General features: G+C 40.2%; 4 long non-coding RNA genes and 2 pseudogenes across 5 annotated transcripts; all 6 read left to right on the top strand.

The window, feature by feature from the left end:
* The first annotated feature begins 5,194 nt into the window (after positions 1–5,194).
* On the top strand, positions 5,195–5,282 carry LOC128777166 (U2 spliceosomal RNA; annotated as a pseudogene).
* A 25,169-nt stretch (positions 5,283–30,451) lies between these two features.
* On the top strand, positions 30,452–31,171 carry LOC109276534 (40S ribosomal protein S17-like; annotated as a pseudogene).
* Positions 31,172–41,235: 10,064 nt separating this feature from the next.
* LOC128777074 (uncharacterized) lies at positions 41,236–44,325 on the top strand. The gene is made up of 2 exons (XR_008422239.1): positions 41,236–41,321; positions 41,632–44,325. It is a non-coding gene; the product is annotated as an uncharacterized LOC128777074 (long non-coding RNA).
* Positions 44,326–47,128: 2,803 nt separating this feature from the next.
* On the top strand, positions 47,129–98,372 carry LOC109276499 (uncharacterized). 2 transcript variants are annotated; one of them, XR_002084701.2, is made up of 6 exons: positions 47,129–48,900; positions 49,471–49,624; positions 54,010–54,254; positions 59,456–59,604; positions 93,923–97,495; positions 97,650–98,372. It is a non-coding gene; the product is annotated as an uncharacterized LOC109276499 (long non-coding RNA). The 2 variants fall into 2 exon arrangements; XR_002084702.2 differs by having other exon boundaries at positions 47,135–48,900; positions 97,263–97,495.
* An 18,495-nt stretch (positions 98,373–116,867) lies between these two features.
* On the top strand, positions 116,868–137,682 carry LOC128776966 (uncharacterized). Its single transcript, XR_008422080.1, has 3 exons — positions 116,868–117,026; positions 121,124–121,309; positions 137,570–137,682. It is a non-coding gene; the product is annotated as an uncharacterized LOC128776966 (long non-coding RNA).
* A 2,983-nt stretch (positions 137,683–140,665) lies between these two features.
* Positions 140,666–142,108, top strand: LOC109276535 (uncharacterized). The gene is made up of 2 exons (XR_002084715.2): positions 140,666–140,764; positions 141,539–142,108. It is a non-coding gene; the product is annotated as an uncharacterized LOC109276535 (long non-coding RNA).
* Positions 142,109–144,179: the final 2,071 nt, after the last annotated feature.

The raw sequence follows: 144,179 nt of genomic DNA, 5'->3' as shown, positions 1-144,179 counted from the left end.
ACAGTAAATGTAAGTTTCATTCTTTCCATGTCCTAGTCAATTCTTGATATTATCCACTTTTCCAACTTTTTCCCATTCTTATAAGTGTCAAGAGATATCTCTTTGTTGTTTTCATTTGTTTTCCTCTGATTACTAACGAGTCTGAACTTGTTAGTCATCTGTCTTTTTTCTTTGTTTATGGTGTCTTGCATTAAACAAAAACATTTAATTTTGATATTGTAAGTGGTTTTTTATTTTTGGAAGATCTTGTCTAGGAAGATTTTACTCATTCCTATTTAACCGAAACAGTCTCTTGTCTTTTTTTCTACTGACGTATAGTGCTTTCTTTTTTACAAGTGGGTCTTGAGTCATCTAAAGTCCACCCCAGTTTATGGTGTCAGGTAGTGATCCAACTTTCTTTTTTTCCATAAAAAAATCCAGCTTTTCCAATGTCATTATTTCTTTCATTTTTTATAGTATTAAAATTTGTCACATACATATAGATCCATTCTTGAGCTCTGTGTCTCTTTATTTGTTCCATTGATTTATGTATCTGTGCATCAAAACCTTACTGGATTTTTTACTAAAGCTTTGCAGTATATCTTGATAAATGGTAAGGAGTCTACACTCTCTGCTCTTCTTTACCACATTTTACTTAGCTATTTGGGTTTTTGGACATACATTATCCTTCTACATACATTTGAGAATAAGTCCATTGAGTTCTGAAAAATATCCAAGTGGAAGTTTAGTTTGTATTCAATTAGTAGATTATTGACATCTTACTGTGTTATATTACTTGTGAATATGATGTGTACCTTCATTTATTTGGGGCTTATATTGTTTGCTAGAGCTTTACATTTTTCTTCTCACCAAGTTTTTTAAATTCATAATGAAATGTTTGCACAAAATTTTCATCTACTTTTTTCAGTGTTCTGGTGAATTTCTTCAACTCATCATTTTTTTCCTGTTTTTAAATAATGAAATCTTATCCTTTTCGTTGTGATTGTTGCTCATGTGATAATGAACACAGACCAACTATTTGTAGGACCTTCACACAGGTTAGGTAGAGGTCCATGTTCCAGATCAGCAGTTATTATGACACATAGCTGAGAGTGTCTCAAGAGTTCTTTCAGCCTTTATTTCTTGCAAACCAACCAGAATTGGCATTGCAAAGCAGCTCAAAAGGTAGTTCCTTTCCTTCTACCTGTTTTGACAGACTACTTCCTGCAAACATGGTTTGTCAGTGTGATTCCTTGTTCAATCTTGCCTTCTCTGCTTCTGCTTCTTGTGGGATCCAAGCCAGGCCCAGGAAAGGGCCTTTCACCGGTTGGCACACACCACACCCATTGATGGGGAAAAATGTTGTGATTTACACCTCAGGGTGCACTTCTTATCTTGAAAAGGGGTTGCTAACTTTTTAAAATAAGAAATTTAGCTACTTCTATCCTATCTCCATTCTCCCACATTCCTGTTGGACACTCGTTCTTTTGTATTATCCTCCTTCCGTTCTGTGGTTTCAGATTTCAGATTTCAGATGTTTCTTGGTTTTGTTAGAGATCCAATTTAAAGTTGTTTTTTATTCTTTGATGGTTTTGAATAATTTGTGAGAAGAGCCATTACTCAGGTATTTTAAAACTGGATATCAGAAGAGATTCCTTTCTTCCTTTCTTTTTTCTACCTTCCTTCCTCCCTCCCTCCCCACCTCTTTCTTTCTTTCTTCCTTTCTTTCTTTCTTTCTTTCTTTCATATTTTTTTAATTTTTAGTTTTTTTTATTATGAAATTTATTGTTAAATTGGTTTCCATACAACACCCAGTGCTCATCCCAACAGGTGCCCTCCTCTTTCTTTCTTTCTTTCTTTCTTTCTTTCTTTCTTTCTTTCTTCTCTTTCCTTTCTTCCTGATGAAGATATTGAGGCTACGAGAAGTTAAATACTGTACTCAAAGTTGGTTAATTTTTCTAATGGTTAATTAGGTCTAGGAAGAAGAAATTCATGGTACAAAAGAATCGACATTAATATTGTTGCCAAATAAAGTATTTATCACGTACACATTGTTTTTTTCATTATTTGATATATATTGTTAAAAAGCAAGCACTGTATTTTTATTTTTTTTTAAGCACTGTATTTTTAAAAACATAACCACAGTACCACCACTAGAACAAAATAAGAAAAATTGCATAATATGACCAAATATACAGTCAATGTTAAAATATTTCTGATAGCCTCAAGTGTTCTTAATTTTTTAAATTAATTTAATTTTTGTTTTCTTCCCAAGTTTTTATTTAAATTCAAGTTAGTTAACACATAGTGCAGTATTTATTTCAAGAATAGAATTTAGTAATTCATCACTTACGTATAAGACCCAGTGCTCATCACAAGTGTCCTCCTTAATGTCCATCACCCATTTAGCCCATTCCCCAACCCACCTCCCCTCCAGCAACCCTCAGCTTGTTCTCTATAGTTCAGAGTCTCTTATGGTTTGCCTCCCTCTGTTTTTATCTTATTTTATTTTTCCTTCCCTTCCTCTATGTTCATCTGTTTTGTTTCTTAAATTCCACATGTGAATGAAATCATATGGTATTTTTCTTTCTCTGGCTTACTTCGCTTAGCATAATACACTGTAGTTCCATCCATGTTGTTGCAAATGGCAAGATTTTATTCTTTTTGATGGCTGAGTAATATTCCATTGTATATATATCACATCTTCTTTATCCATTCATCTGTCGATGGACATACGGGCTCTTCCTGTAATTTGGCCATTATTGATAGCACTGCTAGGAACATTGGGGTGCCTGTGCCCCTTTGAATAGTATTTTTGTATCTTTGGATAAATACCTAGTAGTGCAATTGCTGGGTTGTAGGGTAGTTCTACTTTTAACTTTTTGAGGAAACTCTGTATCACTTACTCACTATTTTATAAATAGAGTAAAACAAGACATTGAGAACCAAGTTGATTTATACCTTTATCAAATTATTGATAGGTCAGGAAATTGTCAAAAATAAATAGGAAGGATTTACACTCCCACATAATAAACTCCATTATATAGATATAATAATTTGAAGAGTGTCACACTGGACAAAACTGGTGAGCCTTGAAAGTTCTGAAATAGATCCTAGTATTTATAAATCTTAGAACTTGCTTAAAAAATAACAAAATTTCCCAAATTCATGCAAAGGGTGACATTAGTATGTGAAAATCAATCTGCAACAACTGACTAAATGTCGGGGAAAAACAAAACAAAAACAAGAATATATCCCTATTTTCACCCCATCACACATATTCATCTAAATTATAATGTTAAATTTAAAAAAAAAGAAATCTTGAAAGAAGTATAAAATGTATTAGTGATTTTCTTATTTGATATTACAGTTGAAAAGGTTTTCCTAAACATGAATGAAAAAGAACCAAACAATGAAAATTGAAACAATGAAATATTTCATGAGTTGTAATTTCTATGTTAAATAAATCAACACTGACAAAAACAAATAAACTGAAAATAATATTTGAAATATATGTGACTAACATATTATATCCTTAAGACATATAAAGTGAAAAATATTTTCAAAAAAGATGTACATCCAAATAGAAAAGTTGGCAAAGGATATAGACAAATAATTAACAAAAGAAGAAATATAAAAACCCCAATAAATATATTAAAATACATATTTAAATTTTACTTGTAATCAAAGAAATATAAATTAAAACATTTCCCCCACCAAATTGACAAAATTTAATACTCAATATTGGGGAGGTGAGAATGAACAATCTTGTAGTTTGCTGGTGGGAACATACCCAACCACATCTGAAGGGCAACTTGGCAATGTATATCCAAATTTGAAAAATTCCTACCCTTGGGTCTCGTCATTTCACGTCTAGGAATTTATCTAGAAGAACTAATCAGAGACGTGTACAAAGATTTATGTACATGACTTTTTATTGTTGCAATATTTATAACATTAAAAAATTGGATAAACCTATATAACCCAAAAAGAACATTAGTTAAATAATTTATGATACATTACTATGATAGAATACTATACAGAATTATTTTTTCCAAATGTATTTTAAAAATCATTTAGTGGCATGAGAAAATGTTCACATATAATATATAATGTGACCTGGAAAAAGTATATTATGAAACATTACATAAAATATAACCTTTATTTTATAGTAATATTATTTATAAACACTTAAATGTACTTCTACTTATTTACTTTATACATTGTACACATGAGAGACTAAAAAATACAACAAAATATATGTGTACATATATTTATATGTTATGTATTCAATAATAGTTTAGAATAAAAATATGCCAAAATGTTAGCCATTGACTGGGTGGTGATGCTATATTTAACTTTAAAAATGTCGTTATCTTATGCATTTCCAAAATTTCCTATATTGAGTCTTTTAGGATGGTGAATTATGACAAAACTTAAAAAAAAACTACTCTAAGTAAGAAATAGAAGTCCTTAATTTTCAGTGCCTTTTTCTCTTAAATATACTGAATTGTTTCACTTCAGCAAACATTTTTTAAAAGCCTGTTGTATAGGACTACGTTAATGGTAACTTTTCTGACATGAAAAAAATGAAAGATCTGTTAACAGTAAGTCCACATTTTCATAGCATATAATAGGTTTCAGCTGGGCACCTGCTGTGTGCTCCCTTTGGAAGGAATACCCTCTGGTTTGTCACAGTTTCCATCAAGCTCTATAATCTTTCACCTGGTCTGCTCCAGTATTCCTGCTACCTGTGTAACTCCTTTAGAGATATACATGTGTCCTCCTCCAGTATTAACTTTAACAACCAACATATTTAGCGGTGGAACATGTACAAGGTTATTGTCATCAAATATGCCATCTATTACCTTTACTAATTAACTTTTCTGAAAGCTGTGCCCAATGGAAGAGACAAGAACTCAAAACAAAGGAGCATTGCTACTGGAAAGAAAAAGCCAAAATGTAATGATTTCAGCTAGAATGATTATATGCCACATCTCTCTCTCTCTCTCTCTCTCTCTCTCTCTCTGTCTCTCTGTCTCTCTCTCTCTCTCTCTCTCTCTCACACACACACACACACACACACAAATGCACCAACTATAAGCTTGTTATAAATAACAAGATAGTTAAATAAATTGGTTAGAAGATAAATATTTCTAAAATTAGTAACTATTTTTTCTATCCCACCAATCTCTGATTAAACAATACAATGACAATCGCTTCTCGGCCTTTTGGCTAAGATCAAGTGTAGTAAACAATACAATGACAAGAATATTGTATTTATAATAGCAACAAAAAAATTTAAATACAAGAATGTGTGGGAACAATATGAAAAAAGCTTCAAAAGTTTATTGAGATATAAAATATTTCAATAAATGGATACACATAACAAGTTTCTGAAAATTGTAAAAATGTCAGTTCTTCCCATTTGAATTTATAGTTTTGATGCTATCCCTATAACTTTTTCTATAATGTGAAAATTTTAAACAAAGTGCATCTGGGAATATAAACAAGAATAGAGAAAACTTCTGAAAAGGGTTCTTAGTGAAAAGACCTTAAAGATGTTCATAACCCTTTTCCTAATAATTTCATATTTAATAATATATTTCAATAAAATAATAGAAAATGTGAGTAAAGATTTATTTATGTGATGTTCACCATTACATTATTTGTGAGACTGAAAAATTTGGTTCATTAAAACATCTCCCTAAAACAGGAAAATGTTATACAAACTATGGTGTATTCATATACTAGACATTAGCTAAATGACATGTTTGTGAAGCATTTTTCATGACATACAATAAAGCTCATGATATGCTATATGAAGAATAGCAAGATATAACTCCACATTCATGGGCACCTGGGTGGCTCGGTTGGTTAAACGTCCAATTTCGACTCAGGTCATGATCTTTGTGAGTTCGAGCCCCGCGTTGGGTCTGTGCTGACAGCTCATTGCCTGGAGCTTGCTTCAAATTCGGTGTCTCCCTTGCTCTCTTCCCCTCCCCCACTCATATTCTGTTTCTCTCTCTCTCTTTCTCTCAAGAATAAATAAACATTAAAAAATTATTTAAAAAACTCTACATTCAGCATGATTCTAGTTGCTTAAAAATTTTTTTTCAGGGTGGTGAAATTATAGGTGATTTTTATTTTCTATGTTTTATGTGTTTCTAAATTTTATGGATAAGACTGTTTTTTCTAATTAGGAAAGAATACAGCAAGTTTTATCCTTTTTTAAAAAATGTTTATTTTTGAAAGAGACAGAGACAGAATGAGAGTGGGTTAGGGGCAGAGAGACAGGGAGACACAGAATCTGAAGTAGACTCCAGGCTCCGAGCTGTCAGCACAGAGCCCGTGGTGGGGCTCGAACTCACAAGCTGTGAGATCATGACCTGAGCTGAAGTCCGACGCTTAACCGACTGAGCCACCCAGGAGCCCCTTTTAAGAGGAAAAATAGCTCTTAACCAAAAAATTACCCTAAGTTTGGGGTGATGTTTTTGGACAAAGGCAAAATCACACTTCAAAAGGGACTGTCTGTATTGGCTTTTCCCTCTCTTTACCACCTTTTCTGTTGGTAGGTAATTTGTGTAAGAACTATTTAAGGAAGACCAAAATTAATCCATATTGGTTTTCACCAAACAAGGCCTTTTTCCTTGAGGCCAAATGAGAAAGGACTGTGTATATATAATGTAGATCCCCTTGTCAATATATCTCCATATTCTGGTATGTTAGCTCCAATTTTTGTATTTTTAATGAGATCTTATCTCCCTCGTAGTCCAGCAACTGCTGGATCATTTAGAGACCATCCTGTAGTGTTTATGACAGCACAGTCGGTTGCCATGGAAAGAACTGAGCTGTCCCCAATCCCATAAAAAAAAATGGGTTCGAAGCAGTTGATTTGGCCAAGTTCAGAGCCTCTGTGAACCCTGGGAGTTCTGAGTTTCCAATTTTCTTGAGCTGCTGGAAGTTTGTTTGTTTATTGTTAGCAACATAAAACTCTGTTTTCTTTTTCTTTTTTTAAAGAAATGTTTATTTTTAAAAAAGATTAAATTCTGCTTGTACACCATGCTACTCTATTATAATAAACTTTTAGTGTGTTTTAAATCCATATATATGTTGGTTATAGATATATTTATATATATGTAATTTTATATTTTTATGTAAGATTTTATAAAAATCATACATGTACATCTATATACATATATTTTTTCTATAAAATAAAATTAGGAAAACGTGAAAATACTAATTCTAGATTTGTTTCCAGAATCAACTGGAAGTGACAGTAAAATCCTTTATTTTGATACATTCATGCAATTGGAAAGGAGTATATGTAGGGTACTTTATTATTTTTGTTTTCTTAATTTCTCTTTCTGCTACTTTATTATTAGAGTATGGACATGCAATGGATTTGTGTATATTGATTTGTATCCTGCGACTTTCCTGAATTCATTTACCAATTCTAGCAGTTTTTTGATGGAATCTTAAGTGTTATATATATATATATATATATATATATATATATATATATATACACTCGTCCTTCTTCTTGTGAGGATGTGAGATGATAAAATGCCTATATGAGATGAGTGAGATGAATGAATAGGCATTGTGACTTAGTGTCGTGCTAGTATTGACCTTCTAACAATACATCAGAAGGAGGAGGATCATCTACTTCTGGACCACAGTTGACTGCAAGTAACTGAAAGTGGAAAGCAAAGTCATGGACAAGGGAAGGCTACTGTATTCCAAGAAGGAGGAGGACATGGAATCTGGGAAAGAGGGGTATCCAGTGTTGCAGATGTGCCAAGGAAAGCACTAGTGCAATAATTGTGCAAGAGACCGAGGGAACAGCCAGGAAAATTGGAGCAGGTGGAGGAAAAATGTCTCCACAAAAAGCAAAATGCAGCTGACAGAGAAACTTTTAGGTTTGACTTTGTGGAAAATTGTATTGAGAGGCATTTTACAAAGCTGTAGAGAAATGTTGGAAGATTTGGCCATACCATCAAAGAAAACTAAATATATGAGTATATGAGGCAACTATTAACTTTAAGAAAAATACAAAGTTTTACAAGCAAGAAATCATAGAACACTGCTTTCCTAGATGATCCAGCAATATAGTAACAATATTTCCATAGTTATAATAATGATTATGGATCTAACAAAAAAAATGAGAGAGTGCAAAGGGAAAGAAAAAAGATATATAGGGGAGCTAAAATTTTTGTCTACCATAAAGGATAAACCCTAAATGGATAAATCAAGACATATTATTTAGAAATACAGGAATAAATACTAGAATCAACAGCTTAAAAAGTTGAAAAGTAGTTGGTTTTAGGGTGTAACGTGTGTGTGCGTGCGTATGTGTGTGTATGTGTGTGTGTGTTATATTGATAAAAACTTTTTAAAAGAAAATCAACAAAATTACACTTGAGAAAAAAAGTCTAGAAACAGCATGTGTCACTATATAAGACTTCTCTGATCTTAGGTGAATTATTACAACCAAGAGTGATTCTTTTGTTTGTCTTCTTTCTGGGCACTTTTACTGCTAGGCATCTAATTTCTAGGTTTTATTTTCACTTGTGAGTTGAATGGAGTGATGGATACAATACATCAAACTTAAACAAGATAACAAGGCTGTGTTAGTGGATGGAGCAAGGCATTCTTAAATCCAAAAGATATTTATGATCATCATTGTTTTTATATGGAGGTAAATAGTTGTTCAAACTGCATGTGCTAATGGTATATTCTGAATTTTTCATTGTTGTAACAAAGAAAATTTCATGCCAAAGTGCTCTTCTGTCCCAATTCTGTACATCCCACCCCTGTTTTTAAGGGTATTACATTTAAATCACACCCATAATCTAATCATAATTTCATGTACGGGGAAAGCTTTAATATTTTCCTTTGAATCATGGTAAAAAGAATAAAATTCCCTTTTTATGAACAATAAAAGAATTCATATACACTCAATCACAAGCCATGTTATTTTTTCCTGTTGTACTTCTCTTATAATGGAAATAATAAAATTGATAATATAAGCCCTTTTAGGAGCATTACGATTACTAAACTTGGGAATTCAGAGCCTTGATTGCAATCAGCTGAGTGCGGTGTATTCTATGGCTCTATGTATTCAATCTAAGTCATGCACGGATGATCAGGGTTATAATGCTGAGTCTTTCTTAGGTGCATGACATTGGCCAAGACTTTAGTCACCACCCGCTATTCAGCTTTCACATGTATGTCAATTGAGGAGCTCAGAATACCAGGGATTGCAAATAGTTTCTTTACATATGTGTATGATAGAGGCTACCAGAGGTCTGTAAGAAGGATTATGAGACTATGTATGTGTGGACTCAGCTGGAAACTGCTGCCTTGTGTCTTCCTTGGACAGAAACTAAGAAAATAACTCTCCTTACCCCCATGTATTTGTGAACCCTAGATTAGATGATCTGAACTCTTTCTTTCAGGCTAAAAATTATTCTTCTAGCCTATGATTTTCATTTTCTACTTTGGATTCCATGCTTTTCTTCCTTTCTTTCTTTCTTTCTTTCTTTCTTTCTTTCTTTCTTTCTTTCTTAATAGTACATTCATTAGATTGCCACAGATCTTCCTGAAGGTACAATTTTTATAGTATCTTTAGCAACTTAAAGTAAGAAAAATTCTGCTAAAATGCATTTTTATGAACCAAATCAGTTCACCATGATACTTGGAAGTTTCAACTGTAGATTAAAATTTTTTTCTCAGTCAACTTGAATATATTTAATGAATCCTTTTTCATGGACGTAGACTACATGTAGTTGAAGAGTCCAAGGACTAATACTTTTGGGAAAATGCCAGTAAACAAACATATCTCCCAGTAGGTAGATTTCCTTGATGTGCGTGACTGTAACTATTAGAAATGGAGTTACTTACAAGTATAGGTTTTCATGGAAGCTATTTTTCTTTTCTTTTTTAAAAAATCATGACAACTGTGGTGCTTAGGGATTGGCCCATTTGGGGTAATTTAGGGAGAAAGCCATTGTCAGATGAAATGATGTTCTTTCTCTGACATCTGACTCCAAGCTGATGCACGTGACCACTTGCATGTTTGCCATTTCCAATAAGTCAGAGCCACCAACACCAGCCCTTTGGCAGTAGTTTTTTTTCAAGCACGTGTCTGTTTTGCCTGGTGACATTTGGTTGAGGGTGTAAGGGTCAATGAAAAAAATGTGGATAATACAAATAGAAGTTTTAAGATATGATTTAATATTTTCTACTTTTCCAACCTGAATGTAAATTTAAGATAATAATGTAGATTATCTTTCACAATCAAAATATAGGAGAAAATGTACAGGGATTAATGGAAGAACAATAACTCAAATGTCTAAGTACACGGTACGGCTCCTTCCTTAAACATTATAGCTGCTATGAATTATTGCTCGCTTGAGCTCTGGTTTCCCTTACCAAGGCTGAAGCTCTTTCTTTCTTTATTTTTTTTTTTAAAGTTTATTTATTTATTTTGAGAGAGAGTGCACACAAGAGCAGGAGAGGGGCTGAGAGAGAGGGAGAGAGAGAATCCCAAGCAGCAGGCTCCACACTGTCAGTGCAGAGCCCGATGTGGGGCTTGAACCTATGAACCGCGAGATCAAGACCTGAGCAAAGTTGGAGATGCTTAACTGATGGAGCCACCCAGGCGCCCTAAGGACAAAACTCTTTCTAGAGAGAGAAGTTCTCAGTGATGCTTTATAAGTTTATAATGGCAGTGGGAGCTGAAATGAACTCTCTGAAAACTTGTCAATTCATTTTGCTTTCTCCACATCAGGTGTTAATGGTATTTTAAAATAATTGCTGATTCTAATAATTAGGAATGGGTTTTATCTGTTCCTCTGCCCTATAATCTTAGTCCCCATACCTTCAGTAGAGGCTGCCCACACCTTTTGAACCCTTTCTACATGTGGGGAATCATCATCCTGATGCATCCCACCTCCCTCAGAAGAAACAAAACTTACTTCCCAGACACCTTTGAGGCGTGTATATAAAGGCACCCCATCAATCATTGTACTTACCTGAGACACGCCTTACCATTTGAGCAAGGGCCTCTGTGGAATCCATTTTGCTATTGAGATGGAGGTCCAGGTTTGTAGGTTTGGGAAGCTGCAGACAGTGTGAGATTTGTATCCAGAGCAGAAATGGCAATGTGTGGTAGTGGCTGGGTGCAGTGAAGTCCTGGTGGCAGTTCAAGGTGGACACCCCCTGGTCAGGGTCAGCATAACCTTTGGTGGTGTTTTCCTCCTCAGGCCAGTTTCGGACATGGTTTGGGGGCATTGTTTCTGGAAGCCTCAAGCCTGGCCCTCTATCCATCTTGTGATTCCATGAGCTACACAATATTCTTTTAATAAACTCCTTTGTGGCTCATTCCATTAGGGTTTGTTTCTGTTGCTAGAAATTAAGAAATCAACAGATACATTGTTCTTCCAGGAGAATGTTCTTTCTACCAGATTTCTGCCAGAACCTTTGCATTCTTCTTTAGTATAGTCAATGGAAATCTTAAGAAAAACCATGGTAATATATACCTCATTTGATTTTCCCTGTGTCTGACTTGGAAACTGAGCACACATTTATTGTGTACCCATCACATGTGACCCTATGCTGACGTTCTGATGGGGTGGGAGGTGGCGGCAGAGACTATAATGCTAGGTAAACCAAATTCTGTAGCTTTAATTGAAAACAAGCTCCATAAAATGATTAAGCTATTTTTTTACTCTACCAATCCCCAGTAGTCTTTTAAAAAATATAGCTTTAAGTCTCTTGCATACACGCTTTTACTTCCTAAAAGAGATTTTTATTTATTTTTCTTGTATACTTGAAAACTATTTTCGACAAATGTCTGTTGACAGATAAACAAAATGTGATATATACTTACAATGGGATATTATTCAGTCTTAAAAAAGAAGGAAATCCTGACATATGAGCAACATGGGTGAACCTTGAAGACATTATGCTAAAATGAAATAAGCCAATTATAAAAGGACAGATGCCATATGATTCCACTTTTATGAGCTACTCAAATCCATAGAGATAGACAATGGAATGGTGGTTGCCAGGGGCTGGGGGAGGAGGGGATGGGAGTTTATGTTTAATGGCTGCAGAATTTGTGTTTTGGAAGATAAAAAAGTTCTGGAGATAGATGGTCGTGACAGTTGCACAACAACGTGAATGTACTTAATGCCACTCAATCGTGCACTTAAAAATGGTTAAAATGGTATATTTTATATTACATATATTTTGTCACCATGGGGGAAAAAACCTTTCTAACTAAACAGAATATATACTACAAACAAAGCTAGGAAATGGATTTCGTCATAATCAGTAACAAAGCTCTACCTGGGAGACAACAGTGATGTGGGGGAAAGAAGGTTTGTAGAGTAAACTCTCATTGGGTACCAGCTCTGTAATTAGCACTGTTAACCTATGCAAACCTCAGTTTCTTCATCTGTCAAATGGGTAAGATGAGGGGAGGGGCATTTCAATTCTACAATGCTCTGATTCCCATTTGGCTGCAGATTTAGAACCAGGATCATCCTTGACTTGAAACATTCAACATGTCTGCTGATGAATAAACAGATCTTCAGGAAACTATACTTGTCTTCCAGAGAAACGGTTTCTTTCAGTAAGTTCTCACAGAGCAAATGCAAGTGCCAACAATGTAGGCTTTTGAGAATGTGGAGTATTTCCTGTACCCATAATCCTTCCCTCCTGGAAGCTGTCTATGATGTAGAAATTCAATTCCCATCCAGATTTAGAAATGCAATTCTTCGGTTACCTGATAAAATGGAAACAGGAAAATCATATTATTATATTTTGAATCTCATGCTATGAATGTATCCGAGGCCAGACTTCATTATTTAGAGAGTTACATTTAGGCTCCTTATACAACAGTAAATATCAAGGCAGTATTTATTTATTTACAACTTCCCTAGGCAGATCAAACCTTTCAACACAGGACTGGTGTGCAGTTGGCAAGTTCTATATTGCCAGCTAAGTAGTCGGATGCACTCAGTAGGCTGACAGAGAAAGCTTTCGAGGCCAGTCTGGAGGGGCACAACTTCTGTGAATCAATTGCCTAGAACTATCTCAATTGTAGGAGAAGTCTGCCTTAAGGAAATACGTATTGTTCTTGAAAATGCCACAATACAAATAGGAAACACACACTGTAGACTCAAAAGGAGCAGGGAACTGCAGACTGAATAAACAGCCCACAAACACCCATTTTCCTGGGAAATATATGTCCAAGACTTAAGAGTTCTGGCGCTGGCTTATCTGTCATCTACCTCTTTGAGATAAGTCAGTCTTGGATGACATTCGCTCTTGTCCCCCACAGGAGACTGCCAATTATTATCATAGATCATCCACTAGAGGGTGACAACCACATATGCTTGGGGATGGATGGTCCTTCTGTAGACACGGTGGTACCTAGGCACATTCCAAAGTCTGGAGTCATTTCTTGAAGCTCATCAGCCTAAGTGGTTGGACTTCCACTTCTGGAAACTCCCATATGCAGGAAAGAGGGGTAGCTATGAATTTTCCCCACATTTATGGGTGGATTGTACCTCCTTCTTGTACTTCACTAAGGAAAATGTGTATATACTAGTATATACATATATTGTATATAAAAAGGTGTATACAGTGTATATATAGTTTTATTTTAAGTAGAAGTAATACCTCTCATCAGTTTAGATGAGTAGGTGTATTAGCAGTTGGAAGGAGAACTTGCCAATTATTTGGGATCTTTTATGGATACTGTTATGGGTCTTTGGGATAGTTTCAGTGAGTAGTTTCCAAGGTTACTTGATTTTCCCAATTGTAAAATGTGGGCCATTTACTATAAACCTTAGGTCAAATTTTTTATTGTAAAATAGGGGACAGTGGAAACTTTAATTAGAAGGTTTTGTGTCTTTCCAGGTGGTATCTTACTATATCAACTAAAATGTATGAGATAAGTTGGTGAGACTGTCTCAGTTGTGATGTGGATCTGGAATTACCGACGCGAGAAATACTGACTAACCACTTAATGGACACCTAGACAGCTGACCCAAGCCCACGCAGAAACCACAGTAGCTTTCATGTAGTCTGGATGTATTCCTACTTGTATTCTAACACGGCCACATGTGGAGGGCAGTCATTTAAGCAGCTCTTGACAGAGCTCTGGACTTGTCCTTAACGTTCCACAAAAATGTTTCGATTTTTAGAAGAGGTCTCAGGAAACCAAGACTTTTCCAATTATGTATGTTAAAACCTTTAGTGTACTATTTAGGCAAACAATAGACTCAATAGTACTTTTTTTTTTTTTTTTAAAGGGACAATGGCTTTTATAGTATATGTGAGTATAAGCTCCTGTGTTAACTGCTTTTGTAACTCTTCCTGGTGCTGCACTAGGGACTATGGACGTGGTAAGTACTCTGCATTTGTTGGATATCTAATCCATAGTTATTATAAAATTAGAATGATTTTAAATAAGAAAAATCCATCATTGAGTGATGTGCTCATGCTTTTTTCAGTTTAAACATGAAAACCAAATTGTGTACTTTGATTTGCTTTATAGGTGACGTTGGTTGGGTGTCTGTATGTTCATCAGTGCTCCTTCCTGCCTTTGTTGTTAGCGTCTTTAGGAGGCAGTGTTTATAGTAGACTAAAGCTTTGGAAGCCAGACAGACCTGAGTTCAGAGGTTTTACATTGCTGGGTTTTACAAAGATACAAACATATGTACGGTCCCTGGAAAACAGATAAAAATAATTTTGCTAATTAGTTATAGTTTCTAGCTGTATCGATAGTAATAATAGGTATATTGGAAAGCTAGATGATGCAGAGAGGAAGTGGTAGGGTGAGTGTGGTACACATCTGAGCTAGGCTAGTTTGGATTATTTGCAAATTCTGTTTCAGCAGATATTTATTGAGTACATTCTGTAAGCAGCATTGATTTGGGCACTAAGGGCTAAACAGAGAACCAAAGTCCCTGCCCTGATGTACATTACCTGCTGCCTACACTGTCTTGGAGAAAGAAGCAGTGTACTTAGCAAGATAATTTTTTAAGTTTATTTATTTATTTTGAGAGAGACAGCAAACACATGCACAAGTGGGAGAGGGGCAGAGAGAGAAGGAGAGAAAGAATCCCAAGCAGGCTCTGCACTATCAGCGTGGAGCCCGATGTGGGGCTCAAACTCACGAACTGCAAGATCATGATCTGAGCTGAAGTCAGATGCTTAAACGACTGAGCCACCCAAGGGGCCCCAAGATAATTTTTTAATAGCACTTTTTTTGGTCTGTTTTTAACTTTTTGAAAACTTTTGGTGACAACTTTATTGAGATATATTTCACACACTATAGCATTCACCCATTTAACATGTATAATTCAATGGTTTTAGTATATGCAGAGTTGTACAGCCACCACCACAATCAATTCTAGAACATTTTCAGTGCCACAGAGAGAAACCTGTTGGCAAAACCCTTTGGCAGTTACATCTCCCTCTCTCCACTCCCTGCCCCTTTCAAGGCTACCACTAATTGACTGCCTGTCTCTAAAGATTTTCCTATTCTGAGCATTTTATATAAGTGGAATCATATATGTGATCTTTTGTAAATGGCACTCCACATAATGTTTTCAAGATTCATGTTCTAGCATACATCAGCGCTTCATTGCTTTTTTATGGCTGAAATGTTTTTAAAAGTCTCCTTAACACATATTAAATACTCATATGTTATGGACTTTTGTTTTGTTTTGTTTTGTAGTCTGTGGGGTCCTGTCTTGCTTTCTTCCTCACCGCTCCTTCTCCTACCCTCCCTTGGGAGGGTTTTCTCTCTTCTTCTTGTATGAAGGCAACAACACTCCCTCCCCGGGACTACTACATACACCAGCTTTAACTTTCATTTTAACATCTCTTGAAGTTTGGAGCATGTGGCACCTACTTTTGCAACAGCAGGAAATCTGTTTTCTGTCCTTTCTTTCTTTCCAGTCCTTTCTTTCATTTTGCGTCTGTGCGCCCTCCAAATGTAATAGCCCCGGCATTCTTTACAGAACTTTGTAGAATTGGCCTTAGAGTGGAAGCTTCCAGTGATATCCAAAGATACATGAACCAGCCAAAGGAGAAAGTGGTGGGAATGAAAAACAGCGAGAATGACAGCCCTGGAATTTTCACAAAATTGGGACAGACTGGTTGTTCCTTACTCTTAAGCCTGACGGATTGAACATTTCCCACAAGGGCTTGGTACCATCTAGGACCTGAAGATATGCTGCATTTTTCCTAGCAAACTCCAGACCCTATTTTACTCTCACTTCCTTTCTTCTGGGTTTGGCCATGCAAAGCCCACCGATAAGTTATAAATGACTTATCAAGCATTAGCTTTTAGAGAGTAGACGGCTCCATAAATACCTACTTGGCCTCATTAAAAAGCTACAGTGATTAAAGAGAATGATTAGTGTGGTGCCAGAGGGGAAAGAGGAAAATCCAACATCTGACTCAAACGCGGCCAGACCTCTTCTCGGGGCAGACCGTTCATGTCATGGAAGAGGATCTGGCCTGCGCGCTGTGAAACAGAACGTTCGAGCCAGTCGTCGTCGGCATCTGAGGAAACTCCACTCTGGGGCCTGTCAGGGAAAGAGTTATGGAAAGTGCACACGTTCTCAGAGACGATTACCCTCTTGCCCTGCACGCCTCCTTCCCAACCTCCCCTTCCACTCCCTGTTGCCCCCCTGGAACTTAAAACATTATTAAAACAGGGAAACCTATAACTGGTATGAAATGACCCTCAAATGACTGCTTAATTACAGCGGAATGAAAGCCGGGGGACTACAAATAACCAGTAACTGTCCCGGCTGTCACTGAAGAGGAGCCTGCACATGAGTCATGAGTCATGAATTAGCCACTAAGTGTTTCGCTTGCAGCCACGGGCCGCCTGCCTCTGCCCTGCCCGGGCTGTCCCCACGTAGCCTCCCACGCCGGGGGCCCCCGCGCGGCGCTCCGCGGCCCGGGTCGGGACCAGGCGGCGGGGCTCCGCCTCGGGAGGCGTTTGTTGTGATTCGCAGGGCGCAGGAACTTGGCGGCCCAGTCCCCCTGCAGCCCCCGGCCGGCCGTCGGTGGGGGAAGTCTCCCAGGCTGCACAGGAGACAGGCTGACTGAAGGAGCGCAGCCAGCGCGGCTGCAGATAAGTTAATGTACACAGAGAGGATGTAAATTACCACGACCCTCAGCAGCAGGACATTGGCCAGGGCCCTGTCAGGGAGAGGACAAGCGTCGGCGGGGCCGGGGGCTCGCTGACATCCACTCCGAGATGGAGCCGCCAGGCGGCCCGGCCAGGGAGGACCTCTTGGAGCCAGGCTTTCCTTGAAAACAGCTGCGTGTCCCTCACACCTCCAAACTAATGCATTTTTAATCAGGGGAATTAGCTCTAGGCGTCCCATATTTTTCCAAACCCCCTGTCTCCTGCAGCCACGTCCCCATCCCCGCCCCCAGTTTAGTGACTGGCAGTCCCATTATGTTTCTTTATCGGCACTGCAGTCTCCCGCTGCTCCCACGCACTCCAGACCAAGCCACCTTTGAAAACCTCCCGTCCCCACCCCCATCCTCCCACCCGGCCTCCTCTGCCCGGTCCTTTCCAGCGCAACTCTCGCCCCCACCCTTCCCTCTGTTTATACAGTGACATCACAGCCCCTGGCTCTTCGAAGCTCAGAGAAAACAGAGTTCAAAAAGGCAAACAGGAAAGCCGGCTAGTCGTGGCGTGGGCACCGGGTGAGATTCGGTCCACCCGCGGCGGGACAGCACAGACGCGCACGTGCGCACGCGCACTTTTGCTGGCGTGCTCCCTAAAATATGAAGTCGTTGGGACCTTGCTTCCCGGGCATAAGCCCCCTCTGTCAGCCTTTAGGGGAAACCCCGCGCCAGCCACTTAGGGGATTTAGATTTTACCAATAGCCATGTAAGAAAAAGTAAAACAACAAAACTGAAATTAAGTTTAATAATGTTATTTAACCTGATATATCCAAAATATTATTTCAACACACGATCGATATAAACAATTATTAATGAGATATTTTATACTCTTCCAGTCACACTAAGTCTTTGAAATCCAGTATTTATTTTACACTAACGGCACATCTCAATTCAGATACTAGTTTTTCCATTGGAAATACTTGATCTGTATTTGGATTTCATAAAACTTAGAGTTGGAAAAGTTGGTTCAGATGTCCAAGTTGTTCCAAACATATTTAAACGTTTTCCAATAACTGAATCCAGTATTGGTTTTTAAATTGAATTAAAATTAAATAAAATTGAATTTAAATTAATAAAATTAAAAGCTAAGTCCCTCCATAGCACATTTCAAGTCCTTAATAGCCAATGTAGCTAGCAGCTAACATATCAGACAGCAGTCACAGAGTTACTTAAAGTGACCAAGTTTTGCTCTTGCTATTACAAAATGGGGATAATAGGGGCGCCTGGGTGGCTCAGTCGGTTAAGCGTCTGACTTCAGCTCAAGTCATGATCTTGCAGTTCCTGAGTTGGAGCCCCACGTTGGGCTCTGCGTCATGGAACCTGGAGCCTGCTTCAGATTCTGTGTCTCTCTCTCTCTCTGCCTCTCCCCTGTCATGCTGTCTCTCTCTCAAAAAAAAAAAAAAAAAAAAAAAAAAAAAAAATATATATATATATATATATATATATATTAATGGAGATAACAGTACCTACTTTACGTAGGATTGCTGTGATGACTACACGAAATTCAAAAAAGCAATATGAAGGTCTTAGCACAGGGCCTGGCTATCATTATGTATATGTGGATGACTCCCAACACAAGAAGTAGAACACAGATCTTTAGATCTATGTTTCCAACTGCGTGGTAAAGCTCTTCACTGAGATCTATCTGTGAGATTTTCCAAACATATTTTAAACTCAACCCACCAAAGCCTGAGTTGATTATCATCATCCTGAATGTGCCTCACCTGAGCATCCTCATTGATTCAGTGCCACCATCCGCTCATGTCTGGTGCCTCAGCCACAGTCTGTCTGGCAGTCATTCTAGTCTCCTCTCTCTTCTTCACTGTTCTCTTCATCCAGACTTATTAGTTATTCACCAAGATCTATCATTTCTACCTCCTAAATACCCCCCCAGTCCACAGAGTCTCTCAACCTCTATGGCCACTACCCCAATCTAGGCCACTGTCATTTTTCACTTGGATATTGCAGCTGGTATTCCTGCCTCTACTTATGCCTGCCTTTAATCCATTCTCCATGCTTCAAGAGTAATTTCTCTAAAACCTGAATTCATCATGCAACAACTTTGCTTAAACACTTTGTCAACTCTTTAAAATGACTTGTAAGGCCCTTCGTGAACTTGTCTGCCTTACCTCTTTTTTCTTGTCTTTCACAATAACCTTCACCATCTCCCCCACTTACATTCCAGCCAGTCTAAACCTCCTTCAGTTCTTCTAACACACTACATGTTGCCTGATGGAGGAACTCCAACATACAGCCATGTTGGCCATGCCTGGTCGCTTCATATTCATTTATATCCTACGAGTCACGTCTCCACTCTGAGAAGGTGTTTTAGGTTCATCATTAGATATTTCTTAACATTTTGCCATATGGCAACTTGAATGCTCTATTTGACTATGTGTGTTTCAGAGAGTAACTCAGCTGTAGGCTCCGAATTAGAAAATGCCATCTCCCTCTCAAAAATCTTTTCATGACACCTCAAGAAATCCTGGGGATGCTAAGCCTTTAGGTTATTAGGCAGTTATTTATTGTGTCTGGTTACATTCCACAAAACTGATTTTTATGAAGTTTCCTTTCTTTGTTTCACTTTGGTTGCAGAAACTGGCTAAGATACATTGGCAGTAGGAACATCTATTGCTTATGCAAGTTTTGCTCAAAGAGAGTGTTGATGTTGGAGCTGTGAAAAAAGCACAGATCCTACCTTGCAGGACTGGGGAGAAGATGGGAATGTTAAAAGTTAGCTTTAAAATGGTAGGGGTTCGAGCACCAGGAGGAGCAGTGGTGGAGTATTTCAAACTTACCCCAGAGCCTAATGAGGTTTGCCAGTGCTCTGGGCAGGCATCACTAGCTGGCTCTTCTCCATACCTCTTGCCCTTTCCTTCCCTCTACTCTCTCACCTCCCAGACACACACAGTATTGGGAGTCAGGACTTGTGCTAACATTGGAGCCGAATAGACAACATGAGACTGGTAGATCAGGGCAGTGATGGCTAGGTATTTTCCCAGAGGCCCAAAGAGAGCAGGATTTGTATGTCTGGTTTCTACCTCTAACACCTCCAGGCCTAGGGATGGATTCCCAATGATCTTCTTCCATCAAAGGGCTTGATCCCAGGAAAGGCGAGTGAAGATGAAACTTTAGCTTTTTGTCTGGTTTCAGGATAAAGCTATGTGAAACTGTCAAAGCAAATATCATGTTCCCCTGGAAAGCTGTAAATTCCTTTGGCTTTGGGTCCAGGAGGTTTGTCATGTGGTTCGACGAAAGATGAGTCTGTTGATCACAGGTCATTAGCTGTAAGGTTCTAGAGCTCAAGCCAAGTCTACAGTGCAAGCTGCTTTATATAACAGCAAATATAATGCTGGGTTCAAGTAATGCTCAGTAAGTGCTCTTTAATTACTGCTCAAGATGAAAACAGTGAAATAACCTGGCATTTGTTATGTTATTTGGATACTGATGTGCATTTCATCAGATTAAACAGAGGTATTAATAAGTTTTGTCAAGGGGCCTATAAATTAAAAAATGGAATAATTATAAATGCCATTGTAATAAGACACGGCTAAAAAGTCTTCAGAAGGAAATGGAAAATTACAAAAATTTATTTGATGGTTGATTGGTTGCTTGTTTGTTTTATTTTTGCCACATTCTCTATATATTGAAGAACTATTATCATTTCATGCTATAAAAATCAGATTGAAAGTTTAGAAATTACCATGAGTGAAAACTCCTTTCTGATTTTATACTTTGGTAAACAGGAGCCATGGATGCTTAAATAATATTTTTCCAAAGTTCCTTCTTTCATTGTTTTGCTTTGGATAGAATGAAAGAAAACACTTAAGAAAAGTGATTTTGATCAACTATAGTTGCAGCATTAACTAGATCTTACTAGTCTCTTTGTCCTATATTTATTACTCTGAATTTCTAACAATTATTTTATCCACACCATTTAATAAGTATTTCCCCTATGTTATTATAAACTTTTTATGAGTACTGTTTTTAATGTCTGCAGGCTGTGCAATCATATAGATTTGCCACACTTACTTAATCACTCACCTAATATTGGTTATTTGGGTTATTTTTTTTAAATAAGAATTTTTATAGGATTCCCTTATGGATAAATTTTCATTGGTTTCAAAGTACTGACAATATTTAATGTACATATGGTAATATTTAATCTTAATATGTATCGTGTTGGCAAAAATTAAAGAGCCAGAAGTTTTTATGTTAAAAGTTCATGAAAATCAGCACAATATAAAAAGCAATCAATCAGTTTCCCTGAGCTTCCAGTTTCGGAGAAAAATTATGACCTTTTCAAGTAGAGATTCCTTGTTCCTGTATGGGAGGAGCCACATAATGAAGCAATCCCAGGAAGGATGCATTGTGGAAACAAGACAGAGAAGCTCACCCAGTGTATATAGCCATGAAGTGTCCCCTTGAGGGGCGACATTCAGATCAGGACCTAGAGCTTGAGAACACTGGCTCTTCTACCACACTAAATACTTCAGGGACAGCAGTAGATAAAACTTCCTAGAAAGTGATCTGTTAATACATAAGGAGGTTCATAAATACTTTTTAAAATGTTTATTTATTTATTTTGAGAAAGAGGAAGAGAGAAGGCAGGGGAGGGGTAGAGAGAGAGGGAGAGAGAATCCCAAACAAGATCTGTGCTGACACAGAGGCTTGAGCTCAGAAGCAGTGAGATCATGACTTAAGGCGAGATCAAGAGTTGGATGCTCAACCAGCTGAGTAACCCAGGCTACCCTTAAATATTTTTTATGTTTTAGGAACAATAAATATTTGGAAGTAATCAGAAAAGGTGAAAAAGTTAGTGAACCAAATGTTCATGTTAGCATGATTTATCATAGGAACAAAAGGGGAACTGCTTGTACATCTAAAGCCAAAGAATTGGCTATGGCCATGCCTACATTAGAAGGTACACATCATTAAAAATATGCCTAGAATAATTTAAAATATGCTTAGAGTAATTTAAAATTGGTGAGAAAATGGTTTTAGAAAAGAAGAGACATAGCCAAACACAATGCATGAGTTTGTTTGGGATGGGGGTGGGGGGAAAACAGGAAGAAGTAATTCTGCAGACAATTAAGAAAATGTGACTATGAACTGGATATTAAATGTCATTAGGGAATAATCATTAATATTCTATTGTGATAATGGTATTATGAGTACATGTGAGAGTGTCTTTATTTATAGGAGATTCATATTGAAATATTTAGGGTTGAGATGACATGATGAATGCAATTTACTTTCAAACATGTCTGCAAAAAATGCATATGTACATATGAAAATATACACATACATATATTTAGATAGTTAATGCAAATATGGCAAAGTATTTATAAATATTATCTCTAAATCAAAGATATATAGGTATTCATTGTATTTATCTTTTACATTTTATATATATTTGAAGATTTTCATAATAAAGAAATGTATTATATGGCATTATCTACAAAAAAGATTTTTTTTAACGTTTATTCTTGAGAGAGAAAGAGAAGAGAGAGGCAGGGTGGGGCAGAGAGAGAGGGAGACATAGAATCTGAAGCAGGCTCCAGGCTCTGAGCTATCAGCACAGAGCCCAACACGGGGCTCGAACCCATGAACCGTGAAATCGTGATCTGAGCCAAAGTCAGATGCTTAACTGACTCAGCCACCCAAGCACCCCCAAAGCAGAAAATATGTCATAATGGTTCAGTGATTATATAGGTATAATAGATTTACAGATAATTGTTATTTTCTGCTTTACACTTGGATGCATTGTCTACAATGGACAAATTCTTTTATTATTATCAATAACTATAGCCATAGTTTATTGAGCACTTATTAGGCTCTATACTTTTCATTCATTGTCTTATTTAATTCTTACAACTCTAAGAAGTTTGTGTTATTAATCCCCTTTTATAGTCGTGGAGACTAATATTTAAAGAGATTACATTAGTGTCTCCTGATGCAACAATCTCAGGATTTAACCTAGGCACAAATTATGCTCTATAACTCAAAATCAGTTTTCAAACTATTTGGTAAAATAAAAAGAAACTATTGACATAACTCAAGATTTCTCCCCAGAAGCAGACTAATGATACAGATTTAGAAACTGAAAATTGGGGCACCTGGGTGGCTCAGTCAGTTAAGCATCTGACTCTTGATTTCAGCTCACGTCATCTCACAGTTTCTGAGTTTGAACCCTGCATCAGGCTCTGCGCTGATAATGCAAAGCCTGCTTGGGATTCTCTCTCTCTCTCTCTCTCTCTCTCTCTCTCTCTCTCTCTCTGCCCCTCCCCTGCTCTCTCTCTCTCTCTCTCTCTCTCAAAATAAATAAATTAAATAAATTTTTTAAAAAAGCTTGAAATCACGACTTAAGCCTTAGCTCTGCAGTTTGCTGTCCGTGTGGTGGTAAAGACTCAACCTCAGAGCTCTGTGCTGGGCATTTATGCTGGTTCCATCCTTCTCACAGAGATGTCACCTCTGAAAGCAGTAAACATGTGAGTGTATTGGGAAGGACTAGCTGTCCTACAATTTAAGTCATTATTATCATTGCTCTGAGATCCCAATAGTGTATTCCCATGTCTAGAAGAATACTGGCTTGACCTTTTGAATTTTATTTTAGGATTTGATTCCATTGTTATGAAAACATCTTTTAGTGACATCTGTTTTGTTTTGTGTGTATTGATATATATATATATATATATATATATATATATATATATATATATATATAACAAAGAGTAAGAATAGGAAATCCCTCCCTATTTCTTGATAAGCCCTGGCTATAGAATCTGCCTTTGTCATTGATGAGCTTAGCTGACAACCTAGGAGTGTTTCTGGAGGATGGCCTCCATCAAAGACAGAGGAACAAAAGAGGACTGGGTGTGTCTAGGTACCAATCTATAAAGAATGGGCTTTCATATCCCACTTTCCAAACCTGAGCACCATATTTTTTATTTTCAGTGTTTTTAATTTAGGCTCGGGCAAAACACTGGGAACTACAATGAACTGTTGTTGAATGGATGAATGGCTGTTGAGAAAATGTGTTATTTTTGTGTAATGTCCTATCAGTGTGAAACAGTCAAGAAATTGCCATTGTTGTGAAAACTTTAGCTCAATAACTCAGAGGTAAAGAAAATTGGCACAAGAACATTAACTCTCCATTTGGACAGAATCTCTGAACTTTGTGAGGTTCACCTATCATTGTAAAACTCTAAAGATCAAGTTTATTTTGGAAGCTCTGCTACAACCTCTAGTATCATGTTACCAATAGCGTAGTCGAGGTAAAGACAGAGAGCAACATTCTATTTCTGAATACACATCTCTATTGTTTTAACGCTCACAATGTTTGCTTTACTAATGTAGCAAGGAAGGAAGATCACAAATTATGTCTTAGATTAGCGTTTAACATTTTGTTTTTCCAAAGTAACCTTCCTATTATCAACGCCATTACTGAAGATCACAGTTCTAATAACTTATATCTTGAATGTGAATAAGTAATTATTACTGAGGATTCTTTGGCTAGGATTGACCACCATCAAACCTGTCAACCTATGTCGATTTTCTGTTACTGACCTAAGCAGTGATATAAACCTATTTTGGGGTAAACAAACAAGAATGAATGCTAGCTAAGATCCCCTCTGGTACATAAGGAGTCATGTTGTATGTGTTTGTGTGTGTGTGTGTGTGTGTGTGTGTGTGTGTGTGTGTGTGGCGGGAGCTAAAATCACACCATCTCATTGGGATACCCCAAAGTATATGCAACCAAGAAAACAGCCAGCTTCTCTGGGAGAAAACATCACACCAGTTATGCAGGGGTCTTGGAAGTATGAAGTTGTAGCCATGTGGAGTCCTTTACCAGTGATTGGCAACAGCAAATAATAGTTGGTGATTAATGCTAGAAACCTTCTGATAAGGGCCTTTAACACCAAAACAAATAAGGAAGGTCTGACAAATATGGCTCCAGTTTATTAAATCTTACAAATCATAATAGCCTGAGTTTGGTAAGGTTTATTTGGATTATTTCTTTTGTCTCTTTGTCAGGAGCATTCTAAATTAAATTTATTTCCTTGATTTGAGTTAGTTCAATTTCTTAAAAAAAATTTTTTTCCTCTGTCAAATAGAATATATTATGATGGTTAATTTCATGTTTCACCTTGATCAGACTGAAGAAAGCCCAGATAGCTGGTAGAACATTATTTCTGGATGTGTCTGCAAGGATGTGTCCAGAGAGATTTGCATTTGAATCCATATCTGCATAAAGAAGACTGCCTTCACCAATGAGGGTGGGCATCATCCAGTCAGCTGGGGTCTAGAACAAAAAGGCAGAGGAAGGGCAAATTCTCTCAGCGTGAGCTGACACATTCATCTTCTTCTCCCTCAGACATTGGTGCTCCTGATTCTTAGGACTTCAGAGTCAGTCTGAATTATACCACCAGATTCTGGTTCTTCAGCTTGTAGAGGGCATATCATGGATCTTCTTAGCCTCCATAATCATGTGAACCAGTTCCTATAATAATCTCCTCTTATAACATATATCCTATTGGTTTTGTTTTTCTGGAGAATCCTGACTAATACATTAAGCAATAGGTCTAATACCAAACCAAGTGTGGTAAAGAATAGAGAGAAATAAAAGTCTTGATATAGTCCTCAAGAAATATAGAATCAAGTTTGGTAGGGCCAAAGAAACAAGAAATAATGATTAGCATGTGGTCAGATGAGTCAGGGAAAGCCATTGCACTGTAACTAATGAATCCTATTCATTGATTCATTTCATTTATTCACTCGCTTATAAAACATTTCCTGAATTCCAAATGGCAGCAGGTGATTATGCTAGTGAGGAATGTCCATTCTTATCAGAAAGTTCCTGGTTATGCAGGAGCCATCTAATTCACCCTTTGCATTTGGATTGGCAGTTTTCTTTTTCTCTATTTTTTAATTGTTCCATTTCCAAAGACTTCAAGGTAGTCGTGGAATGTGGCTTTCCTTTTCAGAAAATCCAGTGCCAGCATTGTTCCCTCAGGCCAGCAATTCCCAGGCTTTGATATTTTAGTTTAGTGGTGACCATTATATTTGTTTTCACAGTGAGAAAATCTAAGTAATTTTGGGCATGGTTCAAGGTTACATGATGAAGGCATGGACCCTATCCCTGAACTCACCAGCAAAGGTGAACCATAATTAATGAGCAATGATTGGGCATAGAGGTGAGATAGGGCCAAAGTCACACCTTTACCGTTCAGAGAACTTGCCAAGTAGACTTCAGCCTTTTGACAATGACCTCATTTCCTCATTTCTCAACCTGGAATTATATGCAGCTTATTTTTCTTTTCTTGCTTAAAGTATGGGCACTGCAATTGTCAGGGTTGCCCATATCATCCATGGCTAAATCCACAGTTCTGTTCTCAGTCCTCATCTTACTTGCGTTATCTGAACGGTTGACACAGTTTATCAACCCCTCCTCCTTGAAACACTTTCTTTACTTGATCTTTTTGGGGCACCACATTCTCTGCATTTTCTTGCTACCACCCTGGCTGTTCCTTTCTGTTGTCCTCTGCTGGTTCTTCTTCATCTCCCCAACACCCTAACATTTGGAAGCCAAACCAAGCTCATGACCATTCCTCCATACCTGTTGTGATCCTGTTTCCCGACCTCAGAAATGCAACTCTTTCCTTTCAGTTGCTCAGGCTAAAAACTCAGAGTCATTGTTGACTCCTCTTTCCTCTCACACTCCACACCCTATCTGTTAGAAAGTTCTGTCAGTTCTGTCTTTAAAATGTACCCAGAATGTGAACCCTCTCACCACCTCCGCTACTTCCCTGGCCAAGTCACCATGTCTCTTTACTGGAAGCTACCAGTAGCTTTCTCCCTGCTTCTTCCCTTGTACCTCTAAAATGCACCCATAACACAGCACAGTGAGTCTTTAAAATATGTCATTTCATGTCATATTGAAATGACATATTTTGCTCAAAATTGTCCAATAGCCCCCATCTCACTGAGGGAAAAGACAGTTCTCACAATGACTTACAAGGCCTTCCATGACCTGGCACCTAAAAGTTTTCTGATTTCATCTTCTATTCTTTCTGTTATGATGCCTCTCCAGCCACACACCTGCTTTCTGTTTCCCCACCGTTCCAGGAATGCCCCTAACTTGGGAATTTTATACTAACTATTCCCTCTGTTTGCAGTGTTCTCCCTTCAGGGAGCCATGTGGCTCACTCCCATACCTCCTTCAGGTCTTCGCTCAAGTATCACCTTATTAGAAAGCTTCCCCAGCTAACTTACAATTGCAACCATATCTCTCATCCCAGCACTCTCTTCCCTTTTCCTGTTTAATTTTTTCCCATAGCACATATCATCATTCGATATACTATTTATTTTACTTATTTACTGATGTTCTCCCTCACATCCACAAAATGTAGTCTCCATGTATACAGGGAATTTTTGGTGTGTTTTATTCATGGCTATATGCCTAGCACCTAGAATAATGTTTGGCATATAGTAGGCTAGAAAATATTAATAAGTATTTTGAATGAATGGTCATATCTTGCTTCAAGGCCATGTGATGAAACAAATCTCAAGTACAGCTCAAACACAAGGCTCTGAGGAAATGATTTCCATGACCACTTATCTGCTTACACTACCCCAAAGAACAAGAAGCTGTATTGTTTTTGCTTTATTTTGTTTCGATTCCCTTATACATCATGTTCTTATATAATGTATAAGCATGTCCTTAGACAATGTATACAGCCTGTCCTTGTATCCCAGGACAGCTGTCCCTTCCCATTTACTCTGCTCTATTCTCCCTCCATCATGTGGTTTCTCCACCATAGTATAGTCTGTTCTTTCTAAAGAGGAAAACTACCTTACTAAAATGTAAATAAATCTTAGAGTTGGCCTGTACGTCAGAGATAAGTATAAGCAATGAGACAGAAGCAGAGATTTTCCATTATAAAAAAACAAACTATTTGAAAAACCAGGAATCAATTTTTTTTTCCTGCTCTTGACCTTGAGCAAACTGGGCTGGTTAGTCTAGGGTAGAAATGGAATGGGGCTTCTAGCTGGATTGAATGTGTCAACTGGGTGTATTAGCTGCTAATTTAGGATCATGATATGCTTCAAATAACATTTAAATATCTGTATGCTGTATTGTTGGGGAAAGTTCTCAGTTATATCCTTCTCACCCTGCATGTCAGCAAAACAGTCAGGGTGGATCTGTAATGTCTATGCTTAATGCACTCTAATGGGCTGGTTTCTACTAGTCACAGACACATGCCAGTTTTTGTTACAGTTGATGCACATGGTCACTCACAGTACCTTAATGTAGTTTAGCTCACTGACCATGATTTATATAACCTGCAGTTTCTGTCTAGTCGACTCATTCATTCTCTCAATCCTTGAATCATCTAAACCTTCCTTAATAATTTCACCTGCATTTTGTCTTCTAGTCCAGAACTTCCCTGTTCATTCTTTAACCCATAGAGAAACCATCAGCCAGTTAATATCACCACATTATCACCCCAGCCACCACGCTCTTGCTCCAAATTCTATTTGAGTCAATCCTAGAATCTCCAGCCTTTCTTCAGAGTTAGGTCTCCTGAAAGATTTGTCCTTCTCACTCTTTTCAACACCTACGATCCCAATACTGCTTCTAGGAGCAGAGGATGTACACTAAGGCCCCAAACAAACAGTTTTGCCCTACACTTAATTTTCACAGACTCCTCTGTAGCCTGTCTAAGGAGGAAGGGAAGATAGCTAGGATAGCTGTGAAGGGCATTGCCCAGGGACACAGGCCCACTTAGAGACTGAGCTTAGTAATAAGATTATAGAATGCTTCCCCTCCTCCACATATACCCCCACCACTGCCACCAACAGGGCTTCAGTATAATAACAGTGGCCTACAGCTGAAAGAGTTCTGAGAGACAGGTTTTCTCTAAGGTGAAGTACTTAGGAAAGCCCAAAGTTAACAAGGGAGATAAAACGAGGATGTAAGAGAACTTTGAAGCTTCTGGCACCTACAGCTCCAGCAAACATTAAACACAGCCCAACTCCTAGCCAGGTTAACACAAAATCTCACACTAATGGCCTATTACCTGATACATCACGTGAGGCTTTCAACAAAAAATTACACGGCAAAACAAACAAACAAAAAAACACAGCCTGAAGAAAGAGAGCAAGTGTCAGAACCATACATAGATATAACACAGTTACTAGAATTATTAGACAGGGAATTTAAAATCATTATGTTGAATATGTTAAAGGCTCTAATGGAAGAAAATAGGCAACATGCAAAACAAGTGGTTAATGTAAGCAAAAAGATGGAAACTCTTAAGAAAGAATAAAAAAGAAAGGCTACATATAAAAAATACTGTAACAGAAGTGAAGAATATCTCCAATGGAATCATTAGTAGACTGGATATGAATGGGGAAAGAGTCAGTGAGCTTTCAGATACGTCAATATAAACTTTTCAAACTGAGATGCATAGAGGAAAAACAAGTGGAAATGAAATAAAACAGAACACCCAAGAACAGTGAGACAATTACAACAGATGAAACTTATGTATAGCTGGGATATCACAAGGAGAAGAAAGTGAGAATGGAGTAGAGAAAATATTTGAAATGATAATGGCCAAGAACAGACACCAAACTACAGATTCAGGAAGCTCAGAGAATACCAGGTTGGATAAATATCAAAAGGTATATACCTTGGCATATCATACTCAAATTTCAGAGAATCAATGACCAAGAGAAAATCCTTAAAGAAGCTAGAGAAACAAAACATCTTACATATAGGGAAGGAAAGGTGTGAATTACATTGGGCATCTCATCAAAAGCCATGCAAGCAACAAGAGAGAAGAGTGAAATATTTAAAATGTTGAAAGAAAAAACCGACCAACCCAGAGTTCTATATCCCTCAAAACTGTCATTCAAAAATGAAGGATGGGGTGCCTGGGTGACTCAATCAGTTAAGAGTCCAATTTGATTTTGGCTGAGATAATGATCTCATGGTTCATGAGATTGAGTCCCACGTCAGACTCTGTGCTGACAGAACAGAGCTTGCTTGGGATTCTCTCTCCCTCTCTGTCTCTGCCCCTCCCCCATTCACCCTCTCTTTCCCTCTCTCTCAAAATAAATAAATAAACTTTTTTTAAAAAGTGAAGGAGATTATGTGCGTGAAAAACAAGCCACAGACTGGAAAAATATATTTGTAAAACACACATTTGATAAGAGACTTGTAGCCAAAATATGCAAAGAACTCTTAAAACTCAATGATAAGAGAACAATGAAGCCCAATGAAAAAGTAGGCCAAAATTGCTCTTTTACCCTCTCCACCAACACAGGCTGCATTCACACCAAAACCATGAAGAAGGCCACCCGAGTCATCACTGAGAAGTACTACACACTCCTGGAAGTACTTCCACGCCAATGAGCACACGTGTGAGGAGATCACCATTATTCCCAGCAAGAAGCTCACAACAAGATTGCAAGCTATGTCACACATCTAATGAAGCGGATTCAGAGATGCCTGGTGAGAGGAATCTCACCACACTGCAGGAGGAGAAAAAAGAATTATGTTTCTGAGGTCTCAGCCCTGGATCAGGAGATCATTGAAGTAGATTCTGACACTAAGGAAATGCTGAAACTCTTGGACTTTGGCAGTCTGTCCAATCTACAGGTTGTAGACACTCAGTCTACAGTTTTGATCAATTTCAAAACACCACGTGGATCTGTTTGAATCTTTCTATTGGGCTGTATTATCTTCAATAAACCTTGGACAACAACAACAACAACAGAAAGTAGGCCAAAACCTGAACAAATACCTCACCAAAGATGATATACAGATGGAAAATAAGCACATGAAAAGATGCTCAATATTATATCTTTATAGAATTGCAAATGAAAACAACAATGAGATCCTGCTACACACCTGTTCAAATGGAAAAAATCCCAAACACTGACAGCACCAAATACTGACAAGGATGTGGAGCAGCAGGAGCTCTTACTGCTGGTGGGGATGCAAAATAGCACAGCCACTTTGGAAGACATTTTGGCAGTTTCTTACAAAGCCAAACATAGTCTACCATATGATCCACCAATTGTGCTCCTTGATATTTACACAAATACATTGAAAACTCATGTCTACCCAGAAATGTTCACATAAATGTTTATTCATAATTGCTCCAAATTAAAAGCATCCAATATGTCCTTCAACAGGTGAATGGACAAATTGTAGTACATCCAGAGAATGGAATATTATTCAGTGATAAAAAGGAATAATCTATCAAGCCATGAAACGACAGGAAGGAACCTTAAAAGCTAATTATCAAGTAAAAGAAGACAATCTGAAATGCCTACATATTGTATGATTCCAATTGTAGGACATTCTGGAAAAAACAAAACTATAGACAATAAAAATATCAGTGGTTGCCAGGGGTTTGGGAATGTGGGAAGGGGTAAGGAGTCTTACTGTAACACTGGAGTCTTTTAGGATGAAACTATTCTGTATGATATCATAATGGTGGATACATGTCATACATTCATCAAAACCCCCAAATTTGTACGATACAAAGAGTGAATCCTATTGTAAACTACGGACGTTAGTTAATAAAAATGTATCAACACTGGTTCATCAATAGTAATAAATGTACCACACCAATGCAAGATGTTAATAATAGGGGAAACTGTGTGTGGGTGAGAAGTAAGGAGGTATATGAGGATTCTGTATTTTTCACTCAGTGAATGCTCTAGAAAATACAGTCTAGTAATTTAAAAAAAAAAAAAGTGAAGGAGAATAAAGACCTTGTCAGACAAAACCTTCAATCTGGAAGCTTCTGAAACTGATACAGCCTGCTGAGTTTGGGGCACACTTGGCAGACTATAGAAATTTAGCATTCCTGGATGTGAAGAGACTTCACCACTTTGCTCAGTGTGAAAAAGTAATTATGTGCCCCAGTTCGGAAAAGTAAAGATGTGTATTTTATCAATATAGAGTGGAGACTAGCATTTGTTGGCATATGACTGATCCTGTGCTAGGTGCTCATGTGACTGATTCTGTGTTAGGTGCTTAACATGTCACATTATTCCGTTCCTCTCTTCCTTCCTTTAAAGAAGATACAAGGTCCTTAAAGAGTTTACTGTCTAGTAGAGGAGACTGGCAATTGTAGGGTAGTCCAGTATTGTGAGGTCTATGTGCCTGTGATAAGGAGATTATAAGGTATGGTGGCAGCACATGATAGAGTACATATCCAGCCTTGAGGGCACAGGAAAGGCTCTTATGGGAGGTGACATCTACGATGACCTGAGGATGAGTGGCAATTAGTCAGGTAAGGGGGAGGGGAGACACGGGGAGAGAAGCAGATTCCAGGCAGAGAGAACAACCTCTGTGAAGGGCCAGAGGTGAATGAAAGTCAACAGTGTTCAGGATAGAGAGAACTTACAATGCCAGAACTATGGAAACCAAACATGATGCCAGGGTGGTAAGAAAGGACTAGATCTTGCCAGCCAGGGTGAGAAATATCCTGAGGGCAGTGAGACGTTGTGTAAGGAGGGGAGTAAACCAAAATTACTTGCTCTTCCCAAAGATGTCTCTGGATGGATTGTGGAGAATGGGCCAACCTTAGGGACAGAGGACTCTTACAATGATCTAGGCACCCAAACTAGAGATGGAGATATAGCTACTAAGCTTCAAGAGAGCTGGAATCAAGAGCTGAAACCTGGCAGTTTATTTGATTGGAGAGTGGTGACAAGGAGAAAGAAATTCGAGAGATAAGTTTTCTGGAGACACCTGATGGCATCTTTAACTGAGTAGAAAACAGATCTGTGAGGTTAGAGAGAGGAAAGATGATGGTTTCCGTCTGGAACATTTGGTTTTGAAAAGCCTGTGGGACATGGGTTAGAGTGTATGGACGTGAAACTTGGAAAAGAAATTTGGGCTGGAGAGAAAAGACTTGAAAGTTGCTGGCATAAAAGTAGTGGTTAAAGTGGGAGATTTATTTTTACAACAATCATTAAGGCAGATATTTCTCTCCCTGTTTTCAGAAGAGGGAAGCAAGGTTTGGAGAGCATAAATAATTTGCTCAAAATCAGTCAGGGAGTGGTGGAGCCAGGATTTTTAACTGGTACGTTTCCACTGCACACCATTGTTTCTGGGTAAATGCACTGTTTCTGAGTAATCTGATTATACTGCTCCTATGGCTTTTTTCCTCCCACATCTGAGAATTCTGGAAAACATTCCTCCTTGTCACAGAAACTAACCTGGAGAAATGTCACTGTTCACAGCTCAAAACTTCTTTTTTGGAAGCTAAGATAAAATGCATCAACTTCTTCATGAGAGTTTCCTTTCATCTGGACGGAATGATGCCAATGATGCTTGGTCTATGAAAGGAGCCCTGAGTGTCCTTCCAAACCAGACCTGTAGTGGGGACAACTCTTGCCATTATGTTAACAGTCTACCTCCTCACGCACTAAGCTGACATTGCACATGTCAGATAAGTGGTGACAGAAGCAGCCAACCCATTCCATTTGCTGATACAAGGCTGGCTCCAGGACTTCTCGCTCTGTGTTTGACCCATCCTCCATCCTGTCACTTGTCTCCTCCTCATGGAGATTCCCAAATCTCCCTCAACCTGGCCCACCAACTCCACCTCCTTTCTCAGTCCTGATAGCACCAGAGTTGAAGCCTTTTCTTATTTTCCATTCAGAGGGAAACTGGATGTTCTTTGTGATGACCTCATCTCTCTTGGCATCCCCCTTCCCACCCCCATCTCCCAGGCACTGTCATTTTCATTTGCATGGCCTCTGGGGTCTTCAACTATGGAGGGACCTGCTTCATAGCTGACACCAAGGCTCAAACTCTAACCTCTCACACTTTCTCATATAACATCTCATCTGCTGGTGGAATACATTTGTTTGTGATTACAGGCTGCTTACAATACCATTGCACAGGGCCTTATGTTATGGCCCAGCGCCATGAGAAAACACATTAGTAATTTTTTATGACCCTAATGCAACCATGCAGGATTTCCCTAAAACAGAAAACATGAAGGGATTTTATTGTCTTGCACTATTAGATATCCCTTATGGCTGATGCATGTATATTAGAACTAACAGAACATAGGATTTTCCAGACATTTTGGGCTGAGAGGTTTCTGACTCTAATTAGTGAACATCCCTTGTTTATCTGCTCTGGGGGACATAAAACACACAAGGAAATTACAAACAAAAGGCATCAAGGTTTTGAATGTTTCTCTTGATATATTAACTTACTCCTGGGCTTAAATGAGATGCTCTTAGTAAGCCACTTCTGAAAGTAACTGTGAAATGATAAAAATTGGAAGAGACTGGTGAATTCTCAAAGATTCTTACTGCACCTCTTTGAAAAATAGCATACAACATGGACTTCAGTTAGACCAGGACACCATCTGGCTCTCCTATGGGGTGGCTCTCTGTCTCTGTCTCTGTCTCTCTCATGCATGCACACACACACACACACACAAGCACACACATGCATACACCCCATCAAATAAAAATGTCTAAAAAGAGAATAGTGGACTTTCACTTGGCCTTAAGAATAAATACATACATTATTTCTATATAAAAAAAACATTCTATGTTTGGCACTGTTAATGGCGTTCAATGTCTACCCAGGAGTTTTTTGATAAACTAGCAGGAGAGAAGTTGAGAGTTTCTAGCTCTCTCAGAGGAACTACACTGGAACATTTTAATTACTTTTCTGTGGAGGACATGCTCATTCTAAATCTGGCAGGTCTTAGAGGCCTCTCCACCCAGCTGGGAGTGTGTTCCCAAGTGCCCAGGGGGTGAAGGTAAGTCAGCCAAGAGTATGAGAAGACAACAGACCCCAGGCAATGAACAAACCCTATCTAATAAAAGGGCTTAAATTAGAATATTTGGAAACATTTTTAATACAGAGTGTTAGTAGTTGACACGGTGGTGTCAATTATTTAAACTCTGCATAAAAGTGTGACAGCTACCTTTTCCAACTGCCTATCAGCCTTCAAATACATGCATCCCATTGAGTGGCAAAGGGTGAGAACCTGGCCAAGCATTTCCGTAGTAAGATCCATGGGAAAAACATAGTAGACAAAGCAGAATAATAAAGTACAATGATATTTGGGTTTCACATCAGCTTTGCTATGGTTATAGTAACAAATTTTCCAAGGCTCAAACAGATTTAACCTCCCTTAAAAAAATAGTATATTGTGACATACTCTGGGGAAAGTGCTATTCATGGCATCTTACCCCTCACAGAATGGAAAAGATGGGTTTGCATTCTATCACTTCACCTGTCACCTTCCCTGGGGTTGAGTGTTACCCACCTGTTTCCCATGGCTTCCAGGGAACACAAATGGGCTCGCCCTCAGTGCACAATTGCACTGATAGGCAACATGGAAAGTGCCCTTAAAATAATAAGACTGATTTGTGTGTTGCCTTTTTCATATCTGGACTCATCTACGTTGTCATTTCTACACATCGGTTTTACTGAAGGCTATGTTCTCAATACTATTCTGTAAATACTGAAAAGTATTTTCATTGAACCAACCAGATACTGTAAAGGAGCTCCAGCTCAGCCACCCTTCCAGCACCTCACAGGAAGAATCTGCCATCAGAAGGAACTGGGATTATCTAGGAGCTAACCCCAGGAGTTAGGCTTTAGGCCATCCGTTCCCTTGGCATGTATTCCTCCTTGGAGAAAAGATCTTTTCTCTTTTCATTCACTGGACCTATGATTGAAGTGGATAGGTAACCCCCAAGGGCATACCAGAGACTCACTAATCAACCCCATTCTGAAGGAGAGAGCACTGCACTTTTAGTATATGTTGAGGGTATATACATGACAGACACAGATACGGTGTGTGGCAACTTGATATTGACTGTGTTGTAATGAATAAAATGTGTCCAGGGCTTACTGGACTGGACAATGCCTCTGAGAAGTATTGCCATGAAGTTATGACTGGAAGCACATTTTAATCGTGTTTGGCTCATCGTAGCTCAGTTTTAGATCATGTAATCTGTGGAGAGCATCCATTGATTGGCATATTCTCCTAAATTCAGTTACAATTTATGAGATGTGGAAGAGAGAAACTCTACTGACAGCAATTACCTAGGATTCATAGGATTTTGCTTACTTCGCAAATGCTCTTTCAGTGGTTGACTTTTGCTTGCTCCTGTCCAACCCAGGTTTGGCTATTCTTAGACCTGGAATTAAATCACTGAAGTCTAGTCTTCTCAGGTTTCCCTCCTCCCTGGGAGAGTAGATTTAGAGTGATCATAAGAAAGTCAACTCATCCCTAATCATTTGGCCCGAAGAGACCCAGAATGCTCTTCCCTCTTCCTTTTACAATCCTTCCAATAAAACTTCTCTACTTTTTTTATCCCTAGGTGGAGAGCGCTCTCAGAGAGTTCACACAGTGAGTGTGGTTTGTGCATTCAATAGTAAGATCTAATCATTGCCTCTTGAGGGCTGAAAAATGAAAACACTGGATAAGAGCCCACCTTCTGGCTTCATGCTTGTCAAGAACAGGATCTATTAGACTTTTAAAGAAATACTGATAATAAAAAGCAGACTAAGTGAGCTATGTGAATTGGCATCTAATCAATTATTTTCTGAGCTCTTTCTCCCTTAAGTTACTCAGAGCTGCAAGAGCAAACAAGATTTTACTGTTTCTAACCCTCTTGCCTTCCACAAAGCTTGGGGAAATATATAAGCCTGTGTATGCCCCCATTCTTTTTGGGGATGTTTTATTATCATCATCTCCATTGTAGAAGAGGTCATATTCCCTTTAATTAAAGTGCATACAAGTCAGAAACTCCCCAGCCTGCATTTCCCAAGCATCAAGAGGTACAAGGCCTGAGCTTTCCTCCCATAGCCCACCAACAGGGCCGGGACATCAGTGGTGTGAGGACGAGGACAGCCGCCAGCCAACCCAGAGCACAGAGAGCTCAGGCTGCTTTCTTTTTCCCACATCAGTTCTTCACTGTATTTGACCTAGAAGTTTTGGATGCGGACAACACTGCATACTTGGAATAATACTTTTTTTCTCTTTAAACCTTTTGCCCTATAGATGATTCATTTCTCCTGGGCTAAAATTGGACTCATCCTGAGCATCTTTGCATGGAAGACATTCCAGCATTTGGAGGGTCTCATCACAGATTGGTTGCACTGGATGCTCTGCTTTGCCTTCACCTCCTCTTCTACTCTCTCCATACTCAACCTCCACCCTTTGCTTCTACTACATATATCATTGGAAGAAGAAACACATTTGTGATTTTCCCTGAGTATGGGCCAATTTGTTATTTTAGCATGGGTGTGCCTGGTTTCATAAGGTGCATACCAGGCAGCTGAAGAATGATGTCAATTTTGACCTGCCATCTGTAGTCCCCACCCAGGAGATTTTTAGAAGCACCAACTCCTCCAGCTCCCCAAGGTCATCTTTGTTAACCTCTGTTAACCCTTAGAGGAGCACAATAATGCCAAAAGAAATCACAAAACACAAGGAAAAGGCAACTAGAGGGTATATGGTAGTTAAAAAAGATTTCTATTTTTCTATTAAAGTAAAAAAAAAAAAGGCTACTATCCAAACTTGGGCCTGAGATAGGTGTGATTAATGCCATTGTCTGGCTTTTGCCACAAAATACTTCTCCTACGAAAAAAATATGGGATTACCTAAAGCACCCAGTTACTCTTACTAAGTTCAGATTTTCTTAAAATTAGATTGAGAAAAATCCATTTCTACATGTAGTGTGCATTACAGAATAAGCTTAAATGCACATGTTTCCAGGCCTAGTCTGAAATCCTGTTGGGTAATTCCAGCCAGGCCTTGACCCTGGGTGTTGTGAGGATCAGGAATGGTGTTACCAGTTATTGCCTATTTTGTTAGAAGCTAGAGTTGAACTTGGGAGAGTGATTAACACTAGCTCAATTTTCCCCTCCCTCCAGCCAACCACTGAAATCACTAAGGCTTCTGACAGGATAAACATGTCTGTTAGTTTGTTCCTAGGAATTATCCTATACTTTTTGTTGCAATATATTACTTTTCCCCTTTCATCACTCCCCCACCCCCACCCCAGCACCTTTCCCCTCCACTCTTTACCTACTTAGACCTAGATCTGAAGCCATGGAGTCTCCTGGGAGTCTATTCACATATGTCAAAGCTCAGTCAAGGTTCCCCCTGAGCTGGAACAGAGCTCATTCTTCCTGTCATAATTTTCTGTTCCCAGGGTCTTTGTTGTCTGTTTCTAGTGCTTAATCATTATTCCAATAGAAGAAAGCAATTTTTAATATTTTTAATAAATAATTCAGGAATCTGAATAAATACCCACATTTTCAAAGGAAGTCCATAGCTTCCTCCTTTCCCAACCCCTCTCCATAGTCAACAAACATTTGTGGAAAGCCTGTTATGAAGCAGCTGCTCATCTGGGTCCTCACATTTTATTTGATTGTCACCACCAGCCATTAACCGCACATGTGGTAGGTTCTCAGGGAATGTGTTCTGGTTAAATGGATTACCTTATAGAGCAGAGTTATTAGCCTAACTTTAGAGCTGAGGAGACTGAGGCCCCAAGTAGTAGTTAAGCAGTTAAGTTAAGTGACTTGTTCAGACTGTGCATTGGCTGAATTTGTCTTCTGTCCATCCCTTTCATTGTCTTGGTCATATTCGTGTCTGTTGTTAAAGCTTCCATTCGGCTAGTACCACAAATAGGGCTGTCTAACATTCTGTCTCATTGCTTCAGAAAGGCATGGTGCTATTTATGGAGAGAACATGGGTTACTGACCAGCGTGGTGTTTTGCCTTTTGGCCTTTGGAATGCAGTCTACAGCATTTTCTCCAGAAAACCTCACACAGATTTGTGTTTGCAGAAAGGGGTCCAAAGGCTTAATTATTTTTTGGGAGCCCTACTATTTGTCCTTTGCAAACCAGGTCATCCTTCAGACAGAAAAAATGTTATGTATGACCCAGCCAAGGCTGCTGCTCAATGGGGTTGACAGCAGGCCAGAAACTCAAAAACCCTGCCTGCAGGCCTGATCATGTCCAGAGAGTGAGCTGACAGAAAGCAACTCTCTGAATACATCCTGCATGCATCTGTCTCCTCTATGCCTTCGTTCAAGTCTGGAAGAGTTACGAAAAAATATGCCTACTTGACTCTTTTTAATGGGCAGTTGCATTGGTTCCTCTAAACGAGGAAGAGGCAGCCTGCCTCTTCCAACAGAAGCAAAGTAGAATCTGATAGGCATTACAATGGCCTTTATATTTCTGTGATTTACAACATTTTCAAATGTGTGGTTCCATCACTGTCAGTGACAGCTGCCACATCTGTTTCTCTTGGGAGGTGGAAGTAGAAGTGCCACTAAATAAAAACTTGGGAATTTCAACATTTGTTCTTTCTGTTTTCCCAACAATAGTTTTACAGATATGTTCACATGACTAAGACTCTTGCTCAAAACCCCTAAAGCACTTGAGAGTAAATTACAAAGGAGCCAAGTGTTGGCCCCCCTCATTCTGCAGCAGTGTGTTCTTGGGGGTCTCTTGAGTGAAGAGGGGCACAGACAACTGTTTGATCAGTGAGTCCATCAGAACTGTTAGCCATGCTGATCCTGAAAAGAGAGAGCAACTCAGAAGTCTGGTGGGGTGGTCTGTCTTTCATTCCACAAATATTTGTTTGTCTTCATACCATGCAGAGCAGTGTGCTAGGTAGAGAAGGACTTGAACGCTGGTTATCTTCAGCTCTCCTGGTCAGTTAACACCTATCAAGGAATCTCTGTACTCCAGAATATGCTCCAGTTCCAAAAGTGGATGTCAGCATTTTCTAGTCAATTCAGACATAATGTATGTGTCCTTAAATATCAGCAAAACCACAGTTAGAGTGGCAATGATCATCGAGGTTGGTGGGTCCTCTCATGAAATCAACATTGATTTTACCCTTTCTTAGTGTAGAAATTTGTAATGTGTTCTCCTTAAACACACACACACACACACACACACACACACACACACACACACACACACGTCAGTTTATTTGGAAGACCACACACAGCTAATCATTTGTATAAGTTGTACTAGATCAAATGGGAGAATGCATTTAAAAGGCTTCATATGTTATGGCCCCCAGTAAATGTGAGTTGCTGTTATCACCCTGTCACATCATCATCGTTGTCACCATATTCTAGTGTTTTCCTTGCCCTTGATTAGAAGTTAAATCAATGGGAGCTGAGAACTCAGGAAGTAAAAACTCGTCTTTGTACCTTGATGTGTACTTTTTAAGATACAAAGTGAAATCTAGTTTGCCTCTGATTTTAAACTGAAGGCCTTCCAATGAACAGCAATGAACATTCCATTTTAAATGGGATTATTTTAGTATCTGTTAAAGAATCTGAACAATCCACTCAAAGAGCATGTGTTACATGCTCTGTGTCTTCTTTACACCCACCTTGGAAGTGGGGAAGAGAAGGGAACCAGCATTTATTGAAAGTGTGCGATGTTCTAGGCATTTCACCTATGTTTTAGGATTAATTGTTTTCCCCCTAAAATTCATATGTTGAAATCCTAACCTCTAGTACCTCAGAATGTTACTGGATTGGGAGACAGGGTCTGTAGAAAGATAATTAAGTTACAACAAGGTCATTAGGATAGGTCTAGTTCAACCTGACTGGTCTTATGTAAAAGAAGAGATTAGGACACAGACACACACAGAGAAAAAACCATGTGAAGACTCAGAGGGAAGACAGCCATCTATAACCTAAGGAGAGAGGCCTCAGAACAAATCAACCCTGCTGATACCTTCATCTATGACTTCTAACTTTCAGAATTGTGAGAAAATAATTTCCTTTGTTTAAACCACCAACTCTGTGGTATTTATTAGGACAGCCTTAGCAAATTAATACAACATATGTTATCCCATTGACTTTTCTGCACAAACAAATGTTGGGTCATTGGGGTTTTTGGTTTTTAGTCTTTTAAGTCTCCTTTAGTTTTCAATTTCCACTTGCATCTCCCTCTCTTTTTTTTAATTGAAGTTTAATTAACATACAATGTTCTATTTGTTTCAGGTGTACAGCATGGTGATGATGCTTCTATACATTACTCACTGCTCACCATGGTAAGCATAGTCACCATCTGCCACCATACAACATTATTACAGTATTATTGACTACATTCTCTATGCTGTACTTTTCATCTCCTTGACTTATTTATTTTATTCCTGGAATTTTGTACCTCTTAATCCCCTTCACCTATTTCTCCATCCCCCACCCACCTCCCCTTTGACAATCACCAAGTTTGCTTTCTGTATTTAAAAGTCTTTTTGATTTTTTGTTTGTTTGTTTATTTGTTTTTTAGATTCCACATGTAAGTGAAATCATACGGTAATTGTCTTTTTCAAACCAATGTATTATTATCATAATTTGTAGGTAAGAAAACTGATGATTTGAGAGATAAGTAACTTGTCCATGGCCCCCAGGTTGTCAAATAGCTTGGCCAGGCTTCAAACCTAGTTCTGCTGGAGGATACCTGATATATGGTAATATTGTAACAAATATTAACTCTTGTCATTTATTATTGCTATTGGCCTCAGAAAGATAATATCCAATTCAGATAAGCACACTACCAAGAGATGAATTTTATGTAGATTAATGGAGGTATTTCATGTAAAGAAGGAAGGAAATATACTGGTTTTCTTGTAGGAAAAGCAGGAACCCAAGTCCCACAAATATTGCTCAAACTCAGCATGAAGTTGACCTTAGCTTCTTAGCCATAGGTTATTATAGAAGCCTCCAAAATACATAGTTTTAGATATCAAATGTACATTGATTTATAAGCAGAATAAGAGGTCTTTTTGGTGGAAATATGTTCTGTAGGGATAGTGTTAGAATGCATTTACACCCACTCTAAAACCCAAAATTCTTTTCTAAATAAGACCTTAGAAGTGTTTGCCCTAGTCAGTCAAAATGGCCCCTATAATATGGCCAAAGATTAAAATTTATGTTCACAATTGTTTTAAACCAAGATATTACTCTCTGGCTTCTCAATCATATTTTTATTCTTTTTGTACATCTCATCAAAGCATTTCGATTAGAACAAGTCATTGAGCAGAGAAGCCAAAATAAATAGTTGATTTAAATTACTACAGTGAAGGGACCACAGTTTCAGTCAGGCCTAAGTTATGGGGACTTTTAATGATTCTATGAGGTTCTAGTGTTTATGGAATTGGCTTGTACATTGATTGTTTTTTTCTTCCTGATTTATTTCTGATTTCTAAAGTCAACCCATGAATTTCTTAGTCTGTCTGGTCAGAATTTTTTGATGGCTTCTCAGAGGTTCCAGACTCTGAGAACCTCATAGATTTGCAAACCTCATGGCTTGCTTTGCCTTGGAACTCATTAACTCCTGTCACTTAGCCTGAAGCTGGTGACCTCTGCCTAGCAACCTGGCCACATTACCCATGTTTGCTATATAAGAACCAGAGGTGCCATCCAGCTCCACTGTTTCCATCTCTGCTTCTGGAATGGACCAGACGATGCTGCAGTCAAATGGAAATAAAGCTAGAATACAATCCATCCACAATGTAATCTTCGTTCATGTCTTTCTGGGTGTATCAGGTGATCTGGGTGGATCAGGGGACATCATGGAGTGGTTGAGTGCACAAATTTTGGGCATGGGCAGAATTGGTTCCAATGTCAACGGCCACCTACGAGTCACATGACTCTGGGAATGTTACTTAATCAACCCGGACCTCAGTTTCCTTATTCATTTTTTTCTTCCTTATTTGTTAAATGGAAATAACAACTATGTTGCGGGTTTGCTGAAAAGATTAAGAAAGTAACATAGGTGAAGCATCTGGGAAAGTGTCTGACATGTGGTAGGTGCCTAATAATGAAGACCGTAAACAGAAGTTTGATAACTTCACCTAATATAACTTCCAGTGCTTGCTGTGTGGTTGAAATTTCATTTGCAACACAACAAAGCCGCTTATATTTCTACAGGGAAAAAATACCATGGCAGCCTGATGTGCAGTTGGGATTTAACCTCACATAAGACCCAAGAGTCCCTATGGAGGGCATTCTCCATGTGTTTCAAACTTGGTGCATCATCCACCAAGCATGTTCCCTCCGGAAAAGCAGGAGACCGCCCAAGGTTTGGATAAGTTCAGGGAAGCATCTGAACTTTTTGGGAGCTGTCCCATCAAAACTGGAGTTGTCTGGGTTTTGACCGCTGGGGCCAATATTCTTTTCTGTCTGGACTTTTAAAAAAGATCAGAACATTGGGTTAGTATTCCCAGTTCTCTGTGTCATTAGAAGCTCTTAAGCACGAAGATTCCACTAATTTCAACCAGAATTTTGTGGGTAAAAGACATGAGTAATGTGAGAAAATGAACGAGGACATTGGCACTCACTGGGGGAAGTTAGGAACTTCAAGGAGAAAAATAAAAGCTGTCTTCATCAGCCAGCCTAAGTTGGAGGGGTTTTTAGGATATGTGATTGTTCCCAGCACCCTGTTTTGAATCTCTCTTACATTTCATAAAGTCAGAAAGTTTGGGTTTGAATTCTGTTCGAATATTAACAGATGGGGTGACTTCTTACAGCCTTCCAAGCCTCAGTTTCCTCATTGGTAAAAGGAAATATTAATAAGTATTCTATAGGGCTGTTGATTTGTTCGTTTATTCATTCATTCAGTTGGTCTGGCACATAGCGAGCACTCAGTAAATAGTAGCTCCCAGAAAGTTTCTATGGAATCTTTGTAATTCCATGTACCTGGATTTCAAGGAAAATTTCACATTTGTGTCCCAACTTTTTTTATTTTGCTTAGGAATACATTTTCACCTTTATAAAAAATGCATTTGACCCTTTAGAGCCCTCAGAGAAATTTTTTAAATAGAAAAATGTGTGTCCTTCTAAAATCAAACCAGTGTTGGGGCACTTGGGTGGCTCAGTCAGTTGAGCGTTAGACTTCGGCTCAGGTCTTGATCTTGCAGTTTATAAGTTTGAGCCCCAGACTGGTCTCTGTGATGACAGCTCAGAGCCTGGAGCCTGCTTCACATTCTGTGTCTCCTCTCTCTGCCCCTCCCCTGCTCACACTCTGTCTCTGTCTCTGTCTCTCTCTCTGTCTCTCTCTCTCTCAAAAATAAACAAACATTAAAAAAATTTTAAATCAAACCAGTGTTATTGAACCTCACTAAAATGTTAGTTAGGCTCAGTCTGTATGTTTTTCAATTCACTTTAATTACCACTCATACAACTTAGCTACATCCAAATGTGTCTACAGGGTCAAGCCATCAAATGGCTTGACATTCAGGAAAGAAGCATGCTCAGTGACGAAGAGCACAGGCCCCAGCTCCATGAGGGTCCCCAGTGCTGCTACATATACTGCACACCATGAGGGTGAGCAGAGTGTATGCAACTGTTTGCCTTCATAGAGTTTATGACTTTGCATGGCTTTTAATACTTCCCTCAAGTAGTATCATTCGCCTCTCAAACTTTAATAATTCTTTTTTGAGTAGTGTCTTTCTGTTCTCCCCTCCCCCCCCCATCATTTTGATTTCTAGTCTATTGTCTTTCAGAGTCTGGAGTACGCTCCTGATTTATCCATGACTGAATCTTGCACTACCCTGAAGAAAACTGTGATTTGAGTAAATACCGCACATTGCTTTCATTAATATGTCACATTAAATTTAAAATCTCAAGTGCAAATCAAAAGTTGGACATCTTAACATTGTTCATACTTCAGGAAAGTCTGCGAGCTGGGAATAATTTTTTCTCATGGGCCAAACACACCACACACACACACACACACACACACACACACGGCAGATTCTTATGGTTCCCAACAGTTTTGTTTTGCTTTGTTTTGTTTAACCTCCTCACCATCAAGCATATAGCTCACCCCATGAATGAGCAGCATTTTCTCCTCAAGGGCAGTGATTCTGTGGGTAGGGCCACATGTAATTTGAAAAAGTATATTCTCCCACCCCATGGTATTGAGAATCATGTCTCCAATTGCATCAAGAGAATAGGATTCCTTCTGCCTGCTCTGATGGCTTTATTGAGAAAAGCTTGGCCAGAATTGTCATGCTTTGAAGTCAGCAAAATCAGCACCTTAATCTGTTTTAGAGATAAAGGGTCCCATTGGAATTCTTTCTTGAGAGCTTGCCTGAATAGTTACCCTCGACATCCCTGTTTCACTCACAGCCTTTCTGCTGTCATCATGCACTAACCATAGTGACCTGTTGCTAGGTCAGTGATGTCCCCTGATGGTACCAGGAAACCTTCCCAGCCCCTCCTTCTTGTAGAGAAACAAAGAGAAGGATCACTAGACAAAAGCTTGAGATTTCCTTATGAAAACATAATGATTCTCTGAGAGATTTTATAGCAGGCCCAGAATAAAAACAAACAAACAAAATAAAAGAAAACAAACAGAAAATGTTTTCCTCATATTCATTCCATGAAGAGTTCAAATTTCTCAACAGCAAAAATAAGTCAGGAAGGCTTATAAGGGAAACAGAACAAAGCAAAGCTCTTGGGGAACAATTCTGAGAATGGCCCACTTCCTGGCCTCGTGTGAACTGTCACCTAGGAGAAGGCACAAAGTGAGGACATCATTCATGGCCTGCCTCCTATCCTTCTCATTTCCTCCATGAGAAGAACAAAACTGACATAAAGCAAAAAGAGATGGGTACCACTCACCACGTCAGGAAAGAGAATCAAAGACCAAGAGAAAAGGAAGAGAGGGAGTGACCGGTCACATCCAGGGGCCTAAACAGAAACTCATTTTCCAGGAGAGGAAGACTTTGTCCAGCCCCTCACGTGGGATCTGGGACCTCCAGGCTGCTGAGTTTGGGGCTGGCAGCAGCTTCTCAGAATCTGCCTTTTGAGAGTAAGTGATGCTTTCCTTCCAATAGATTTGACTAAGCTAATTATACCTTTGCAGTTGTTCCTACTTAGAGGGAAAGGGCAGCATTTTATCAAGAAGATGGTTTTTGACTGCTTGTGTCAACCTGCTCTCCTCTTTTTTGAGAACTGCCAGTTTCCAGAAGTCATTTCCTCCCGGCCTGGAGTTGCAGGTACAATAGCACACAAAAAAGAAGAAACGAATACTCATCATCATCATCATCATCATCATCATCATCATCATACTACATAATAATAACCGTGGCCAATTCTATGACCAAATATTGAATTTATTTTTTAGCCTTCATAGATATTAATAGTTGCCACTGACACTAACTGACCTGGTTTCTCATTACAACAAAATTCGATTTTTCTGGAATGGATTTGGGATTCTCCCACAGAATGGTGGGAAAAGACAGGCAGAGTAAGAACATAGTTGGGCAGGGAAATTTGAGTAGGTTTCTTAGCAACCTGTTAGATTCACATTTGAGTAAAGAATCCGACTAATTTGGAAATACTGCTTATCAGAAACATGACTACTGTTCAGTGGAAATGTGTGTGCCTAAAGGAGAGTTAAGCTGCTGTGGGTGACTAAGTTCACAGGCATTGTCTCCTGTGGCAGCATTCTGCAGATTTAAAACAGGTGGATGGCCAGTAATTTGCCTTTTGTGAAAGTAACATTCTGTTAAATGTGATATTAATATATCATATTTCTCCAAGAGCAGGCCATGCCTTGCAGGCTTCATCTAACGAATTCTCCCAACATCCCAGGAGAGCGGAACATGAATGGGAAACTGATTTGTTCATATGTGGCCAGTAAAGTTCATGATTTCCTAACAGGAAAATGGAAATTCCCCCCAAAAATAACAACAACAACAAAACCAACTATACTGCCAAGGTAGGGATTCTGGCGAGATGTTCGAAGGGGGTGAGGTAGTAAACAATGATGTGAAATTCAACTTTGAAGAAAAGTTTGGGGAGAGCTAACAGAAAGCTAGAAGGTGGGGTGAGTGAGGAAGAAATCTTGGGTGCTTTGGGAGGGAGAGAGGTTGAGAGAGAGAGAGAATGGGAAACTGACTCTGTGTGACAATTCTTACACAATTACGTTATTATTTATACAGAAAATTATGCTCCCTTGAGATTTGGTTGAAGAGTCCTCTTCAGTCCTGTTTTTAATGGAAACATCTTACTGTTTATTAATAACAATAGCTACCATGTAGTGGGTGCCTACAAAGTGTGGTCGGGCTGATTGCACAGAATCCCTCCAACAACTGGATGACATCTGCATTCCTGTTATTCTCATCTAACACAAGAACCTGCTGTTGAATGACTTTCTGAAGTCTCAGGGGTGGTAAAAGTCAGGGCCAGGGGCCAGGCCCACTTCTGTCTGCTCGTAAAGCCTCTGTTCATACCCACGGCATTATGTATTCCTCGTCTTCTCAGGGCAGGTGAGGCATAGCTAGAAGGAAAACAGAGGTCACATTTAGAGGGGCTGAATAATGAGAACAACTTATACCCAAACTTTAGACTTTAAACTGTTGACTCGAACACAGGCGCTGGTGGAAGCAAAGGGATCTGGTAAAGAGAGAAGAAAATCCATATGTGGTAATAACACTGTGTAACTCATTTGTGTGGAGCATCCAGAGTTGTAATGGATCACGTCGTCAGTGGAGGCCCAGCCATGTCGTGTGACATCATGCATGTAGCTATCACCGCCATGGCCTTGGTGGTTTGTCTCTGTCAGCCACAGGGCTGATTGAGTGGGAGAAGAGCCCATCTGCCACCAGTGATAGAATTTTTTTAGACTTGCCCTGTCCATTTGTTAAATGTTTATTTATCTTGAGAGAGAGAGAGCATGTGCATATGCACACAAACTGGGGTGGGGCAGAGAGAGAGGGACAGAGAGAGAGAATCCCAAGCAGGATCCGCATTGCCAGCACAAAGCTCAACTCAACACTCGAACTCATGAACTGCAAAATCATGACCTGAGTGGAAATTGAGAGTTGGATGCTTAACCAACTGAGCTACCCAGGTGCCCTATCCTTGTCCATTTTTCACAGAACTCCATGTTATTACTTTGTTGACCCATGAATTGAGCTATAGCCGTCTTTCTCTGCTCAGGGATTTAGCCCAAGCTGCCAAAGGGGTTCAGTTAGAAGGCAACTGGTGTGTGCCCACCCAGTGTGGCATCCACAAGCATCCTTCCTACCAACACCCCAGTTAAGGTTTCTCCTGTCAGAATGAGCTCCTCTCCTGAGGGCTCCACCCCAGAGTCATGGGGTGGCCCTAATCTAAGGTCTAGGTCCTGCCATTGAGCATTACCTCAGATGCTCCTTGTGTTATCTCACTGAGTATGTTCTTTAGTTTAAGCCATTATGAAAATAGAACTCAAGCAGCCTATTTCTGCAGGCCTGAATTTCAGGTGTGAATCTTGGGCTTATACTTGCTAGCTGTGAGATTTGGGACAAGTCACTTAAAAATAGACATACAACACCTTTCTAAATCTTGGTTTCCTTATCTGTTGTATGTGGATACCAGCAGCTAACTGAAAACCAACTTTATTTTTTTTTTCTAGCATCCCATTTGTAGGACAAAAAAATAAAAAACAAGAAGTCAAATTCAATTTTGGGGTTTCTTTTATAAGCCAATTTTTCAAACTCACCTGTGAAGATTTAGCCTGAACTCCTATGCTCCTGGAGCTACATCTCTAATTATAACATCCTTGTAGTTGCAGGTTTTAAGTTAATGAAAATGGTTTCATGGAAGATTTTTGTAATCTTCACGTAATCCTGTGAAGTAAGTGGATTTGCTTCTTATTCCCACTTTACAGAGAAGGAAACTGAGAACTGAGGCTTAGTGTTTTGTTTTTTGGCTTTTTTTTTTTTTTTAAAGCAACTTGCCCTGAACCTCACAGCTCCTCAAGTAGAGCTGATCCTCAAACCCACGTCTTCTGGCTCTGATCCTCAGTGCTTGTCCCATGGCCCATGGCACTGAGGTCAGTGATGACCCAAATGATGATCTAAATGACTCTGAGACTGAATGTGATTCCAAATCTTCAAAGAGATTCTATTTGATCATTCTATTGCACAAGCAAAGTGGGCTTGAAATCTGTATAAAGATTTTTTTTTTCAAAAATAGCAGGTGAAAAATCACTGGTTATAGAACATTCCATGTCTTAAACATTCCTATATAAGTCTCTGCCCCAGCCATCAACATGGAGTGGGGGTCTGGGGGCAAGGTGGTGACCAGACATAGATTCACCATTTGGAGGAAAGCATAGAAGAGCTGTCACAGAAACTTAAAACAGCACATAGCAGGAAATGAGAAAAAAACATTATATATCGTAATCCTGTTTCTGTCTCTAAGGAACAAATGCGAAAACAGACGCCTATGGCTTTAAGAGAAACAGTCATCCTGGAGCGTGTTGCAGGTGTTAAGGAAAAGAATGTTTCTCGTGCCTTGGTTCAGGGGATTCCCAAAGGCACACTGTGTCTGCTTCCAACAGCCCACAGCCTTCAAGGTGAGTGTTATCTGGTATGTGCTTGTTATTGGGTATGAATGACTTGGGGAGGAAAGCACCCACCCCTTCCAGGGATCTGGCTCCCCATGATGGCTCCATCACTTCATCTCTGTGGGGAGATGGTCACCCAAGGATTCAGGGTCGTTGCAAAGAGCCTGCTTCCAACCTTCCTCTTCCTATTCCTCTTTGGCACCTCAATTTGTTCCTAATTATTTTCCTGTTTTCCCTGCTTCTGAAGAAAGGGCTGCACCAGGGAGCACTAGGTAACACACACTCAGGCTCTTCCTAAATCAGGCATCACCACTGTAAGCCCTCTTCTCCATTAAAGGCAAGAAATGAATCATGAGATGGGCAGGGCCTAACCACCACCCTGCCTTGGTCCAGCTAACTCTAATGGTATGAAGGGAGTCCAAATGTTGAGCTAGCTGTTCAGTTCCTCTTGAGGAGATTCAGTTCTGTTCATCTGGATTTCTTGATCTTGGCAAACTTACCCACTTCAAGACATCAGGCATGTTACCTGGAATGCTACATCCAAGAACCAGGGGTTTTAGAGTTCATCTTACCTTGTCATTCTCAGTGTGGTCCAGATCTATGGGCTGCTTGTTCTTAGTCATGCTTATTAAGAACTGTGTTCTCTTAAAGATCAGCAATCACCCCCGTTCATGCTCTGTCTCTCTCTGTCTCAAAAATAAAATAAACGTTAAAAAAAAAAAAAAAAAAAAAAAAAAGATCAGCAATCAGACCTTAAGTGCCAAATCCCATTTCCTTGTGCAGTTTCCATCTTTTCTTAATTTCTCGTGGTAATGACCCTGTTGGGAGGGTCCCATCCTGATTGTCCTTCTTCCTCTCCATACAATGCTTTAATCTTCTTAGTGATCCACTTCTTTCTCTTTTCCTCTGAATATATTTTACTCTTGGTCCTCTAGTCTTCTCTCTGCACATTAGCCTTTGGTAAGTCCACCAACCACTGCTTTAAGTGTCGACTCTATGTAAATAACTCTTGAATTTGTATCTCAAACTCCACAAACCTCTTCTTGTCAATATTCAAGTCTGTAGTGTGGCATTGGAAATGTGAGTTGGGAAAAAAACATGAAGTAGATTCCACATTTACAGTTTGACAGATGAATTAGCCTATAGACATGCCTGAGGTCCATATCATTTAATTGTGGTGGAGATCTCACCAATTTGCCCTAACCTACTTTCCTTTCCTTTTCTTCATGTCATTGCACTTGGACTACTGTAAGCTGCTCCATCCTCCTGACCCATGAGCACAATTGTTCACATTGTCTCCTTCATGAAATGCATACTCCTTTTCCCCCCACCTCTATCAAAACCCTACCTCTAATTCAGCACACATGAACCATTGGTGTTTCTCCTTCATTGCCTTAAAAAAAAGGAGAGGGAAACCTGAATGACCAAAGGGGTGGCTGGATGAGCAGAAGAATGGGACTGTAACAGATCAGGCTCCTCCAGAAGAGGGGGAGGTCTCAATGGGACCTGCCCATAGGTTAAGGGAACAAAGATTATCAATGTTCCCCAACCTTAATTCTTTCTACTACCCACTGCTGCACTGCCAATACTTAGTAAAATCCAAAATGCCTTTAAGTGACCACATGTCAAAGAGTTAAATGCTATGTGGGAGAGGATTCAATGAAAGTTCTTAAACTATTAAAAAAAAAAACCTACTCAAAAGAAGTAAAAAATACTGGTTGATAATTTGAGAGACACAGAAAATATTTTGACCATATTAAGTTCATGGACAGTGACTTATTTTAGGCATTATTGAAAATTTTTAGTTTAAAGGACAACTATTTATCAATGACATGTATCATACACTGTCTTTTACCCTATATTCTATCTGCCTCTCACTTTCTACCTTGTCCATTCAGCCAGTTGGAGTGTTCACATGGTTTCCCAATTCTCTTTTGTTCCAAGCAAATTTTGGAGAGGGGGAGAGAGAGAGAGAAGCAAGCAGGGGAGGGGCAGAAGGTGAGAGAGAATCCTGCCTGACGTGGGTCTCCATCTCACGACTGTGAGATCACGACTTGAGCTAAAGTCAAGAGTTGGAAGCTTAACTGACTGAGCCACCCAGGCACCCCTGTGCCAGAAATATTTTTATATTTTTTCTTATTTTTTTTTAAATATGAAATTTATTGTCAAATTGTTTTCCATACAACACCCAGTCATCTAATTTTATATTTTTTCCTGTTATTAAATTTTGTGGAAGAAAAATGGGAAATGGGGAAATTGAGCTGGCAAATGGCTTTGCATGTATACTAATAAATATCCCACAAATGAATTTCTCCTTTTAATCTATTATTAGTCATTAGTGTTACTGGGTAAATACGCTAATGGCACGTTTTATTTTCAGACCTCCTAAAACTAAATCTTCTCCTAGTGTACTGAACTGCTTTGTTAGTTATCCAGGGAAATCCGTATGTAGTGGGGATTTGAATACATGAATTTAACTTTTTACATAGTGGCTTAAAAAACTGTCTTGACATTAGTAAAATTACACAGTCCCCACACTCAAGCCTCCAAGATAGGATGTCTGATCTAAGAAGCTGTATTGGGGAAGGACAGGGAGAATAAGGCCACATTCCTGAGCTTGTTATTAAGGCACATCATTTGCATATTCTTCCCCCACCTCCCCAAAGCCTCTGGCCCCTGATTAGAGGTAGAGATATTGGGGTGGGGAGCTGGGACACCCAGGCTATGATTCTGTGCTCCATGATACCATGCTGCCCCTTGGCCTCCAGCCATCTACCTATCTGAGACCCTGTAAGAACCCATGCTTATTCTCATTACTAGTGAAACACCACAATTATATGGTATATAATATGGTATATATAATATGGCTCCATCAGTGACCACATTTTGCATGTGAAAAATAGCATGTTATAAAAATTTAATAAGGCATTAGCAAATGAGATCCTGAATCTCATTTTTTTTTCTTGCAAATGAGAGCATGTTCTGTATCTAAATCCTGAGTATAAGCCCCTCCCCACACTCTAATTATGGATAATCAACCTTTCAAAAGCGGAAAGAGAGTCTAGTGTCTGACCCCTGTTTTAAATGAAATAATGTATGGAAGTACCTGGTCACTAGTAAACACTGACACCCAGAAAATGGCACCATTCATTCCCATCACTAACCCTGAGGGTTCTGTGAGTCCCTCTGAGGTCCTGAGGATGGATGTTGTGTGAGGTCTCATGCCACCAAAAACTGACCAACTTGTCTTTTGCACCTTGTACTTCTCCCTCACTGCACTTGTTGTATGTTTAAGACCAACTATCTCTGAAGCTTGGGAAATCCTGATATCTGCACCGATGGGAAATCACGGCTTGGCTCTATTCCTTTAACATCTGCCCATTTGCTAAACTCTAAGCTCCATTAAGGGCTGGGACCCTGTTGGTTTTGTTTCTTCATTGAGTCCCTAGGGCCTAGAGTAATCCTGGCACTTAGTAGGCACTCAGCATTAATACATGGTACGCTGGCTCCTGATCCAGCCATGTGTTCTCAATCCTCTGATTTCTGCTATAAATAAATACAAGCTGTTCTCATGGATTTGATGCTTCTTGACTCATTCTCCCACAGGTCATGTAAGGCGCTTCACTGTAGGACAGTGATTTGGCTAAGACTGAGTTTCCCTCCCACACAGTAACTCATGGGAGACACTGGATGGCCTTTTCTTTTGTGTGCTCAAAAAACACATCCTTTGCACATAGGGGACAAATTGCTTAGGTAGAGAACTTTCGGGAATGAGGAAGTTCTGTAAACAACCAGTTTATTTCAGAGTTCGGTAAACATCCCGCAAACACTAATAACTGTTAGTTAATATCTGCAAATGCATTATATGGTCTGGAATCAATTTCACCCCCTTTTTTGCTTGTTTTTAAGTAATGGAGAGTTTGTAGGATAATTTTAATTGACTTTTCTATTTTTCATCTGTACCTAAGCTCAGACAAAAGGGAGCCAACAGTTCCTTTATGAAACTTTTTGTTGCCAAATAGCATTGGGTCTTTTCGATTGTGTGGTGCACACCCATTGTTAATTATGCTGATTGTTATCCATAATAGAGTAACAAGTGATAAGGAAGGCTCTGGCTCTGAAGCTTGGGAAATCCCCTTTTCCAGGACAGACAGGAAACCACAGCCTAGGCTTTGATTGACCTTGAGCTTTTTTCTCACCTTCCTGGCCCCTCTCTCACCTTCCACTCTCCAACATTCAAACACATCCATCCTCCACTTGGCCATAAATGACAGGAGGAGAGCTTCAGTAAAAGTGGGAAGTGATTTTACCAAAAATCATTTGGAGATCATAGAATTTGGAGGTGGGAAATTATCTAGAGTTCTAATATTTCATCTAATTTCTTAATTTTACAGGTAAAGAAAGTGGATCCCAGAGTGGCTAAGAGATGAGGCAAAACCAGAATGGATTTGAATTCTCTAGGCAAAGCCTGCAAGAGGAGCCCACTGCTCCACTGAATTCTCCTGTACAAGTTGAAGCTCATGTGGAACAGAATCTACAGTGAGAGATACTGAATGGTCCTTTTGTATACTTTGATCTGAAAGCTTCCCAACCTCTAAGGCATATTTTAAAAGTAGAACTAAAGAGAGAGACAGAGATGGTAAGTACTTGACTTAGATGTTGGATGTAGTTTCCTAGTTATGCTGGAATTCCTCTTGATTCTATTCAACTAAATGAAGACCTAATTACCATTATGCGTGATTTTTATGAAAGGTTGAATGACTTAATTAGCTTGGCTTTTACGGTAACCTGAAAAGATTCCCCACTGACTCCTGTGTTTTGACAAAGCTCAAACACTGTTATAGATCAAAGGGAAGATAACATGAAATCTGGATATGTCAAGGGTGCTATACTGAAAGCCTCCTATAAATGGGTAATTGAGGAGCTGTTTCCAAGCTGGACTCCTGACCCCAGAGGCTGTAACATCAAGGACAGAGATAACCACAGTCTGGGGTGTCTGAGCCCTGGCTGCTAGGAGAAATGGATCCTTACCCACACACCCCTGAGTATGTGATCGTCCTGGCAATGGTTCAGATTATCAACCAACTGCCATGCCTCTTGTAAATGTGTCCTTCAGAAAGGAGCCCTCCTTGCATGCCGAAGTTTTTATTGCTTTCCAAGGTCTTAGGCTTCTTTCAAAATCAACATTCTCTTTATTTATTATTGACGTTAATATCAGCCACACCAAAGCCATCAATGCCAAAGTTGTTAACCTTGCTAATGTTAATTTAAGCCATATACTCTCATTAAACCGATATTGGTTACTAATAATGTTTCATCTAAATGTTGTGTGTGGTTGTATTTAAAGCAGAATACCTTGGTTGAAATACCAACTGTATTGAAATTATTTTAAATTATAGTTTGTATTTTAAATTATAGTTTGTAATTAGAAGAAAATAAGAACTTTTTCTTTTGAAAAAATCTCATACTCTTAAGGACCATTCTTATAACACTTCTGAGATAATCAAAAGAAATAACATGTTTATTTTTAGGTAACTAGATAGATGTCCATGTATAAAATTTCCAACAATCCAACCTTGTGAATTTTAAATTCTTGGGATTATTTTTTTCTTTGGCCCCTTTCATTAAAATTTACTAAGGTTTTATTATAATCATTATCAGGACTTTTCCAAGGGGAACTGAGACCCCATAAATATCTCACAATTATACTTAGATGCCACATGAATCGATCAGGTAAAAACCTGTAAAGAATCATTACCTTTTCTTAGAATTTTTCCAGCAGGAACAGCTGTGAAGAGGGCGTTTTAGCAAGTGCTAAAAGATAATACATGTTCCAATCTTTTCTGTATAAAAGGATCTGCTCTGAAATCTTGAGAAATGGTAAAAAAAAAAAAAAAAAAAAAAAAAAAACCTAAAAGGATATTTAGATCTGTTGTTATTTAAAGATGCTATCAGAAAATCATAAATGTCTCATTTCTGTAGCACTTTAGTTTTGTCCTCCAAAAGGATCAAACAGATCTGTTATAGAGTCATGCAGCAATTTATAAATCTTCGAACATGTGTGCTTAATGGAGAAAATAGTAGACCATTTATGGATGTACAGTGGCACTATCTATTAAATCATGGATTTTACAAAGTAGGCAGAGGACGCTTTCTGGTTTCAACCTGTGAAGGTCAAGGTCTGCAGCGTAATTCTGACATAGAATCTGGTATACCAAGAGCCATTCTCACAGCTTGCTTCAGTGTGGCCTCTGCTACCTCATTCACAGGCTCTTTAGATAACTAGCCACACCTGACCTGAGGGGCATGGCTGCAGGTTTACTTGGAAGCTAATGGACATTCTGTCCTCTCTTGGGAGAAGGGAGAATGTTGGACTTGTTTAAAAATTGCTTGCCACTTTCGAAGGTCAAGTAGAGATTTTCCTCCTAAAGAGAATATATGTTAGTTATAGAATGTATCAAGACTACACATCTCAGTCCTCCAGTCCTTTTCAATTCCTATCCTTAAAAAAGACAAAATGGTGGAGCACCTGGGTGACTCAGTCGGTTAAGCGTTCCACTCTTGATCTTGGCTCAGATGGTGATCTCATGGTTGAGGAGATTAAGCCCCATATCAGGCTCTGCACTGACATTGTGAAGCCTACTTTGGATTCTCTCTCTCCCATTCTCCCTGCCCCTCCCACACGCATGTGCTCATGCTCTCTCTTTCTCTCTCAAAATAAATATTAAACTTAAAAAAAAAAAGACAAATGGAATGGAGAAGAAAGGGGAAGGCTGACTCTAAAACTGTCAGGGAAGTGTAAAGAAACCTCAAAAATCACAGGATAGGGTTTTTTTTATTATTCATTTTTTTAAATTAGCAAGCATATGATGCTGTGTAAAGAGACCTTACATACAATTACTGGCTCTTCTTATCTCTAGTAAGAATTCAATTTTGCAATAGGAGAAACTAGGTTATTGAGAGAGACACATTCAAGGTCACATAGTATTGGATATATGGACATGATGCTGGGAGGACATTCCAGTGACAGTGACATTTCCAGCAATCTCTGAACAATGTGTAACTGGTTCCTTCAGGTCTTAGCAGCCTGATTCATAAAAGGGAGACACATTACATAGAGTTGGCAGAAAAACTATAAGAAATCCAATTAAATTTGAATTTAAAATAAAAAACAAATAATTTTGTTGTTGTTTGTTAGAAACACACAGAGGGAAAGAGAGAGTGAACAGGGGAGGGGCAGATGGAGAGAGAGAGAGAGAGACAATCTTCAGTAGGCTCTGTGCTGATATGGGGTTCTATCCCACGACTGTAGGATAACAACCTGAGCCAAAATCAAGAGTTCGACACTCAACTGACTGAGCCACCCAGGTGGCCCAACAAATAATTTTTAATATAAGTGTGTTCCATGCAATATTTGGGACATACTGATACTAAAAAGTTATTCATTATTTACCTGAAATTCAAATTTAACTAGATGTCCTGAATTTTTATTTTCTAAATATAGCAACACTACATTAGTAGTAAATAATTTTATTTCCTTGGTTCTGTTTTTACGTGTTATTAAAGAATCTCTAATTTCTCTTAAAAACATGGTAAAAACATTCCATAGAGAAAGAATAGTCTTTTCAACAAATGGTACTGAAATAAATAGATATCTACTTGCAAAAGAATGAAGTTAAATTTCTGCCTCACATCAGGTACAAAAATTAATTCAAAATGGAACATAATTACATGTGGGAGCTGAAACTATGAAACTCTTAGAGAATACATAGGAGCAAATTTTTATGACCATGGGTTGTGATACCAAACATACACATGAAAAAAGAAAAAAAAAACAGATAAATTGGACTTCATCAAAAAAAAAAAAAATGTGCTTCAAAAGATAGCATAAAGAAGGTGAAAAACTATCCATAGACTGAGAGGAAATACTGCACATCATGTGTCTGATAAGAAAATTTATCCAGAAGAAATAAGCAACAACGCCTCCAGAAAGACAACCCAAATTTAAAGATGAGCAAAGGAGGGGCACCTGGGTGGCTCAGTCGGTTGGGTGTCCAACTTTAGCTGAGGTCATGATCTTGCAGTCTGTGAGTTCGAGCCCCGCGTCAGGCTCTGTGCTGACAGCTCAGAGCCTGGAGCCTGCTTCCGATTCTGTGATCCCCTCTCTCTCTGCCCCTCCCCCACTCATGCTCTGTCTCTCTGTCTCTCAAAATGAATAAACATTAAAAAAAAATTAAAGATGGGCAAAGGATTTGAATAGACGTTTCTCCAAAGAATATATACAAATGGCTATGAGCACATGAAGATGTTCAACATCATTAGCATTAGGGAAGTGCAAGCCCAAACTGCAATCGGATACCACTTCACACCCACTAGGATGCCTAAAATAAATGACAAAAATGATAACAAATGTTCATGAGGATGTGGAAAAATTGGAGCCCTTGGTCTTTGCTAGTGGCAATATTAAATAGTGTAGCCACTTTGAGAATATTAGTTACCATATAACCCACCAATTCCACTCCTAGATATATATCCAGAGAGTTAAAAACATCTTTACAGAGAAACTTGCACATGAATATTCAGGAAAGAATTGATTATAATAGCCAAAAAGTTGTAACATCTGAAATGTTCATCAATTGACAAATAGATAAACAAAATGCGGTATATCCATACAATGGAATATTATTTGGCAATAACAGGGAATGAAATATTGATGCATGCTATAACATGGCTTAAAAATATCATATTATGTGAAAGAAGCATGTGACAGAGACAATACATTGTGATTCTATTTATATGAAAGACGTAATGTGTATTAGTAGTTTCCAGGGGAAGGGATAGTAAGAAGTGAGAAATGACTGCAAATGATATGGGTTTCTTTTTGAGGGAATGAAAAATGTTCTCACTACTCCATATATAATTATGAAGTACTTACTCTGAGCCACTCATTGTACTCTGGTGATGTAAGATGGTTAAGACCCCAACTCTGAGTTCTAGGAGCTTACAACCTAGTTGAGGAGAACAATACCTCCATTGATAAGTGCTGCAAAGCATTATGGGGCTTCTGCATACACACAAACGGGATGCAGTGAGTTGCTTTGCACAGAAAATTGGGTCTACATCCTCACCTAACGTGGAATCTGAGGCAAGGTAGGCATTTGATAAATTGTTGATGAAGGAGAAAGAGAGGAAGAGAGGATGGTTAAAGGTGTGACTGTTTCAGTGACTCCTTCAGCTAAGTGTCTTAGTGAAACCTCTGATTTGTAATTAGCCTATCATTGACTCATTTTTGGGGAGTGTGCTAGGGATTGTGTGAAGTGCTAAGGACATTGCCACTACTGTTCCTGTGGAATTGGCTGCCTGGCCTGGAAGACAGTTAATAAACAAGCAATTAAAATAATGGAGGACGTAGGGTAATCTAAGAGTATAATAGGAGTGAGTCACTTAGTCTAGGGGTCAGTGGAGGCTTCCATGGGGAGTGACAGTTAAAGCATGACTTGAAGGGTAAGTAAAAGTTGGTTAGGCAAAAGGGGAAAGTGAAAAATGGTTCCGGGCAGAGGCAGCCGTATCATTCATCTATATGCAAATAAATGCTTTCCTAATCTTTGAAGTGGCTTAAAGACAGTTTATTTGCTTAGATATTTTCACATCCCTCCACCCAGCAGTGTGGTTTATATGGCTCTTGATTTTCTAAACCTTTCCTTTTATGAATAGTACAAAAGTAAACTTCACCCTAGATCCCATCCATATTCAAATTTAATGAGACGCTAATCCAAAGGATTTAATTGTGTTGCTTTAAAATCATCCTGTTTGATAAGCAATGTTGTGTCCTTTCTATAGCTGAGGAAACTGAGCCATAAAGCATGCTGTGCAGGTGATACATTGAAGAACCACTCAGCCCACATCACACATGTTCCTTAGCCTGCCTGCCTCCATTGGAGGGCTATCCCAATAAATCCAGATTGCCTGCTGAGATGATCATCAAAAAGGTACATGGTGTATAGAATTTATAGAATTTGTATATATAAATTCTATCTTTCTGGTCATTTAGAGATCACCTGTGAACTAATAGACCAGTGCCTGGAGTTTATTTAAAGTGCACATTACTACTTAAAATAATGACTTTATTCATCTGGAATTGAGGGGGAATGAGGTGTGCCATAGAAGTATATTTCCATAAAATTGAACTTTACCTTTTTTAAGCCCAACACTTTTTACAAATGCAAGTGTTCGTGAATGTAAGTCATTCTAAAATAAATTGCATGCTCTGCATTCTTACCAGCATTTAACCTGATTACTCCTATGAATTTACCAGCATTTAACCTGATTACTCCAATGCTATGAGTATGGACTGTTTTCTATCATTTGCTGGTTATTATTATTTTTTTTGAAGTTCTCAGATTGTAATTTAATTCTTTTTTGTTGTTGGTCATTATTAATTATGTATTTGGCTCTATGCCAGGAACTGGGACTATATCAAGCAAAATACCTAACATATAGAAAATATATGCTTATAAGGAAAAAATATGCTTAAATACTAAGTTTAATATGTTCAGTAAATATGCTGTGTTGTGGGAATTCAGGGCAGGGGCTGTTCCATGCAAGTCCAAGAAGGAGTCATGGATAAGGTGAGGATTTTGATGGTAGAGGGAGAAACGTGATGTTGGTAGCAGGTGGTGATGGGTGACAGGGTGCTGTTTTTTGGGTTGAGAGAAGAAGGGGAAGCTTCCCAAGTCCCATAAACAAAGCATAAGAATGGTCAGGCAATGGGCAGTGCTGTGGGAAGTGGCAGAGGTGACACTGGAAGGGCACCCTGGAGCCAGCCAGGAAGGACCATGGGTGCCAGGCCAGTGAGGAGTATCTGAGGTTTCTAACAGTGAATGACATGATCTGCATTGGGTTTGATAAAGATTACTCAGGTACAGCCTGAAAAATGATGCGTGGAATGATGGTGGGCAGAGACTGGAAACAGAGACACCAGTTGGATATCTGTTAAAACAACACAGAGGGATAGGTGGAGGGTTGAATTGGTCCAGGAAGGAGAAGAGGAAGAGCTCAGTTTGAAGTGATGTCTAAAATGAGGTAGTAAAATATGGTCAAGGGCACAGGCCTTTGAGGCAGATCTGAGCTGGGACCAAGGCCTTGCTTCTTCCTAGATGAAGGACCTGGGGCAAACCACTCCACTTCTCCGTGCTTCCATGTCCTTGTCTGTAAAATGTGTTCTTATACTACACAGGATAACTGTGTAAGTAGTTGAGATAATAAATTAAGTTTCTAGCACTAACCAGGCAGTTTGCAATTTGGAGTTCTTTTCCTTCTCCTAATAGACCTCAGGCACAAGAGCATCAATTTTAGCAGATTCAGTGGTTTTGGAGAGCCCTCTCTTCCTGTTAGCTGGGCCTTTTCTGATGTCTTTGCTCATTCTTTTGTTCAACAAATATGTATTGAGTACACTCTGTGTGCTAGGCAATGTCACTAGGCCTGTCCCTGCTGGCTCTAGGATCCCCTGAGGATTGACTACTGTTGGCTGTGGGCTCAGAAATCAGAGCATGTTAGCATCCATCAAAGTGTTGTTAGGGCATATAAGTGTGTTAGTGTACGTACAGTAAGCAAGGCCCTCAAAGCCTGCCCTGTCATGTAGAGTGCTCAGATTTGGGGCATCCTTTCTGCTGCTCATACTGCTTTCCCCCAGACTGCTGGGTTCTCACTGGAGGATGCCACAGCCATGTGAAACCTTGCTCTCTGTACAGATGGTGGGGCCATGCTGAAAGCCTGCCGAGTATGGGAGAGAACACTTGCTTATGCTGCAGCATTACCTTAAGAAGAATGTATTGCAGGCAGAGGGCGTTGGGAACTGTCCAAGGAGCTGTACAATCCTCTCCTGGAGATGACTGGGACAAGAGATGTTCTCCCAGGCTAGCTTATGCACTGCAGCCACACATCACAGGAGAGGGGGATGGCTCACCCAATCCCCCACTCTAGTCCCCATGCTGTCCATGCTATCTTCTGCCTTGGGGGGAAGACTGTAGCACACATCTCCATAATGCATGACATCATCTCCCAAAGGCAAGGGCCACTCATGAGTTTTTGCTGGCTACGACCTCAGGACAGGACTTGGTGTTCTTGATAGAGAACATCTGTCCTAGGAGGCACAGTTGGGAAAGAATGAAGGATTTTCTGGGAGCCCGGCTGGCTCACTGAGCAAAGGCTAGGAGGCATTTGGTGAAGTAGCAGGAAGGCTGTGATACGTAAACATGATGTGAGTGTGCTCCTCAGGAGTGACTGGGAGTCTGTAGAAATGAAAGCCTTCTTCCTCCTCAGCCACAGGCAGGGAAAAGGAGCCTTGAAATATATGTATGTTTATTTGTTTGACTCAGTGGATAAACAGATCTCTATATTATGCTGGGAGTATGAATGAGTATCCATGGATATCATCTTCCCCTTCATAGTTGCTATTTGTACAAAATTCACTCTTTGTATAGATGATTTCCTCCCATCAAGTACCCCAATGCCCTGGAATCTGTTTATTTATGGAATATTTTTCCAAAGATTCTGAAAGCATCACAAAAAACAAAAGGGGCTCATCTGTGTTTCTGTGGAGATGGAGGAGTTATGTAACAGACTCTTATTTTCTACAAGCAAAACAAGGACACATGATATTCAACTGTGTCCAGCTAACCTGACTGATAAGAATGACAGAAGCTTGTGAGGAACAAGTCAGAGGATAAGAGCTAGAACCTACAGGAAAAGGTTAGTAAAGAACTTAAATGTCTGTTTATCAGAAAGTCTATCCTGGCTTCACTAGCTTTGGAAGATCCATGGCTGTTGGGGCTCACCAGCTGGAAGAGAGAACAGAGGAATGATATGAGGAAGGCACTTGGAGAAGGTTCTTCCCACCTCACTTAGATCTCCTGAGATAGATAGGAATGATCTGAAGGTGCAGTGGATTTTCTTTCTTGGGCTCCCCAGCTACAAGGCTGGCATGGCTACTTGGGATATTAAAATATATGTATATATATACATATGTATATATATACACACACTCCCTCTGTATGCACAAGAGTGTGTGTGAGGGGTGTGATCACTTTGGTTGTCTCAGGATTGCTAGATCACACTTAATCATCTTTCAAGAATTGACACAAGTGAAACTTCCTCCCTGAGGCCTTTTCTATTCTTCCTGGCACCCACACCAGGTGGAATCTATCCCTTTGTTTCCCTACATTACTCCAAATATTCACTCTACTTTTATCCCACCTAGAACTCTGACTCCCCAAGTAATTCTGGTCAGGGATTGTCTGAGTTCTTCATGTAACCAAGCATCTAACACAGTCCCTGATACACAAGAAAGGATGCAAATTGAATAAATTAATTTATGTATATGCAACTTCATATCTCTATTTATTCACTCATATACAAATAGAAGAATATATCCTATGTCAAACATAAAGATACATAAACTGTATGTGAGATATGCTTGTGCTATGAAAACAGTCAAAGACATATCTGTTACCTGAGGACTTGAAAAGTATATTCTGCTGTTGGGTGGTATTCTATAAATGTCAGTCAGATCCTGTTGGTTAATGTCTTATTGAGTTCTTATATATCTTTGCTAATTTCTGACTAGTTGTTCTCTCAGTTGTTGAGAGAGAAACAGGTGTTGAAGTCTCCAGCTATCATTGTAGCTTTGTCTATTTCTCCTTTCTGTTTTATTGGTTTTTGCTCACATATTTTGCAGCTCTGTTTTTTGGTGCATACACATTCAGGATTATTATGTCTTCTTGGTAGATTGACCCTTTTATCATTACATAATGCCCCTCTCTATCTCTTGTAGTTTTCTTTGTGCTGAAGTCTACTGTATCCAGTAATAATATAGCCACTTCTGTTTTTCTTTGGTTAGTGTTTCTATGACCTACCTTATTCCATTCCTTTACTTTCAACCAGACTATATCATTATATTTGAAGTGAGTTGCTTGTAGACAGAATAGAGTTGGGTCACAATTTTTAATTTGTTATACAACAATAGATACCTAATGTTTCCACCTTCCAAACCCACAGAGCCCTATGATTCTACAGTAAGTGACCTTAAAGCATATGCTCAGCAAGTGAACCTTATTATAGCACATCTGCCAAATCTCTCTGGATTCCTCTCCTAACAAAAGATATGCTTCCCTAGGCCTCCCTAAGATCCACACTGAAAATCTTAGTTATTGTAATGTGAGTGGTTGGCCCAAGATTGCACATACCCAGAACTTCAAGGATGTTCTCAATGTTAGGCTTTGGGGAGGGTTATGGTGAGGCATGGAAAGCTGGATGCAGGCTCTGTATATCTCATCATTCTTCTTGCTTTATATGCAAGTGTGGAGCCTTACTGCCTTTATGGGTACCCTCATGTGAATGCTCCTTGGCTGATAAAAAGTGTTCTATGTGGACCCCCCTTCACTTTCTCTCACTACCCTCTTGTCTGTCTTTCCCCAGGCAGTCTCTGCCTCTTTTTTCACGACCAAAGTTTTTGTTTGCCTTTTATTTCTGAGCTATGGGCCTTCCAATAACCTTCTCTTGTCTTGAAAATCTTTCAGCTTTCAGCATGGGATATGACTCACAGCTATTTTTCTTCTACCCCATTTTGCAGGGTAAAGACTTACCAGACCTGAGGTCAGAAGAAAGCACATGAGTTATTTTCACTTCAGGTAGAAGGATGTTGTCATTTTTCTGATTTTTCTTTCAAATGTCCACTAAAAATGTCAGATGTCCTGCATGAATCATTTTTGGAACTTACTATATATTTTTAAAGTGTGTCTATCTTCTTCCTGAATTTTCACTCCATCATCTAGCATTTTTTTTACAGATATAGCCTTGGAAGAGGCCAGGCCCATCCTAACCTTGACTCTTCTCAATTCCTGTTTTGTTTCCTTTGCTGCAGAAGGTAGAGACAACAGCAATTCTGCTTTATTTCACTTCACGCTCTGTGTTTGTTACCTTTTATTATCCTCTGCTCTTTGGTAGGTTTTGCTGAACCACGCTGGGCTTGCTTTGGTGTGTCACATCAATCTATACAGTGGTCAAGTGACAATTAACCCCCCCATCTCCTAAAAAGGAGTTTTAATTGTCAAGAGGGAGATGATACTGAGAACATGACATGAATTTTTCAAAAGTAGAACTGCTTCAAAAGGGAGAGTAAGTTTAAAAGATCCAGTGTGAGCCTTGAAAGGGACCTCAGAAAGCCACAGTGCTTGACTTTGTAGCCTAGACTCAAGTCTTACCTGCCCTGCAAATGCCCCCATTTGCTCATTACACCCATAGAGTGTATGCTCTAACATAGTGGATAAATTCTTATAATTCCAACCCCGCTGAAGTTGCTGCCTCAAATGGAATGGCCTGAGGCCCCAGAAGTAGGACAGGCAGGAATAGCAACAGAGCAAGGGAGGAAGAGCTTACTGGCTTTGCCACCCTCAGAGCCCCTCAGCATCCAGGACTCTCTCTGCCCTTAGTCTCCTTCCCAGAATCTTGAACCACAGGGCCTTGGGCCTCTGTTTCTTCTACACTTTTAGTCTCCCACATCATGACCTGATCCCCCTGAGCTTCCCTGGATGTGGGATCCCCCTCCTGGCCTGAACTCAACAAAGTGTGCCTGTCTCTGATGCTCACCCAACACTCACTTCCCAGCTGGAGAACAGGTTCTGGACTCACATATGACACTCCTCCCAGGGATACTGTGAGGCTAAAATGAGATTAAAGGATGTTCTAGGTTTGTGATGCAGGAGACTAAAGGTCCTAGGAAACAGAGCTCTAACACACAGTCACAGATCTGGGTCTATAACTCTCCAGTAGTCATTAAAAATGTTTCTGCTTATTCAGCAAGGCACATTTACTGGGGATTAGGAGAACCCATAAAACATTGTACTCTATTCAAAGTCTTCTTTAGATAAACCCTCTGAAGCTTTGAAGTATCCAGTTGCCAAGGATTTTTCATTACCCCTATCCCTCTTGGCAAAGTGCCTGTGTGTGTGTGTGTGTGTGTGTGTGTGCATGCACTGTTTTGTTGTTGTTGTTGTTTTGGGTTTTTTTGGGGGGGTCTTGATAAATCTAAAGATCAACCTATACCACAGAGGCAAATGAAGACTATTTTTATTTTGGATCACCAACAGAAGATATCTATACATCCCATTTGTGGTTCTTTCATTTTCCAAGAGCATAGTGCACTGGGAAGGGTCAAGGGCTGGGATTTAGAGACCTGGCTTCTGATGATGATTTTGCCATCAACCTGGTTACATGAACTTGGACAAGTCATTCACATTTTAGGCCTTGGATTTCTCCTGTACAAAGTGAAGGGGTAGACAGATGAGCTCTAAGCTTCCCTTCTAAAAGTTAAAGTTCTAATTCTAACTAAGTTTTCAACTGAAGACTCAGTCAAATGCAGTGCTTCCCCAATTCCCGGCTCCACCTGGGGTTGGCCTGGGGGTCAGTAACATGAAAAAAAAAATGACACCAGGATTCTTTTTCATCATGATCCATCGGACATTAACCAGTTTGGGTTTTTTGCATTGTGGAGAGAGGGTGTGCAAATGTGTGTGTTCATATACCTGAGTTCATAAATTTATGTGAACATGAACTCAGAAGGTATTTTTTTAGAGATCATCAAATCCTGTGCTTTTCAAACTCTTTATAAGCAGAAGAATCCTTTCTTCAGTGAAATTTTTTGCAGCCTCTGAACACATAAAAGACAAGAATGACCTTCTGCTACAGAAAACCAGAGCCCATATGCTTCTTGGTTCTTCTCCTCTTCCCCTGCCTCTCACCTTAACTTCAGAGGCTCTCCATAGAACCTGGAGCTTCTGGGCACCAGGCTGAATCATTCACAGGGAAACAAACTGAGTCTCAGAGAGACAGGGACTTCCTCAGGGTCATACACTAATTGGTGGGAAAGTGGGGTTTCTGAATGCCTATCCAGGCATCTTTGAACACATCATGTTATAATTCCTTTTATCGCCATTATTATAAATGATTAGGTCCATAATTACAAGTGTACCAACACCACTGCAAAGAAGAACACTGTTGGGGTGGTGGGAGTTTTAACAGCATCTGTGTTAAGATTCAGGAAGCTCCAGGCTTATTATCCCCTGGCTCATCACAGGGGGACAAATATGTGAAGACAAATATGACCTTATTCCTAAAGTGCTTTTTAAAATGAGCTGTTAAGAAGAGTCTTGTTTAAAACTTTATTTCATATATAATTAAAGAAAAGAAATGGTCCAACAAGAGGCAAAACGAAATCTTTTCACTACCTCGTTTGGGAAATGTTCATGGAACACAACACCGCTAGTGGAGTAAGCTCACAAAATGGCACACTGAAACCTGAGGGCTCCTCAGTGTGGCCCTGGTGCACAGAGTATTTCTGGGAAACTCTGTATCAGTAATCATGATTGTATAGCTCCAGGGTCCAACCCTAGATTGCAAAATATTTCCCCTTTTGGACTTCAACTCAACAATAATTCAACAATGTGACATCTCAGTAGGAAATGGACCTTGAACAAGAGTGATAGGTATCTTTAGCTTGGCCAGAGCTGCCCAGGAAGCTTGGTGGTAGATTAAGTAATCATATCCTATGGCCTTCCTTCTCTCACAAAAGAAACATTTGCATCATGCAACCCTAGCATATTTCATACAAAATCTTGTTCCCACTTTTCCTTTAGGTGGTGTTTGGCATTTTTATGAGTTCCTCATGTTCTGTTGTGGTCAGAAATAAACCTCCCCTGTCCACTTTATAGGGAAGCTGAATCACAGACTATATTAGAGCTGGATTGCTCAGAGGTAATTGAATCTAATCTGGGCATGTTTCACAGCAAAGAAGTCAGGGATAAAGATGGGGAAGTGACTTGACCAAAGCTGTACAGCAAGTTAATAATAGAGCTGGGGCACGAGCAGAGCTACTGCCTTGATATCAAGGGCTTTTCCACTTTCTATGTCACTTCTTTTAATTTTTTAATTTTTTTTTTCAACGTTTTTTATTTATTTTTGGGACAGAGAGAGACAGAGCATGAACGGGGGAGGGGCAGAGAGAGAGGGAGACACAGAATCGGAAACAGGCTCCAGGCTCCGAGCCATCAGCCCAGAGCCTGACGCGGGGCTCGAACTCACGGACCGCGAGATCGTGACCTGGCTGAAGTCGGACGCTTAACCGACTGCGCCACCCAGGCGCCCCTATGTCACTTCTTTTAAATTAGCCAAGGGGCACCTGGGTGGCTCAGTTGCTTGCGTGTCCAACTTTGGCTCAGGCCATGATCTCACAGTTCATGGGTTTGAGCCCCACGTCAGGCTCTGTGCTGACAGCTCAGAGCCTGGAGCCTGCTTCGGATTCTGTGTATGTCTCTCTCTCTCTCTGCCCCTCCCCAACTCATGCTCTGTCTCTCCTAAAATAAAAATAAACATTAAAAATTTTTTAAAAAATAAATTAACCACAACAGAGTAAGAAACACATTTTCTGTGTGGTTCACTGGTGTGGTATCTGTAGTCAGATAACCAAGATTTGTTGGGCATCTCCAGTTTGTTGAGCTGTGAAACCCTTCAACAGGCTTAAGTCTGGAGAGGAAGACAGATATTAAATGAATAATTACTAAATGATTAGGTTCATAGGTCCAAGTGTGCACACCCCTCTGGGAAGAAGAATCAGCTGCTCTGGGGGTGTTATCTGTAGGGCTGATAGAGGCTGTTTATGTCCACGGTGGAATTGGATTGGCCGATCCTGTGACTTAGCAATTACAGGTGTTGCCTCTTACTTTTGTTTATCTCCCAGAGGTTGTTTACATAAGGTGTAGGTTACATCAGCCATTTGATTCTGCTCTTTGTTTCTTCAGCCTGAAGAGTCTACCTCTAGAAGACAGCTACTGTGAAAGAATTAAGATTCACTTTGTACAATCTTATTCTCTGACATAACTGCTTGGACAAATGGGGTACTGAGTGGACATTTGAATTAGCCATGAGTCCCATGTGTTTGTGTCCTCCCCAGGACAGGGCATGTTGGACATTAGAACCTTGATCGCCCAGTAATGTGGTTCTTTGATTCCTTATATTTCTATTGAAACTAAGGCAGTGACTTCAAAATGAATGCCAACCTCACTTTGAATATTAACCCCTCCCCCTCTTCCACCCCCACCAACATTTCAGCATGCCATTCCTGTTACAACTTCTGCAAATGCAGTCTCTGCAGAATTAGAAATCCTGCCATGAATCTTCCTGGAAAATGAGCTATCATGCTTAAATTCGTTGTCATTCCAGAAGTATGTAAAGAAGCAACAGTTAAAGGAAATTCCTATACACTGGGCTTCGTATTGAAGAGTTAATCACAGGACATTTTTCTAAATCAAGAAGGTTTGAACTTGAGGTTTGGGTCAGCACCTGAAGGAGCTCTGACTTGATCCAATTCCTTGCTATCTCTTCCCAACTCTCTTTCCATCCTGGGACCCTTCCCTTCCTCCTTGTTTTCCATCATGTTCATGAGGCTTCCCTGAAACCATTCCTCACTTTTCCCTTAGTCCCCAAGTTTGTTCAGATTCCTTTCTTTTCCTGCGGTGACTCCCTCCTGGCTTTTCCTGGCTTTCTCTCACCATGCATCTTCATGGGTGGCCTTATCTCCTCTCTCTCCACTTGCCCTTCTTTTCCTTCGCTCTCCCTCCCCCCACCCCTCCCCTAGTCATGAGAGCTCCACAAAAGCTGGCACCAGGCAGTAAGGAAGGGGGGAACAGCGGAGCTTCTGCTCCCGGCATTGCCTCCCCCTGGCTGGATAAGTGCTTTGGGGAGAGGGCACTGAGCTTGCCTGGCAGAGGACAATGTGTCCGGAGCAAGTTGGCTTTGAGTCAGCATTCAGCTTTGGTCAGTGCTTTCTCTCAGTTGAGAAATTGGGCCAAGTTTGGCCAAAGTCCCATTCAAAGTCCAGTTCTGGAATATGTATCTGTTCCTCCTCTCCATCTACTTTCCCCCAGAGAGCCCAGGAGGCCAGACAAGCTGTTCCCACACCGGGCTCTCATCAGGGTAGCTTGACATCACTTTTCCTCTCCAGGAAAAGAACTAGAATTGAACTTTCCTTTAAGCAGATCCAATATAGATTTAGAATTAGGGAATAACATCTTTTTGACAACAAGTTTTGTCATGGAAGTGTTTTCAATAGAATATGAGTCAAGTTACAAGTGCGTCTAAGCTACTTTCAGGAACAACGGCATAAAGTACGACTTACCGTATGCAAGAGGCATTGTTCGGCCCGAAAACACCACCAGCCTTGCCTGGTCCTTGCTCTTGTCCTGACCTGCTACCTCATTCTGTCTCCATCTCTTCCTCCATCTTTTCCTGTTCTTCCCACATGTCTGAGGTGTGGCTACAAAAGTAACCAAGCCACTGGAATGTAACAAAGTAAGCATCCAATAAATAGTATTAAAATAATCTGACTCGAATTACACATCCAAATGAACACTGTCCTCTAAAGTAGTCATACTTTAATGTATTGCAATGATGATGCTAGTCTTAAAACCCCATTTTGAAACTTATCTCTTTGAATTGCTTTGAAATTACATCCAGATCCAGTTTATAAGCCAAAATTGTAAACTCATAAAGAGGTCTTAATAATAATCTGGTACAGCCCCTGATTTCATAAATGAAGAAACGGAGCCTGTCGAGTTTGTGCATTTGTTTTTATCTCCTACATTAAGACACTGTTCCCTCATTATCTTGTGGAATACATCAAACTATGACAGCACTGTTCATCCATTAGCCATTTGATTAGTAGACTCAAATGTTTTTATAAATCCTGCAGACATTACAATGGGAGAATTACCCAGTGAGTAAAGATGGACTATGTACCAGGCGCTCTGTACAGGCCCTCCTCACGGCAAAAGTGTACCCCAGCGATATTATAAAGTAACTTGCTCAGAGCCACACCGTTAAGAGGTGGCAGTGGTGGATTGTGAGCCCAGGTCTCTCAGCTTCAAAGCCTGCGTGCTTGTCACAACTCTGTGGTGTGCTGAAGAAAGCCAAGAAGCTGTTTGTTTCCAGAATGTTAGAAATCGTCAGACACTGTCATTATGAACACTAAAAGAACTTGCAATTTTAAACAAAGCATTTGCTGCAAGCCACACACATACCCACACGTGCATGCAGTTTACAAGAGGTTATAGGATGCTAGAGGTAGACAGGAAATTGAAGAGAAACCCTTATTTTTTTAAGCAAAGAGACTGAGGTCAAAGAGATCTCAGACTCTGTCCCAAGCTCCATCAGCAGCAAGTGGTGGGACCAGGAGTGACGTCTTTCATTTCGGGCCTAGAGCTTTCTCCATCTTGCCCTGTTGAAGACTCTCAGCCACACCTTCATGCTCCAGGCAATAAGCTGGAGGTGTTGAGACTTTAGGACACCACCTCAACCCAGGCACATTGTCCTTTCTGGATAAATCATTCTCATGCAGTGGAAGAGTTTCTCCAAGACAACACCCGAATATTGCCTAACTTCTAAACCTGGTAGTTTCTATATCTAGATCTTCCCATTGATGTGCTTGGAGCACTCAGAGACCTCACTCTGAGTAACCGTCATTCTGGAAAACTCTTAACCACAGACATTTTTTTCTTTTAATCTCACAAAACAAAACGGAAGAAAAAGAGCTGAAAGAGTTCTGAAATATCACCTTCCCTGCTACCTTCTTTTATGAATTAGGGCAGGTTGCCACCGGCCCAAGTGAAAGCAGTTAGTTAAGGGTAGATTCAGTGCCTGAAGACAACTCTTCCCAACTCCCAGTTCAGTACCTTGTGAAATGCTACTAAGTCACCTCACCTGCTTTATGTATCTGAGTAGAGACAGTCCTTACTGCCATGGCTCTAATTCCTGTTGGCTACTAGTAAAAACGAGGTCCACTCTGCAAGAGCAAAAACCTGCTGGCCACGTCAGTGTCAGATGAGATTTTGCCTCTCCCGGGCTTGAGCAACAGGAGCCGGCCTAACGTGGCCAAGCAGATAAAAGCCACACTTTAGGGATGGGGGCTGCATTATTAACTGTCATGACTCAAATTGTATAAGGGAATCTTGGTGGCTCAAAAAAGATCAGATTTGATCCACCAAGGTTTGCTATGGATTTTCTCTTCTGCCAGCTTGAATCAATAATCTACCAGTTGATATGCTATTTGTTGAAGCTTGGCTCTGTGTGTAACCTGAGCAAGCTTGCCACCATGAGAAAGTATAAAAACGAGAATGGAGCTTGTGTGCCCTCAGGAGGCATACAGGGACTTGTTTATATAGTGTGTGTTGTCTCCTCCTCCAGTGGACACCCAGGATCATGCCCCATGCTTGAGTCACCTGTGTGCTCATCACCTAGCCAGGATGTGTGGATGGTTCCCACTAAATATTCATTCAATGAATAAGTAGGTGATTTTCACCTGTGACCTAGAACAAGAGCAACATGGGGCAACTTCACACCTTTGCTCTGAGTGGAATCCTAATAATAAGAGCTATTGGAGGTCAGAAGAAAGAAGTGAACAAAGACGCTTCTTGGAAGTTTAGGAACTCAACTGGACCCACAAAGATGGCTCAAATTAGGTCAGTAGTAGAAGCAAAAGTGACTGTTTTCCAGGCAGAGAAAAGTAGTGGGAGCAAATGAACATCAACGTAAATTTGTGGAGTGGTAAAGAAGGCTTCACATCTCCATCCAGCTGTCCTGGACAGTTTCCTTCAGATCAATGTGTTCAACAATGAGTGCTTCACGCTTCCTCACAGAACACTCCCTGCCCCAACTGGTAACTCTACAGTCTAAGCCAGAAACCTCAAGATCACTTCTCCTTCCATCCCAACTAACCAGTCATCAGGTTGAGATGTTTCTGCCTTACAAATATCTCTCATTCTATTTCCTTGCGTGCATCTGAACATTTGTGGCCTTAGGTCAAACTGGCATTGCCCGTCACTTTGCCATACTTCTCTACCTGGTCTCCCTGTCTCCAGACTGGCCCTGCCTCCTTATCTGTACAACAGTTGCTTATTGAGACCTTTTCTCATTCCAAAAATGTTATAAATTTACTATACCATAAGAGATAGTGCATTGTAGAAATATATGTATACATATGCATTTTATATGGATATATGTGCCTGTAAATGCATGAATATTATACATAATTATAATTATACAGAGAGTCAAGGGAAAGAGGAAATAAGGATAGAATGAGACAAGGATAGATAAAAGTTTAGGACACAAATTTATGCTATAAATTTCTACATGGTGGCTGGTATGAAGCACTAATATATGTTAAATGAGGTACTTTTCTGTACTTGTATGTTTTATGATTAATAAGGGAACTGAGGATAATGTGCGTTGAGAATATTTTTAAGATAATCAGTTGACTCAAATTTTATTTTTTGGTCTTTTGTTGTCTAACTGATGATTTTGAAAGATTAAACTTATACTGTTGGTACTATGTTGTGTGTGGACCAGTATTGCCTGTAATAAAGACTTTATATATAAAAAAAGGCAATATTGGTCTATACCCTACAGAATACCATATAATATATACTAGTTATTATACTAGACATAAGCTTTAGTCTCTAGTGGCCAATAAAAAGAAAAGAATACATTGAGTTACCTGGATTGCACTGTCAATGAGTTTTCTTAAAACTCATGCTCTCTGTTGAGGAGCAAAACATTTTTTAGCAATAGCTATGAAAAGAATGTTTCTCTTGAGGCCTCTTACAGGAGACATCACCTGAAATAGTGGACAAGACCCCAATCATGTCCTTACTGCAAACACGACAGCAAATCTCATATTAAAAATGCTATCTCTTTTACAAGCTGAGGGCATAACACCAGAAAACAATTTAAAACAAAAAATTTGCAGTGGATTTAAGCAATCCAACCAAGTTGCTGCTCTGTGGTAGCCTCTCTTGATCTGGGGCTGAAGGAAGAAGGGGAGATCTAGATTCGCTGGAGGACAGTATGAATGGCAAATGTTTTTCTTAATAAATATTAGTTGGTATAATTGACTTCCTATTAACATTTGGGCTTATGCTACAAGAAAATGAAAGGCAATTACTGTGCTCCATGTGGCGTAAGCTGTTTAAAAATATTCACAGAAAAAAGACACGGAAAAAATACATTAATATGTGCACAGTGAGACTCTGGATAGTGCATGTATATGTAACTTTTTTCTTCTTGTTATTTGTAGTTTTCTGTACATTTTGACAGAAGTACTTTGATTTCTGTGTTGAGAATAGAATGGGCTGGGGGGGGGCGGAGATTGTGGGGTAAGAAAGGTAGAAGGCGGGAGACCAGTCATGAAGTCTCTCATTGGCTTCATTTTCAGAGACTGGGAGATAGATATGAAACACATAGAAAGACAAAGACAACAAAGTACCATGTACGTATAATCTCAGCTACTTAAAAATATAAGTAGAAAAAAGATTAGAAAAATGTGTTCCAAAAAGTTCTTAATGGTTCCCTCTGCATGAGGAGTTTATTTGTAATTTTTTTTTTATTATTGATTATGCTTTGGTGTACTTCCCAGAGTTTCTGCAATGCACATGTGTTACCTTTGTCATTTAAAAGAGTGAGAAAAGAGTTTTCCTCAGAAGACAGTTGTGGGACTGTTCTAACATAATGAGGGAGAATGATTTGTCCAAAACTTATCATGTTACTTGTGAAAAAAAAAAATCCATTCCATGACCTCCCATTGCCTACAGAATAAAAGACAGGTTCCTCAGCATGTGTTATGAGGCCCTTTATGACCCATGTCTACTTCTCCAGCTCCTCACTTCTCACTTTCCCCTTTGGCAACACCAGACTCCCCGTAGGTCTTCAAATACACCTTGTTCTTTAGGCTCCAAACCTTTATTCTTGCTGTGCTCTTTTTGAAGAGCAACGTCCCCTGCCTTTCTTCCTTTTCCTCTAAAAGCACCCCTCACTTAGCTAATGCCTTCCTGATTCCACTTCCTAGACAACGCCACCTTCCCTGGAAAGCCTTCCTGGACCCCTCAGGTTGGTTTTTAGGCATAACATGTTTGCAACCCCTGTTGTTTGAATTTAAATTCTGCTGACCTGTCTACCTTCCCCCAAGTGAACCATTTGTCACTTATCTCTGCTTATCCTGGCATGAACATTGTAGAATGGCAGTGACGTTCTCTAGAAGCTTTCTCACCCAGTAGGGTATGAGACGATCAACCATTCCCCCGGGTTCTTTCCAAGACAGCCCATGCCATGTCTTGTGAAAAGACAATGTCTGACTAAAGACCAAAATCTTTTGTGATGAGAATGTGGTGGTCATATGAGGGGGTCTCTTCCTGGTCCTACAGCTGTCCTCCCATGTCCTTAGATACTGTATGTCAACCCCCAAACTCCTGAAGCTGGTCCAGGTCCTTCATTTGACTGAAGACACTTAGTGTCCAGAGGATTGCTTTACCCTGTGCCCAAAGTTGGTGGGCTTCTTTTGTGTCCTTCCACCCCAGTGCATTTTCTGCCATATCAGGGCCACACATATTCTCTATCATCTATTTTCTTTGTTTGATTTTTCTTTATTAATAAATCTTTACAAATGTCAGAACCATTTTTAATCATAAGCATTACAAAAATAGGCTGCAGGCCAGAGGTCGTGGTTTCCCAGTTCCTCACAGGCTTGTGTTAGACCAATGGGTCTCAACCAGGGATGATCTTATCCCCATGGGACATGTGGCAATATCAATATCGATTGTTGTGATCGGAAGGGGTGATACTGTCATCTAGTGAGTAGAGGTCAGGGATGTTGCTAAACTTCCTACATTGCATAGGACAACTCCCACCACAAAGAATGTTCTCGTCTAAAATGTCAATGGTGTGGATGTTGAATATCCTTGGAGTAGAATGACTGCTCTCCTTTGTAGATGACAACGACAATTCTAGGAGCTCTAATGGGGATCTGCTGAGTACAGAGAACACAGGCCCAGGGAAGTCCTGTCTGGAATGACTCAGATCTTTGGTCAGCCAGCAGGAAACCCAGAGATGGGCACCATGTGAGGAAGAGATGTGCTCTGGGTTCCAGCAGGGTAGAGTCTCCTGGGGGAGAATTAGGGGTGAAGGTCACCACAGTGTCTTCAAATCATCTGCAACAGAGAAGAGATCTATTTCTGGAGAAATGCATCTCTTGGCTCAAATCATGGAGACAGGGAGAGGTTTCTCCACCTTGGTTGGAGGTGGTAACTGGATTGTGCCCTGTTATGTACTTTTTCTTCCTCTCTGAAGAAGGATAAATGATAAATCTTCCCCTGCTTTTCTCTTTGCAAGGTTGGGCATGAGTGTTTAATGAGCTACTACCTTTTGCTAGACACGAACATTCAGGAACAGTTTTCAGCCTGAGTACCTGAGCTTTCCACTTCACTTCCATGAGGAGTCCTTTTATTGGTTTTTTTTTGTGTGTTCTTTTTTTGTTTTTCAGGACAGGCACTCTCAAACTCAATCACAAAAGCTCCAAGGTAACTTGGTTGGAAGTTCTTTTCTTGAATGCTAAACTCTAAAACTTTGGGTAGAGATAAGAGTGGCTTTATTCATCTCCAAGCAAGTTAGTACAGGGAATGCAGAAAGTCAAACAAACAAACAAACAAACAAACAAAAGAATGCCTTGGTTTGGAAGGGTCATAAATGAATCACAATTACAAGTCAGGGTAATAGGAGAAGGTGGGGTGCTCTCAGTGTGGTACTGGAACCACAGAATGGGCACCTAACTCAGGCTGAGGGACAGAGCATGGGAGGAGAGGCTTGGGGATTTCCCAGAGGAAATGAAGGCTGAACTGGACCCTTTGTTTTTCTTCTCTCTTCTTATTTATTTGTTTGTTTGTTTGTTTATCTTAGACTTCTCAATATGTATTTCCTCCTCAGGCAAATTTATACATACTTACAATGTACCTCAAAGGAGTTCCTTATTAAAAGAATGGAAGGGGAGCTCCTGGGTGGCTCAGTCCATTAACCTGACTCTTGATTTCAGTTCAGGTCATGATCTCACAGTTTGTGAGTTTGAGCCCCACATTGGGCTCTGCGCTGATAGCACGGAGCCTGCTTGGGGTTCTCTCTCTCCCCCTCTCTCTGCCCCTCCCTTGTTCACTCTCTCTCTCAAAATAAATAAATAAACTTAAAAAAAAGAATGGAAGGAATAAAGGAGAAAATAAGGAAGGAAGGAGGAAGGAAGGAAGGAAGGAAGGAAGGAAGGAAGGAAGGAAGGAGAGAGGGAAGGAAGGAGGGAGCAAGGGAGGGGATCTATGAGAGACTCTGATCTCTGTTTATGTGTCCTTGGCTACCACCATTTTCTTGCACACTAGCAAGCCTGCAGCAACTGCAACTCTGCCTGAGAGCCGTTTCTGGCTAAAGGAGTGTGCTGAGTGTGTACACAGAGCTAGGCTGGAAGCTCCTGGGAGCTGCAAGTCCTTGGAATAACCCTCAGCCAATGGCGGAGAGGAATTGATGGACTGATATGCCTTGCCCCTAGAAAGCTAGAGCTCTGGATGCATCCTATACCATCCCTCAGATGTCCCCAGCGGGGCTGAGCCCCAGCTACCCACAGCAGTAACTGCCCACACCATGTCTGGTCTTCCCTCCCTGCTCCTCTGCTGACTCTCCCCCAGGTCACCTCCCAAATCAACTCCTTCGACTCAAATGCCAGTGTCAGGATTGGCTTCCGAGGATAAGCATGTGTGGAGTAACAAACACTTGCCTCATTCCTGGGATTCACCTGGGGCGTGCTCCCTTGCTAAGATTGTTCCCTCATTAACATAAAAAGTAGATTTTTGTTCCTCAAGAAAACCCACACGATTGCAAATGCCTTAATAGGTAGGGGATTATCCTGAAACACAAGTCAACTGACCTGCTCACGTGCAAGGAGGTTCTTCTGGAGACAATGATGCTGGTGTGCGTGTCAAGGTGGCCTGTTCCTGCTGCTCTGCTGACTTCACAGCTGGGGACAGACTCGGACAGAAGCTGTCCTGGAGTGTGGGGATGTGATGGGGTGTCCTGCTGGCCCTTCCTACTCCAGTATCACAGCCTATAATTCAGACATGATCGACAACATTAGGTCACATCTACACATTCTGCTGTTCCCACTGGCAGACCAAAACCAATTAATGCCTAGTTTGGGAATCCATGATCTATTGTGAGCGTGTCTATGCATAATATACGTGTCTGTGTATGGTAGAAGGCATCTTTATGTATCTAATAATGCTTTAATTAAGCTGATATTCAAATTAGCTTGAGTTCTCAGAGCCCCCAGGAGATGCAGTTTATGGAGTAGCAGATGATGGAGGAAAAGATAGTCCACAATTAAAATGTCACATGGGATAAATGCCAAAGCAGAGGTCCCACCCTGGGAGAGTTATGAATTGACTGTACCCCTTCTCATCTCCACTCCTTCAATCATTGCTGATGGGCAGAGGGAAACCATTTTCTGCCATCTGGTTTTTGCAAAAGTCAGGCAGTAAGCTCCCTGGGACAGGGATCTTATCTTGTATAAGTTCAAGAATGAGCACATGGCTGTGTACCCTCAACAAGCCCCATTAGTACTGAATGCAATCATAAAAATAGCCCAAACGTGGATATTTGATAATGTCCCTGCAGTCAGCCTTAGTCATCGTGTCTGAAGGGCACTGGGTTCCCTAGGCTGGTGCCTCGTGTCTCTCAGACAAGCACCTTGGCTGATAAGACGGCGGCAGGCTATTGTGAAAATCACACAGTAGTTCCCAGGATCCTGGAAAAACAGCAGTTCAATCACAACGGTTTTTTTCCTTGGTGTTTGACTTTGGCACTGAGTTCTTTTCAAATGAGAACTATGCCAAACATCTTGTTCGAACCCTTCCACTCGGCAGATATGCAAACAACCTCTCTGTAGCCTGCCAGGGGGAAGGGGGAGGCGGGGGTGGGGGGTGGGGGATGGCGGGCAGGGAGAGTTCCGTAGAAAACACGGGCAGCAGCTAGGAACTCTTTCTCTGCAGGCAGGAGCCAGCTTGGAGCGACATCTGGGAGCAGGACATGGACTGAGCAACTCAGCAGAGTGTGGGCCTGGCCGCTGGAGCACACTCGGTGGTGTCTGCCTCCAGGTTCCCCAGGCCAGGCCTTTCTGTGACGTTCAGGGTTGGCAGTCAGTGGTGTTTCCTCCCCCAGGATAAGTGTGCAGAAATTAGGGGCTCTGGAGCTGAATTCTCCTCCAGGACCAGCTATGAAATCACCAGAGCCCAACAAGAGAAAACTCCTGGGGTCTAGCCTGTGTTTGCATATAACTACACAAATGTGCATTTGAGATCATGTGTATGCTCATGGAGTGTCAGGATGGTCTTGGGATGGACGTGACGGTCTGTGTCTGGAGGAAGACCTTGCACACGGGATCTCCTGGGGAAGAAGTTTTCCTCCAGAGCTGGCAGATACTTTTCCCATAGCCTGAGAAATGGCGGGAGGCCGCCTGCTGCACAGTCTCCTTGGGATGGTGAGCAGGGCCCGGGGATGCTGGTGCCAAGCTCGGTGAGACAAGCGCTCCCCAAGACAAGCCATCCCAGTACCCAGCCAGCTTCCGGGACTCCAGCCTTCTGTCTCCAATGGCAGGAAAATCATCCTTCTTCATTCCCAAAGCAAACTGTTCCTAGGAAAGAGCAGAATCTAGGAGGAAATCACATCATCCGAGAGGGGAGAGCCAGTTCCTTTGTACTATTTTTCAGGGCTGCCTTTGGAGCCAATAATCTGTCATTCCTTGAATAAACAAGCACCTTATCATATCACAAACATTTATTTAACCCTTTTCTCCTGCACTTTTACCAGCAGGGAGAAAGAAAGTGGTGAGCAGAGCAGCCGGAGCCCTGTGGCAGAAATGCCAAATTCCCTGAACATTACACCCAATCTGTAAAGTGTCAGTCGGCCCTTCTCTCTGCCTCCATGAAACGCCAGAGCGGTCACCCCAGACTCAGGCACCGCATTCCCACCTCCCACTGCTATTCCCAACCCCAGCCCATCTCCATTAATACCCCTCATCCTTTTGCAGACAGGCCCTTAATTCCATCCAAATGGAGTCTGGACTAATTTGTTAGATTCTTTAGGGGGCTGATGAGGGAAATGGAAGAGGGGGAGACAGGCAAGGGAGTATTTACATTTCTCCTTTTCATGACAGTCTACTTGATGGACAGAGCTGGTGAGCTCCAGCATTTTTTAATGTGTGTGTGTGTGTGTGTGTGTGTGTGTGTGTGAGTGTGTGTGTGTGTGATTTTTTTAAAGGCATATTCTTTGGCTCTGACATCACCAGAAAATGGAATGAGCAAAGTATGTAAATTTCTCCAAGCTCCCACAATATCCATTTTCTCTCAGTGGATGGATTTTGTTTTTCTTTGCTGGTGTTGCTCCCACACAATGGGGCCAAATCTTGTTCAGGACAAAGAAACATATAAATAGAACATGCATGTGGTATGCAAGGGAACTCGCAGAGAGCAGAGAGATACTGTTTGGAAAAGCGTCTAGGGCCTGCCAGGGGGAGCAGGGGGGTCCTGGCCCAAAGGGTTCAACCGGCAGATGTCTGCTTGTCCCTAACATTACAAGTCAGAAATTCCAAAACCGTTCTCATTCTTGGGGAAGCACTAAGAAGTGTTGGAATGGGTACAAATGTAAGAGGAGAAAGCGAAGTATCTGTGTGTTGAGTATGAACGAGAATATGTGAACGTCAGATGACTGTAAGCCTAATTCATAGGCTAACCTTGCTTTGCAGCGCTGACAGAGGAGGTTTTCCTTCTTCTTTACCAGGGAGGATGCTAAATCACGTGCAGTATCTTACATTCTGCCTCATCTCAGTGGCTACCACAGATCAGCTGAGACTTCCATGAAACATGCTTTCCTGTATTAAGCACTTACAATTGTTTTAGTGTCAATCATCCACCAACCAAACCCTCCAGTCTCATAACTGCACACTACAGCTCCAGCCAAAAAGACTTTTATCAGCGCAAGTTTGAACAAACTAATGTGTGTAGGCCCTGAGCGGTTATTTTTGTTTCCAAGTCTGGACATAGAATCACTTGTTCAATTTCCTGCTGGGTTATATCAAGCAGTTTTAACATGTAAATCTCTGATAAGGAAACTGACTAATTTATGTAGGTTGCCATCTGAGTAGCTGTCAGTATTGCCTTCATTTTTTTTTCTGCTTCCTTCCTTCTTTATTCTGTCTTAATGTCGTCATCGCCGTTACTGGTACTAACAAGTACACCCTTACTTGTTATATGTTTAGAATATGTTCTTATGCTGAAAATGTTTTAAAAACAGACAAAAAAATCCTGTGTCCTTAAGGTTTGTGTGGGAGTTCTGTTGACTTGGATGTCTCTGCTTTACAACTTGGACTCGAAATAAATATGCATCTCAGACTCGTCAAGTAATGTTGTCAACGATTAGAAGATTGTTAATTAGTTAATTTATTTTTGATTGTTAATTAAAAAAAATTTTTTAATGGGTATTTATTTTTGAGAGAGAGAGACAGAGCATGAATGGGGGAGGGGCAGAGAGAGAGGGAGACACAGAATCCGAAGCAGGCTCCAGGCTTTGAGCTGTCAGCACAGAGCCCGATGCGGGGCTCCAACTCATGAACCGTCAGATCATGACCTGAGTCGAAGTCGGATGCTCAACCGACTGAGCCACCCAGGCGCCCCTGATTGTTAATTTTTTTAAATCAAAATCAGGGGCGCCTGGGTGGTTCAGTGGGTTAAGTCTGACTCTTGATTTTGGCTCAGGTCATGATCTCATGGTTTGTAACATGGAGTCCTCCTCTGTGTTGGCAAGGGCAGAGTCTGTTTGGGATTCTTTCTCTCTCGCCCTCTCTCTCTGCCCCTCCCAAACTCTTTCTCTCTCAAAATAAGTAAACAAGAACATTTTTTTAAGTTTAAAATCAAAATTAGAAACCAATAATAATCTAAACTACTTCTGCTTCATGGATATCCTTAACCAGTCTCCGCCGACTTCAGCTGATGGAGAGCTTCAGGACCTCTAAGCTGAAATTCTATAAGCTGTTTGAACACCCGTTTCCAAAATCTGCTTTGGCTGTAAACCTGCAGGTAAATCAATCCTTGTGGTTTTCCCCATTCAATAGCTTGATCAAAGAAGCAGAGATTTTCTTTCCTTTTTTTTTTTTTTTTTTTTTTGAGAGAGAGAGAGGGCACAAGTGAGCGAGGGGCAGAGAGAGAGAATCCAAAGAGGAGCGGAGGACGGGAGAGAGACAGAGAAGCAGGGCTCAGCCGAAGTGGGGTAGGTGCTCACCCAAAGCAAGGCTCGAGCTCACCTGATGTGGAACTTGAACTCACAAACCGTGAGATCATGACCTGAGCCAAAGTCACATGCTTAACGACTGATTCACCCAAGTACCCCAAAGAAGCAGATATTTTCAAATAATTGTTAATTCTGTGTCCAAATATACAGACTGGGTGGATCGACTCAACGTAAGGCTGTAGTCGAATATCTGGTGTTGTTCTCATGTGCAAACCTGGCCTCACCAAAGTCCAGAGTGGCCCCAGACTTGGGAGCTTGGCACATTCTCTCAGGACTCAAAGCCAAATCCTGCCACCCCGTTGGCTGGGGATGAAATAGAATCCATCTTTTCTGGGACTTGGATGGCAAGCCAGATAGGGCTCTGCTCCCTCCTCCAAGGCTGTGGGGATGCAGATGGGGAGAGTAGGGGGATACGCACAGGTGGGGGTGTGGGGCCCGGAGGCCCCCATAAGTGGCTGCCCTTCTTGCATCTCCTCCACTCAATTCCTGAGCCCCGGGCCTCTCCCTGCCACTCCTACAACTGCTGCTGACCTCTCAGAAGCCCTTCGCCTTAGAGAGTTTTTAAGACAATAAGACAATATAGGACTAAATGCATATGGACTTTTAACATAACCATTTTTGCATCCACTAGTGATTCCTGAAAGGCCCTCTCTTCCCCTTGTCTCCCCTTCCCCCGAAGTGAATTTTAAATCCTTCCATGCACAGGGACAGAAGGCAAAGTATCTGGATTCTCTTTCCTAGCTCCCCCACTTGCCAGTGTGGCTTTTCTCCTCTTTGTCTGGATGCTCTTCCTTGTGGCTCCTTGCCAACGTACAGATGTAAACTACTGTCTGATTATTAAAAGAAAAAAACCCCAAAATACATAAAAGCATGCACGCCATCAGTGGTAACAACTGTAGGGCTGTCCACATATAGTCAAGTTCATGGTCTGATGAAAACAACAAGCCACCAGCCTCTGCCACTCCAGAACGTCTGCTTTCTCCAAGGTCTGATTAAAAACAAATTTAGGCAAACATAGCATGCCCAAGAAAGGTGCACCTTTGCAGTCTTGGGGCTGTGCTGGGCAGCCCTCGATGCTACCACCTCCCTATATAGGTTCACACCATCTTTGAGCACCCTTAGGACCCTCTTACACAGTATTCCTCAGTCTGTGGACTTTGCCACTCAAGTGGCAAGTCTCCCTTGCCCTCAACCAGTGTAGCCACGTTGAGCCCTCTTCATGGCTTGGAGTGAGGGATGCACTGAGTGAGGAGTGCCACTTGGCTTCACTCCCACTGCTGCCTACCGGTTGCATGACCCTGGCAAGTTTCCGCTCCCTGCCCAGTTTCCTTGTCTGCAAGCTAACAGGGCTGAGCTAGATGCATTCCTTCCATTTTTCCTTAAGCAAATATTTATTTAGCTCCTACTCTGTGCTAAACACTGAGAATGGAACTGAAAGCAGGACACACAGGGTCTCGGTCCCCACGGAGTGTATGGAAAATCGGGAGGAAGAGAAAAGAAAGAAAGTAAAAGAAAACCAAGTCTGAACATCCCTGTCACCCCAACAACCTTTGAGTGTAGTGTTAATAATAGCCTATGTGTTGCTTTTCTGATTTATCAGGGACCAAAGTCTCCAGTGCAGGTGTGGGGTTCTAGTATGGAATGTCAGGCATCAGCTTCAGGGAGGCCTTTGTGACCCTGAAATCCCCGTCTCTCCTGAAGGCTGGACCTAGCCAGAGCCATCTGTAGGCTTGTCTCTTTCTGCAAAGGCCAGGTATCTGCAGTCGCCATTCCATTCTCCACTTGACTGGGGGAATTTTCAGAAACAGCAGGCAAATGTGAGACAACACCAGGCCCTAGCTCCACCCTTCAAAGGAACTGTTATTTTTAGTTGTCTCCTCTCTTTCCACAGCCATCTACATACCTCCCTTGGTGAGTCATTTCTGTCGATGGCCCCACATCCACGTGACTCCTTGACCGCAAGACTGGTTTATTTTAACAAAGCAATTCATTCAACCCCATCTGTACCTGCAATACCCCTTAAACTGCTGGGGGGAGCACGTGGGACCTCCAGGGCCCCAGACAAATGACAACTACCAGCACACAAGACGCAGGATGAAACTGCCCACTTGTCGCCCAGTCATGGAATTGAGCATACTGTCTTTGCTCCATGTTCATATTCGTGTGACTGATGCTTGACCCCCGAGTCTCAGGCACAGGGAAATGTTCTTCCTCAACCCGGAGCCATTTCACCCGAGCACCAGGTATTGAGGTCAGGTCCTGAAAAATCACACTTTGCAAGATTGTTAGTCATTTGTACAAGAGGCTGAGCTCCCAAAGTAATGCATAATGAAATCGGAGTATTTCTAGAAGGTGTTGAATATAAATCATCTATCAGAATTTGTGGGGTTTTTTTTTTTTTTGGCGTCATAGAGAAAAATACTTCTGGGTCTGTATTTCCAGCCATATGACAAGGACAAAAGCACTGTCGCGCAGATCCAGGTCAGCAGTCCATTCTTGTGGCCCCGAGAAGTGCATAAGGGAGCAGTGTGAAGATCCCCCTTCATGTTCTGAGAGTAACTCTTTCCTGCATAAATCCCCCCAACAGTCACTTGTTGGGTATTCACAGTGTCACCTCCCACCCGGCTCCTCTTGCTCACCATGCCTCAGATGGCTGGTGTGTTTGCAAGCTGGGTTGTTGGTTTTATTTCAAGTCTTCCATGATCTCAGGCTTTCTTAGCACAGGACATCCTCCTGTGATATCCTCTCTGCCTGTACATCTCTCCTCCCCCACACTCACTGGCCCTCTTGTTTCTTGGTTTAGAGGTCTTTTCACCTTTAAAGCTGTCTCAGGCTCCTCAGGTACAGGTGGATCTCCCGGATCCTTGCCCTCATGTTTTTCCGGTGTCACACTTATTGGAACTATATTTAAATGATTACTTGTTAAATTACTTTGCTGAGTATCTGTCCTCCCTACCAGATTTTCGTGCCGGCAAGTCTCATTCATTCACTGACTGCGCCTCTGACACCCAGCACAGCGCCTTGCAAATAGGAGTATTTTTCTCAATAAATGTGATGATTTGGTAAGTCTTCTTGCTCTCAAAAATCCACAGTGTAATAAGGGGGCCAGCTGAAAACCAATGTGGTGCATTCATTGTTATATGAATATGGACATCACGGTGTAGGTTTGCAAAGAAAGCAACAAACAATTCTGCTGGAATCTTCTGAGGGGAGACTCAACAGAAGCGGTAGCATTTGAGCTGAGCCCTGAGGTGGGAATAGGAGTTAGGGTGAAAAGAGAGGAGAAGGAATTCTGAGCAGAGGATTTGGTACAAAAGGGATGGGGAAGCATGAAAATATTGAATGAGTTCTGGGGAAAGCACACAGTAAAATGTGCTAGAACAGAACACGTCTGTAGGGGAATGCGGGAAGTGGTAGACATCTTATATTTTCTGCTATGGACTTATATGTTAAGCTAACAGGAATGTAACTATGAATAAATGAAAACTAATCAGTTTGTGCTTTAATTTTTTTTTAAAGTGTGTTTATTATTTTGAGAGACAGAGACAGAGCGTGAGCAGGGGAGGGGCAGAGAGAGAGGGAGACACAGAATCCAAAGCAGGCTCCAGTCTCTGAGCTGTCAGCATGGGGCCTGACACAGGACTCAAACTCACAGACTACAAGATCATGACCTGAGCAGAAGTCGGACTCTTAACTGACTGAGACACCCAGACGGCCCTAATCAGTTTGTGCTTTAGAACATTCTCTTTAGTGACAGAGTGGAAGACAGATTGGAGTGGGGAGTGGATGAAAACCATTTAGGGGGCTATTGCAGGGTCCAGGCAAGGGACAACAAGGCCGGGTGGCTGCAAGAGTGAGAGCGGACAGATGGTACAGGAGGCAGGCTCGGTGTGATTCGATATGGAGGGTGAGGGACAGGTGTTCACCAAATGTGACTGAGGATCCCAGCAGGGGTGCTGGGTAACTGACAATGACTTTGCCCCTTGTAACTGTGACAGGAACCTGGGAGGAGGGTAGGGACTGGGGAGCAAGGTGAGGGAGGAGAGCTCATCTGGCTTCGGACAAGTTGGGTTTGGCACGTCTCTTTCTCAGCCTGGAGGAAACATCAAGAGCAGGGTTTCTCAACCTTCTTCAAATTATTGCTCCTTAAGGAGCCTTGTTTGTTTGTTTATTCATTCATTTGTTTATTTAGAGAAAGAGAGAGAGCACGTGCACGTGAGCGGGGAAAGGGCGGTTGGGGGGGGGTGGAGAGAGAGAGAGAGAGAGAGAGAGAAAGAGAATCCCAAGCAGGCTCTGTGCTGTCAGTGTAAGCCCAACACGGGGCCTGATCTCACAAAACATGACCTCACAACCTGAGCCGAAATCAAGAGTGGGATGCTCAGTGGACTGAGCCACCTAGGTGCCCCCTTAAGCAGCCTTTTAAAATATTTTTTTCTTAATCTCCCTGCCCCCATGAAATTTTAATACCCCAGCTATATTGTATATGTGTTTATATACTGTATATAGATCAATGCTCTGGACATCAAAAGAGTAGGATGTTTTGCCTACCCCCAATGCATTTCGCCCCCTTGAGAATACACAGGAGGAGAGGGAGGGAGGTGGGCTGACTCTGCTTGAAGGGAGTAAGGAAGGTTTCCCGCGGAGGACCTTTGCAGCGGGCTTTGGGGATTGAATGAAAACCAGGTTTTTAGTTTTTGTATTTATTGAGATATATTGACTTATAACACTGTGTAAGTTTAAGTGTACAATGTGAAGATTTAATGCATTGTATTGTAGTATGATTACCATCAGAGTGTTAGCTCACACTTCCATCACCTCACATAATTATCATTTCTTGTTTGTGGTGAGAACATTTATGATCCACTCTCTCAGCAACTTTTAAATATATAATACAGTATTATTAACTATAATCACCAGAAGATCCCCAGAACTTATTCATCTTACAACTGGAACTTTATACTCTTTGACCAACATCTCCCATTTCCCCCACTCCTTCCCCTGGCAACCACCTCTGTACCCTCTGGTTCCACGAGTTGGGCTTTTTCATGAGATTCTACATATACGTGAGATCATACAGTACAATAAAACCTTGGATTGCAAGTAACTTGTTCTGAGAGCGTTCCTCAAGACAGGCAAACGTTTCTAATAAATTTTAACTTGATAAATGAGCAAAGTCTTACAATATGGAGTAGTACTTGATGCTGAATGTCACGTGATCACAACTGAGCCAATGGTTCTTGAAATTCGCTTTGATATACAAGTGCTTTGGATCGGAAGCATGTTTCCAGAATGAATTATGCTCACAAACCAAGGTTTTACTGTTTTTGTCTTTCTCCATCTGACTTGATCTCACTTAGCATAAAAAAGAAGGTGTGGTATATATACACACAATGGAGTATTATTCAGCCATGAGAAAGAAGGAAATCCTGCCACTGGAGACAACATGGATGGGCCTGGAGAGCATTATGTTAAAACCCATTTTTTAAATTGAAGTAAAATTCACAGGCTGGCTTGAATGGAAAGATGTAAGGGCATTACAAATGACAAGCGAACCCCCTGGAAGTGGGTGGTGGTGCCAGGAGAGACAACCCACAGGAGGAAGGAAGAGCTGTGTTTCTGAACGAGAAGGAGTCCTCCACAGGGTCTCCCATGTGTACGAGGTCTGAGAGATAGATAAGTGGACCAGGTAATGTGGACATGAAGTGGAGAGAGACAGAAAAGCAAACAGCTGGCAGGAGGCTAATAAGTTCCCCATAGATAAGACAAGGATTTAAGTTGTTACCAAGCTTTTGTTTTTTACAGTGTTGTAATAAATATTCCTGAACACTCCATCTCATATATTTATGAACATAGCTGTAAGAGAAATGCTCAGAGGTAAAGGGCCTGGGTCAAAGGCCACATGAAGTAAAATCTCGATGCATAGAACCAAATGCTCTCCATACATTCTTGCCAACACAGCATACTGCCGAATGTTTTCATCTCTGCCAATCTGATAATGGAAGAATAGCGTTACTTTTTTTTTTTTAATGTTTATTTATTTATTTTGGGAGAGAGAGAGAGCATGCATGTGGGAGTAGGGGAGGGGCAGAGAGAGAGAGGGAGAGAAAGAATCCCAAGCAGGTTCTGTGCTGACAGCAAACTTGGGGGTCGATCCCACAAACCATGAGATCATGCATGACCTGAGCCAAAAACAAGAGTCAGGCACTTAACCGACTGAGCCACCCAGGTGCCCCAAGAGTTGCATTACTTTTTAGTTTAAATTTGCATTTCTCTGTTTATGAATGAAGTTGAGGGTCTTTTCATAGCATTAGAAGCCAGTTTTAGTTTGTTTTTTGGTGAAATATTTTAGAGCTTTCATCCATTTTATATTTTATTATTTGTACAGTGATTTGTGTAAATTATTCACACTGTCTTTAATCAGTGATATGAGCTGCATGCACATGCGTTTACCAGCCCATTATTTTTTATTCATTTATGATTATTATTACACAAGACACCCTTCTAAAAACTGTTGTACAATAAAAATTGCCAAAATTGCCAAAATTATATTTTCTCAGTTTTCTTTTTGCGATACACAGAAAGCTTCTACTACTCAAGAGTTTTTTTTTTTTAAGTATATTCTATTTTTTCTTCCAGTAACTTTTTTTGTTTTTTTTTTCCCTTCTAAATTTTGGATCTATCTACAATTTAACTGTAATAATGTGGGAAGTCAGAATCCAAGCATGTATTTTTTTTCCCAGAGGCTTATATGTCTCAGTATGTTATTAAATAAGACATCTTTTCCCTATTGAGTTGCTAACTTTTATCATATACCGAATCCCCATCTATCATAGATTTATTTCTGGGTCTTTTATTGTTATATAGATCTATCTATTTGCTCATGTACCAATGCCATGAGGTATTCATTGATAGCACATTACAATGTACTATGACATCTGGTAGAGCTAGTCTTACTCAATAATTGTCACATCCCACTCCACTTCAACTCTGGCTGCTTTTAAGATCTCTTTGTCTAGAACATTCCATAGTTTCTTTGTGATGTGTATTGATATGAATTTCTTTCTTTCTTTCTTCTTTCTTTCTTTCTTTCTTTCTTTCTTTCTTTCTTTCTTTCTTTCAATGTTAACCTATTTTTGAGAGAGAGAGTGGGAGAGTGTGAGCAGGGGAAAGGCAGAGAGCGAGGAAGACATAGAATCTGAAGTAGGCTCTAGGCTCCAAACTGTCAGCACAGAGCCAGATGTGGGGTTCAAACCCACTAACAGGGAGATCATGACCTGAGCTGAAGTTGGATACCTAACCGACTGAGCCCCCCAGGCCCCCCGATGTGAATTTCTTTTCATTCAAATTTAAGATTCAATATTACTCCTTCACTAATCCATAACCCCATTCTCTTCTCTCCAGTTGACACACCATTTACTCTCTTGAGAGAGACTTTCTTTGAGAAGAGAGGACTTCTCTATCTTTGGTGTCTCTTATTCTCTCATATTTTCTTTTTTTGCCTCTTTGCACTACAATTCTGAATAGTTTATTCTTGCTATCTTCAGTTTTCTAATTCTTCTACTGTGTCTAATCTAATGCCATACCCATTCATTGATTTTTTTTTTTTTACTGTATTTTTCTGTTGCTCTATCTTTCATTTCTAGAAGTTCTATTTGGTTTTCCAACCCACAATGTCACATTTTATTATTTCCTATTCCTTGCAGATTTTTAAAGCTTCTCTTCCATTTATTTAAATAAAATTGGCATAGCTGTTTATGCTCTGTGTTTAAAGAGCCAAAGTTGTGTGAATCACCTCTTCTGTCTCTTTATTTGTGCTGGCATTAACTAATGGTGCCTTGCTTTCTAGTGTGTTTGCTAGTCTTCAACTGCAATGCTTACTGCCTATGAAAAATCATTTGTACAAAATCCCCGAGGCCTAGGATGAAAGCATCTGCTCCCAGAGATGATTAGCGTTTGCTTCCGCCCTGTGCTTGGAAGCACTATGGTTTGGTATCACTTTAAACCAAATTCATAACTTGAAGATTCTTGGCCCACTCCAGTGATATGCCTTTGGGTGGTAAATAAGTGCGAATGCTGGCCAGTGGTTTAATAGTGACATCTAACAGAGACATGTGTTTTTTGTTGTGGTGGTGGTTGTTTTCTTTTCCCTACTTTGCTTAGTGGACAGGCAACTCTCCCTAAGGTCCCTGAGGTAGGGGCAAGGGGAACAGGTTTATCTCTGGTTCACCTTTGGGAGTCCCAGCTAATGTGGGGCAAGAGTCTGTTATGAGACCCTTCCTCTGAACTTGGGTGCATCCTGGCCTTTGAGTTCTGTCTTTTTCATCCTGAGGCTCCATTAAAAATCAGAGCCAACTCAATTTAACCTGATCAACAAAGTCACTGATGTCAGATGCTGATCATTCAGTAGGTTCTTGTTATTTGTCATCTTTCCAATGCTTTTTTAAAAAAAGTTTATTTATTTTGAGAGAGAGAGAGAGCGCAGGAGGGACAGAGAGAGAGGGAGACAGAATCCCAAGCAGGCGTCTCACTGTCAGTGCAGAGCCTGACATGAGACTCTAATTCACAAACCTCAAGATGTTGACCTGAGCTGAAACCAAGAGTCAGATGCTTAACCAACTGAGCCACCTAGGTGCCCCAACTTTTCAATACTTTTAAGAACAATTTTATTTAATATTTTATTCATTTTTTCATTTTTTTCAGTGGAAGGGTTAATCTAAATAACCGAGCCCACTATTACCAGAAATGGAATTATGCCTGTTGATTTTTCTTATAAGCTTTAAAAACAGTTTTTCTAGTTTTTAAAATCCTATATATTTATTTGCTACACATTTATATATATTTTTTTAGAGAGTTGAGGCTTTTGCTTAAAGTCTTCTTGTTTAAGAATATGGTATACCTTTCAATTTCTTCAAATCTTGTTTCTTTTTTCTTAATGTTTATTTATTTATTTTGAGACAGAGAGAGAGAGAGAGAGAGCAAGCATGAGCAGGGGACGGGAGAGAGAGACAGAAGGAGAGAGAGAGAATCCTAAGCAGGCTCCATACTCAGCAAAGAGCCTGACATGGGGTTTTATCTCAGGAACCATGAGATCATCACCTGAGCCAAAATCAAAAGTCAGATGTTTAACTGACTGAGTCACCCAGGTGCCCCAAGTCTTTTGCTTCTTAACAGCATTTTAAAGATGTCACCTCTACAGAGCTTATATGTTTTTGTTAAATTTTCAGTTTTTGTTTAAATTTATAACTACATGCTTTCTTTCTCTTATATAAATGTGAATATTGAATGTAGAAATTTTCCTCAGAGTTCTGCTCTATTTTATAGGTTCTGATATATGCTAACTTAATTATTTTTATTTCATTATTTAAACCCATCCCTGATAGTAGTATTGTACATGAAAGAGTATGTTAGCATTTCCAAGTGGAAGGATTTTTTTCTCCCCTAATTTTATTATTAATTTCTAAATTAATTGCTTTGTGATCAGAGAAGATTTTCTATGCTCATTCTAAATTTTGTAATTCATTGAACTTTTCTTTGTGCCCCTGTCTATACAGTCAATTTTTTTACTATTCCAAGAGTACTTGGAAAAGTATATTCTCATAGTATAGAAAGCTGTATGTATCAATTAAATTTACTTTATTAATTACATTTTTTGTTGATTTGCACTAAAAGGCATAACAAAAGGGAACTAAAGTCTCTTACATGAAACTTAACATTTTATCAGTTTTGTATACCCAAAATATTTGTCTTCTGCTTTCTGTCTTGAAAGTGGTTTGGTTGGGTATAAAATTCTTTGGTCATATGTTGTGGACGTTGTTTAAATGTCTTTTAGCTCTTCTGAGTGTTGCTATGGTGAAACCTAAGGCCAGCCTGAGTTATTTCAAGTCTCTTTATAGGTGACTTGGTCTTGCAATGAATAAGTTCAAAGGATTCCTATGTATCCTTACAATCCAAAAATGTTTCTAGGATTTGACTTGATGTTGATGGTTTTGCATTAATTTTTCCTGCAATGGAGTAACCCCTTTCAATCTGAATAGTCCAGTCTTTTATATATGAAAGGGTTAACATTTTATATATTAAAACATTATTCCTGTTGCACACTTTCTGCTTTCTTTTTCAGGTCTATTTTATCTACTGTTTGCTTTCCTGCTAATCCTTAACAAACCTTTGTTCATTTCCATTTCGTTCCTTTCCTCCCTCCCATCCTGTGAATACCTGGCATGCATCCAGCAGAATCTACCTCCCTTCTGTGGCCACCATTGTCATTTTTATTTCTCAGTCACCTTTTTCTGCCAGTTCTTGTCTCACCTCCTTTTCTCTTGCTCAATATTTACTGAACTATTGTCTATCTGGGCTCTGGGTTTTTGTTTTGTTTTGTTTTGTTTTGTTTTGAGCTCCCGTTTTTTTGAAGATGATTGCTTCACTAAGTTGTTGGTGTTTTTTTTTTTCTTTTTAAATTCATGACAGTCTTTTGGGTCCCAAATTTCATCTGTTTTGTGAGAATATTTTTCTACTGAATCTTTTTCAAGCCTTCTTCATTTGTTTTTCTCACTTGTTTCAGCCTTTCTCATGTATAGGTACTGTGCTGGTTCCTTTCTGGTTGTTCATCTTTAAGTGAGGTGAGGCTTCCTGAATCAGCTATTTGCAAGAAATGTATGTGAGGAGAGAGCCCAGGGCCATATTCTGAGCTAAAAGGAATTCACCTTGAACATGAGGCTGGGATGGTGAGAGACAACTTTTCGTTGTCAACTTGTAGCCTCTCCTCCTGCAGTGATTGGCAGTCACCAGTCTGCACACGAGGAAATCTCCCTACTTCCCCTGACTGGCCAATAGACTAAATAATGAACTTTTTCACTATTAGAATATCTGAGTCATCAAATTGCTTTGTTTTCTGGAACTGTGATCACATAACACTTACCCTTGGGATAATGATCCTCCAAAAAAAGGACTACATTTGATCTTCAGGTGCCACCCTCATCATCACTGTCCTTGTAGCTTCAGCCTCCTTCTTCAATCCACTTAAAAGACTAGGACATGGAACATGTGAAAGGTGAAGAAATTTCCAGAATAGTATAACTTCTGTTAAGGGCAAGGTCCTGATAGAATGGCCACCAAATACCTAAAGATTAAATTTTCTATTTGAGATAAGAAGTTACCTATTGTTCTTGAAAAAAGTCTCATCATATTTCAGTTATATCCTCCAGGAAGATAGCCCATCCTAGAAAATAAAGTCACCAGACTCTGCTATAGCTGGGGCTTTGGTGAATAAAAGTAGGGGCACAGGTCAAATGGGATTTCCAGTGCACTATCCCAGCAAGATAGTCAGAAGAAATAAACCAAAGATCATGACTGGGAGAACACTTAAGTTTTATCAAGCTTTATTATATCTATATACTATATATTTAAGTATTTGCAATATTATCTATTTATTTTTATAGATATGTATGTATGCATTTCCTATTTGTTTTAGTCAGAGATATTCAGAGTTCAGCTCTCCAAATGAAAAAGTCTTTGCTTCCCTGAAACATCAAAGAAGCACCTGGAGAGATTATGGGAACAGAGTTACTACTAATCCCTGGGCTCCTACAATGTGTTAAGTATGTTATAGGTAGTTTATACATTGAAATTAATTTATATTTTATTTTTATCTGTGTAAATATTTTTTACTTTATTTTTAATTTTATTTTATTGTTATAACAACACTTACCATGAAATCTACCCTCTTAACAAATTTTTAAGTGTACCGCACATTATTGGTAACTGTAAGTACTAATCACCAGGGAAATGTAAATTGAAACCACAGTGTGATATAACCTCACACCTGTCAGCATAGCTGTTTTCAAAGAAAACATAAGGCAACACGTGTGGAGAAACTGGAAACCCTTGTACACTGTTGGTGGGAATGCAAACTGGTACATCCACTATGGAAAACAGTATGGAGGCTCCTCCAAAAATTAAGAATAGAACTGCCATATGACCCAGCAATCCCACTTCTGGGTATTTTTCTAGAAGAATTGAATTCAGGATCTTGAGTAGATATTTGCACTCCTGTGTTCATTGCAGTACTATCTGCGAGAGTCAAGGTATGGAAATAACCTACATGTCCATCGACAGATGAATGGATAAAGAAGATGTGGTGTTTACATACAGTGGAATACTATACAACCTTCAAGAAAGAAGGAAGTTCTGCAATGTGCAACAGCATGGGGGACCTTGAGGGCATTATGCTAAGTGAAATAAGCCTGCGTGATTCCTCCTACTCATTCTTTATCACAACTCTGCACGGCATTATGAATAGCTAACATTTTGCAGATGTAGTACTCAAAGCTCAGAATGGGTAAGAAATGTGCCAGCCAGAGCCATCCAGCAAGCAAGGACGGAAGCTGGGATTCAAATAGATTCCGAAAGCCCCTTCTATACTATGCTCCCAAGGGGTTCAGGTGCCCCTGGTGCTCCAGAGGACAGGAGAGTGGGCGGAGCCTAGGATGCTGCAGGGGGTCAGGCCTGGTCCTGAGAAAGGGCCGGGGGTCCAGGGGGAGACTTGCCCAGGGAACGCAGGGTGCTGGGATCTCTGTACCTCCCTCCTCTAGCCCCCAATTTTGCATCACCACCAGACAGCTGTTTGAAATACTACAGTTCCAATCCCCATGACTCTCTTGGAATTCTTCCACCATCCCCACGGCCTCATAGTCCCTGTATGGGAAACTGTGCTTTAGAGAGATGTCGTGAATATTCAGGAACAGTGATTATAAATCTTTTGGCAAACAGACAGTCCTATAGAAATGTTAAATAACCGTATGTTCCCATTTAACTACATTTATAGCATTTGGATGGAACTGAGACATTTTGCCTCTTATTTAGGACTTATATTATTCGGTATTTGTAAAGAAATCATCAGCCACTTCTTACATAAGGCAGAAGGGAAGTTCTTTTCATCTTCATGCCCTCTGCTCTAGAGAAGGTTTTTGTTTTTGCTTTTGTTTTGTTTTGTTTTGTTTGTTTTTGTTTTTGTTTTTCTGTCTGCTCTGAGTGCCCTGTCGTTGGTTGCTTCTGTTACAAACAATCTCTTAATTTTGTGACTTACACCTATCAAAAGACTTCATCAATTCATTGTCTTTTTGAAGGCATTTATAGGTCATTAAAAAAATCTAAATTCTGTAGAGTTAGCCTTCATTGTGGATGATAACATTTAACATGATCTCTTTCTACATGGTTCCATCCTGTTGTGCAACAATACCCTCCTCTCACCCCCAAATTAGAGTATGTAGCTCCAAAATCCAATTACCCACATAAACTTGGACCTGTTATCTGGATAAATGATATCCATAAGTGTTCCAAGAAACTTTAACCTTAATAACTTCTTAATAATTAATAGCTCTAAATTAATCTAAAGAGCCTTTCCCTAGAGTTGCCAAAAAAGAATACAATTTAACTACTTTGAGAGCCTTTACTCTGTTCCCATCCCACGCTTCCATGAAAAGTTCCAAAGAGATGCAGAGGAAAGGTGGAGAGTCAGAGGAGAACGAAACGAAGCGAGGGCTGGTGATTACAAACTGTACAATCAACCATCCACTTCCCTGAGCTTGAGTCTGCCCTTTACACTCTTCTTAAAGCTGGAGGTACTTCTGTTTTTTTCTCTCCTCAGTGGAGGGTCCATGAATAGTTTCCCTCTCCTGGAATGCCATTAAATTGCAATCATCTTCCCTCATAAAGTCTTTCTGGAGGCCACCAGATAGACCGTTATCTTTGTCACCTCCTCGCTGATACAATCTGTAAGGGCTCTCTCAGAGCCCAAGGCTCACTCCCTGCTGGGTTATATCTGGTAGGCCCCAAGTACAAAGTTTTGGGGGGGTCTGGAGTTCAGTCATGCCTCACCCAGCTCTTCTGCATCTTTAGTAAACTAAGTTAGTACCAACATGTCTTAAAGCAATCAGGTCTTCATTTACACCCTTTAAATATCGGTAGACAGTTATCATGGCCCTCAGTCCAGAAACATGCTAACCCCTTCTGCCTTCTCCCAGAAAATGCACACGAACAGTGTTCATGTTGTTTTGGAAGACCTTAGATGGCACCAAACAGATTCTGATTCCCTTGTCAACAGAAACAGAAAGTGAATTTGTCTTACCCCGTGCACAGAGAAGCTTTTCTTCATAGTAATTTGTAGTGCCGCTGATAAACAATGGGGAGATTGTCAAACAGCAATCATAAAGCATAAATAACATTTAATTTAAGCCGCCTTGTATGCCGCTAAGATGTCTTCTTTAACTTTTGTCTGCAAACTGTTTTCCTACCTCTATTTCTTTTGGCTTTATCTTCTGGTAAAATGCATAAATCTATACTTTGTAGCAAATTTCACTACAGCAAACTCTGATTCCACTGCAAGTTCTTCAAGGACAGTGATTATAATAGTAATTCCTCTGTGTGTGTGTGTGTGTGTGTGTGTGTGTGTGTGACAGAGAGAGAGAGAGAGAGAGAGAGAGAGAGAGAGAGAGAGAACATGTCAAATAAGTGAGTGAATGAATACATAAGTGAATAAATGAATAGAAATTGCAAAAGGGAATCATCAGGACATAGGAGATGGTAAAATTTAAAAACAAGGAAGAAAATCTGGTCACATTTCCACATTCACTGCTGATGTTGTATTATGACTGAAACCAGTCCTAAAAAGGTGTGATGACATGTGGCAAATTGCCGGTTTTGGAGACGAACGGTCTTTACCTTGAATCCTGGCTCCATGGTCTACTGGCCTCCTAAATCCCTCTGAGCCTCAGTTTTCTCTTCTGTATGAAGCCATTCAAACAGCCGTAACATTCACCTTGCAGGATTTAGGATTCACAATAGATTAATGTCCCAAGGGCTTGCTGCTCTGCCCACCACAGGGAGTGCTTAATAAATGGTGTAATTATCTCTGGATGGCATCCTAGTAAGTGTTGAAGTGAAGAAATTTCATATTTTGGCTAAAGTATGTATTCCACAGATCTGGTCTCTCACCTCTCCTACTTCTTACCCATTGTTTTTTAATCCTTTATGTTCATTTTACTGAAGTAATTTCAGTTCTCCTTTCAGCAGAGGATTCAGAGCTTCACAATCCCCAGAGGGGATAAAGGCCATGTTAAGTGATGCCTTTGTTGTATCTTGACCAGCTTCAGAGGGGGGGCAGTGGCAGAGACCCGGGCGGTCCAGGAGCCCTGCCCCGCGCTGTATTCGGAGTCCTCTTATATTACCACTGTTCCTGGTTTTTGACGATAAGACTGCACTAGATACGTGAAATAAAGGACAGCGTTCCAACAATCAAAGGATCAACTCTCAACATAAATAAGAAGTACATAAATAATAGTAGGAGACAGGCCAGTGAACATTTTTCAAATTCTAAGGGATATCATTTGAATGGTCTCTCTTCCAGAATTTCTTATCTGAAGTTGAAAAAAGATTCTTGGAATCCTTTCTGCCAATAAAACTTGGAAGTTTTGCAACACCAACAGGGCAAGCAACTTAGACATGGGGCTGCCGTGTTGCCTGTAGGTTCGGCCCGGGTCCCACCCTGTTTGTCCCATGGAAGCAAATCTGCACAACTAGGATTACCCTGCACACCACCACAACTGACAAGAGGGCCAAGAACAGACAAAGGAGCCAGGAGTAAGTTTGCTTGTGGGAAAGCAGGAAGTGGCGGGGCAGTTTAGCTGAGAGATTTGGAGACTGAGGGCTTAATATGATTAAGAAAATAATGAACCCCCAAATTAACAGCTGTTAGCCAGAGAGACCTCACCATAAAATACTGTTTTTATTTTAGGTTCAATTGTCTAAGCAGGGGTTGGAGATGTCTCTGCAAGATAGGCTACTTGGCATAGTTGGGAGCACTGGAGCTGCCGTAAGCACAGGGCACGAAGCCCCTGGATGGAGAAATCGCTGAGCCAGGCCCTGTGGTCAGCTGTACAAGAACTGCCTCATTTAAGCCTCAAAAAGCCCCGTGAGTAAAGCACTGTGGCTGTTGTCCCATTTTACAGAAGGGGAAACTGAATGCAGGGATATTAAGTGACCACCAAACTCATACAAGGTTAGGATTCACACTCCAGCATAGGGCCACACTCCTAACCACTGCGCCATCCCACCTCCTGCAGGGGGACCTTAGCAACTGGGAAAGAGGATGCAGCTCCGTGTTAGGTGCTAACGGAACTTGGATGATAGCTACACATGCCTCGTCCCAGGCCTGAGATACGGGGCTGTCGAAAGTGCATTTTCAGCTCAGGCATGGTGGGTGGAGATGTGGAGATTACAGTATGTTCGTGGGGAAGAGGAGAGAGACTTGGTGAGGGATGGAATGTGGACCAGTAAGGTGTGTGCATAGCACACAGACGTGTCCATACACACCCACGCACCAGTTCACAAGAAGCCCCAGGCAAGTTGGTAGGGGTGGTTCTGCCTCTCTTCACACACACCTCTTTTTTCTACACCAATTTCACCTTGCCCGATTCCTTGCTTAACACATTCTTACCTCCCTTTTGCCATCTTCACCACCACCCCCCCCCCCCCCCCCGCCCCGCCAAGTCCTGACTGCTCAGTTGGAGCAGATTCCTTTCCATTATCTGCATATCCAAATTTTCAGCTTACTTATCCTATCCTCATGCTCAAAATCCTGGCTGAATTTGTTAAGACTGAAATTAAACCACAACAGAAAAGGAAATTAATGCTGAATAGAAGTAGTACTTTAAAAAAACAAATTCATGAGCTTCAGTGTCATTCTGACTTCTGGAAACTTCTTCCCATGAAACTCATATATCTTCTGAGCTTAACACTCTGGTCGTTATGATCACTTTACATTTTTACCTCTTCCAACTGGGTTTTTGCAACTTGGAGATCGAGTTTGTTGCGTAACAACATTAACAGCTAATAAATTAGGCTCCCCCCTGCCATTTTCTTGAGCAGGGCTGGCGGAGTCAAGTCCTCACGGAATTTGGGAGGAACTTACTCTGGGTCTGATCCTCCACTTGGGCTATAAGGTCAGGATTCCACGCTGGAGATGTGCCATTCTTAATGAGGGGGTGGATCCGAGACTCGCCAAGGTGTGAGTCCATATGCTCTTCTCCAAAACTCTTTGAACCCCTGTGACTCAGAATTGTTTAGACTTCAGGGAAGATATGTGCATTTGCTGCACATTACGTAACATCTCCCACAGGGGTCTGAGGCAGCACCCCCTAATCAAACACATTAATGTTTCCGTAGCTAAATATATAAATATTCACTTTAAGTGGGATACATGTAAAATATAAATAGTCTGATATTATCACAATATAAACAATATGACAAATAATGTAAACATAAATATTTAAAATAATATAGATATAAATATTAAAATAATAAATAATGTAAGTAGAAAACATAAATAATCAATTTGGGTTAGTCTGGACTGTCAAAGTAATTCTAGATGAGGTTGTTGTTGCCAAATGAGTTATCAAAACCCTTTTGGTTTTCAAGTTTTTGGATTTGGGGTTTCACGAAGAAGAGGTTGTAGGCTTGTTGAGGCAAATAGCTGCCGTTTCTGGCGCCCTCGCATGGTCTCCTGGGATCCCGATATGCACCTGCATGGGAGGGAACTATTCACAGCTCCATGTTACGGATGAGGAAACTTTGAAGTGGAAAGTCTAGGAACATGGCCCGAGGTCTCAGAATTAGAGAGAGGATTCAGACCTGGAGTATCTAAGCCCATGGAAGGCCCATCCTCTTGCTACTACGATGTTCTCCCCAGAAGAAAATAACCAGCTTGACGGATTTCTTCCTTAAGATGACAGCTTTCTTTACCCCACCTGTCTGACAAGCAGGCTCCTGGCTACTTGGCTTTCTCAGCTGTCCTCACTTAGCATTATTACCTCTTAGGACTGTCAGGTTGACGCTGATCGCCTGCTCTTTATGCAGGGCCTCTTTAGATTTCTTACTAAAAATATTTTTAAATAGTTGAGTGCCCCAGACATTCTTGAAGCAGTCATTTCCTTCCCTTCTCCTTTATTAATGGGCTAATTTCCTTCGCCTCCCCAGTGCTGCTCTGAGGCACTTGTGGAAGGCCTGTTTATTGCCTTTGGCTGACACTACCTTTCTCCTTCTCCACTCCCAACTTTATCTTCTCCCTGCCAGCAGAACCAACCTTTGTTCCTTTCCTCCTTTGGGCTTCCCTCTCCTGCTCTACATTTTCCTGGGGGGTAGTCTTCCCCTCCACGGGGGTGGGGGGTGTTCTGAGCACTGGCTCCCCAGCCTGTTAAACTGTGATCACTCCTGCCCTCCTCATTCTGAGAGGTTTTGGGCCATGGCTGTGGTGAAGTCACAGTCTGGGTTGAAAGTGTCCAAGATCTGTGTGAAAAAGCTGATCATATTAAATTTTCTTTTGCATTTCAACTTTTTGCAGGGCACACACTGGGATGCACACCCTTAAACAGACAGGGCCTGGGCCTTTTCTTATTTGAGACCCAGTGAGGAGCTCCTCACTTCTTTGTGAGGACACAAGTGTGGTCAGTCAATACCGAGGGGACCCGTAGCCGATTTGGCTTCTGCTCTCTCCCAGCCCTCTCTTAAGGAGCCCCCGGGATTCTTAGGAAAGACCGGCCAAGGGTGGGACAGATATGGTCCATCAGCTCACTGCTCTAATTGTGACCACCCCCCACCCCGCAAGCAAGCTTTACTTAACCTTTTTTTCCTCTTCATATTCTCATAGAAGATGGGAGTCCTGAGAATATCACTCCAATTCTGACACCAAGTCCAATGTATGTGTGTGTGTGTGTGTGTGTGTGTGTGTGTGTGTGTGTGTGTTTCACACCACCAAGCAATCCTCCAACACTAGCCGGGTGACCTGCTATTGAACTCAAATCTGACACTGTCTACCCGGAGGTAGTGTCAGGTCCCTCAGGTTAAGGGTTCAGCCCCACGAGACTGCCCCCCTCCTACTTCAGATGCCAATCCCAAGTCCAGATTCTCACCCACCTGTGCTTCTAACCCGCGGGCCAGAGATCGGAAGGTCCCACCTCCTGGGGCTCAATTAATTTGCTAGAGCGGCTCACAGAACTCAGAGAAACGTTACTTATGTTTACCAGTTTATTATAAAAGAATATATGTGAGGACCAGTCGGATGGAGGAGATGCACAGGGCCAGGTGTGGGGAAAGCTTGGGGCTGCCATGCTCTTGGAGCACTGCACTCATTCATCAACCCGGAAGCGTTCCGAACCCTGTCCTTTTCCTGGTTTTTATGGAGGCTTCATTACATAGGCATGATTAGCTAAGTTATTGGCCATTGGTGATTGAACTCTCTAACTTTCCTCCTCAGAAGTCAGAGAGGGTGGAACTAAAAGTTCCAATCTCTAATTACAAGGTTAGTTCTTCTGGTAACCAGTCCCCATCCTTAGGTTACCTAGGGTCTTTTCAAAAGTCACCTCATTAACATAAAAAAAGACTCTTTCCCACTTCTCATTTAGGAAATCCCAAGGGTTTTAGGAGCTTTGTGCCAGGAATGTGGACAAAGACCAAATATATATTTTAAAGACAAATATATATATATATATTTCGTGGAATATTGAACACTATTCACTTCAAAGCTGATAGAAGCATCAGTTACCATTTGATTATTCATTCTATAGGTAAGGAAAAAGGATTGCATGTCTCGCCCAGGGCAGGGCCAACCTACAGGTAGGGCTGGGACTAGAATCTAAGGGTAAGGATTCTCAGTTAGTACTCATGCTAGGGTGACCAATCGGCCTGGTTTTCCAGGGACCTTTTTAGTTTTAGCACCAAAGTTCTGCTTCTCAGAAAACACTTCAGCCCAGCTGGTCACCCTAAACCTCTGGCCTTCCTGAGCCTTGTTGCTTTATTGATCAAAACAGTATGTTTGCTGTCTTCATAGCTTTTTACAGTGGAGAAAAAAACCTTCAGATGCCAATCTTTGTATATAGGTAACATTTTAAGTCACTGAAACCTAAAATTACACAAAATAAGCATTTTTCAGTTGGCCGGTTTTTTCTTTCTTTCTTTCTTTTTCTTTTTTAATACTTACCTTCCATGTCCTATCTCATTAGATTATTTCAGACCTAATGAGTGATCTGTTACTGGCTGTTCAGAGGGCGGTGATGCATTTTCAAGCTGATTGAGAATGAATTCAGTGCTATTCAACAAAGAAATTTCACAAAGTTCTAACTAACTTTTGAGGAGTAGCTTACAATCTGCCAGACTTTAATTCCTCAGGTTTGAGAAAGTTTGGCCTTCTGGAAAACATTATAAGGAGGCCTTGTTGCACAGCACATTGATGGCGTGGAAGAGTACTATGCAAACTAAAACATGAAATGATGTTATTAATCCAAATATCTTACCACAATGATTGTTTCTTTTGGAAGAGAGTGGATAAATCCAGGATTTCACTTGGCCTGAAATACGCAGGTACTCAAGAAAAGTGATTATTGCTCCCACAGGTTCAATCTATAACAAATGTTTATTGCATGCTTAATATATTTTTGTCACAGTTGGCTACAGAAAAGTCACAGAGAACAAGATTTATTTCTAATCTTTGAGATAGTTATGAGGGCTCTATGGACATAGGGAGAATACTTCCACAAAACTGTGTTTTTGAGGGGCACCTGAGTGGCTCAGTCGGTTGAGCATCTGACTTCAGCTCAGGTCATGATCTTGCAGTTTGTGAGTTCGAGCCCCACATCCAGCTTACTGCTGTCAGCTTGTCAGCACAGAGACTGCTTCAGATACTCTGTCCTCCTCACTCTCTGCCCCTTCCCCACTTGTGCCCCCCCCCAAATAAATACATTTTTTTAAAAAAAACCTATGCTTTTGAAATTAAAAAGTAAAAATTGGTCTTTCAGCCATTATTCAATATGGCCATGCTGGGTCTGGAGTGACAGAATCCTGTTAAAATTTCTCTATAAACCTTTGGTATAGAGGTCAGAGTGGGTAGCTTATTGTTCACCAAAACATTCTTAATAAACTACGAACTAAGAATCATTTGTAAATTTTGGGGCCAATTTGGGTTTGAACTATCAATATAAACAGGTTGGTGCCCATGTTACATGCCCCTTACTGAAAGGAGAGAATACCTCTTTGCAAGGCTGAATTTAATTTCCAAGATGAGACAGAACTGTGAACATGGAAAACTGCTGTTAAGGAATGAGGTACATCCAAATTTTGAGGAATTTTGAAAGAATCCTTGTAGGAGAGTTGGATGAGATTCCTCTTTTGGCGACATGAATACCTAGAAGATTAATTAACCTAAATTATTGTAAAACACCTTGAAAAGATAGGGAAAAGCAGAAAAGATCTACTACTGGAAAGGAAATCAATTAGGCCACAGCTACGCAGGATTGTCAGTGGCCACACACAGAAATCAGCCTCAAAAATGGACTGCATCTCAGACAGTGGGGTCTGAAAAATGCAGCAGACTCCTGCAATGCCGATCTGGAAGAGAAATTCCCCAGGACCAACATTTATGCAGTTGTTCTTAGTTATTTTATTCATTCACATCATCTCTCTCTCTTCCCCGTATTTCTCATCTTCAGAAAACTTTTAGAAGTTGCTGGCTTCTTCTTGGAGTACTGCAAATATAAAATGGTCCTTTGACAAAGCTAATATGTTGAAAATGAACTTTTAAAGAACTCTGAAGAGCATTCATTCTTTCATGAATGGCATTTGTGCTTTTGAGCTCTATTATGGCACCCAAACACTACTATAAAAGAAAATGACCCCGTGGATAGAAGGGTCTGAAGATTCCCTGCTCTTGGAGAGCCATGACTGAGGATCATGGCACCAGGTACTCCAGGAGCAGAACCCATACAACTTGGGGGTTGGTCTGGTCCACCCACTGCCTTTTGGGTTCAAAACTATTTCTTAAAGAGAATGAGATTTTTCATGTTTTAGCTAAAATCTCTAGAAAAACAAAACCCCTGGAAACTGCATATTTTGATTGGCTTGTTTTTATTTTTATTTTTCACTATATGCTGATGTATTAGTTTTTGTTTGTTTTTGGCCAACCCCTGAAAATCAGTAAGTCATTTCAAGAAAATAATAAAACACACCATTGAAAACTTCCTGTGTATCTTTCTGGTCTCTTCTACCACCCAAATATCTAGGTTTGCTATAGTCCCAGAGGAGCCTGGCTTGATTTGCCTTTGCTCTGTAGTTACGTCTGCCTGGAGGCAGTCCCTACTTCTATCTCCAACCTCCTGACTTTTGAATCTCCCAGGTCCCAGCTGACCTGCCATTTTCTCCATGTCCTTGTCCTCACAGTTGGGAAGAATCTATCTGTTGGTGTTGTTCTTATTTGTATATTTCTAACTGCTAGTAGAATGGAACATTTTCATCACCGCTGGTAATCTTCCTCCTATGATATGAGTTCATGTCCTTTGCCCAGTTTACTATTGGAAACTTGTCTACTGTAATAATCATAAAATTTATTTTTTATGAAAGATACTGATCTTATCCTACCATGAAAGTTATGGTTATCCTTGAGTTTTTTTGTTAACCTTTCATTTTTGGTTTACAGTGGTTTTGAAATGCATTAATTTTTATATTGTCATTTTTTAAATGTGTGGCTTCTGCCTTTTGTGTACTTTCCATTCATTTATATTTTCTTCTAGAATTTTTATGGCTCACTATTTTGAGTTAAATGCTAAATCATCTGGTACTTATTTTGATGTATGGTTTGAAGAACATTTCCTGACAAATGGATAGCCAAATATCCCAACACAATTTATTGAATAAACTATTCTTTCCTCAGTGATTTATGATACCAACTTTATTATGCAGTGATCTGCCTTCAGTAAACTCTGTGGAAAGTAAAATTGTCCCTGTTTACAGATGACAAGATATCATATATAGAAAGCTCTAAAGACGACACGCATACACACATATGCACACACACACACACACACACACACACACATACATGCCAGCTAGGACAAAAAAATGAATTCAGTAAAGTTGCAGGACACAAAATCAACATATAAAATTGGTTATTTTTCTATATGCTAATAACAAACATTCTGAAAAAGAATTAGGAAAACAGTCCCGTTTAAAGTAATATCAAAAGGAATAAAATGGTTAGGAATAAACTTAACTAAGGAAGTGAAAGTCTTGTACACTGAAAACTACAAAATATCGCTCAAAGAAATTAAAGACATCAACAAATGGAAAGACATCCCATGCTCATGCATTGGAAGACTTAATATTATTAAAATGTCCATTCTACCTAAAACAATCTACAAACTTAATGCAATCCCTGTCAAAATCCCTATGACAATTTTACAGGAATGGAAAAAAGTCATATGGAACTGCAAATAGCCAAATCAATTCTGACAAAGAAGAACAAGGCTAGAGGCATCACACTTCCTGACTTCAAAGTATATTACAAAGGTACAGTAATCAAAACAGTATGGCATGGTATAAAGATAGACATATAGACCAATGGAACAGAATAGAAAGCCCAGAAATAAATCCATAAATCCATTCACAAGAGTGCCAAGAACACACAATGGGGGAAAGGGGAGTCTCTTCCACAAATGGTGCTAGGAAAACTGATACCCACAGGCCAAAGAATGAAGTTGAAGTTGGACACTTATCTTACACTATAAACAAAAATTAACTTAGAGTGGACTAAAGACTTAAACATAAAACCTGAAACTGTAAAGGTCCTGGAAGAAAACACATGGGAAAAAGAAAAATCTTCATAACATTTATCTTGAAAACTTCTTGGATATGACACCAAAAGCAAAAATAAACAAATGGGGCTATATCAAACTAAAAAAGTTTCTATACAACAAAGGGAAAAACTAATAGGGTAAAAAGGCAACCTATAGAATGAAAGAAAATATTTTCAAACCATACATCTGATAAGGAGTTAATTTCCAAAATAAGGAACTCCTACAACTCAAGAGTGAAGAAACTAACCCAACTGAAAAACGAGCTAAGGACTTGAATAGACATTTCTCCAAAGACACACAAATGGTCAATAGGTATATAAAAAGATGTCCAACATCACTCATTGTCAGGAAAATGCAAATCAAAACCACAGTAAGATATCACCTCACACCTGTCAGGATGGTTATTATTAAAATACCAAAACGCAGCAAGTGTTGGCAGGGATATGGAGAAATTGGAACCCTCGTACACTGTTGATGGGAATGCAAAATGGTCTAGCTGCTATGGAAAATAGTGTGGTGGTTTCTCAAAAAATTATAAATAGAACAATCATATGCTCCAGCAATCTCACTTCTGGGCATTTATCCAGGAGAATTGAAATCAGGATCTTTAAGAGATAATAGCACTCCTGTATTCACTGCAGCACTATTCACAATAACCAAGATATAGAAACAGCCTAAGTGTCCATGGAGAGATGAATGGATTTTTATTTTTTTTATTTTTATTTTTATTTATTTATTATTTTTTTTAACATTTATTTATTTTTGAGACAGAGAGAGACAGAGCATGAATGGGGGAGGGGCAGAGAGAGGGGGAGACACAGAATCGGAAGCAGGCTCCAGGCTCTGAGCCATCAGCCCAGAGCCCAACGCGGGGCTCGAACTCACAGACCGTGAGATCGTGACCTGAGCTGAAGTCGGACGCTCAACCGACTGAGCCACCCAGGCGCCCCTGAATGGATTTTTAAAATGTGGTATATACACACCCTGGAATGTTATCAGACTTACAACTATGTGACAACATGAATGAACTTTGAGGACATTATGCTAAGGGAAATAAGCCAGTCACAGAAGGACAAATACTACAGGATTCCATGTGTTATATGAGGTGTCTCAAGTAGTCAAACTCATAGAAGCAAAGAATGGAGTGGCCGCTGCCAGAGGCTGAGGGGAGAGGGAAATGAGAAGTTGCTGTTCAATGGGTATAAAGTTTCAGTTATGCAAAATGAATAAATTCTAGAGACTTGCTGTACAACCTTGTGCCTATAGATAATACTGTATTGTACACCTTAAAACCTTTTAAATGTGTAAATACCACATTAATTGTTACTACCAAAATTAAATTAAAGTATAAATTAACTTATCGTACAAAAATCTCTGTGGATATTTGAGAACACTAGAAAGTTGCAGGGGAGGGCATCAAATGGCTAAATAAAGAAATGAATGATCTTTAATCTTTATATTTGTTACACAAGCCTCATTTACTATCCTATTTTTGCCTAATTATGATTGATCATGTTATAAACATTTATGTGTCTTATTATTTAAATATTATTGTTTATTAAATACACTTTTTAAAATTTTTCCTTTGTGGTTTTTTTTGTTTTTTGTTTTTTGTTTTTTTTTTTTTTTTGGTTTTTTATTGAAGACCGTATAGGGCAGTAGTGGAGTTTGGCTAGACAATTACTTTCTCTGTCCTCTGCTTCCTCATCCATGGGAAATAATGGGGTCTACCATAGGTCTAAGCATTCAATTAAATCCTAATTATAAGAGATTTAACCAGTATTTGATACTTAACAATGAATAAGTATTACTCTCTTTATACAATGAAGTTCAGCACAAGTCAAAGAAGGAAGCCTGCTATATAAAAGAAAATCAGTATTAGGAGTTTCAAACCATCTTAATCGAACAGGCCCAAAGTCAGAATACTTCAAAGACAAGCTTATCTATGTCATCCTGTAGTTTCTAGAAACACAGATGAAAATTCTCCAAGAAGAAACAATACCCAACGTGAACAAATAAATATCAGGCAGTAAGGGACAATAAAAGTTATTTGTCCTCAGGATTTCTATCCGCTGTAAATAGAGAAGTACTTCATGCTCAGTGCATATTGTGGGACAGAACATTCTCCATTACACCCCACTAAGCCTCCAGAGACTTTGGAAGACAATGTTGATGTTAATGATTTTCTTCTCTGTACTACTTGTGGTACCTGTGAAAAATGGGATTTTTGTGTAATGCTGCAATGAAAAAATACAGAGGTAGAGTCAATGCAGTATTTTTTTTTAAGTGTATTGATTTATTTTGAGAGAGACAGACACAGTGTGAGTGGGAGAGGGGCAGAGAAGGAGAGGGAGACAGAGAATCCCAGCAGGCTCGAACTCATGAAAGTGTGAGACCATGACCTGAGCTGAAACCAAGAGTCGGACGCTTAACCAACTGAGCCACCCAGGTGTCTCAGCAATACGGTATTTTATGTGAGGATGCAATTTGCAGCAGTAGTCTTTGTAGTAATTGGACGTGAGCTGAACAGACACAAAAACAATGTTTTCCTATTTGAATCACTTGGGTCTTATTGGATAGCACAAAATGTAAAATAAAAGATGTCTTTATTTTTGATATATTTTGTGCTTATTAACAACTAAAAATTATTTCCTCTTATTGCTGAGTTCAGTCCTGTTCTAATGTTTCAAAATGTACATAAGTCAACTTTTTAATAATTTCTTATAAAAATATGTATTTGTAAATGCACCAATATGTGCATGTATATGTACTGAATTTTCGAAATGAGCTAGCATACATAGGGAATTAAGAAAAGGCAAGCTTATTCTTTCTCACCACAGGCCTTTCAGAGCTGTTCTTTCAATTGTTCTTCCCCCTCCTTGCTTAAATCACAACCTTGTCCATAGCTTATCTGGTCTTTTTCAGATAATGAAAGTTCAGTCCAGTATCATAATTGCCTATCTCCAGTTTGTCATCTGAGGAAAAATGTCTCCCCTTTTTCTGTAGCTTGGAATCTTGCTGTGGGAGCAGGGAGCGGGAACGGGAGCTTTGGCTGACTTCTTTTCCCATATCTGGCATTACCACCTCAACTACTTGCAAGCTGCTATTTCAACGCTTCTCGGGTTGGGCATGGGCTGGGAGTTTGGAGGAAGATAGAACAAGGAAGGACAACTAAGGGACAGAAGGGTCTTGCTTGGCTGGTGCAGTTGGAACCTGGAGTAGATGCCCTCTCCATATGGTAGACTCCTTTGATGACACACTGATTCTTGATGTCCTTCTGTGAGTTCTTCAGGCTCCCTCTTCTGCAACTCACCATGACTGTTGTTAGGATCTCTCATCAACAGCTCTCTACCTCCAACTGCTAATGACCAGTACGATGATTTCCTTTGGAATCACACTGGCCAGAGTCCCTTTCAAGATGATACAATCCAGCTCCATTCCATTTGGCCCATGGGAATTCACACATTCTTTGCCTTGTTCAGCTCAGGAAGTTAGACTATTTCCAATACAACAGCTTCCCTTGGCTTCACTATCTTGGGCCTCCTGACTAGTCACAGCCTCTTTCCTTTAAACTGTTCAGGCATCAATCAGACACCAGCTTCAGTCTCTCTAGCCAGGGAACCCATGTCAAAGTTTTCAAATGGGTCTCTTGAAGCCCTTCTTCTTGACTTGAGGACCCTCCTCTCCTCCTCCACAGGAGAAATACATGGCCTACTAACGATTCCAAAAAAATAGTCAACACAGGCACCTTCAATTACAACGACTCATTTGTCTTCTCTTTTATAGCCTAGAGGTAATGACAGGCTAATGCTGGCAGATGATTTCACAATTTCTTAGCCTTTGCCTGCATAGACAGTCTAGCATCTTCCTAGGGATGCGGGATATGGAGATATTAAACAACAATTGTATTTGTTCTCAAATTTTGAGACCTCAACTGAAACTCTGAGTCAACAGGAAAAGTCCCGTTTTAACATAGTGTTGTATATATGTCATGGGCTCCTACTGGTAGTGCTTCAATATATTATGGTTTAAATCATGTTCCTTGATAAAATAAATTTGGAAAGCACTGCTCCATTGTTTTGCTTTTAAGTATGATGTAAGCTCCTTGGCTTGAGATAACTTTTTAATCATGTTGAGGGAGTATTCTTTTTTTTTCTGTTTTGTTTTGTTTTGTTTTGCTTTGTTTTAGAGAGAGAACACACTCAGTTAGGGGAAAGGGTAGAGGTAGAGACAGAGACAGAGACAGAGAAAGAGAGAGAGAGGGAGGGAGGGAGAATCCCAAGAAGGCTCTATGCTCAGTGTGGAGCCTGACACAGGGCTCAATCTCATGATCCTGGGATCATGACCGGAGCCAAAATCAAGAGTTGGAACTTCAGCCAACTGAACCACCCGGGCACCCTTGAGGGATATTCTATATGCAATTTATTTAACTTTTTACCACAAATGAATATTGAATATTGTTAAATGCCTTTTGGCATTTGTCAAGATGAACTTAAAGTTTCATTGTTGTGACCAATGCTATTTTTAGATTTCCTAATATGAAATCATTCAGTTTCCTAGAGAGTTATTCCTTCAATATGATGCTAGATTCGATTTGCCAGTACTTTAATTAAATGTTTTGTATCTATCCATAAGTGAGCTTAGTAAAAAAAAAAAAAAAAATTGTGCCATCTTTGTCAGGTTTCAGTATATGCTAGTTTTTTTAATAGAAAATGCAAAGTATTCCATATTTCATTCAAGTTATAGTCCTCTTTTTTAGAAAAAAAAAGCTATTGAAGTATATATATAGAAAAGTACATATATCAATTAATTTTCAAAAGTAACCATACTTGAGTAACCAGCACCCAGATTGAGAAACACCAACATAAGTACCCCAAAATCTCCCCCTCACTTTTCCTTCTAGTACCTTAGCCTTAGAGTGTGAGAGTAACTCTCCTTTCCGTCTCAGGGTAACCACTATCCTAACTTTCAACAGCATAGACTAATTTTATTTGTGTTTACACCTTATTTAAATGGATTCATACAAATGCACTCTTTTTTATTAGTCTTCTTTCACTCACTATTATGTTTGTGCAATCTAGCCATATTATTGTGTGTGGTTATATACCGTTCATTCTCATTGAAATATAGCATTCCATTGTATGTATATACCAAAGCTTGCTTATCCATTCTGCTGTTGATGGGCATTTGGGTTATTTTCAGTTTGAAACTTGTAAATACTGCTTCTGCAAACAGTCTAGGGCTCATTGATTTTTGAATATATGCACTTATTTCTGTTGGGCATATATTTAGGAGAGCAATTGCTGTGTCATAGGGAATCATGTAGGTTGTTTGCCATTTTCTTATTGTTTTGTAAGAGTTCTTTATATATTCAGAATGCAAACTAAAAGAATGAAAAAGATATAGCATGCAAGCAGAAAGTATAAGAAAGGTTGGAGTGACTATTCTAATACCAGGCAAAATAGACTTTAAAACAAAAATTGTTATTAGGGATGAAGAATGTTTTATAACAGAAATGTCAATTCATCAGGAAAGTATAACAACTATAAGTATATATGCACATAACAACAGAGCCCCAAAATGCAAGAAGCAAAAGCTGACAGAATTGAAAAGAGAAATAGACAATTCAAAAGTAATAGTTGAAGACATCTATACCTAATTTTCAATAATAGATAGAACAACTAGGAAGAAGATCAACAAGGACTTTCACATAGGTGTAAGCCTTCATGACCTGAGGTTAGGTAGAGCTTTCTTATACATGACCCCAAAAACGTAAGTGACAAAAGGAAAACTAGGTAAATTCGATTTTACAAAAATTTAAAATTTTGTGCCTCAATGAAATCCATTGAGAAAGTGAAAAGACAACCCATAAAACAGGAAAACATATTTGAAAATCATATGTCTGATAAGGGACTTGTATCTAGAATACAAAAAGGACCCTTACAACTCAATTATAAGAAAAATGACCCAATTTTTAAATGGGCATACTGGATATGAATAGACATTTCTTCAAGGAAGATATACAATGACCAATAAGCACATGAATAGATGATCAACATTAATAGTGCAGATATTAGGGAGACACAAATCAAAACCACAATGAGATAACACTTCATTCCCATAGGGATGGCTCTAATCAAAAAGACAGATAATAACAAGTGTTGAAAAGGACAGAGAAATTGAAACCCTTATGTACTGCAAATGGTGATGAAAAATGGTGCGGTAACTTTGGAAAGCATTCTGGAAATTCCTCAAAATAGTAAACCTAGAATTACCATATGACCCGGGAATTCTACCTTTAGCAATATATCCAAGACAAATGAAACTGTACGTAAGGACAAAAACTTGTACGCAAATGTTCATAGCAACAAAACATGGAAAGTATACAAATATCTACTGATTTATGAATAGATAAGTAGAGGGTGGTATATCCACATTATGGAATATTATTTCCACTGTAAAAAAAGGAATAAAAAATTTAAAAAGGAATAAAATGAAAAGGAATGAAGCACTGATACATGCTACAACATGGATGAACCTTGCAAACATTATGCCCAGTGAAAAAAGCCGCTCACAAAGAACACATATTGTATGATTCTATTTGTAGAAAATGTCCAGAACAGATAAACCACAGTCAGAAAGTAGATTCGTTTTTGCCTGGGCTAGGAGATTTGGGAGGAGTGGGTTGAGGAGTGACTGCTCATCAGTACACAGTCTATCTTTATGGGTACTAAGGTATTTTGAAGTTGGCTGTGGTGATGGTTACAAAGCTCTCAGTACACTAAAAAACCATTGAATTGTGCATTTTAAATGGATAAATTGGACGATATATGAATTATATCACAATCAAGCTATTAAAAAACAATTTCAATCTTGAACAATTCATGCTTACACTCTTTAAAGGATTATTGTTCTTTAATATCTCCCACAGTGCTCAAGATACACAGCTAAGTGGTCAATAAATGCAAGTCAACAGAGTAGAGACTCTAGTCAAATTAGACTGATTGAATGCTTTCAGATTTCTCCAGTAGACACAGGCTTAGACCATCCCACAGGAGTTTGATCTGATGAAGAACAGAACCCTTTTCTGGGTTAGATGAGAAAGGGAAGCACCCCAAACAATAAGACAACCAAGCTACAAGCTGACTCACTCCTATCTGCATGGCTGATAAGGACCATCTGATGCAATGAGGCCTTCCTCACCACAAAGTCACAATATTTATCTTAACACCAGTGAATATTGAGTGTGTGTATATCTCTATATACTGATAAAACATTGCTCTAATATGTACACGGGGTCTGAACAAGATCAATTCATCAGGGTAATCATGCAAGCCTATGTCTGAGAGAGGTTGTTTATATAGTGGGTTGATAGAGCACTATGATATAAGCCATAGAGAAGCCCTGTCCAATGCTCATAATGCATGATACATATTTCACAATATGAGCATTGTATAAATAATTAACAGCATGGGCTTGAGAAGGCATTGATATGAATCAGAGAGATTATATGCAAGAAGATCTGCTCCAATGCTCTGCTCTTACTGGGTAGGACAGAAATGCACCACTTGGCCAAGAATATCACACATTTTAGGGACATTCTTCACCAAGCAATGTCTCGTGTGATGACTGATTTCCCTACTCAATGACTGCTATTACTGCAGATACAATTTTGAAGTATTTTACTTGTATGTGAAAAAAAGTGTCTGCTGTCTATTTGTGTGCAAGTCCACATGGAAGGAAATTGCCCTGTAAAATAGCATAACAAAATGCCGCTGTTTGAACTGCTGGATGCCAGGATTTTTCTCAGAAATGTCCTATTTAGGAATAGAGTAATTGGCAAGATATTGACTAATCTATACGTAATTTATCTTTCAACCATGACTCAGTGCTTCCCCAAGCACCCTTGATGTCTACCTAGTGAAGAGCACTGTGCTGATATTTAGCTCACGTCCGCAAGGAACTCTTCCTTTCCCTAATACATATGTATTAATTCCCATTAACCTCATTTAGAGGAAGGAGCAATGTGGGTATGAAGAGGCCAGATGGCAGTGAGTGTCTGTTACCGTATATGAGTAACTCTTCCCATTATCATTCAGCCTTTATTTACTCAATGAATTCACATTGTGAGTAACTCAGTTTTGAGGGCTGGTTCTTTTTCCTGCAGGGGTACTGGCAGTGACTTGAACTCCCTCATACTCTTTTCTAGAGCTGGAAGTTAACAATTGCTGTAAAAGATACTGTAAAAAAGTAACTCTGCAAATGAATGCAGGCATTTGCAGGCGGAAGGTGCATGGGATAAGCATTTGTGGAAGTGTGGTAGCTATTGGGTTTCCCTCCCAGAGAGACTAGGCCCATGAATCATGTCTGCTCCCTGTCAGTCGACACCCTAGACACTGGGCATTCCCCTGTCCCCCCCACACCTACTTAGACCTTAGTGGAAACCACACAGGTATTTATAAATCTCTCTCTGAGGCCCTGTGATTCACTGGTGAAATGAACCCACTTGTCTCCTCAAGTCTCAACCTCTGAGGAGTGATGAAGAGGAGTCAGCTGATGGTCAACGCCGAGGCTGACCCAGAGTGTTACAGGGCCTGCTGACCTCACCCCCTGAATTTCTTTAGCTACTCAAGAACCACAGTTTGAAGACACTAGCATTTATAGTGGCAATATAGGTCTTCTGTTTGAGACAGTATCAGAAGGGCTCTCTCCAAAATTTGAAAGAGCGTCCATTCTCTGAGTGGTTTGTTCATCAGTAAAATCACTCTGTTCTGCTTCTGTGAAAAGCGTTATCTTAGCCCTGTGAAAAGGGGAAAAAAGCCTTAGTTTTCATTGAAACAATGAGGCAAAAAAACTTTAAAGTATATTTTTAGACAGTGGTAAGAAGTCAAGAAGAAGGGAGCAGTCATTGGGTCAACGGTGCTGGCAGCTGGAAAGGATGAGGGTGGAAAAGCATGAAGGTTGTGTGAGTGATTTCTCCAGCCCATTAGGTGAGAGAATGAGGGCGAAGCCCTGAACAGTGCCTTGATGGGTCCATCTCGGGTTGGGGGTTTTCCAAGCCAGGACAATGGAGAAAGAGAAGGAAAAGAGATTTGAAGGTGAGCGTGTTCACAGAATGAATAAGTTCATAGGGTGGTTTGTAAGGTCCACACTTTGTATCAAGCTTCTCTTTTATCTTCCAACATGACGAACCTTCAATCATTTCTACAATAACTTTTAGACCCCCCCCCAAACTATAAATCCATATATATGTGTGTGTGTTGGGTTTATAACTACATGTTCAAAGGCCCACAATATATTCCAGATTTTAAAACTAAACAAAGGCACTTGAAGAAGTCAAGCCAGAATCACTGTATTTGCATAAAGAGTCCCCACTTGCTTGATGAATTATCATAAATTATTCAACAGCTTTTATCTATGTGTTTGTTCTCCAGTTAACAAGAGTGTAGTGTCTCAGCTATTTAACCAATCTTAGACAATTTCGATGACAATATAATGTTACTTTTCCATTGCTTTGGATTGTTAAAGTAAGATTTGAAATGACGTTAATAAATTTTTTTAGTTACTTTGTAGTCTTGGCGGTTCCTATAGGGCAAACTGTTACAAAGAGAATCCTGGTATAACTCACAGGCTTATAGAATCTCACTCTTAGAACCAACTCGGAAATCCAGTTAGTGTCCCCCCTGGTGCAGGAACAGTCCATGCAGGATCCCCGACCCACAGTCCCCAGGTTCTTCCAGCCAGTTCTAGCAACTACTGTAGGGGCCCTACTCCATCTTTTAGCTGCTCTGCTGACAATGCCCAGGGAGGAGACAAGCCTCCAGGATGAAGAATAGTAGTATCCCTAAACCTAGTGTCTCTATGACAGGTCACTTCAGGAAGCAACTGCATCTAAATTATTAACTAAAGTTGTCACATCATTTTCTCTGCTCTCAGCTGCCCTCTAAAAATTTTCTTCATCTGAAGCTTATTCCAGAAAGAAAGAGAATGCAGGAGGAGCTTTCTTGCTGACTCTATCAGACCATGGATAGGATGTGTGCTCTGGGGGCTGATGTCGACAGGGACACCAGATTCTCCCTCGTTTGTTCTTTATCTTTACTTACTGCACGTTTTGCTGCCGTGGACTTTTTTATTATTCTAAATTGTGGGTGAGATAATAGTTGGTTTCTCAAAGTGCAAAGGCTAAACCTACTGATAAACTTCAGCTGCTACCAGGGGACAAACGCCACCCAAACTGCCAAAACAATCATGACCTCACTTCCTGCATGGCGCACTGAAGGCTTCACCAGAAACTCAGAAAACCCAGCAGGCGAGGCTCTGGCATGAGCCAAAGGCGGAGATCAATGAGTCATCTAAGCAGGGCTTTGGCCAGGCCAGTACTTTTAAAGAAAGCAATACATGGAAAGAGTTCTTTTGCTCCATTGCCCCTATCACCACTTCTACCCCGGAGACTATGCTATCATCAAGCCTTTGCTCGTACCAGTAAAATTCACTTGTGGGCTTTTTAAAAAGCCAGGGCCAAACACTGAACAACTGAGACAGTCATTTTCCTCCCCAGCTAACAGGTTTTTCAGGTGTGATGTGAAAACCTCCATTTGCAGTGTAGCTTGGCCAGAAAAGCATACATTTAATTTGCAATATTGATTAGAGTTTTCTAAGGTGAATGTTGAAGGCTTCCTGAAAACATAGGCTTGGGAGCTTTTGAAGGTCTTGAAAGGAACAGTAACATCTGTGTGGTTCTTGTAGTTCAGATGGCCCCAAGAAGATGAAACGGAGTTGCAGTGCCCAGTGGGGCCTTTACATGGCTTTAGGGAAAGGAAACTGTTAGTGTTTGAATGTCTACCATGTACTAAGCCCAAGATGGTCTTAAAGATACAAATACATATGATCTTGACCACTATATGTAGTCATTCCAAAGGGTGCAGAAAGGGCTAAGTCTGAGGAATGCACAGGTGCTAAGGAAGCCCAGAAGAGGGCACTGAGTCAACCCTGTATCTGGAAAAGGCAGTCAGTAAGGGCTTCTCATGTCAGGTACCATAAGGGAGGCTTAAAGGACCAGTAGGGATTAATGAATCAGGCTATGTTGAGGCCGAATGAAAGGCAAATAGGAATTGAAGTTAGAAAGCCTATGTTGGAGACTTGATTCTCCTTATTACCTATGTAACCTTAAGAGAGAAAATAAATTCAAGTTTCTAAAACTTATTTTAGTTACATACTCATATAAGATGGAGATAATAATATCCATGTTATATTGTTGTTAAAAGGATAGACTAGATCATTTACCCTTTTATTTCTGTTTCTATTTCAGACAGAAGGAGCAATATGTGAAGAGTAATGGGGACCAAAGAGACTGTGAGAAGCTTTAGAACTGAAAGTGTCATAATCCCTCTACATAATCCCTCTACAACAGAAAACAATTCTGTTTTTCTTCTTGTTTTACCCAGAATAAGGAGACAAAGAGAGACAAGGCCATGGCAAAAGCAGAGGTTGCAGAAGTAAGTAGGAATCACCATCCATGGGGTTTGGCTGGTTTGGAAAAAGAGTAAGACAGGACAGAGTTTACACATGCGGAGAAGAAAGATAGGCTGAAGTCCTGGTGGTCTTACTGAGGCAGAAGAATGTGTGGCGTGAGTAGCTACAGTGAGGGTGCTGGCAGGACACAGGAGGGGTACATTCCCTGTTCAAACGTGAGATTTCTTATGCGGAAAGTTCTGTGGAAGACAAGGAACAAGCACAGCCAAGAAGGCACATGGCTGACATGGAGTCCACCCAAAGGTCACCGGACAAAGAGGTCAAGAATGTGATTGGCCGAAGTGTGAGGTCAGTCTATGAGTTGGACTTGAAATTCTTCAAGAAGATGATGGGATTCACAGTGGAGAAGGTATATGCCAAAGTCCTCGCGAACCTCTTTCTGAATTTGTAACATGGATGAAAGGTATCACTATCTACTCAGTTATTCAAGCTGGGAACCTGGGCTTTATCTTCAAATCCTCTCGCTCCTTCACCTCTCCATCCAGCCAAGGAGCCCACTCACAGAGGCTATTTGTACAACAGCTGCAGACCTCTAGCAGAGGGAGAAGTCTTGCAGCATGCTGGTTATAAGGTTGTTCCATGCAACCAGGCAGACCTGGTGGAATCTTGGCCCTTCCTTTTCTAGCTGTATCAATGTGGGCAAGTGACCTACACACCATGCTTCAATTTTCCTTGTGTGTAAGAGAAGATAATAATAGAATCTGCCTCAGAATTACAGTGAATTATGAGGCCATACACACATAACGCAGTGTCTAGTACACAGTAAGTGCCCAGTAAATGCTAGTTGTTGGTGTGGTAGTGTTAGTGGAGCTTTAGTATGTTATAGCAAATATGGAAAAGCCCAGAATTCTTATTTTTTTTTAATAGAAGAGAAAGAATGCCTATGTTGGGTAAAAATGGAAATGTATTGGGAATGCAGTAAAGGATACAATATAGAGAATGGTGGGGATTGAAGACTGAATAGACAGAGGGAACCTTAGAGAATTCACTGAAGGTAGAGACTGATGTTGGTCGACACAAGGAAACAGAAAGTGGCCAGCAGTGACAGCAGGATTGAATTCTTGTACCTTCTAGAGAAGGGTTTAGGAACAGAGAGGCCTAGCAGACCACCACTACTATCCAGCTTGAGCAAGCAGAGTAGCCAGAGGGGAGGTGGCACCAAGATGGTTTTCCAGGCAGCCTCCAAGACCAGCTAAATTTGAGGAATCCTCGAAAACCTGGAACAGTAAGCATTAATGTCGGCACCCAGGAAGCACTGTGGTTGCCTGTGAGATGTATGAGCCCTGCAGACTGAGGTCCCGGGAAGCACTGCAAGCACTCTGTTGCTGTTTGACGTCCCAAATTTCAGCTCTATATCATAGATTTCCCTCATACTAACATTTCTGAAACTGGAATGTGTCTTGTTGTGATTGTTTTCCCCCAAAGGCTGTGTATTAAATCCCTAGAGCCACCACCAATGGCATCGTAGAGTCACGCAAACACAAAGTATGTCATAATAGTGTGAGTTAAGCGAAATGTGTTAAACTTCTTCGATAACTCTCTAGTATTTGATCTTTAAGTCACATACTCTGAGGGATGCTGGGAAAAACAAATATTCTGACCAACCATACCCAATGCTGTTAATTACCTAAGGAATTCATGTTCAAATCAATTGGTTGGGGGATTATGCTCGGTCAGGAAATTGACTCAATGGAGGTGATAATAGCTGAGAACCCCCACTGCCTGGCCAGCTAGAGTGGATGCCTTCCTACTCCCAGCCCAGGGCTGCCTTTCCAGTAAGTCCTTCTAGATATCTGCAAGTTTAATGCACAAAAGCTTTCCCCATTCATCCTGAAGCCTTGACAAATGTGCCTTTCTTACTGGGGCTTCCAAAAGAAAAGGTTAAATGAAATCTGAATGGAATACAAATAGTTCTTCCTTTCAGGGATTTTATTCTCTGAGAGCTCATGCCAGAAAACAAACTTCCTTCATGATCACCAGGGAGCCCCCATTGGTGTTTGGTGTTCTAATGGCCGGAGACATCCCCCAGGTTCCCCCTATCAATTCATATGATGGTATATATATTTAATCAGTTTCCACTGTGTTCCTGGAAAGACATTTAGCTGGCTGCCAACAGACTCCTCCTCCTGCTCCTGTACATCCATGAAGTCAGTTGGCTGAGCCCTTGATTCAGCTACAGGGGCTCAGTAATCCTCTTCCTGAATTCTCTCCCAGGCAAGCCAAGCTTCCCATCATGCATGAGCTCATTGTTCTGCCTCTCAAAACTCACCTACATGAAATCATCCTTCTCATGTATAGGCCAACTCAGCCAAATAGATATACATTTTTTTATTCACAGAGGCTAGCATCATTCAAGAAAAAGACGACCCTGGGTAGAAATGAAATAAAACACAATGAATCATGGCTGGCTCTGTAAATGGCATTGTGGTGCAGCAGAGAGAAGCAGCCTTACAGAGAAGGAAAATCAATATTCATTAATGATTTTGAGTGTACTATTGGCCTCGGGTTAATTATTTATTCGCATGAAGGTTTAAATTTATCTCACGGATATGCCATATTATTTGAAAGGGTTTTAGTGCCTTTGACCTATGCTCAACGAATCTTCTTGACCCATATTTCATTTCACATGCAAAAGCAGTAGGCCGTATATTGGTCATTTTTCTCTAATTTATTCATTAATCCCATCAACTAATAATTAAAGAGGTTTACTATGTACTACATGCTATTCAAGGTTCTAGGAATAAAACTATGAACAAAATAGTCTCTACTTTTGTGGAACTTAACATTCTAACAATGGGAGCGACAGCTAATAAAAATGAATGTGAACCCTTGACATGATGTAATGAAATGCCACCTTCCCTCTGGGCCATATCTCCCAGAAACCCACAGCCCCAGTCTAATCATGAGAAAAACACCAGACAAATTCCACTAGAGGGGCATCCTACAGATACTTGACCAGTTCTCCTCAAAACTGTCAAGGTCATCAAAAATGGAGTCTGAGAAACTGTTACAGCCAAGAGAAGCCTAAGGACACATGATAGCTAAATGTAATGTGAAATCCTGGACGGGGTCCTAGAAGATAAAGGACATGAGGCAAAATCTAAGGAGATTTGCCTCTTTTTTTTTAAAGTAATCTCTACACCCAACATTGGGCTCGAAATCATAACCCCAAGATCAAGAGTCACATGCACTATCAACCAAGACAGCCAGCCACCCCAAAAACTAAAGAAATTTATATCAACTATGGACTTCATATTACCAAAAAATGAGGAAAATTAAAAGGAGGAATGTCGAAGAGCAGTAGGGTCAGGGAGGCTTCTCTGAGGAGGGAACAGTCCAAGTGTGACCAGAACAATGAGAAGGCACCCATCCACAAAGTGGGAAAGTTCATCTGAGGAATGGGAGCAAGTGAAAAAAAGGTCCTGAAGTAGGAATCAGCAAGAGGGCTTGCATGGCCAGAACCTAGCAAGCAAATGGAGCAAGATGACATTGGAGAGGTAGACAGACCATGAATGATCTTCTAGGTCAAGCTAAGGATCTGAAACTTGCTCAGAGTTATTGGGAGAGTTTTAAGCAGGGAAATGGCATGATCTGATTTATCTTTGAAAAACATCCCTCCAGCTGCTGTGCTAAGAATAGAGCATATTAGTGCCAGGCAGGGGCTGGGCAGAGAAGGAAATGGGGAGTGACTGTTAATGAGGCATGGGATTTTTTTTTGGGGGGGGGTGATATTAATGTTCTACTATTAGATAGTTGTGATTGGTTGCACTACACTGGTACTATACTAAAACCCACTGAATTGTATACCTTAAAATTGTTAAAATGGTAAGTTTTTATGTTATGGGAATTTTATCTCAATCTTGAAAATAATAGATTATAGGAATGGGGACAAGCATGGAAGCAGGTGGCTTGGCTATGAGGCTATTGCTGTAGTACAGGAGAGGGATGACGGTGTCCTGGACTAGAATGACAGCAGTGGAGCTGAGGAGAAGTGTCTGGATTCTAACATGTTTTGGAAGATTGCCATGAGGATTACTTAAAATTTTTTTCTTTATTTTAGAGACAGAGAGAGCACGCATATGCATAAGGCAGAGTGGAAGAGGGAGTAAGAGAGAGAATCCCAAGCAGGCTCCACATTCCGTGCGGAGCCCCATGTGGAGCTCGATTCCATGACCCTGGGATTACGACCTGAACTGAAACCAAGAGCCAGATGCTCAACTGACTGAGCCACCGAGGCTCCCTACTGGTAGGATTACAGTTGATGTGCACAGAAGGGGGTATTGCAAGAAATCAAGAGCAATGTTAAGACCCTAAGAGAGACACTTTTGACTTCTAGTTTATTTTAAGACATTTTAATGTGGATTTCATATGCCATGTGTTAGTACACTTTAACATACAAATGATAGAAAACACTAACTCAGTCTGGGTTAAATACAAGGAAATGCATTACCTAAGGATAAGACCAACGGCAGTTAAGGGCTTCACGTTGGTTGGTTGGTTCAGTGGTTGAGCATGTCATCAAGGTCCCAGGTTCTTAACATCCTTCCATTATGCCACCTTCAGGCTGTCAACTTTGCCCTCACCTGGCCTATCTTCATGGTTTTAAGATGGCAACAGTAGTTCCAGGTGTCACATACAAGCAAGAGCAAGACAATGACAAGGGGAAGAAATGGCATCCCTTTCTGTGTATTTTTCTTAGAAGTAAAGAACGTAGAAAATCCCAATGACTTCTTAGCATGTTACACGTCTTTCTAATTTTATTTTATTTTTGCCTCATGGAAAACAGTTATGTGTTTATCCAAATGGAAACGAGCTACAGAAAAAAAGAGAGTAATTTGGGGGTGGAGGTAGAGGAAGAAAAAGATTAGAAATTTAAAAGAAGTGGCTTCGATCTGTGTGGTGTTTGCTGTGGTATTGCTCACACATATCTTCCCATGAGCAATAGTTGTCTGGGGCTAATGGTTAATGAAGAGACTCGAGTTTTTCCTCTCACATCATCTGAGATTCAGCATGGGAAATGGAGCTATCATGGTTAGCTTTAACTACCCAGGATCCATCCTCTATAGCTGGGGATAAGGTTCAATTTCCCCTGGCGTAAATGGCAGTGGGAAGATGCCCAGTGGCTCCATTAACAAGGATGTAAGGATTGGAGAGTGAATGTTGGGTAGACAAATAATAGTGTCTGAACCATGGTGGGTAAAAGGAAAAATTAGGGGGTTCAAAAATGTATTCATTACAAATAGGGAGAAGTACAGAGAACACAAAGTATATTATTGTATCACCAGAACTATGTCTGATGAACTTCTCTATCCCTATGTATTTCTTAGAACTAGAGAAAATAGGGGCGCCTGGGTGGCTCAGTCGGTTAAGCGGCCGACTTCGGCTCAGGTCATGATCTCGCGGTCTGTGAGTTCGAGCCCCATGTCGGGCTCTGTGCTGACAGCTCAGAGCCTGGAGCCTGTTTCAGATTCTGTGTCTCCCTCTCTCTGACCCTCCCCCGTTCATGCTCTGTCTCTCTCTCTCTCAAAAATAAATAAACATTAAAAAAAATTTTTAAAAAAAGAACTAAAGAAAATATATTTTGAATAGCCCTGAACATTCAACAAGAACTTGAAGGTCCTGGAAAGACTTAATAGGACAAGGGCAAAACAGGAAATCAAAGAATGATTTAATAATCAAGGTTTAATAATAATGCTTTATTAATCAAGTAATGGTTTAGTAATAATGGCTATAATCATTGAATATTCCCTATTGTGCAACACTTTTCTATATGCTTAACATACATCATACCACTTAATTCCCAAGACACCTTATTACTACATCTTCACTTTCAGGTGAGGAAATGGAGGTTTTGAAAGTTTAAGGCAACTTATCTCAGACAGTAGAACCAGGATTTGAACCCAGACAGTCTGGCTCCAAAGCCTGCATGCCTAATCTCTGAGCTTCCTACACATCAAGTGTCAATCTAGACTTGAACGTTTAAACTTTAGAGCAATATTTCTAAGCCGACGCCCACTTCTGGAAAAAACAAAATGTCTTGCTATCCTCAAAGAGACTGATTTTGATTACTCATCTTCCTGTATAAAATCAATAGGCATCTTCTTTCCTTTTTCATACATGAAATTGACTTGCATTTTCAAACGTTCCTCCTTCCCTGAATTTCTGATATGCTTTCTGGGGGCTGGGAGGAATCCTCTTCTGGGGTGTGAATCACTCTGCTAGAACATTTGGAGAGAGATCTATGAATTGAGATTCCGAAGGAATTCTGGTCCTGTTGGAATTCTGGTCCCAGTGACCTACACGGACTGTCTACATACTTACTCAAGTGAGCTAGATCATTGCTCAACCTTCCACTTTAGCTGAATGGTTTGGTCTCAAAGTCAAAGACTTCCTAGAGCTGACTTTTGATGGTGTAAGAAAAGACAAGCTACTAATTCTCTCAATTGTTAAGTGGAGAAAACACGATATTTAACATCTCCAAAGGATAAATGGGGCTAATTACGGGTCAACTACTATTTGGAAAAAAAGAAGAGTTTTCGTTTCTCAGAAGATCCCCCTCAAGAGGGGAGAAAAGATACATTCCTATTTCCTCCAAAAAGACAGGTGGTACTGAATGAGCACGTTTGCTTGCTCCTTCTCTCGCTTTTTGCATAATTATTTCTTCGGGGAAAGGATTGTACTGCTAACAGTCAGCACCTGTATGAAATTAGACCATAAGCACAATAGATAAGCACAATGTGAGATTGGCTGGTTTCCCACCCTGAGTAGTGGACGTTTCACATGCACCCACAGGACTAACTCCTGCCTGGAAAGCAGCGATTTTATCTGTGTCTTAGGGAAAGATCATTCAGAATCGCCATCCGGGCTGCAAATGCTAAATGGGGCAATGGATACTAACATCATGGCTGCCCCTGAGCCTGCACAGATGGACAATTTGCACAGCACCCTCTCGGCACAGGTGGGTCATGTCATTGCAGTCACATGTCAGAGCCACAGTGTCATCATTTCTCCCCATAGGTGTGTGGGTGACTGACAGCTGTGTAGGGCATTTTGAGCAGAGCCTATGTGGTAGTAATTTGACCGATTTTTTAAAAGTATGCCAATAATGGATAACAAGTTCTTGCTTCTGACAGTACTGTACTATGCGTGATGTTATTGTGTCATGTGCCCCTATTAATATTGCTTGGAACACTGCTTGACACGTGTGCACACGTAAGTACTAGCTCTTGTTGTCATTTCTTTTGTCGCCGCTGTCCTTGTTAGGCCAAGGACCTGGAAGACGATGTAAACCTATTAGTTATCAAACATCTCAAGGGGCGCCTGGGTGGCTCAGTTGGTTAAGCATCTGACTCCTGATTTTTGCTCAGGTCATGATCTCACAGTTTGTGAGTTCAAGCCCCACATCAAGCTCTGCACTCACAGCGCAAACCTACTTTGGACCCTCTGTCTCCCTCTCTCTGCCCCTCCCCCTCCTCAAAAAATAAATAAATGTAAAAAAATTTTTTTTCAAATAAAAAGACATCCCCTCTTGGGGGTGTTTGTCAATGGAGACTATTCCGTATTCTCTCTTGGATATTTTATTGGCTGTTTTCAGGAGGCACCTACTACTTCCTTCAGTTGTCTCCTGAGGAAAGTGGTGGTGAAGTGGGTGCTTAAGAAGAATGATTTTTATCAAGGTTTGGCCCCTCAAGGGACAGTCTTGTTGTGACATTCCCTTTTTCCCATCTGAGGAGAGGCAATCTGTCTGTTTCCCTCCTTGGTCCGTCTAATTGGCAGGGAATCATGGGAATTTGCACAGTTGGCTTTGAGGAAGTGTTTCAGCTTTAATGTTGTCAAACTATCTACAGGGGACCAAGACTGCTAAACTCACTTAAAGCCCTAGCATGAGCTTGAAGGCACCTCATTTGGAGAGAAGTCCAGGCTCTTTGCTCTGGCCAAATTTACAAACTTGCGCAAATTGCTTAAGCTCTTCTGGCTTCAGTATCATCTTCAGTTTGTCCACAAGAAAATGAAAAGAATAGCAATTTATAGGATTGTGGTGACATTTAGAAATAATGTGTGCATCACATAGGACAGTAACTTTGTAAATTAATAATAAGCATTGTTATAATTTCTTTGCAGTATTTATACCATGGAATAAGGCTTTTGTTAAGTTTCTACAAATGCTGCATTCAAAATCAAACACACCACAGACACACACACACACACACACACACACACACACACACACACTTTCAAAACTAGTTAAAATATGCACAGGAAAACAGTCAAAAGGAAAAACACAACATATCAATAGTCTCTGTTTTGGGGTGAACTGCTTCTACAACCCAAAACTAAAATAAACATAAAAAATAACTCTAGAGTCATCTTAGTTTCAATTACCCAAGTGATGCCTGATGAATATATTCTCATGTTCCCCTCTTCTCCTTAACAAATATGAGCACAGTTAGGATTTTTGTGTGAGGTATTTTATACCTTTGACTTTAGTATCTTTAATTCATATATATTTCCCTAAAGAAAATGTAGTGCATCATTTTATACATTTGCTCTAAAAATGGTGTTATCCCATATGTGCCATTCTGTAATTGGCTTTTTTAAAGCAGCATTGTATTTTTGAAATCTTCTCATACTGCTACATACGAATACAATTAATTCCTTTGAACTACTATGTTTAATTATATGAATATGCCATAATTTTCTTAATAGTCCAATTTTGGTGGACATTTAGGCTGTCCTAATTTTTCACCCTTATAAGCAAAGCTGCGGGGAATCCTGGTGTGTCCCTCTCCTTTGTACATGGGTGTTTCTTTGAAACGCCTGAGATCTGCTAGAAGGGTCCTATATTTATCTGTAATAGACACTATCAACTACCCTTTGGAATGACTGTACCTCTTCTCTGGCACTTCACCAACAGTTACCTTTATCAAATTTTAAAGTGTTTTCCGATCTGATGGGTTAACAAATCATACTCTGTTGGGGTTTTTGTTCCTTGTATTTCAAAATAATTACATATTTACAGCAAGTTGCAAAGATAGTACAGAGAGGTCTGTGTACCTTTCAGTCAGTTTGTCCCAATGGTTGTAGCTTACGTGAGTAGAGTACCATATCAACATCAGAAATTGACATTGATATAAAGTGTGCATAGTCCATGTCATTTATAGCACACAGAGATTCATCCACCATGCCACGATCAAGATACAGAACTATTCTATCAGCACAAAGATCTCCCTCCTCGGCCCCTTACGGTCACACCTGCCACCCCTACCATCCCTAACCCTTGATTGCTACTTCTGTTCTCCATTCCATAATTATGTGTCATTTTGAAAATATTATATAAATATAATCATGCAGTAGATGACCTTTGGAGATGGGCTTTTTTTACTCAGCAGAATACCCTTGAGATCCAACCAAGTTGTTGCTTTTATCAATCATTTGTTCCTTTTTATTGCTGAGTAGTATCCCATAGTATAGATTACTGAACCGTGTTTAATAATTTACTTGCCATAAGGGGGCGCCTAGGTGGCTCAGTCGGTTAAGCGTTTGACTTTGGCTCAGGTCATGATCTCACAGTTCGTGGGTCCGAGCCCACGTGGGGCTCTGTGCTGACAGCTCAGAGCCTAGAGCTGCTTTGGATTCTAAGTCTCCCTCTCTTTCTCTGCCCCTTCCCCGCTCCTGCTCTGTCTCTCAAAAATAAATAAAAATGTTAAAAAAAAATTTTTTTAATTCAATTTATTTGCCATAGGACCTTTAAGTTGTTTCCAGTTTGGGGCTATTGTAAATAAAGCTGCCATAAACATGTACTGGTTTTTGTGTGGACACAACTTTTCACTTCTCTGGCGTAAATGCAGAGTGCAATTGATGGCTCATAGGGTAAGGTTTCAATTTTTTGAGAAACTGCCACACTATTTTCCAGTTTGTTCTCTATCTCTAAGAGTCTCTTAGGGGTGCCTGTGTGGCTCAGTTGGTTAAGCATCTGACTTTGGCTCAGGTCATGGCCTCACCGTTCATGAATTCAAACCCCATATCAGGCTCTATGCTGACAGCTCAGAGCCTGGAGCCTGCTTCAGATTCTCTCTCTCTCTCTCTCTCTCTCTCTGTCCCTCGCCTGCTTGTGCTCTCTCTCTCAAATAAAAATAAATAAATAAATAAATAAATAAATAAATAAATATTTTTTTAAAAAGTAAAAAAGAAAAAAAAGAGTCTCTTGGGGCACCTGAGTGGCTCAGTTGGTTGAGCTTCAGACTTGGTTTTGGCTCAGGTCATGATCTCGTGGTTCGTGGGCTGGAGCCTCACATCGGGCTCTGCTGCTGACGGTGTGGAGCCTGCTTGGGATTCTCTCTCTCCCTTTCTCTCTCTGCCCCTTCCCAGCTTGTGCTCACTTGCTCTTTCTCTCTCAAAAATAAATAAATGAACTTAAAAAAAATCTCGTTTGTTTTCCTCTCTTCTCTTCCCCCCTTTCCCTATATTCATGTGTTTTGTTTCTTAAATTCCACATATGAGCTAAATGATGTTGTCTTTCTCTGAATGACTTATTTCACTTAGCATAACACATTCTAGCTCCGTATCATTGCAAATGGCAAGATTTCATTCTTTTTGATGGCTGAGTAATATTCCATTGTACATACAACTACAACTTCTTTATCCATTCATCAGTTGGTGCACATTTGAGCTCTCCCCATACTTTGTCTCTTGTTGATAATGCTGCTGTAAACATTGGATTGCATGTACCCCCTTCAAAATTGTGTGTTTGTATCCTTTGGGCAAATTCCTAATAGTGCAACTGCTGGATTGTAGGGTAGTTCTATTTTTAGTTTCTACTTTTTTAATCTTTGTAGCTCTTTTGTCATACAGAGATCTTTAAATTTTAGTGCATTCATTAAATAACAAAAAAATATGGGAACTACATCAGTATGTATCAATGGGATGATGGGATACTATGTAACTATTAAAAACTGTTTCACTCTAAAGCAAGAAATTTCCACATCTAGTTTGGAACTTCTGTTTTATAGATTTCCTATCCTTTTTCTCAGTCCTTTGAGGATATAGAGGATTGGTAACAGAAAGTATTCCTGTTCTGTTGTCTTCCTGAAGAATGATTTCTTCATATGTCTTTCAAAGCTTCTTCCCTTTTTTGCTAGAGTATCACTGCATAATTGTAGTGTCATTTCTTTTTATTTTATTCTTATTTGATGGGGACAGCTCTATCCAGATATTTTAATTGCCCAATTATTACATATTTTTCTCTGACGTCTTCTCCATCTCTTACCTTTGTCAGTGTTCTTTTGTTTTGTTTTGTTTTGTTTTTAGAGAGCATGTGCGTGTGTGAGTAGGGGAGACAGGCAGAGGGACAGAGGGAATGAGAGAGAGCCCAACTCAAGGCTCGATCCCACAACCCTGGGATCATGACCCGAGCTGAAATCAAGAGTCAGATACTCAACCAGCTGAGCCACCCAGGCGCCCCTCTCTGTCTGTGTTCTAATAGCTTGTGTTCTACTTTCTTTTTCCTCTTGCTGGAGCAAGAGGAATTGTATCCAGGATTATATTTAATTACAGTTGGTGAATTTAATCTCTGGTTCAGTCCTGTTCCCTGGAATTCTGTTAAAAGTTCTAGTGCGTCTTGCTCTCCTGAGAGATGCCCTCGTATTTTGAAGTATTACCCCAATTCAAGCTTAGCCACCAAATCATTGCTTCTGTTGGAGACAATCTGCTCTAGTTTTAAAAAATTCCCCTGGCAGGGCACCTGGGTGCTTTATTAGGTTAAGCGTCTGACTCTTGATTTCGGCTCAGGTCATCACCTCATGGTTCATGAGTTTGAGCCCCACGTCAGGCTCTGTGCTGACAGTGGGGAGCCTGCTTGGGATTCTGTTTCTCCCTCTCTCTCTGCCTCTCTCTTTCTCTCAAAATAAATAAATAAACATAAAAAAAGATCTCCTGATTTACATGCTTCTCCCCAGCTGTGAATGCCTCTTCACTCCCAGTTCGAGTGAAATAATGAAAGTAAAGGTTTTGGATATGATGTACCTTCATTCCATCCTTGGGGCTTTCCTTCCAGTCAGAGAAAAAGAAATGGGGAGCCATACTGGTTTCTTCCTTCACACCTGAGTACTATTTATCTAGGGTGCCAAGGAAGAACTCCCTGGAAAGGCATGATTCATTTTCACCCCTGGGTGGCATATCCCATTTCCAAAATGGTAGTAGAATGGGAGAGGGCACAATTAAGGAGACTTTTGTCTGTGCATCATCTCCACAGAATTTTTTCTGGAGGGATTTTATATTGAGGCAGGCATCAATTTCCAGAGTCTTCTGTTTCTAGACACTTTCCAAAGTTAAAACAATGCTCCTATACCATTTATTGGGTTTATTTATTTATTGTCCATTCCATTTCATTAAGTTTGGGATGAGAGAGGTATTATTTTTTTCAATGTTTATTTAGTTTTGAGACAGAGAGAGACAGAGCATGAAAGGGGGAGGGTCAGAGAGAGAGGGAGACACAGAATCTGAAGCAGGCTCCAGGCTCTGAGCTGTCAGCACAGAGCCCAATGCGGGGCTCGAACTCACAGACCGTGAGATCATGACCTGAGCCGAAGTTGGAAGCTCAAACGACTGAGCCACCCAGGCGCTCCGAGAGGTATTATAATCTTGTATCTATTTTTCCAACTTTCCCCAGAAGTCTCCTGAATGAAATTTAAAATGCCCTTTTAATTCCTTGTGTCTGACATTGCTTGTCTGTAACAAAGAGAAAGAAATGCTTGCTTCTGTTGAATGACTACTACTAAGTTTTTTTTCTATGAATTATGCTCTCATAAGCTGAGAAAATAGTTGAAATAATGAATAATGAACCAGTATGAAATCCATTTTAAGGGTCAACTTTTATTTGCTTCTTTCAGAAGGTTTTTCTCAAATTCTCTTACCACATTGATTACTCACATTACATATGAACTGGGTTGCCAATCCTGTATTTTCTTTCCTTCTTTTCTTTCTTTTTCCCTCCTCTCTTTATGATCACTTAAGTTTCCCATTAACTTCCAAGGGAAATCTGCATCTCTCTGTTATGTTCCTCTAAAACTGCTTCTGGTGAGAGGTATATCTTTTTCCAGACATTTCTAGAAATTTAAAATTGCAGGTATGAACTTATTTCTTCACACAATTTTAACACCAATTGCCTTTTATACTTCTTCTTTCCTGAGAGCATATAGAGAAGCTCCATGTTCTCATCAGTTGTATTTCTTTTTCTTTTTTAATGTTTTATTTATTATTGAGAGACAGAGTGCAAGTGGGGGAGGGGCAGAGAGAGAGGGAGACACAGAATCGAAAGCAGGCTCCAGGCTCTGAGCTATCAGCACAGAGCCCGACACGGGGCTCAAACTCACGAACTATGAGATCATGAGCTGAAGTTTGGACGCTTAACTGACTGAGTCACCCAGGCACCCCTCATCAGTTGTATTTCTGAAATCAGTTGCTTGGACCATCTCCTTTAGAAGGAGACCTCACTTCTAAAGGCAAGAGGGTTGTTTTTTAACAGGATACACTTGGCCTAACCCAACTGAACAGCCTTTACTAATGTTGCATTTTCATTGTCTCCTCTGCAGTTTTAAAATGACTGATCGCGGGCCCAATATGCCACTACCAAAGTCCCATTCCTTTCCCTGGTTGACTTCTACCAGTCCGTAAGCTATCAGATATGGTTTGACATGGTTTTCTCTGGGAAACCTTTCCTACTCCCCAAGCCTCGATTAGGTGTTCCTCATAGGAGTCCACTCCCATAACAGGCTGGGTTTGCCCTTATGTGCAATTACTTTGCAGAGCAATCACCTATGTCTTATCTCCCATCGGACAGTACATCCAATAAGAAAGACACTAAACACCTCGCTCAGTGCTTTGCACATAATTGCCCCTCTGTGAATATGTGTTTCATGACTAATTTTTTAAAAACTTAGTAACATTTCAAAAGTTTTTAAAGTGCCTTGAAATTCAAGGCCAGTGTAGACTTGCCAGGTTGGTTCTCATCATCCCATCCATCCTTTGTGGCTTATCAGAAGAGATGCATATATGCCTTCAGTTGACAAAACCATGATCAAGTAGACCAAAATTTTCATGGAGTTTAGAAAAACACTAGAGCTAGTTCACATTTTGGGCCAGCTGAGAAGCCACAGGTTTCATCACACTATTATTAATGTTGTTGGTGTTGTTTTTAACCAATCACCATTAGGCCCTTTGCAGAATTCATCAAAGGCGCAGTTTCTGTCCTGAGGCTTTGGATTTTATCATTCCGCTGCCTGAAGTCCTCCATCTGTAAAGGAAGGGCAATATACACCTACCTCGTAAGGGTGTTGAAAATTAATTAGGCAATGGTCAGCTGTCTTCAATATGAAAACGGGGTGTAAGTGCATATGTTCCATGTCTCTTTTAATTACACCCCCTGTGTGAGCAAGGTAGCTAAGACCCCAGAGCATTTGGATTTGCAAGGGCTTTGGAGGCAGTACAAAGCTTGTTGCCTCAATATAAAGTATCAGTAGGAGGCATTAAAATGTCAGCACCTTTTCAGGGATTTTGTTCATTAAAATGCCTGCAAAGGAGTACACTGAATGAGTGACTGTGGACCAAGTCATAGCCTAAGCATTAGAGCAAACAGGAGGCTCCAGAGAGATCCAGGAGCACAAGGAATAAGCATTTTAAATGGTGGGTGAAGTGGTGAGAGGGGGCTCGGGGAGAAATCTGAATTTGCCAGGCACTCCTGCCCCACAAAGCCACAGTAGATCAACTTGACACTTCCCGGCTCTAATTTACTTGCTCCTCGTTTTGATTTCACGGCATTCCCAATTACGCAGCTGCCAGGAAAGGAAGCAATGCAATAGCAATATAGAAAGACCAGGCCACTTCTTTTCGGACTAGACATTTTCTGCACAAAGAGCCAATGGGTCACATCTTCTGCCGGTTTGGAGATGCTTCCAGGACAACCAAGCGCGGTCCTGAGGCAGCTCAGTCTTGTCGGTTTCCCTCTTTCCTCAATGGCCATGCGGTTTCTCAGCTGCCTGGGGGATCATCTATAACAGGCCATTTTATTTGGTAAATGTTTCCCTACTTACTGAAGAGCATTCATTATTAATGACCAGAAAGGGAACCCCTGCCTCCAGTGGCAGAAGTTGATACATTTGCTTTGTATAATTGCCGTGTATAGTTAGCCATGTGGTCGTTCGGCGAAAATAAATTGCCTTCTTCCCATAAGAGTCTCCCCGAGTGTCACGGGAGAGCTAGAGGGAAGTTGGCCGCTGAGACTAATCTCTTAGCTAACGCAATACACGAGTCCAGAAACAGAAGGCAGATGGCAAGTTCGAGATGAATAGCATTTTTTAATGGCTTCAAAATAGCTCTGTCTGTAAACGGCTTTGCTGAATGACAACATGTAGTGCGATTTATTTTATCCATTGCTGTGTTGTCAGACCTTCTGAGAACTGTTCTCGGGTTCATCTATTAAGACAAAAACTGATCTTACTTCAAAGGCAGGGGAGGGACATAGAATGATAGGAAGGTAAGAGGCGGGTAGAGTAGAGGGTAAGAAGAAAACCCTACAATTATTTACAAATACATGGCAGATATCCTTGCAGGGCAACAGTCACTTGTAGTTTGGCGTTTGAAGAAAATAACTCCGTGTTGAGATTTAAGAGCAGAAGCTGAACTCTGAACCCTGAAGTGAAATAGGCCCAAGGTCTAGGAGAAAAGGTCATGATAAAGATAGTACACCCTGGTCTGTCTCCAATTAGTAAGAATTCACATTGTACTGAGGAGATTAACCCTTGGCCATCCAAGCCATTGATCTGGGAAATGGTATAGATGAGAACAGGAGGCCTCTCTGTACAATCTCAGGGAATTGGTGCTAATTGAGCGAGGAAATAAGTTCATACCTCTAATTTTAAATTTCTAGAAATGTCTAGAAAAAGGCCTACTTCCCATAAGGAGTGGATTGAGAAGACTATACTTGAGTGTTGACATAGAAAATACTAGCATTTTTTCAAACAAATTAGTGGATGTAATCACCCTGAAATTAAAGAATAATTAAACAGAGGAGAAATTGGACAAGAACAAGAATTTTATGGTTAGAACAGATAGTCACAGACCAGTCACGGAGGAATTAGACCATGGTCAGACTTCTCCCCCACCTTCTGTTCTGATGTTGGAAGTGAAATGATGCAGAAAGCTGTTCTTTCTTACTCTGTATTGCATCAGTCTTGTAAAGCATACACAGGTGCTAGTAATCAGTGACCACTTCAAATTTATGCTTGTTGTTTTAATAAAGCATTATATTTGGATTGGGATCATTTACTCTCTCTCTTTTTATCTCTTTACTCAAATCTGAAATAAGCCCAGCTTGTTTGCCCAAATTATTCAATTCAATTTTATAGATATTTATTGATTTCCTGCAATGCTCCAGACATTTGTATACACTGTCCACAGTTTCAAGCCCCAAACTGGGTCAAAACTACTTATTTGTATGGTGAGATAAAATATTTGAAATTGAGACTGTCTTCCAAAATTCCAAATTATAAGCTTGATGCCAGGAGCTGAAAAGAAAAATAAGAAACTCCTGAAGAGTTTGCATGCAAAGGAATTAAATAATTACAAAAATAAGTATAGAAGCCAGAGTAAGAAGGATGCCTGGGCGGCTCAGTCTGTTGAGCATCTGACTTCAGCTCAGGTCATGATCTCATGGTTGGTGAGTTCGAGCCCCACATCGGGCTCACTGCTGTCAGCACAGAGCCCGCTTAGGACCTTCTGTCCCCTCTCTCTCTGTCCTCCACTCATCTCTTCCTCTCTCTCTTAAAAATAAAACATTGAAGAAAAAAAACAAAAACAAAAAGAAGGCAGAGTAAGAGAGGTGCCCCAAGAGGGCACAAATAAGGCTGTATGGCTATTTTATTTTCAGAGTCCCAGGTCCACCACTTACTAATCATGTGACATTAGGTGGTGACACTAGGCAGTTTGCTGACACTAGGGCCTCAGCAAAGCCTGTTCTCCATTCAAAAGTAGAGATAATAATGTCCAGTCAATAGGTGTTGTGAGGGTGTAACACCTTGGAAAGGTGCCTTTCACATAATAAAATGTTTAAATGCATCATGCATTCAAAGGAAGAAGTGACATTAGAGCAGGGGAAGGTGGATAAGGAAAAAATAGAATTTTTTTTCAGGGTGGTGTTTCAGATGTCCTAGGGATAAAGAGGAAGATGTGTTGGGGAGAAAGGAGCTGTGTCTGTACAGAGAAGAGTCATTCCAATGTTCCAACACCATTTAGGTGTTCTGGAACAAACACCTACTCAGTTGAGTGATTGGAAGGAGAAAGAGAAAGAAAAGAGAGCCAAGAACCCAATCTTGGGCAATGCCAATGTGTAAGAGGAGGAAGTATACACAGTGAAAACAGAGAGAAAGAGTTTAGGGAAAAAACAATAAAACAGTGTCACAGAAGCCAAGACAGGAAAGAGTATCAAATGGGAGCAGTGGGGTCCAGTGCCTCAGTGAGAAGAGAAGAGAAGGAAAACCAAGAGGAGGCCAGTGAATTTAGTAATTTAGTCAATGATAGTCTTAAATGGTGATTCTATAACAAAATTATACTTGCCTGGCTATGCCTGTGTCTCCTATAGAGGTTTTATTTATTATGTTGTATCTGGAAGGGCTTGGCCTATTCAGGCCACGGACCAAGGCCTGACCCACGTACCATGAGCAGGGTGGACATTTGGGCATCAGGAAAGGTGGTAATTCAGCAAGGACAATGAAACTTGAAAGCAAGCAGGAGAGGATCGTTAGCTATCTCTGGGTCTCACTTTCTTAAGTCTGGACTTCAAGAGGAGTTTGAGAAGGACTTGAAGAAGCTCCTAGATAGAAGAAAGATGCTCCTTGCCACAGGGAACTAGCAGGGAGGCATCCTCGGGCTGAAGGGCTATGAGGAAGCCTAGCCTACTTTGCTGGGCAGATAATTTGGCTTCGGGTTATTCCCTTATTCACCCCAAATCTTCAGTCCTGTCTTGTTGAAATGTTTCTGGATGGTCTTAGTTGCTCTTCACGGAATCACTAAAGGTGTTTTCTGACCTCGTCCAGACTGGGGTGTTGGAGAGGGCACGATACCTTTTGAGGCCCGCGTAGGGATGGCACCCTCAAGGAGAGCAACCCCACCTGAGAGCCAGAGTTCAGGAGAGGCCAGAAGAAAAGATAGGGAAACAGGGTCCATGGTCTGAGGGATAAAGAAAAGGTGAGAGACTGGCAGCTTCTGGCCTCCCCCCCCTTATTTGGTACTTATGCACAAAACACTGATTTGGGAATGAGGAGGCAGATGGGAAGTGATTTCATGATGAAGGACTCATCACTGAGGAAGACACTCATGTTTTCAAGGAGCCTAAGAAAATAGCATGGTTTATATCCACGGTAATATCCCTTAGTTGCATGTTTGTGAGCAGAGCAGAGGTTTTTGCCCGCAAGGGAGACCGAACATGCAAGATACAGAGGGGATGCTTGAGGACCTGGGGAAAATGGAGTCCAGGGCTCAGGTGAGTGGTCACACTAACAGTGTTGGTGGGATTGTAAAATGGTGCACCTGCTATGGAAACCAATATTGAAGTCCTCAAAAAATTAAAATTGAAGTACCATATGATCCAACAATCCCACTTCTGAGCATTTATCCAAAGAATTGAAAAATCAAGATACCAACAAGTTATTAGCCCTCCCATATTCAGTGCAACACTATTCACAGTAGTCAAGATGTGGAAACAATGGAAATATCTGACAGATGGATACAGAAAAAGTAATACATACATCTGTATTATTATACTATTTAACCTTTAAAAATAATGTATGACAACATGGATGAACTTTGAGAACACTGTGCTAAATAAGCAAGTCACAAAAGGACAAAATAGTATATGGGTCTACTTACATGAGGTACCTAAAATAGCCAAACTTATAGAAACAAAGAAATAGGTCTCCAGTGACTGACAAGGGAAATGGGTAATTGCTAATCAATGGCTGTAAAATCTCAGTTATTCAAGATGACTAAGTTCTAGAGATCTGTTGTACAACATTGTGCCTGGAGATAACAAGACTGTATTCCACATTTATAAATCTAAGAGGATAGACCTCATGGTAAGTGTTCTTCCCACAATAAAATGAAAGAAAGAAAGAAAGAAAGAAAGAAAGAAAGAAAGAAAGAAAGAAAGAAAGAAAGGAAAAAGAAAAGAAAAATAAATATCCTGTCACATGGAGAGAAACCTGAGTGGAAAACTAAATGTAAATAATTATTTTCCTTTTCATCAAGCTTTGGGGAAATGTCATGTGCCTTGTTACTGCTATTAATGAAATAACTGTGCTGATGAGTCTGAAGAAGGTATCACTGTAAGCTGATGGCTTTTTCAGATGACACCTCACTTACTGGTCTCTCTGACATCAACAAAACCCTCCTCTAAACATCCACATGACAAATGAAGTATGGTCCATGAAAGGAGCGAGCCAGAAAAAGGGTGGCAGCTATTATCTGAAATACTAATATTTGGTAGATGAGTTGACATTAGGGAGTGATAAACACCCTCTCAGGACACCTACAAACCCCTGAAGTGACAGCAAACAGTGCACTGTAAGAATCCATGACAGATCTTGAGAAGGCAAGCCGCCAAAACTCTAACAAGACGCTTATGAAGGTGTTCCATGTCATAGAAATAGAGGGAATTGACAGTCATTGTATAGGTCTTGTGAGATTACCCAGTATGCTCTGAATTTTTTATGTAGACAACTAATAACAAAAGAGATGTGATGACGTTAGAGGGAAACTAGCAGTTAACACAAACAACAAAGGTAGATGGAGTTGCTAAGAATGCTTTGTGTGACTGAATAATCACAAAGGGGACAGGTAGACAAGAAAATAGTTAAGATATTTAAAATCCCAGGAATATATACATATATATATTATATATATATTTGACATATGGATGTATATATGCATATATACATCCATATGTATTACATATATATATATATATATATATATAAAATCTATCATCTATCATCTACCTACCTACTTATGTATCTATCTACATGTTATTGTAGCCCATTCATTCTCATTGCTGTGTACTGTTCCACTGCATGAATATAGCACAGCATGCTTGCTTATCCACTCTACACGGATGGATATTTGAGTTGTTTTAAGCTTGAAGCTGTTATAAATAGTGCTTCTGTGAATATTCTTGTACATGTCTCTTGGTGAGCACATGTAGTCCTTTCTGTTGGGTACATACTTACGAGGGAAATTGCTGGGTCATAGGGTATACACATATTTATCCAGTTTGAATAAATCCTAGCCCAATTTTTCATGCATCTCTGCATTCCTGCCACCATATTGCCCTCCCATGCAGAGTCTGAGCTTGGTCAGTGACTTGTTTTGGCCAATGGGACAGTAGAAAAGTTGATATAAGTAAAGCTCATAAAAGCACTTCTGTGTTTTTGCTCTCTCCTTGCTTCCCTGTGATGACAAGTCCAAGATGTGGGACCCATGAGGAGAGGGGCAGAGTAATCCTGGACAAGGCCATCCTACTAGCCAGCCCCCAGCCATCCTGCCAGCTGACCACAGATGCATGCACAAGCCCAGATGAGATTAACTTAACCTAACCCAGACCAGCAGAGCTGCCCACCTGGCTGATAGAACCTGCGTAAATTAATACATGTTTGTTTGTTTGTTTGTTTGTTAAGTCACTAAGCTTTAGTGTAGTTGGTTACAGAGCAATAGCTAACTGCCATACTCTCAGTTATGATTTGCAAAGCATGGTGCCAGCTCACACTTCAATAGTGTCTGAAGCTCTGGGGTCCCCACACCCTCCTCAATACTTGGTATAGATTAAACTATATGAAAGTGTTGATACGTGCTTATTTCTGACCTGCAAAAAATTGCAATTTCGTAGGGTCCAACTGAATATTTGATTTTTTTTTTCGTTTTAATCATTCTTGGGAGTGTGTAACAGTATCAAATCGTAGGTTGAATTTGAATTTTCCTAATAACTAAGTATATCAAACACCCTTTCGTCTGTTAACAAGCTGGTGGTATATCTTCTTTTGTGAAATACCTGTTCAAGATTTTTGTCCATTTTTCTATTGGATTAACCACATTTTGCCATTATTTGTAGAAATGAGTGCACACACATGCACACACTGATATGAGCCCTTTGCTAGATATGTGTATTGCAGATATCTTGTCTTTTTTTTTTTTCATGTTTATTTATTTATTTTGAGAGACAGAGCATGTGTGCAAGAGGGGGTTGGGGGCAGAGGGAGAGAGAGAATCCCAAGCAGGCTCCATGCTGTCAGAGCAGAGCCTGACACAGGGCTCTATCTCATAACCATGAGAACATGACTTGAGCCAAAGTCAAGAGTCAGATGCTTAACCGACTGAACTATGCAAGTACCCCATATATATCTTGGTCTTATTTTGTGATTTTCCCTTTCACATTTTTAGTTTTGTTTTGGTTTTTTGGTTTTTTTAATTTTTTTAATGTTTAATTATTTTTGAGAGACAGAGGGAGAGTGAGTGTGAGCGGGGGAGGGACAGAGACAGAGGGAGACCCAGAATCCAAAGCTGGCTCCAGGCTCTGAGCTGTCAGCACAGAGCCCGACGTGGGGCTAGAACTCATGAACCATGAGATCATGACCTGAGCCAAAGTCAGATACTTAACAGGCTGAGACACCCAGGCACCCCCCTTTTCACATTTTTAATTTTTTAATAGTACCCTTTGATGAACAGAAATCCTCAATTTTAATGTAATTCAATGTACTTATTTTTAACCATCATGTTTGTCAGCACTTCTTTGCCTACCCTGAGGTCATGAAGGTATTCCCCTATTTTTTCTTTTAAAAACTTTGTTGTTTATCTCTCATGTTTAGATCACTGATCCACCTGGAATTGATTTTTTTTTAAGTATGTTATGGGAGAGGGGTCAAGATTCACCCTTGTCCCAAATGAGTATCCACTGCCCTGGACATTTGTTGGAAAGGCAGTGAGTTACAGGGTCTGGCTTTCACAGCTTTCATGGGGAGGCAGCCTGTGTCAGCTGGAGCTAGTCCCAACTCTGCCACCAGCTCACTGACTCTGTGACTTTGGGCAGGTCACAAGGGCTGTCTCCATTTGCCTGTATGTAAAATGATGTTAAATCCGACAACCTCCTTCATTCCTCCTAGCGATGTGGGGTCCAGCAGAAGTGACATAGCACTCCAATTATGTGTGGCCTTATTAGTTCTGGAACCTCCGGGAACATATGTAACATACCTGAGTCCCAATTTCCTTACCTATAAGATGGGAACAATCATACTATATGCAGAGCTCTTGTGAGAATAAGAAAAAAAATGTATGAGAAGTTCTGTACGTGGCATATTATATCGTTCAACGAAAGGTACCACCTGTTGTTGCTGTTCATAGGCATGCTGAAGACATCGAATAGAATTTGCCTTTATTCAATTTTAGTGAAAATAAAGTTGGCGCCTCCAAATTTAACTAGTAATAGAAGTTCACATACAAGTTTGTTTGGCAATACAGCTGACTAGCTCTGTGATGGCAATCTTAATTTCGCCTCATTCTCCTCATTCCTAAGAGATGTTATATAGTAAAGAAAGCTAGAAAGAAAGAAAATTCACACAGTTATAAAAAAAAAAAAAAGCAGCTTTCTTGAAATTTCTTTCCATTATCCTTGAACTCAGAAGTTTATCCTAAACATTTGTGGAGTCCAGGACAGGACAGGTGACATGATACTTGTCCATGATGAATTAAGCGTTACGTCATCAAGTTTCTTCAAAGAGTCTGACGCAGGACATTTCTGCTTCCCTGATTCCACCCCATCTAAGGAAGCACCACCCCCCTCCCCGCATTCTCATCTCATTACCATTTACCTGATGTATTTCCCTGCCTTTTCGCATCATCCACCTCCCTTCAACTAGAACGTGAAGTCCATGGGAGCAAGAGCTTTAATTTATCGTGTACTTTCAGCACCTAGAAGAATGACTGGCACATAGCACACATTCAGTAAATATTGTTGAATAAATGAATGAAGGCAAAATAAGAGTCATATCAAAATATGTATCAAAAGTCATAATGACATACATCTAGGTCCATGCTATATTTAATGTGACATGGAAATCAATAATAAATGCTGGCTAAAATACCTCTGTCAATCCCAAACTCCAGTTATTGTAGATGTTCAGTAATAACATTACCACAAAAATATTAGCCCTGTTAATAATCAACACATTTTTCTCAAGTGCACCTTTGGGAACTATGAAAAGGAAATTGATATTTCCCACACACATATGCTGTAATTGTTGGATTCTTTTTTTTTAAGAATGATTTAATAAGTATGGTTACTGCAAATTGTTCAAAAATGTTTTTCCTTTCTTTAAATAAAAACAGACATGGGAATCGTGTTTTTACTATAAACAAATATTAAGTTTTACGTGTTGACTATTAGAAAGTTGTTCAATTTTTCCTTTACCAAAATAAATTGTTAATTAAGATAGACAAAAGCCAGGAAATATTGAAGTTAGTCATTTAATTTCCTTACTAATTCAGAGCTGCCTGGAGTCATTTCCTGCAGGAATTTCACGTCTTCCCATTGAAGTGTTCCAGCAGCTGGTAACCAAATCATCAACTCAGGCCATAGGTGATTCTCCAGGCTCCAATTACAAATCAGGTGGGTTGTTTTTTTTTTTTTTAATATTCATGATGGAGCCAGATCAACTTTAGAAATAAATCTAAATGCCTTCTCGAATGCTGTTTCTGCATTGCTCTGAAGAAGCGATTTGATCTAGTGGGAGAAACTGAAGGCAAAGAAACCTAACTTCGGAATTTGGCTCAGTCACTAATTAGTTGTATGACCTTAGATTTCACCTCTTGTGGCCTAATAGCCTTGTCTACGTGAGCACAATAACTCAAAGTTTACCTAACCAAGTTGTTTTTAAGATGGAAGGAATGGTAGTCCAATTCTGAATGTAGCTATGTGCATGACTCCAAATATAACAATAAGCTGGTAATGTTCATAAGCTTAGAGAACTTAGCTTGTACTTCATTGGGTCTCCCCTTGGTGAGTGCAAGGTACTGCGCATGCAACAGATGACAAATCAGAGAAAATCAACATCTTTGGCAGTATTGGGAGGAAATTGATCATTGTTCCTTGTAGGTGTAAAATGCACAAGCTCTTTCCTCATTCCTAAGTTGCCTATTTACTTGGGAAGCCAATAAATTAATCACACTATTATTATTTTTTTTAAAGAATGGCAAGAGATTTGACCAAACATGTACAGTACTGTGTTGCTGAATCTGGGGTGGGGCTAGGGGGAGAGTGCAACCAAGGGTACATCCTTTGCTTGTCCAAATGTTTTTCTGACTGAACCAGTCAATTGAATAAGGAAGGACTCTGGTAATAAGTCATATTTTAAGAGTTTATTTTGTTTATTTTGGCAATTAGAAGGAATAAAGCAGTCTGCATATTTCCCACGTTGGGTGAGGACACACTGACTTCTGGAGAGCTTGAATCAATAAGCTGAAAGAAAAGTTCAAACTCCAATTTCAGAAGAACTTGGCTTCTGCGTGTTAAACTATGGATTCATAGATTCTTCTGCCTTGTGGGTCTTCTGCTCTCTGCTGTCCTTGACAGCTCGCACCAAGCTGATCACTGGGGACATCAATGGACTTCTGAATGAAGACATTGTCTGACAAGTATAATACACGAGCATGAAACGCATACTGTTCTACTCTTTTGAATACATTACATTTATTGAGAACTACAATTAAGTTATGTATTTTTATCAGTAAAGCACTTTATTGATTGTGGACGTGAAGCTGAGTTCTTTCATGTTTTGGTCAGCTCCAAGGACACATGCACCTAGTGGTTCAAAACAAATTGACCGGCATGATTACTGAGCCTATGATGAATTGTAAGTGTATAGAAATATCGAACATTGGAGTGCGTTATTCTGTACAACATTTGTTCTAATTTTGTGTTCATTTTAATGATAAATGAAACAAATTAATATAAGTATTGTGTTCAGGATCTGGAGTCAGACTTTATGGGCTTAAATTCTATATACATGGCATGGATTTGAAAATGCTATTGAAGTTCTCTTCAATTTGCTCATCTATAAAATCATGATCACAACAGCATCTTTCTCAAGCAGTAAATAAAGGCATTCAGTGGGATAGTCTAGATAGAGAAAGGTGCTTGACACGTAGTAAGTCGTCTGTAAATATCAGCTATTAATATTATTATCATCATTGTCATTTGGACGATCACCATACAACGAAGTATCACATGATTTTGCAGTATCTGCATTTAAGGCCACGTTGATGCCAAGAAGCACCTGCATTGTCACAAGTAAATAAGAAAGGAAGAGAGGTTGGAATTAATACAAAACGGATGCATTCGTGCCAAGGAAAGTGCAATGACATGATGTTTTATTGTACAAATGGTGGTTTCAAAGTGGTTCGGGGTGGGAAAATGGAGTGGTGACAGAGCAAACCTCAGAACAGGCATGCTGAGAAACACTGATGTTTGTTAGAGTGTAGTGTAAATAATGTTGGGGTAACGCCTGATTGTATGATTCTAATATATTGGCATGTGCCCACTGTGTACAGGGCACTTGCTGGGCACAAACAGTGATAGAATGTAAGCTATGTCTAGTTAGGGAAGCTAGGAGGAGTGTATGGGATGTGTGTGTGTGTGTGTGTGTGTGTGTGTGAGAGAGAGAGAGAGAGAGAGAGAGATCACCACCAGTATAGGGTGGCACTGAGTATGGAGTGAGCAGTATAGAACTATAGAACTATAGAACTATAGAAACTATCATAAGAATTCCAAAGAGGGCCTGATTGCAGGTGGCTGAGATTCGGTTTTGTCGGGACAAGAGATTTGAGGTAAGCCTTAAGTAAAGGTGGTAGAGGGCATTCCAGTTTTGGAAAATGGGTGTCTAGAAGTAAGGAATAGTGTAAGCAAAGGAGGCAGCTATTTCCATTATATTCAGTCGTCTATTGCTTAATTTAGAGCAAAATATTAAAATAAAAAAAAACTTGCCTAAAACGAGCAACATATTATGTATTGGTCAGAAGTTCACCTTTTGCTTCCACAGTGGCTATGACATAGCTTCTATGTGCTCTTCCTCCTTTGGAAACTTCCAAGTAGCCTGGAATCATGGTACCTCCCTCATTTTGATTAGTGAACATCGCCCCAAACTGGCAGTTCAGTGATTTAATTGGCCTTTTAAGTGGGTTCTCAAATGCCAGTGTTTTATAAATTGGACGGTCACGGATTCTGTCTCAGGTTAATGTAAAAGTGGGTAAAATTTTGTCCATGTTTAATGTTTCTCTTCACATGTTTTTCTGATACCTACGGTGCCTACTATTGCTTATCTGCTAGCAAATTCCAGAGGATAACAAGTTAATGATTAGTTATCAAACAAATATTAGTGTAAACTCAAAGAACCATTTACACTGAACTGATATGTGTGTCTGCATGTCCATGTTAAAATTTTGTAATATGGACATATTTCTTGCAATCATTTTTTTCGACTTACATTTTGGAATTAAATATATCAGAATTATGTGGTATTCTGCCATTAGTGTGGTGCTCTCTATAAAGAGCTGCGTGATTTCCAGAAGCTCCTCCTTCACCTAAGTTTTGAGAACTAGGGTCTAAGAGATAAGCTACCTCAACTTTAAATGGAATGGTAAACATGTGAATTTAAGCTTAGTGTGACAGATGTATTTACCACGCTGAAACATTTTGCAACATAAACCAGGCCTTATATCACCTGGTGGTGAAGGAGTTAGCAAACAGATTACAGTAGTAGAGCGGCTTCGTCCAAACAAGGAGAAAGTCAGCTAATGGAGACAATTGTCTGATTTACAATCAAAAAAAAAAAAAAAAAAAAAATCATTTATTTTTTAAAATTATTACTTTTTTTAATGTTTTATTTCTGAGACAGAGAGAGACAGAGCATGAATGGGGGAGGGTCAGAGAGAGAGGGAGACACAGAATCTGAAGCAGGCTCCAGGCTCTGAGCGGTCAGCACAGAGCCTGATGCGGGGCTTGAACTCACAAACTGTGAGATCAGGAC

Source organism: Panthera pardus, unplaced genomic scaffold, assembly GCF_024362965.1.
Source record: "Panthera pardus isolate Hobbes unplaced genomic scaffold, ASM2436296v1 HiC_scaffold_15, whole genome shotgun sequence".
NCBI classification, from domain to species: domain Eukaryota; kingdom Metazoa; phylum Chordata; class Mammalia; order Carnivora; family Felidae; genus Panthera; species Panthera pardus.
Note: the sequence above shows the minus strand (reverse complement) of the source record. Positions and strands in the feature narration are given on the sequence as shown.